General features: G+C 42.9%; 1 protein-coding gene and 1 long non-coding RNA gene across 9 annotated transcripts; one reads left to right on the top strand and one right to left on the bottom strand.

Moving 5' to 3' along the window:
- Positions 1-17,398: 17,398 nt before the first annotated feature.
- On the bottom strand, positions 17,399-105,866 carry LOC117185806 (protein grainyhead-like). Of its 8 annotated transcripts, none has more exons than XM_033398339.1 (15): positions 104,577-105,866; positions 90,707-91,127; positions 67,570-67,764; positions 66,889-67,500; positions 66,458-66,681; positions 56,391-56,553; positions 54,204-54,315; positions 53,529-53,623; positions 50,757-50,813; positions 46,831-46,929; positions 42,773-42,952; positions 42,531-42,655; positions 42,229-42,424; positions 19,960-20,024; positions 17,399-19,670 (listed from the first exon to the last, which is right to left on the bottom strand). In XM_033398339.1, exons 1-15 carry the CDS (start codon positions 105,851-105,853, stop codon positions 19,544-19,546), a joined length of 3,948 nt encoding a protein of 1,315 aa, XP_033254230.1. In that variant the 5' UTR covers positions 105,854-105,866; the 3' UTR covers positions 17,399-19,543. The 8 variants fall into 8 exon arrangements, with proteins under 8 accessions (XP_033254230.1, XP_033254232.1, XP_033254228.1 ...); XM_033398341.1 differs by lacking the exon at positions 104,577-105,866 and adding exons at positions 94,560-94,904; positions 96,730-97,113 and having other exon boundaries at positions 42,531-42,952; XM_033398337.1 differs by having other exon boundaries at positions 42,531-42,952.
- On the top strand, positions 97,928-99,387 carry LOC117193602. The gene is made up of 2 exons (XR_004474638.1): positions 97,928-99,142; positions 99,204-99,387. It is a non-coding gene; the product is annotated as an uncharacterized LOC117193602 (long non-coding RNA).
- Positions 105,867-133,954: the final 28,088 nt, after the last annotated feature.

Genomic DNA, 133,954 nt, shown 5'->3' on the forward strand with positions numbered 1-133,954 from the left:
GGTGCTATTTGGCAAGCAGCTAATCGGCTGGGTTCTGCTCCGAACATTCACCCCCCGTTGGAAGGCAAAGGCTTTCAACAGATCCATCCTGAAGGGGCAGAACCGCTATTTTTCCAACGGCCCTCTTGAAGATGCTTGCTTGGGCGCAGCTGGCGGCTACGCTGGGATGATCGTCGAACGCAGCAATCGGCGCTTCTTTACGAAGGCGGCTTGTCGTGATTACGTCTTAATCATCGGGAACCTCTGTAATTGCATAGAATGGCAGGAAATTTGGCAATGTAGAAATTGTTGAAAGTTGAATTTCATTTAGCGTGGATATGTAGGTTTTTAATATATGGAAAAGTTCGCGCTGCAGTTCCTGATTCTCCGATCGCAGTTTTTCCACTTGCACCTGGCACTCGAGCAGCTGCTTCCTGCATTGCTGCTCTAAGTTTTGGTACTCCAGCGTTGTGGGTCGAAAATCGTCAATAGAGATGCACGAGGAATTTTCAAAAGCGGCTAAAGCTGCACGCTTATTCTCCAAGCTATCAATGCTTCCTGATACTATCCAACCAAGTTTAGTCTCCTGCAATGTTGGCAATTGGGCTGATAGTCGAATCTGTCCGACGCACATTAAATCGAAGAACAAACCAGAACCTATCAACAGATCGATCGTTGGGGCTTGGAGAAATTAGGATCAGCTAGTTTTAGATTATTCGGCATTGGCCAATCCTTTGCGTCTACGCCGAAGTTAGGCTGCATTTCCGTAATTGAGTTGGTGACAATTGCAGCGAAGGAAGCTCGATAGCTTGCGTCCTGGGATTGTACAACTATATGTACAGACTTGCTCGAAGGTAGAATGGAATCTCCGATTCCAGAGATGTGAACATAAGACGAGCGATGATCCAACTGCAACTGATCAGCCAGTCTAGATGTTACAAAGTTTGCCTGTGATGCAGAATCCAAAATGGCACGACATGGGATAAGTGCTCCATAACGATCTGTTACATGGACGAGGGCAGTAGGTAGCAACACGTTCTGGCTAGGCTGAGATTTCTGGATCGAGGGGGGAGGGCTAAAACACCCGCTTGCTAGAAGCACAGTCGCGGCCTCTTGCTGGATCGATTCCTCGGCCGGTGAAGAGGAAGATGAAGCACCAGTTCCCGATGGAATGTGGAGTAGCGTGTGATGTTTGGCCTGGCAATGCCTGCAAAGTCCTGACCTGCACCTCTGCAATTCATGGCCTTTGTTGAGGCAGTTCAAACACAAGCGGCTCTTCTTTGCTTCTTTGTATCGTTCAAACGCAGAGAGATTCAGGAATGCCTGACATCTAGATATGTAATGCTCGGAGGAATTGCAATGGTTACATATGGGGTTAGGATGGTCGTTACTGGAGGTGATAAGGGTGACAGGATTGTCTTCTCCCACCTGTTGACTAGGACTTGTTGCCATGGCTGATCCCAAATTCTCCAGCATCCGACATCTCGCTTCCAAAAATGAGGCCATGCTTGACCACCGAGGCAATCCTGACGTCGGCAAGTTCTCTTCCCATTTCTCCTATGTTTTGTGGTCCAGTTTCGTGCCTATGATGAAGATCAGCAACCCATCCGAAATCTCCTGCGGGGTCGCCAAGGTCTGAAGTGCACGCAAGTGCGAATTGATTTTGTCGCTGAGCGCGCGCAAGCCGATAGCTGAGCCCTTCTCCACCCCTTGCAGCCCGAAAATAGCCTTGACGTGTGCCTGAAAATGTAACAGTTTATTATCGAATCGCAACATTAGCAAATTCAACGCCTTGTCGTAATTCTCCTCAGAAAGTTCCAAGGAACGAATCGTATCCAGCGCAGCACCATCTAGACATCCACGAAGATATTGGAATTTTTCGATGATTGGTATACGATGGTCTTTGTGCACCATTGTCGAGAACATCGAGTGGAATTCTGGCCAATCCATGTAGTTCCCCCCGAATCGCGGAAGCTGCAACTCGGGCATTCGAGAACGGCCTATACTATTATAGGCGAACAACGACGAATTCCCCTCGAGAGTATGCCGAGCCGTTGAATTGGCAACATTTACCGTGCGAGCAGCCATCAACTCCCGCGACAGCCTGGACCTAACCTTGACATAAACATTCGAAAAGTCCAGCCGGGCATCATGGGCTAACTGCAGGAAATCCAGCCTGTCAAGGCTCGTTTGAGCGGCATCGAAATCCGCATTCATTCGCTCGATTTGCTCTAAGCGAGCTTGAAGTTCTGCCTCATCTAACTCGGCAAGCTCTTCCTTGGTGAGAAAGCGATCCATGGCCTTTAGTTGGCGCGCGATGGACTCGGCCTTGTGCTTGTAGAAATCTACATCACTCGGCATTGCTGCGTTCGCGACATTGGTAGGCTCAGGTGCTGCCATGTTGAGGTTTTAAAAGAGTCACTCAGCACGACCGAAAAAGACACCCTGTATACGTATAAACGTGGGAACCGAAAGCAAAGGGATTACAGCTAATGCCTTTAGCTGTGCGGCTGTGCGAGCTGTCCGATTCCGCTTTGTACTCCGCTTGTGTGTATTAGTGAGTTCGCTGCACTGCCTACCGCACTGCACTGACCGAATTGTCGCGACAGAGAAATTAATAGCCAGCAATGCGTGTATGTAGGTGTATGTAAGTGTGTCTTAGCACCGAATTGTGCTTAACCGCCGAAAATTTGCTAGGGCTAACGAATGTCGATCGCGAATGATTATTAATTGACACTGTAACTCAGAGATCACGTCGGGGTCACCAAATTTTATGTGGAGATAATGTTTTTTATCCCCAATCGGCCGACTAATTATTTCGAATTAAATAAAACTCGGCGCAGAAATAAAATTACGATATGTTCTTTAATGCGTGACATCCAAATTGCAAGTGTGGCTTGCCTGCCCTTTACATTGCCGCTCCGATCGCTAAGCGCAGCTTCGCTCGGCCGACGTCGGTAGGCAGACGCAAAGCGGAGATAGCGAAGAGCGAGCTGGCAGAGAGCGTTTAGCAGGGCAAGCAAGCGCAAAGCTTTAACAAACAAATGAGTGACATAGACATAAGTAACAAACAAAATAAGCGGCTGAGGGCCAAGAATTAGGTGCTATTTGGCAAGCAGCTAATCGGCTGGGTTCTGCTCCGAACATATACTTTATGGGGTCGGAAACGATTCCTTCTGGACGTTACACACATCCACTTTTACCACAAATCTAATATACCCAATACTCATTTTGAGTATCGGGTATAACGAGGGGGAACGTTGTGAGTTGCTGCGGACACCGCAACTCTACAGTTATACCCGATACTAAGTCAGTATAACTCTCCTCCGGCAGACGCCGCTAATATTAAACGACACGACAAAGAGTGCGTGCGAGAGAGACAGAAAATCAGTCTGAGCGTCACGTCGGGCGCTGCGTAGCCACTGCAAATTGATTTGTTTCTATTGGCTATAAAAATGATCTGATCTGATCCAGATTCAGCAATCTGATAGATATGATCATTATCTATGATTCTGCGTTTTTAGTTTTCTCATATCCTCAATATTGTGGATGCCACAGATTTTCGTCCTTTGTGGGTGCGGAAGTGGGCGTGGCGAAGTTTTGAAATGTTTTTGTAGCAGTGACATATCACAGAAGACTGGATCCAAAACATCGTTGCTCTAGCTCTTATAGTCTTTGAGCACTAGGCGCTGAAGGGGACGGACAGACGGAAAGACGGACGGACGGACAGACAGACAGGGCTCAATCGACTCGGCTATTGATGCTGATCAAGTATATATATACTTTATGGGGTCGGAAACGATTCCTTCTGGACGTAACACACATCCACTTTTACCACAAATCTAATATACCCCAATACTCATTTTGAGTATCGGGTATAAAAACGAGGGGGAACGTTGTGAGTTGCAGCGGACACCGCAACTCTACAGTTATACCCGATACTAAGTCAGTATGGCTCTGCTCCGGCAGACGCCGCTAATATTGAACGACACGACAAAGAATGCGTGCGAGAGAGACAGAAAATCAGTCTGAGCGTCACGTCGGGCGCTGCGTAGCCACTGCAACTTGATTTGTTCCTTTTGGCTATAAAAATGATCTGATCTGATCCAGATTCAGCAATCTGATAGATATGGTCATTATCTATGATTCTGCGTTTTTAGTTTTCTCATATCCTCAATATTGTGGATGCAACAGATTTTCGTCCTTTGTGTGGGCGGAAGGGTGTGGGGCGAAATTCGGAGATAAACGTTTTATAGTGAGATCTAACAGGAGTGCGGATACCAAATTTGGTTACTCTAGCGTTAATTGTCTCTGAGATTTGTGAGTATTCCTAGATTCTCGTCCATTGCGGGGGCGGAAGGGGGTGCGGCGAAATTTTGAAACAAACTCGTCTCGGTCCGATATATTAGGAGTATGGATACCAAATTTGGTTGCTCTAGCTTTTATAGTCTCTGAGATCTAGGCGCTAATGTTTTACTCTAAGCAAAGCCGGCTATGCTACGTGTGTGTTAGAGAGAGAGACAGGGCGAGAAAAAATGAAATTGTTTTCTTGATGCTGGCTATAATAATAATACGATCCAATTCAGATTCTGCAGTTTAAAAGATATGGTCATTCTCTACGATTCTGCGTTTCTGGTTTTCTCGTATCTTTAAAATTTTGGATGCCACAGATTTTCGTCCTTTGTGGGGGCGGAAGTGGGCGGGGCGAAGTTTTGAAATATTTTTGTAGCAGTGACGTATCACAGAACTCGGGATCCAAAACATCGTTGCTCTAGCTCTTATAGTCTTTGAGCACTAGGCGCTGAAGGGGACGGACAGACGGAAAGACGGACGGACGGACGGACGGACAGACAGACAGGGCTCAATCGACTCGGCTATTGATGCTGATCAAGTATATATATACTTTATGGGGTCGGAAACGATTCCTTCTGGACGTTACACACATCCACTTTTACCACAAATCTAATATACCCCAATACTCATTTTGAGTATCGGGTATAAAAACGAGGGGGAACGTTGTGAGTTGCAGCGGACACCGCAACTCTACAGTTATACCCGATACTAAGTCAGTATGGCTCTGCACCGGCAGACGCCGCTAATATTGAACGACACGACAAAGAGTGCGTGCGAGAGAGACAGAAAATCAGTCTGAGCGTGACGTCGGGCGCTGCGTAGCCAGTGCAACTTGATTTGTTCCTTTTGGCTATAAAAATGATCTGATCTGATCCAGATTCAGCAGTCTGATAGATATGGTCATTATCTATGATTCTGCGTTTTTAGTTTTCTCATATCCTCAATATTGTGGATGCAACAGATTTTCGTCCTTTGTGGGGGCGGAACGGGGTGGGGCGAAATTTTGAGATATACGTTTTATAGTGAGATCTAACAGGAGTGCGGATACCAAATTTGGTTACTCTAGCGTTAATTGTCTCTGAGATTTGTAAATATTCCCAGATTTTCGTCCATTGCGGGGGCGGAAGGGTGTGTGGCGAAATTTTGAAACAAACTCGTCTCGGTCCGATATATTAGGAGTATGGATACCAAATTTGGTTGCTCTAGCTTTTATAGTCTCTGAGATCTAGGCGCTAATGTTTTACTCTAAGCAAAGCCGGCTATGCTACGTGTGTGTTAGAGAGAGAGACAGGGCGAGAAAAAATGAAATTGTTTTCTTGATGCTGGCTATAATAATAATACGATCCAATTCAGATTCTGCAGTTTAAAAGATATGGTCATTCTCTACGATTCTGCGTTTCTGGTTTTCTCGTATCTTTAAAATTCTGGATGCCACAGATTTTCGTCCTTTGTGGGGGCGGATGTGGGCGTGGCGAAGTTTTAAAATATTTTTGTAGCAGTGAAATATCACAGAAGTCTGGATCCAAAACATCGTTGCTCTAGCTCTTATAGTCTTTGAGCACTAGGCGCTGAAGGGGACGGACAGACGGACAGACGGACGGACGGACAGACGGACAGACGGACAGACGGAAAGACAGACATGGCTCAATCGTCTCGGCTATTGATGCTGATCAAGAATATATATAATTTATGGGGTCGGAAACGATTCCTTCTGGACGTTACACACATCCACTTTTACCACAAATCTAATATACCCCAAAACTCATTTTGAGTATCGGGTATAATCAGTCTGAGCGTGACGTCGGGTGCTGCGTAGCCACTGCAAATTGATTTGTTCCTTTTGGCTATAAAAATGATCTGATCTGATCCAGATTCAGCAGCAATCTGATATATATATATAGTGACATATCCATAATTCCCCACATCCCATACACATTATGTTTATGTACAATTCATCCACCCATTCCACACAAGTAACAGGACCCCACTCTAGAATCAATAACTGTTTCTTCCCATACTCCAAGCTAGGGCCCCCCATAATATAAACAATGGACCCCTTTGTTTCATCAACATTAGAATCCCGCCACTCTCGAGAAATCGATTCTTAAGAATCACGCCACTCATGAGGACCAATCAAAGCTAGACATAAAACCAAGGAGTATCACATTCCTAGCTCCGTCATGTAATGCAACACCGATCGCCAGCAGTGGATGCCTTTCATCAAAGCCGACGCATCCCCAAATATCGATCCAGGCACGTACGCCACCGACACGAAGATGCAGCCGAGGAAAGCAACGCCCGAAGCCAGAGTCGGGAGTTCCAAGAGAAGGGCTCATGGAAACTAGCCAGCAGCAGAGAGATCAGTTCCGTTTGAGACAAGCAGACGTAAAGTTAAGTCGGGGAATTCAACCAATCTTGTGACATAAAGAAATTAAGTACTAAAAATAAAATCTTTTTTAAAAACTAAATTTCGAGTTGCGGATATTTAACTGGCGCAGCCGGTAGGATTTCGTTTAAAATTAACTCCTATATTTCGGTAATGGTCAGCTTGTGTAATTTCTAATTACTGTGATCACGTAATCCCGGAATCGTTTATAAAATTGTGAAATCCGCCAAAGAACCTATGTGTTACGAGCACATACGATTAGCAAAACTAAAATTAAGTAAACTAAAGTAAGCGGAGATAGTGATCCACCAAGAACAGTGAAACACTAAGTACAAAATCAAAAAACTTACAAGTGAACCAAAATAAAGTTAAAAACTACTGAAAACAAAACAAAACCCAATCAACACCAACACATGGCGTTACCACCACTATCATTGAGCGAAATCCACTTAAACCAAGCACTGCTGTCGATCAGACAAATACCTGCCTATGACGGTTCATCTGGACAGCTAAGCTCATTTATCAAACGAATCGAATATGTATGCGGATTATATCCAACTGAAGATCTTCGCCAACAAAGGATCCTATTTGGAGCGACCGAGATCCAACTGTCAGGAGAGGCACAACGCATATCGCAAATGATACAACCCAACACGTGGCTCGAACTGAAGACGGCGCTGATCAACGAGTTCAAAAATCACACACCATATGAAGAACTCTTACGACAACTATACACCACCAGATTCAACGGCAGTCTTCGTAAGTTTATAGAAGAATTAGAGATAAAAGCATTATTAATAAACAATAAGCTAAACTTAGAAAACATACCAGAAATGCCATTTATAAAAACGCTTTGAACAACACAATTAAAGATGTCATTACTCGAAAACTTCCTGACAGAATGTTCATGACCTTAGCAAGAAAAGATATTACCACATTGTCTAATCTTAAGAAGGCAGCACAAGAAGAAGAATTGTACGAAGCTAGTACAACAGATTCAGGTACAAATAAAGATCAATCGAAATCGTCTCAATCAAATCGAAAGAATGTTGGAAACTATTATCCAAATTATAATACTACTAACTATCACAATCAAACTCAGAGTTCATCTGGAACAGGTCAGACTAATCGAACAAATCAAAATCAAAATCCTGGATTATACAATGAGTTCAAAAATTCCTTGAATCAAGGTAGGGCTCAGAATCCATTCAATCAGCAAATATCTCAAAACCAAGCTAGTGGGAGTGGACCCAACCAACCTACTAAAAGAGGGAGGGAGAGCCAGAGTGGCCAAACGAAGATGGACGTAAATTTTCATCAAGCCGGTAGGAAAATAACTCATTATAAATCAAAATTCAAGAAAAAGAAGAAATCTAATAGAAGCAAATATAATAATTCCAGAGAAACCGAGGAAGTTAATGGAATCGGCGAACTTCAACACAATTAAAATCCTCATCTTCCTCATAATTACCATCGTAATGGCACAGGGCCAAAACATAGAAATAAATCCTATAAAATCCCAAAACGGATATATGATATTCAAAACTGGATCGATTAACATACCTATCAATTACGAATACCATTATCTAACTGTTAATGTAACTAAAACCGAAGAACTATACAAAAATTTATTAATGCAAGCCACTAAATTCCAGGACATAATCCAAATAAAATATCTAGTAGACAAATTGCAAAGAGAAATGAACGGGCTAAAAATAACCAAAAGAAATAAAAGAGGCCTAATCAATATAGTAGGAACAGCCTACAAATATCTCTTTGGAACACTAGATCAGGAAGATAAAGACGATTTGGAACAAAAAATAGAAAATTTAGCCAGCCATAGCATTCAAATGAATGAACTAAATTTGGTAATAGATGCAGTTAATAGCGGAATAAACGTTATAAACAAACTAAATGAAGAAAATGACATTTGATATTCAATCTACAACATTTCACAGAATATATCGAAGATATAGAACTAGGTATGCAATTAACTAGGCTCGGTATATTTAATCCAAAATTATTAAAACAAGACTACCTGGAACAAATAAATTCTGAGAAAATACTAAATATAAAAACCTCCACATGGCTAAAATCCGATACCAACGAAAATCTAATAATTTCCAACATTCCCAAAGACATTAAAAAAGTACCAATCTATAAAATCGTTCCGTATCCAGACGAATTAAATAACATGTTAACAGATATGACATACGACAAGTACTACATAAAAAATGAAGAAGTATTTGTTAAAGAAACTAGATTGAAAACCAATGACAATTGTATAAAAGGAATTTTAATGCAAATTCCCACTAAATGTCCATATTCCAAAACTTTTCAAAACTTTCAAATTAACTTTATTGAACCCAATATACTAATCACATGGAATCTTCCAAAAACAACGCTAAACCAGAATTGTGTAAACCAAGAAATCATAGCGGAAGGAAATACCATTATAAAAATCTACAACTGTTCAATCCAATTAAATGAATTTACAATATCAAACACAATGTTAGATTTTGCCCAGAATGTTTATGTCAACAACAAACTATGTCCAAACTAATTAAATAATTATGCAATACACCAAATATAGTAACCTATTACAAATAAGTCTACTAATTTCATTTGTCATAATTATATTAGTACTACTAAGTTATGTAGCTGTTAAATTTAAGAAAACTTCTAAAAGAGTCACGGTTAAATGTATTAACCCCATAATAGAAGCAGAAGAGGAACCAACCTCAGCCACCGCACTTGACACCCCGTCACTATACCCGAGGGTAATCGCCTAGGAACAGGCTAATAACAAACGTTGGGGGAGTGACATATCCATAATTCCCCACATCCCATACACATTATGTTTATGTACAATTCATCCACCCCATCCACACAAGTAACAGGACCCCACTCAAGAATCAATAACTGTTTCTTCCCATACTCCAAGCTAGGGCCCTCCATAATATAAACAATGGACCACATTGTTTCTTCAACATTAGAATCACGCCACTCTCGAGAAATCGATTCTTTAGAATCACGCCACTCATGAGGACCAATCAAAGCTAGACATAAAACCAAGGAGTATCACATTCCTAGCTCCGTCATGTAATGCAACACCGATCGCCAGCAGTGGATGCCTTTCATCAAAGCCGACGCATCCCCAAATATCGATCCAGGCACGTACGCCACCGACACGAAGATGCAGCCGAGGAAAGCAACGCCCGAAGCCAGAGTCGGGAGTTCCAAGAGAAGGGCTCATGGAAACTAGCCAGCAGCAGTGAGATCAGTTCCGTTTGAGACAAGCAGACGTAAAGTTAAGTCGGGGAATTCAACCAATCTTGTGACATAAAGAAATTAAGTACTAAAAATAAAATCTTTTTTAAAAACTAAATTTCGAGTTGCGGATATTTAACTATATATATGATCATTATCTATGATTCTGCGTTTTTAGTTTTCTCGTATCCTCAATATTGTGGATGCAACAGATTTTCGTCCTTTGTGGGGGCGGAATGGGGTGGGGCGAAATTTTGAGATATACGTTTTATAGTGAGATCTAACAGGAGTGCGGATACCAAATTTGGTTACTCTAGCCTTAATAGTCTCTGAGATTTGTGAATATCCCCAGATTTTCGTCCTTTGCTGGGGCGGAAGGGGGTGTGGCGAAATGTTGAAATAAACTCGTCTCGGTCCGATATATTAGGAGTGTGGATACCGAATTTGGTTGCTCTAGCTTTTATAGTCTCTGAGATCTAGGCGCTAATGTATTACTCTAAGCAAAGCCGGCTATGCTACGTGTGTGTTAGAGAGAGACAGGGCGAGAAAAAATGAAATTGTTTTCTTGATGCTGGCTATAATAATAATACGATCTAATTCACATTCTGCAGTCTAAAAGATATGGTCATTCTCTACGATTCTGCGTTTTTAGTTTTCTCATATCTTTAAAATTGTGGATGCCACAGATTTTCGTTCTTTGTGGGGGCGGAAGTGGGCGGGGCGAAGTTTTGAAGTTTTTTTGTAGCAGTGAAATATCACAGAAGTCTGGATCCATAACATCGTTGCTCTAGCTCTTATAGTCTTTGAGCACTAGGCGCTCATAGGGACGGACAGACGGACAGACGGACGGACGGACAGACGGACAGACGGACAGACGGAAAGACAGACATGGCTCAATCGACTCGGCTATTGATGCTGATCAAGAATATATATACTTTATGGGGTCGGAAACGATTCCTTCTGGACGTTACACACATCCACTTTTACCACAAATCTAATATACCCCAAAACTCATTTTGAGTATCGGGTATAATCAGTCTGAGCGTGACGTCGGGTGCTGCGTAGCCCCTGCAAATTGATTTGTTCCTTTTGGCTATAAAAATGATCTGATCTGATCCAGATTCAGCAGCAATCTGATATATATATATAGTGACATATCCATAATTCCCCACATCCCATACACATTATGTTTATGTACAATTCATCCACCCCATCCACACAAGTAACAGGACCCCACTCTAGAATCAATAACTGTTTCTTCCCATACTCCAAGCTAGGGCCCCCCATAATATAAACAATGGACCACATTGTTTCATCAACATTAGAACCACGCCACTCTCGAGAAATCGATTCTTAAGAATCACGCCACTCATGAGGACCAATCAAAGCTAGACATAAAACCAAGGAGTATCACATTCCTAGCTCCGTCATGTAATGCAACCCCGATCGCCAGCCGTGGATGCCTTTCATCAAAGCCGACGCATCCCCAAATATCGATCTAGGAACGGACCCCCCCGACACGAAGATGCAGCCGAGGAAAGCAACGCCCGAAGCCAGAGTCGGGAGTTCCAAGAGAAGGGCTCATGGAAACTAGCCAGCAGCAGAGAGATCAGTTCCGTTTGAGACAAGCAGACGTAAAGTTAAGTCGGGGAATTCAACCAATCTTGTGACATAAAGAAATTAAGTACTAAAAATAAAATCTTTTTTAAAAACTAAATTTCGAGTTGCGGATATTTAACTGGCGCAGCCGGTAGGATTTCGTTTAAAATTAACTCCTATATTTCGGTAATGGTCAGCTTGTGTAATTTCTAATTACTGTGATCACGTAATCCCGGAATCGTTTATAAAATTGTGAAATCCGCCAAAGAACCTATGTGTTACGAGCACATACGATTAGCAAAACTAAAATTAAGTGAACTGAAGTAAGCGGAGATAGTGATCCACCAAGAACAGTGAAACACTAAGTACAAAATCAAAAAACTTACAAGTGAACCAAAATAAAGTTAAAAACTACTGAAAACAAAACAAAACCCAATCAACACCAACACATGGCGTTACCACCACTATCATTGAGCGAAATCCACTTAAACCAAGCACTGCTGTCGATCAGACAAATACCTGCCTATGACGGTTCATCTGGACAGCTAAGCTCATTTATCAAACGAATCGAATATGTATGCGGATTATATCCAACTGAAGATCTTCGCCAACAAAGGATCCTATTTGGAGCGACCGAGATCCAACTGTCAGGAGAGGCACAACGCATATCGCAAATGATACAACCCAACACGTGGCTCGAACTGAAGACGGCGCTGATCAACGAGTTCAAAAATCACACACCATATGAAGAACTCTTACGACAACTATACACCACCAGATTCAACGGCAGTCTTCGTAAGTTTATAGAAGAATTAGAGATAAAAGCATTATTAATAAACAATAAGCTAAACTTAGAAAACATACCAGAAAATAATGTGATTTATAAAAACGCTTTGAACAACACAATTAAAGATGTCATTACTCGAAAACTTCCTGACAGAATGTTCATGACCTTAGCAAGAAAAGATATTACCACATTGTCTAATCTTAAGAAGGCAGCACAAGAAGAAGGATTGTACGAAGCTAGTACAACAGATTCAGGTACAAATAAAGATCAATCGAAATCGTCTCAATCAAATCGAAAGAATGTTGGAAACTATTATCCAAATTATAATACTACTAACTATCACAATCAAACTCAGAGTTCATCTGGAACAGGTCAGACTAATCGAACAAATCAAAATCAAAATTCCCAAAATCCTGGATTATACAATGAGTTCAAAAATTCCTTGAATCAAGGTAGGGCTCAGAATCCATTCAATCAGCAAATATCTCAAAACCAAGCTAGTGGGAGTGGACCCAACCAACCTACTAAAAGAGGGAGGGAGAGCCAGAGTGGCCAAACGAAGATGGACGTAAATTTTCATCAAGCCGGTAGGAAAATAACTCATTATAAATCAAAATTCAAGAAAAAGAAGAAATCTAATAGAAGCAAATATAATAATTCCAGAGAAACCGAGGAAGTTAATGGAATCGGCGAACTTCAACACAATTAAAATCCTCATCTTCCTCATAATTACCATCGTAATGGCACAGGGCCAAAACATAGAAATAAATCCTATAAAATCCCAAAACGGATATATGATATTCAAAACTGGATCGATTAACATACCTATCAATTACGAATACCATTATCTAACTGTTAATGTAACTAAAACCGAAGAACTATACCAAAATTTATTAAAGCAAGCCCCTAAATTCCAGGACATAATCCAAATAAAATATCTAGTAGACAAATTGCAAAGAGAAATGAACGGGCTAAAAATAACCAAAAGAAATAAAAGAGGCCTAATCAATATAGTAGGAACAGCCTACAAATATCTTTTGGAACACTAGATCAGGAAGATAAAGTCGATTTGGAACAAAAAATAGAAAATTTAGCCAGCCATAGCATTCAAATGAATGAACTAAATTTGGTAATAGATGCAGTTAATAGCGGAATAAACGTTATAAACAAACTAAATGAAGAAAATGACATTTGATATTCAATCTACAACATTTCACAGAATATATCGGAGATATAGAACTAGGTATGCAATTAACTAGGCTCGGTATATTTAATCCAAAATTATTAAAACAAGACTACCTGGAACAAATAAATTCTGAGAAAATACTAAATATAAAAACCTCCACATGGCTAAAATCCGATACCAACGAAAATCTAATAATTTCCAACATTCCCAAAGACATTAAAAAAGTACCAATCTATAAAATCGTTCCGTATCCAGACGAATTAAATAACATGTTAACAGATATGACATACGACAAGTACTACATAAAAAATGAAGAAGTATTTGTTAAAGAAACTAGATTGAAAACCAATGACAATTGTATAAAAGGAATTTTAATGCAAATTCCCACTAAATGTCCATATTCCAAAACTTTTCAAAACTTTCAAATTAACTTTATTGAACCCAATATACTAATCACATGGAATCTTCCAAAAACAACGCTAAACCAGAATTGTGTAAACCAAGAAATCATAGCGGAAGGAAATACCATTATAAAAATCTACAACTGTTCAATCCAATTAAATGAATTTACAATATCAAACACAATGTTAGATTTTGCCCAGAATGTTTATGTCAACAACAACATAACTAAAATAAAACCACTGTCGTATGTCCAAACTAATTAAATAATTATGCAATACACCAAATATAGTAACCTATTACAAATAAGTCTACTAATTTCATTTGTCATAATTATATTAGTACTACTAAGTTATGTAGCTGTTAAATTTAAGAAAACTTCTAAAAGAGTCACGGTTAAATGTATTAACCCTATAATAGAAGCAGAAGAGGAACCAACCTCAGCCACCGCACTTGACACCCCGTCACTATACCCGAGGGTAATCGCCTAGGAACAGGCTAATAACAAACGTTGGGGGAGTGACATATCCATAATTCCCCACATCCCATACACATTATGTTTATGTACAATTCATCCACCCCATCCACACAAGTAACAGGACCCCACTCAAGAATCAATAACTGTTTCTTCCCAGACTCCAAGCTAGGGCCCCCCATAATATAAACAATTGACCACATTGTTTCTTCAACATTAGAATCACGCCACTCTCGAGAGAGCGATTCGTTAGAATCACGCCACTCATGAGGACCAATCAAAGCTAGACATAAAACCAAGGAGTATCACATTCCTAGCTCCGTCATGTAATGCAACACCGATCGCCAGCAGTGGATGCCTTTCATCAAAGCCGACGCATCCCCAAATATCGATCCAGGCACGTACGCCACCGACACGAAGATGCAGCCGAGGAAAGCAACGCCCGAAGCCAGAGTCGGGAGTTCCAAGAGAAGGGCTCATGGAAACTAGCCAGCAGCAGAGAGATCAGTTCCGTTTGAGACAAGCAGACGTGAAGTTAAGTCGGGGAATTCAACCAATCTTGTGACATAAAGAAATTAAGTACTAAAAATAAAATCTTTTTTAAAAATCAAATTTCGAGTTGCGGATATTTAACTATATATATGATCATTTTCTATGATTCTGCGTTTTTAGTTTTCTCGTATCCTCAATATTGTGGATGCAACAGATTTTCGTCCTTTGTGGGGGCGGAATGGGGTGGGGCGAAATTTTGAGATATACGTTTTATAGTGAGATCTAACAGGAGTGCGGATACCAAATTTGGTTACTCTAGCCTTAATAGTCTCTGAGATTTGTGAATATCCCCAGATTTTCGTCCTTTGCTGGGGCGGAAGGGGGTGTGGCGAAATTTTGAAATAAACTCGTCTCGGTCCGAGATATTAGGAGTGTGGATACCGAATTTGGTTGCTCTAGCTTTTATAGTCTCTGAGATCTAGGCGCTAATGTATTACTCTAAGCAAAGCCGGCTATGCTACGTGTGTGTTAGAGAGAGACAGGGCGAGAAAAAATGAAATTGTTTTCTTGATGCTGGCTATAATAATAATACGATCTAATTCACATTCTGCAGTCTAAAAGATATGGTCATTCTCTACGATTCTGCGTTTTTAGTTTTCTCATATCTTTAAAATTGTGGATGCCACAGATTTTCGTTCTTTGTGGGGGCGGAAGTGGGCGGGGCGAAGTTTTGAAGTTTTTTTGTAGCAGTGAAATATCACAGAAGTCTGGATCCATAACATCGGTTCTCTAGCTCTTATAGTCTTTGAGCACTAGGCGCTCATAGGGACGGACAGACGGACAGACGGACGGACGGACAGACGGACAGACGGAAAGACAGACATGGCTCAATCGACTCGGCTATTGATGCTGATCAAGAATATATATACTTTATGGGGACGGAAACGATTCCTTCTGGACGTTACACACATCCACTTTTACCACAAATCTAATATACCCCAATACTCATTTTGAGTATCGGGTATAATCAGTCTGAGCGTGACGTCGGGTGCTGCGTAGCCACTGCAAATTGATTTGTTCCTTTTGGTTATAAAAATGATCTGATCTGATCCAGATTCAGCAATCTGATATATATGATCATTATCTATGATTCTGCGTTTTTAGTTTTCTCGTATCCTCAATATTGTGGATGCAACAGATTTTCGTCCTTTGTGGGGGCGGAATGGGGTGGGGCGAAATTCGGAGATAAACGTTTTATAGTGAGATCTAACAGGAGTGCGGATACCAAATTTGGTTACTCTAGCGTTAATTGTCTCTGAGATTTGTAAATATTCCCAGATTTTCGTCCATTGCGGGGGCGGAAGGGGGTGTGTCGAAATTTTGAAACAAACTCGTCTCGGTCCGATATATTAGGAGTGTGGATACCAAATTTGGTTGCTCTAGCTTTTATAGTCTCTGAGATCTAGGCGCTAATGTTTTACTCTAAGCAGAGCCGGCTTTGCTACGTGTGTGTTAGAGAGAGACAGGGCGAGAAAAAATGAAATTGTTTTTATACCCGATACTCTAAATGAGTATTGGGGTATATTAGATTTGTGGTAAAAGTGGATGTGTGTAACGTCCAAAAGGAATCGTTTCCGACCCCATAAAGTATATATATTCTTGATCAGCATCAATAGCCGAGTCGATTGAGCCATGTCTGTCTGTCCGTCTGTCCGTCCGTCCGTCTGTCCGTCTGTCAGTCCGTCCGTCCCCTTCAGCGCCTAGTTCTCAAGAGCGCTAAGAGCGAGAGCAACGATGTTTTGGATCCAAACTTCTGTGATATGTCACTGCTACAAGAATATTTCAAAACTTTGCCCCGCCCACTTCCGCCCCCACAAAGGGCGAAAATCTGTGGCATCCACAATTTCGACGATACGAGAAAACTAAAAACGCAGAATCATAGATAATGATCATATATATCAGATTGCTGAATCTGGATTAGATCAGATCATTTTTATAGCCAAAAGGAACAAATCAATTTGCAGTGGCTACGCAGCGCCCGACGTCACGCTCAGACTGATTTTCTGTCTCTCTCGCACGCACTCTTTGTCGTGTCGTTTAATATTAGCGGCGTCTGCAGGAGGAGAGCCATACTGACTTAGTATCGGGTATAAATGTAGAGTTGCGGTGTCCGCAGCAACTCACAACGTTCCCCCTCGTTTTATTGTGGATTTACCACCGATGGGAGAATCTCACCTCCATAAAGGATATACAGGCTACAAAAAAGGACTCAACCAGGTGCAGGGAAGGCACAGCAAGTGGCGGATTATTAGGGCTTTTGCGGGGGCCCATTCCAATACCAAAAACCCCAAGGACGTAGACACTTTAATAGCAGTTAATTGAATAAGAACACACTGGATACAGCAAAGAAATCATATGCATTTCCTTCAGCAAACGAAACTCACGTGGAAGCATTCACAGATGCATAATTGATTTACTTTTTGTTCTTTATTTAAATTTTGTGTATTCATTATAATTATATTGTACAATTTGTTTTATTTTGTTCGTTTGTCATTCTCAAGTTGGACATTTGCCTCTCACACGATCCATGGAGTGCGTACCACTTGTTCTCAGCTTCAGTTTCAGTTTGATTTTCACTTTTTTTTGTTGGTTTTTTGCTTTTCTATTTTTCGCGGAATCGTTTCCAACAGTAACAAAAAATAAATTATTGGCTTTTAAAATATATGTGTATGTGTTTGTATACAATATATAGAAAGAGCATAGAACTTAGGGGTTACAATAAACTAAACATAAAGATTTATAACATTCCGGCAAGATTTTCGATTGTTCTTCATCATTTCATATCATATCGTATCGTATCATATCATATCATATCATCTGATCGCGTATCATTTAATATAATATTGTATAATCTTGAATAGAGTACAGTACGTTTAGAATTAAGTGCTAAAACTAAAAACAAATTGTGATGTACAACACCTCGACTGTCGTGGGCAAAAGACGGGAATTCGAATTCCGATTGCGATTCTGATTACCCTGTAAACTCCCATAAACAGTCAAAGTCAAAGAAGTAGAAAGATAGCATTGTAAGGGGGGTTTGAGGAGGGAGGACGAGGGACGAGGGTGAGAGAGTAGAGTACAAATAGCAGTAGCAATGGAAGTGGAAGGGGGATTACAATTAATAAACAAATAATAATAATATTGAGCATTGAACGCGTACTGTTCAGAGTGGTAGCAATCGATGCGGAATATTCGTGGCACCAGGCAGGTCGGGTCTCGATCGATCTCTCGCAGAGCCCCCTGCCTGGATTGCGCCTAGATTGGATTGTACGCAAAACATTTCGTTAATTAAATTAAACTGTTAATTATGGCAAACAAAGATTGTAAACGCATTCCTGCTATGCGATAAACATATGTGTGTCTGTATGTATACATATATATCTGTAACTGTGTATCTCTTTATATATAATCGAATGTCGGTTATTGCATGGTGCTACAATCGGATCTTGCTTTCTTCCATTCTTGAGTTTTGAATCAACTTTCACGAGTTTCTCGAGATTGTTCTTTTTCTTTTTAGATATTTTTGTTTGTTTTACAACAAATGCACACAAATTTACTTCAACGTTTTTTTTGTTTGTTTTTTGTGGTTTTGTTTCGATATTGTTTTGCCTTATCTGGGACTTAACCACGATTTTTATCAACATGTTTTATTGCAGAGTGTACTTATCGCTATGTGTATCCCTAAAGTTACGGATAGTTATGCTTTCTTTTCTTTTGGACAATGTCAAAGTAATTTTCGCTTCAAATTTCCGTTTCTTTTTTTTCTTTTCTTTCAGAGATCCTAATTATATATAACATAACAGAGTGGGCCGAATAGTAGAGGGAAGGTAACGGGTAACGAGTTACGAGATTGGGAAACAGAAATATATAACAAACGATTTGTTTTTGTTTTGTTTTTGTTTTTGTGTGGGCTTATCCAAAAATAATTGTACAATTTATATTCAACAAGTAAACGCTTACGACAAACATACATACATGTATCTCTAGGGTGTGTTTATATATAGAATTAAAGGTTCTAAAAGATAGATTCTGTAACTCTTACTTGCCCTGGACCTAAGGTCTAAGCATAAGCAGGGGAGCGGAAGCGAAACTTATGTGCTACTGGACAGACAGCTTTTGCACTACATACATACAGACGAGTGTATGTATATCTATATACACTCAATATATATCAATATATATGGTACTATATACGCATAAATACACATTACGATTATGATTAGGACTTAGACAATATTACAATATCTATAAACATAGCGAGAATTTCAAATTTGATCAAAAAATTTTCAGTAATCTCATTGTTGCTAAATCTAAATCGAATTTTATGCATATGTCTATATGCTTATGTATATTTATATGGTTATGTATATATTGTATTAGCATTTCTATATATCCATCCATTTTTGTAGCAACTTGGATGGGCTCTGGCCGCACATTACAACTACACTACGATTTAGGCTTAGGCTTTATGGAAAATGGCTTATTGAAACAACTTGTGTGTGTGTTGTTGGCAAAAATTGTGTCCATATTTTTGTGTATTGTGAGTGGATGCTCCTGCTACTGGTTGGGCAGCTCCGTCAGCGTCACATCGTACAGATCGTCCTCGATCTGCTGCACCTCCAGCAAGAAGATGTCCTCATTGCAGTAGAACGATATCATATCATCGTCAATTTTCGCAGTAATCCTGCAACGAAAGCATTGGCAAATACACACGGTTAGCCCTTGGTTTCGGGTAGTTCAGGGATTCAGATAACGATAGAGATCAGTAGGGACAACGACAACACCCATGCAAATACTTGATTGGTTAGCACACGACAAACAGGGTGAGAAGTGCGGGGTTAGATGATCTTTGGGGTAGCGGGAAGTTCTGATTCCTGGTGCACTTGCACTCTGTGTGTTTGTGTGTGTCTGTGTCTGTGCATGTGTGTCTGTGTGTGCAGTAGCACTCTGATCCGTTAAGACTTGCTACTTACCCCTTCTTGTTTGTGCGATAAATGCTATTTATGCTCGTTGTTGAGATTTTGTATTTGTTTTCAATCTGCAATTCAGAAACGAGAGAAATATGATGTTTTGTTTTGTCTTTTGTTTGTGTGGATTTTTTGTTGCTGCTCTGCTTCTCTCTAAACTAAACTAAACTCAACTAAACGAAAATATTTCTCTTATAACTCGTTTTTCTCTGTGTAATTTTGTTCATTTTGCGTCCAGCCAGTGCCAATCTTTCGAATGATCTGTGTGTGTAAGTTAACACCCTAAGAGTTCAATACACTTATTTCCAATTAAAACAGAAAAAAGTATAAAAATTCTTGCCCAATAGTTTATTACCCAATTGTAATAACAATGCGCAAGAATTCTGTCACAATTTACACAAAAAGTAAAAACCATTTCCTGCCTAAAACAAGAACCGAAACATTGTATTTCTGGAAGTGCTTATGCGCTCCACTTCAAGTCATCACTTCACGAGAAACCATCGCCCCCACCCCGTCTTCGACGTCGCGACTGCGATAATGTCGACAATGCATTTTTGATGACTCCGCTGTTCTTCACCCCCAACATCGACCAGCAACATTGACTTCCTATTGCCCGTCAATAACTGCAACTCCGCTGTCGCCACCGACGCCGCCGCCTACAATAATTCTGAAGACAACAATTCGGCCGACCCCAACAATTCGGCCTCTGCCGAAGTTCCTCTGCCGCGTTCATCCATAGGTTTCTTTAAGAATTATAATTCTAGATTTAAGCAGTCACATTCTGATATTCATTAAAAGCACTTCGCTAAAGTGAACAGAATCAAAATAATCTTTTATTTTGTCCTTCGAATAAGGATAAAATTAACTGGCGCCCGAGCAGGGACCTGACTAGTGAACAAAACAGCAAAAAGTTTAGTACGTTCGCGAAAACTGTAAAAACTTGCAGCCGTCGGTCTCAATAATAATTACTCACAATATTTACATATATATCTGTAACTGTGTATCTCTTTATATATAATCGAATGTCGGTTATTGCATGGTGCTACAATCGGATCTTGCTTTCTTCCATTCTTGAGTTTTGAATCAACTTTCACGAGTTTCTCGAGACTGTCCGGTATAACCCATCGGTGACTCCAATTCCTGAAAGTTCTGTACTCAGGAAAACCAACCAAAAAGGAGCGAAGTCCAGGAACCTCAGTAAGGTGATACCATCATAAAAGGGACCAATTCCGGATCGCCCGTTGGAGGAGCCACATCCAACATGTTAAGGTAAGTAAAACAAAACGACGAAAACAAAAAAACATTTTTTTCAAGTGAAAATAAAATAAAGTGAAGGAAAAAATTCACAAAAGTGAAACAATTAAAAAAAAAAAAAAAAATCCGCGCGATACAAAAATTTATAAAACGGGAAACAAAAACCCCAAAAGGAAAAAGAAAATAAAAACCTAAACCTACGAAAGCTAAAAAAAACAAAATACCTATTCACATATTTCAAAAACCATATTCATATCTTACAAATACTTAATACTTGCACATAATGGCAAATCCTAATAACCTAATCAGACCTGCCGTTCTGGTTCAAGACCCCAATGCTGGTACAAATATGAGTAGGCAAGAAATTACATCCTTGGTAACCAATTTAGTGTACACTTTATTCGAACGAGCCTCACCTAACCCTAACACCGACTCCCTCAACGCAGCTGATCAAGAAGTAAACCCTGCACTTCCTCACCATGCGAGTGACTACGACAAAATCCCAGACTTAGTGAAAAGTATTCGGGAATTTTCGGGAAGCTTAAACGAATTTAGTTCCTGGAAGAAGGGAGTAGATAGGATTCTAGTGGACTTTGCAGACATAGTAGGAACCCGAAAGTACGTTGGGATCCTTCAAGTCATTCGAAACAAGATAGTCGGAAATGCCGATACGGCATTAGAATCATACAACATTCCTCTTAATTGGAATGCTATTTCCAAATGTTTAACCCTACACTATGGTGACAAGAGAGACCTGAGTACATTAGAGTACCAGATGACCATGCTAGTGCAGGGAAATCAACAGTCAGTGGAAGATTATCATCAAGTCGTTTATCACCAAATGTCACTGATTCTAAATAAAATAGGTTGCATGGAATTAGGAAGGGAAGCAGAACAATTAATGACCAAACTATACCGCGATAAAGCTTTAGATACTTTTGTCAGAGGACTACGAGGAGATCTTCATCGACTCCTGGGTATGAAAGAACCAGCAGACCTCCCATCAGCTCTACACCTTTGTTTAAAATTAGAAAACCAGAACTATCGTTCCAATTATGCTAACGCCAAAGCACCCACTATTGGATTTAGGGGATCAAACCAAAAACCAATTCCAGCACCCCGATCAAATATCAGCTATAATAACTTTAGGCAACCTCTTCAGTACCACCAGTATAATCAATATAAACCTTCAGTTCCTCCCAGACAAAACTATAATTACCAAACACCTCAAGTTACACAGAGTTATCCCCGTCAACAATTCCCTCAGAATAACATTCCGAATCGTCCGATCGCACCAAAGCCAATGCCAAAACCAGAACCAATGGAGATAGATCCAAGTCTCCATACTAGAAATGTCAACTATATGAATCGTCCGCATTTTCAAGCAGGAAAACGACCCCCAACAACTCAAAATGTAATAGAAAAAAGACAAAGACAATTCAATCCAAACTGGCGAAACCGACGAAACTTAAACGCAACTTTGGCTGAATACGAACAACTGAAAGATGAGTATGAAAACGAAAATGACGTTGAACAAACCCTTGAGGAGTATGCTCAAGAACCAGATACAGACAATAACGACTCGAATCTCGAACAACTAAGTGACTTACATTTTTTAGAATAAAAAACTCCTCACTACCCTATATAGAGTGTAGATTGAGGAGTGGACAGACCTTAAAAATCTTAGTAGATACCGGCTCTAATAAAAGCTATATTCAACCCCAACATGTTAATAACCCAATTTTAAACCAAAAACCTTTTAACGCTATCACCGTTAGTGGTAGCATAAAAATAAAAATAACACACCATAAAATTGCAAACCTTTTCAATATCCCTAATATTAATGTAAAATTCTTTCTGTTACCCACCTTAAAATCATTTGACGCCATACTAGGAAATGACTACCTCAAAGAATTAGGAGCAGTCATTGACATAAAAAAACGAACACTAACAATAAACAATGGGCATGTTATTCCGATAAAGGAAAAATTCTTGGAAGCAGTGAATGTCATATTCAATAGGACAGAACATCTAACAGAAACACAAAAACTAACCCTTGAAAACCTCTTTAAAACACACTCTAATTTGTTCGCAGATCCAAACAGAAAACTTACTTACACCACAAACATTAAAGCAGAAATCCGCACCACCTCTGATACTCCAGTTTATTCACGATGTTACCCCCTACCAGTGGGATCCATTAAAGAAGTAGAGAAACAAATAAAAGAACTACTAGATGACGGGATAATTAGACCATCTAGGTCCCCGTACAATTCCCCGAAAAAAATGGATGTCTCTCAAAAGAAACGAGGGGGAACGTTGTGAGTTGCAGCGGACTCTACAGTTATACCCGATACTAATTCAGTATGGCTCTCCTCCGGCAGACGCCGCTAATATTGAACGACACGACAAAGAGTGCGTGCGAGAGAGACAGAAAATCAGTCTGAGCGTGACGTCGGGGGCTGCGTAGCCAGTGCAAATTGATTTGTTCCTTTTGGCTATAAAAATTATCTAATCTGATCCAGATTCAGCAATCTGATAGATATGATCATTATCTATGATTCTGCGTTTTTAGTTTTCTCGTATCCTCAATATTGTGGATGCAACAGATTTTCGTCCTTTGTGGGGGCGGAAGGGGGTGGGGCGAAATTTTGAGATATACGTTTTAAAGTAAGATATAACAGGAGTGCGGATACCAAATTTGGTTACTCTAGGCTTAATAGTCTCTGAGATTTGTGAATATCCCCAGATTTTCATCCTTTGCGGGGGCGGAAGGGGGTGTGGCGAAATTTTGAAACAAACTCGTCTCGGTCCGATATATTAGGAGTGTGGATACCAAATTTGGTTGCTCTTGCTTTTATAGTCTCTGAGATCTAGGCGCTAATGTTTTACTCTAAGCAAAGCCGGCTATGCTACGTGTGTGTTAGAGTAGGACAGGGCGAGAAAAAATGAAATTGTTTTCTTGATGCTGGCTATAATAATAATACGATCTTATTCAAAATCTGCAGTCTAAAAGATATGGTCATTCTCTACGATTCTGCGCTTTTGGTTTTCTCGTATCTTTAAAATTGTGGATGCCACAGATTTTCGTCCTTTGTGGGGGCGGAAATGGGCGGGGCGAAGTTTTGAAATATTTTTGTAGCAGTGACATATCACAGAAGTCTGGATCCAAAACATCGTTGCTCTAGCTCTTATAGTCTTTGAGCACTAGGCGCTAATAGGGACGGACAGACGGACAGACGGACGGACGGACAGACGGACAGACAGACATGGCTCAATCGAGGATGCTGATCAAGAATATATATACTTTATGGGGTCGGAAACGATTTCTTCTGGACGTTACACACATCCACTTTTACCACAAATCTAATATACCCCAATACTCATTTTGAGTATCGGGTATAAAAATTCAGAGTAGTCATCGACTACAGGAAACTGAATTTAGTTACTGTTGCCGATAAATATCCCATTCCAAATATAAATGAAGTTTTATCACAACTAGGAAACAACAAGTTCTTTTCAGTACTAGATCTTAAAAGTGGTTTCCATCAAATTCTATTAAAAAAATTAGATATCGAAAAAACTGCATTCTCCATCAACAACGGTAAATACGAATTCACACGTCTCCCCTTTGGACTAAAAAATGCACCGGCAATATTCCAACGCACCCTTGACGATATCCTACGACCACATATTGGTGAAATCTGCTATATTTATATTGACGACATAATTATTTTTGGGAAAGATGAAAAAACACATGCTAACAATCTCGCGACCATATTCGATACCCTTGAACAAGCCAATATTAAATGCCAACTCGACAAATGCGAGTTCTTTAAAAATAAAGTAGAATTTTTAGGATTTATTATTTCCGATAGAGGCATAGAAACCAATCCTGCAAAGGTGGAAGCCATTTCCAAGTATCCTTGTCCGAAAACATTAAAGGATCTCAGATCCTTCCTAGGATTGTCCGGTTACTATAGAAGATTCATAAAGGACTATGCAATGCTAGCCAAACCACTTACCTCATTATTAAGAGGGGAAGATGGTCGCGTATCTAAAAACAATTCGAGCAAAAAAATCATTCACCTTGACCCAGAGGCAATGGAAGCTTTCAAAAAACTCAAGAACACCCTCATTTCGACAGAAGTCATTTTACAATACCCAGATTTCAATAAAGAGTTTCAACTCACAACAGATGCCTCAAATTTCGCATTAGGAGCAGTTCTTGCTCAAAATGACAAACCAATATCCTTCATTTCCCGAACCCTTTCGAAAGCCGAAGAAAATTATGCAGCAAACGAAAAAGAAATGCTAGCAATAATATGGTCATTGAAGTCTTTGAGAAATTATCTCTATGGGGGAGCAAAGGTAAAAATTTTCACCGACCATCAACCCTTAACCCATTCCATGAGCGATTGGAATGGAAACGCGAGAATAAAACGATGGAGAACATTTTTGGAAGAGTACGACTATCAGCTAATCTACAAACCAGGAAAAGGCAATGTAGTAGCTGACTCTTTGTCCAGAATCAAGGAGATAAACTCCATCACGACACAACATAGTAGCCAAAGTTCCTCCGAAAGGTTAATTCATAGTATGGAAATACCAATAATTGCTTTTAAAAACCAAATCTTTATTATTCCAGGAAACGAAAATAATTACAAATTTAGTATACCATTTCCAACATTTCATCGACATGAAATTACACAAAACACATTCACCGAAGCTGATTTATTACAAATATTAAAAAAATACCTTAACCCCTCCGTTATTAATGGAATTCAAACAACCGAACACATTATGGGACAAATCCAAAAAATCCATCAAATTTCTTCCAATACAAAGTTAGATTCACACAAAGTAGAGTAGAAGATCTAAGTAACGAAAGCCAACAAGAAGAACTCATCGAAAAATTCTATTTTCCAAAAATGAAACAGAAAATTTCCACTATAGTAAAGCAGTGTCAGATTTGTAAGGAAGTAAAATACGACAGACTCCCCACTAATACCGAAATCGTGGAAACACCAATACCACAATATCCAGGTCACACTATTCACATTGATATTTATTCCACAGAAAGAAATTTAGTTTTGACAGCAATAGACAAATTTTCCAAATTAGCCCAAGGAAGAATCATCAAATCCAAATCCATCGAAGATAGAAAAACCATCCCTGCATGATATTCTGTTTTATTTCGGCGTACCAAAAAATGTAGTAATTGACAAAGAAAAATCCTTAAATTCAGCTTCCATAACGTTTATGATGAAAGACCAATTGGGAATTCAGATATTTACAGCTCCACCCTACAAAAGCTCAGTAAATGGACAGGTAGAAAGATTCCATTCAACCCTCTCAGAAATAATGCGGTGTTTAAAAAGTAAAGGAATCTATAGCACATTTCAAGAATTACTGAATCAGGCCATTTACGAGTACAATTTCTCGATACACTCAGTAACCAACAGAAAACCGTTAGAAGTATTCTTTGGTACAAACGTAACAACAAATCCTGACCAATACGAAATAAGCCGACAAAATAATATTGACAAACTTAAAAACGAGGGGGAACGGTGTGAGTTGCTGCGGACACCGCAACTCTACAGTTATACCCGATACTTAGTCAGTATGGCTCTCCTCCGGCAGACGCCGCTAATATTAAACGACACGACAAAGAGTGCGTGCGAGAGAGACAGAAAATCAGTCTGAGCGTGACGTCGGGCGCTGCGTAGCCAGTGCAAATTGATTTGTTCCTTTTGTGTATAAAAATGATCCGATCTGATCCAGATTCGGCAGTCTGATAGATATGGTCATTATCTATGATTCTGCGTTTTTAGTTTTCTCGAATCTGCAATATTGTGAATGCAACAGATTTTCGTCCTTTGTGGGGGCGGAAGGGGGTGTGGCGAAATTTGGACACGAAACGGTCAAGATCCGATATCACAGGAGTGTGGATACCAAATTTGGTTGCTCTGGCTCTTATAGGTTCTGAGATCCTTGAACTCATATTTTGCAATTGGCAAAGCCGACCATGAAACCTGTGTGTTAGAGAGAGACAGAGCGAGAAAGAATGAAATTGTTTTCTTGATTCTGGCTATAATAATAAATATACGATCTAGCTGAGATTTTACACTCTAGAACATATAGTCATCCTCTACGATTCTGCGTTTTTGGCTTTATCGTATCTTTAAAAATGTGGATGCCACAGATTTTCGTCCTTTGTGGGGGCGGAAGTGGGCGGGGCGAAGTTTTGAAATATTTTTGTAGGAGCGACATATCACAGAAGTCTGGATCCAAAACATCGTTGCTCTAGCTCTTATTGTCTTTGAGCACTAGGCGCTGAAGGGGACGGACAGACGGACAGACGGACGGACGGACAGACGGACAGACAGACATGGCTCAATCGACTCGGCTATTGATGCTGATCAAGAATATATATACTTTATGGGGTCGGAAACGATTCCTTCTGGACGTTACACACATCCACTTTTACCACAAATCTTATATACCCCAATACTCATTTTGAGTATCGGGTATAAAAAAAACGATAATCCTCCCCCCACCAGGTCAAGAAATATTCGTAAAAATAAACCCACGGTTAGGATCAAAATTGTCTCCAAGATTTAAAAAACAAACAGTAAAAGAAGACAATAACACTACAATTAAAACTGTGTCAGGAAAAATTGTTCACAAAAGTAACATAAAAAGTTAATAACTGTCCGATATTCATAGGTCCATGTCCATGTCCGTATTAAAATGACTAAAGGTTATATTATATGAAATAACTACACCCAAAACTAAAAGATTTCTCCGATTGCGGGTTCCATCCGATTATAGCACCACGAATCGGAAAATACCCGAAAATACAATTTTTTTACGATATTCTTCATTCTCTTCCAGATTGATAACATCATTACTCCTCCTACAATTAGTAGCTGGATCTATCGAAATAACCAACTATACCGATAGCCATGTTTTAACCATTCATACTAAAACAGGCAAACTAACCTCAGAACATACAAAACTAATTCATGTCATAGATTTAACACTAATAAAACAAACTCTAGACCAAACTCTTTGGTACATAGAAAAAGACCTAAAAAATAATGATTTTTATAATACCTTGGACCATGAAATAAACCAAACTTACCTTATATTAAATACACTTACACCCACTCGACACAGTAGATCTATAGATATGATCGGAACGGCATGGAAATATATAGCCGGAAGTCCCGATCATGATGACCTAAATATGATCCAAAATAATCTTAATGATATATTTTTTATTATAATAAGCAAATAGTAATAAATACACAATTTGAGAAACGAATAAACAAACTCACAGAAATAAACAATAGACTCTTGAATACAATAAAACGAGGGGGAACGTTGTGAGTTGCTGCGGACACCGCAACTCTACGGTTATACCCGATACTAAGTCAGTATGGCTCTCCTCCGGCAGACGCCGCTAATATTAAACGACACGACAAAGACTGCGTGCGAGAGAGACAGAAAATCAGTATGAGCGTGACGTCGGGCGCTGCGTAGCCACTGCAAATTGATTTGTTCCTATTGGCTATAAAAATGATCTGATCTGATCCAGATTCAGCAATCTGATAGATATGGTCATTATCTATGATTCTGCGTTTTTAGTTTTCTCGAACGTGCAATATTGTGGATGCAACAGATTTTCGTTCTTTGTGTTGGCGGAAGGGGTGGGGCGAAATTTTGAGATACACGTTTTATAGTAAGATCTAACAGAAGTGCGGATACCAAATTTGGTTACTCTAGCCTTAATAGTCTCTGAGATTTTTGAATATCCCCAGATTTTCGTCCTTTGCGGGGGCGGAAGGGGGTGTGGCGAAATTTTGAAACAAACTCGTCTCGGTCCGATATATTAGGAGTGTGGATACCAAATTTGGTTGCTCTAGCTTTTGTAGTCTCTGAGATCTAGGCGCTAATGTTTTACTCTAAGCAAAGCCGCCTATGCTACGTGTGTGTTAGAGAGAGAGACAGGGCGAGAAAAAATGAAATTGTTTTCTTGATGCTGGCTATAATAATGATACGACCCAATTCAGATTCCGCAGTCTTAAAGATATGGTCATTCTCTACAATTCTACGTTTTTGGTTTTCTCATATCTTTAAAATTGTGGATGCCACAGATTTTCGTCCTTTGTGGGGGCGGAAGTGGGCGGGGCGAAGTTTTGAAATATTTTTGTAGCAGTGACATATCACAGAAGTCTGGATCCAAAACATCGTTGCTCTAGCTCTTATAGTCTTTGAGCACTAGGCGCTGAAGGGGACGGACAGACGGACAGACGGACGGACGGACAGACAGACAGGGCTCAATCGACTCGGCTATTGATGCTGATCAAGAATATATATATTTTATGGGGTCGGAAACGATTCCTTCTGGACGTTACACACATCCACTTTTACCACAAATCTAATATACCCCAATACTCATTTTGAGTATCGGGTATAAAAAGACAATTCATTCAGCAACGAAATAGCCATTAGTCTACAAATTCAAACCCGACTTATAAAAGAAGAACTAATCAATGTAAAATATGCAATTCAATGGGCAAAAATAAATATAGTAAACACATTCCTTCTTAACGAAAACGAAATAGAGACAATTAAAGAAAACTTTAAGGAAATACTAACCCCACTCAATTCAATAGAAGAAATGCTTGAGTTTGCAGACGTCTCAATTTTATATAATAAAAACACATTACTCTATATTATTAAGATCCCTAAGTTAGAAAAAGAAACCTATAAAGATATCATTATTCGACCGGTCGTCCGAAAAAACCTTATTGTTAATTTACCTTTCCAAGAAATATTTATTAATGAATTGAACACTTACGGAATTAATAAACCATGTAAAACGTAAAAATAACGTAAAAATTTGCAAAACAAATAATGTAATCAACTTAAACCACGATAACTGTATTAGTAGATTATTGATAGGGAAAGATTCCTCGTGTAACTACAGCAATGCAGAACACATCGAACCTATAGAAAAAATAGATTCCGACTCACTCCTCCTAAATAACTTCAACAGAACAATAAAATGGCAAAACGGCTATGAAAAACTAAGGGGCACGTACTTACTAAAGTACTGGAACGATACAATAAACATTAACGAAAAGAAATTTACAAACATTCACAAAACTATAACCAAACCACAAACTCCAATGGTACAAGTAGGCCCATTGCAAGAAAAACGCATAAAAATACTTTCTCTCAAAGCACTCGATGAACTTCACATCAACAATACGAAACACTTAAACTTCCTTCAAACTCACTCCTCAATAAATAGTATGACTCTTATTACGCTATTTACAATTGCAATAATACTGATCATAATATCACATGTGTGTCGAAAACCACAAAAAGTGATACTCAACATTCCTCCAGAAATACCAGACATAAAAATCAAAACCGATACAAAGATACCAACAAACACAAACCAAAATCTTGAATTTAATAACATACCATATTTCTAAAAATTCATTTGAGGATACTCAATACTCTTATTTCCAATTGAAACAGAAAAAAGTATAAAAATTCTTGCCCAATAGTTTATTACCCAATTGTAATAACAATGCGCAAGAATTCTGTCACAATTTACACAAAAAGTAAAAACCATTTCCTGCCTAAAACAAGAACCGAAACATTGTATTTCTGGAAGTGCTTATGCGCTCCACTTCAAGTCAGCACTTCACGAGAGACCATCGCCCCCACCCCGTCTTCGACGTCGCGACTGCGATAATGTCGACAATGCATTTTTGATGACTCCGCTGTTCTTCACCCCCAACATCGACCAGCAACATTGACTTCCTATTGCCCGTCAATAACTGCAACTCCGCTGTCGCCACCGACGCCGCCGCCTACAATAATTCTGAAGACCCCAACAATTCGGCCTCTGCCGAAGTTCCTCTGCCGCGTTCATCCATAGGTTTCTTTAAGAATTATAATTCTAGATTTAAGCAGTCACATTCTGATATTCAACGAGGGGGAACGTTGTGAGTTGCTGCGGACACCGCAACTCTACGGTTATACCCGATACTAAGTCAGTATGGCTCTCCTCCGGCAGACGCCGCTAATATTGAACGACACGACAAAGAGTGCGTGCGAGAGAGACAGAAAATCAGTCTGAGCGTGATGTCGGGCGCTGCGTAGCCAGTGCAAATTGATTTGTTCCTTTTGGGTATAAAAATGATCCGATCTGATCCAGATTCAGCAATCTGATAGATATGGTCATTATCTATGATTCTGCGTTTTTAGTTTTCTCGAACGTGCAATATTGTGGATGCAACAGATTTTCGTCCTTTGTGGGGGCGGAAGGGGGTGTGGCGAAATTTGGACACGAAACGGTCAAGATCCGATATCACAGGAGTGTGGATACCAAATTTGGTTGCTCTGGCTCTTATAGGTTCTGAGATCCTTGAACTCATATTTTGCAATTGGCAAAGCCGACCATGAAACCTGTGTGTTAGAGAGAGACAGAGCGAGAAAGAATGAAATTGTTTTCTTGATTCTGGCTATAATAATAAATATACGATCTAGCTGAGATTTTACACTCTAGAACATATAGTCATCCTCTACGATTCTGCGTTTTTGGCTTTATCGTATCTTTAAAAATGTGGATGCCACAGATTTTCGTCCTTTGTGGGGGCGGAAGTGGGCGGGGCGAAGTTTTGAAATATTTTTGTAGGAGTGACATATCACAGAAGTCTGGATCCAAAACATCGTTGCTCTAGCTCTTATTGTCTTTGAGCACTAGGCGCTGAAGGGGACGGACAGACGGACAGACGGACGGACGGACAGACGGACAGACAGACATGGCTCAATCGACTCGGCTATTGATGCTGATCAAGAATATATATACTTTATGGGGTCGGAAACGATTCCTTCTGGACGTTACACACATCCACTTTTACCACAAATCTTATATACCCCAATACTCATTTTGAGTATCGGGTATAAAAAAAACGATAATACTACACTCACCAGGTCAAGAAATATTCGTAAAAATAAACACACGGTTAGGATCAAAATTGTCTCCAAGATTTAAAAAACAAACAGTAAAAGAAGACAATAACACTACAATTAAAACTGTGTCAGGAAAAATTGTTCACAAAAGTAACATAAAAAGTTAATAACTGTCCGATATTCATAGGTCCATGTCCATGTCCGTATTAAAATGACTAAAGGTTATATTATATGAAATAACTACACCCAAAACTAAAAGATTTCTCCGATTGCGGGTTTCATCCGATTATAGCACCACGAATCGGAAAATACCCGAAAATACAATTTTTTTACGATATTCTTCATTCTCTTCCAGATTGATAACATCATTACTCCTCCTACAATTAGTAGCTGGATCTATCGAAATAACCAACTATACCGATAGCCATGTTTTAACCATTCATACTAAAACAGGCAAACTAACCTCAGAACATACAAAACTAATTCATGTCATAGATTTAACACTAATAAAACAAACTCTAGACCAAACTCTTTGGTACATAGAAAAAGACCTAAAAAATAATGATTTTTATAATGCCTTGGACCATGAAATAAACCAAACTTACCTTATATTAAATACACTTACACCCACTCGACACAGTAGATCTATAGATATGATCGGAACGGCATGGAAATATATAGCCGGAAGTCCCGATCATGATGACCTAAATATGATCCAAAATAATCTTAATGATATATTTTTTATTATAATAAGCAAATAGTAATAAATACACAATTTGAGAAACGAATAAACAAACTCACAGAAATAAACAATAGACTCTTGAATACAATAAAACGAGGGGGAACGTTGTGAGTTGCTGCGGACACCGCAACTCTACGGTTATACCCGATACTAAGTCAGTATGGCTCTCCTCCGGCAGACGCCGCTAATATTAAACGACACGACAAAGACTGCGTGCGAGAGAGACAGAAAATCAGTATGAGCGTGACGTCGGGCGCTGCGTAGCCACTGCAAATTGATTTGTTCCTATTGGCTATAAAAATGATCTGATCTGATCCAGATTCAGCAATCTGATAGATATGGTCATTATCTATGATTCTGCGTTTTTAGTTTTCTCGAACGTGCAATATTGTGGATGCAACAGATTTTCGTTCTTTGTGTTGGCGGAAGGGGGTGGGGCGAAATTTTGAGATACACGTTTTATAGTAAGATCTAACAGAAGTGCGGATACCAAATTTGGTTACTCTAGCCTTAATAGTCTCTGAGATTTTTGAATATCCCCAGATTTTCGTCCTTTGCGGGGGCGGAAGGGGGTGTGGCGAAATTTTGAAACAAACTCGTCTCGGTCCGATATATTAGGAGTGTGGATACCAAATTTGGTTGCTCTAGCTTTTGTAGTCTCTGAGATGTAGGCGCTAATGTTTTACTCTAAGCAAAGCCGCCTATGCTACGTGTGTGTTAGAGAGAGACAGGGCGAGAAAAAATGAAATTGTTTTCTTGATGCTGGCTATAATAATGATACGACCCAATTCAGATTCCGCAGTCTTAAAGATATGGTCATTCTCTACAATTCTACGTTTTTGGTTTTCTCATATCTTTAAAATTGTGGATGCCACAGATTTTCGTCCTTTGTGGGGGCGGAAGTGGGCGGGGCGAAGTTTTGAAATATTTTTGTAGCAGTGACATATCACAGAAGTCTGGATCCAAAACATCGTTGCTCTAGCTCTTATAGTCTTTGAGCACTAGGCGCTGAAGGGGACGGACAGACGGACAGACGGACGGACGGACAGACAGACAGGGCTCAATCGACTCGGCTATTGATGCTGATCAAGAATATATATACTTTATGGGGTCGGAAACGATTCCTTCTGGACGTTACACACATCCACTTTTACCACAAATCTAATATACCCCAATACTCATTTTGAGTATCGGGTATAAAAAGACAATTCATTCAGCAACGAAATAGCCATTAGTCTACAAATTCAAACCCGACTTATAAAAGAAGAACTAATCAATGTAAAATATGCAATTCAATGGGCAAAAATAAATATAGTAAACACATTCCTTCTTAACGAAAACGAAATAGAGACAATTAAAGAAAACTTTAAGGAAATACTAACCCCACTCAATTCAATAGAAGAAATGCTTGAGTTTGCAGACGTCTCAATTTTATATAATAAAAACACATTACTCTATATTATTAAGATCCCTAAGTTAGAAAAAGAAACCTATAAAGATATCATTATTCGACCGGTCGTCCGAAAAAACCTTATTGTTAATTTACCTTTCCAAGAAATATTTATTAATGAATTGAACACTTACGGAATTAATAAACCATGTAAAACGTAAAAATAACGTAAAAATTTGCAAAACAAATAATGTAATCAACTTAAACCACGATAACTGTATTAGTAGATTATTGATAGGGAAAGATTCCTCGTGTAACTACAGCAATGCAGAACACATCGAACCTATAGAAAAAATAGATTCCGACTCACTCCTCCTAAATAACTTCAACAGAACAATAAAATGGCAAAACGGCTATGAAAAACTAAGGGGCACGTACTTACTAAAGTACTGGAACGATACAATAAACATTAACGAAAAGAAATTTACAAACATTCACAAAACTATAACCAAACCACAAACTCCAATGGTACAAGTAGGCCCATTGCAAGAAAAACGCATAAAAATACTTTCTCTCAAAGCACTCGATGAACTTCACATCAACAATACGAAACACTTAAACTTCCTTCAAACTCACTCCTCAATAAATAGTATGACTCTTATTACGCTATTTACAATTGCAATAATACTGATCATAATATCACATGTGTGTCGAAAACCACAAAAAGTGATACTCAACATTCCTCCAGAAATACCAGACATAAAAATCAAAACCGATACAAAGATACCAACAAACACAAACCAAAATCTTGAATTTAATAACATACCATATTTCTAAAAATTCATTTGAGGATACTCAATACTCTTATTTCCAATTGAAACAGAAAAAAGTATAAAAATTCTTGCCCAATAGTTTATTACCCAATTGTAATAACAATGCGCAAGAATTCTGTCACAATTTACACAAAAAGTAAAAACCATTTCCTGCCTAAGACAAGAACCGAAACATTGTATTTCTGGAAGTGCTTATGCGCTCCACTTCAAGTCAGCACTTCACGAGAGACCATCGCCCCCACCCCGTCTTCGACGTCGCGACTGCGATAATGTCGACAATGCATTTTTGATGACTCCGCTGTTCTTCACCCCCAACATCGACCAGCAACATTGACTTCCTATTGCCCGTCAATAACTGCAACTCCGCTGTCGCCACCGACGCCGCCGCCTACAATAATTCTGAAGACCCCAACAATTCGGCCTCTGCCGAAGTTCCTCTGCCGCGGTTCATCCATAGGTTTCTTTAAGAATTATAATTCTAGATTTAAGCAGTCACATTCTGATATTCAACGAGGGGGAACGTTGTGAGTTGCTGCGGACACCGCAACTCTACGGTTATACCCGATACTAAGTCAGTATGGCTCTCCTCCGGCAGACGCCGCTAATATTGAACGACACGACAAAGAGTGCGTGCGAGAGAGACAGAAAATCAGTCTGAGCGTGATGTCGGGCGCTGCGTAGCCACTGCAAATTGATTTTGGGTATAAAAATGATCCGATCTGATCCAGATTCAGCAATCTGATAGATATGGTCATTATCTATGATTCTGCGTTTTTAGTTTTCTCGAATGTGCAATATTGTGGATGCAACAGATTTTCGTCTTTTGTGTGGGCGGAAGGGGGTGGGGCGAAATTTTGAGATACACGTTTTATAGTAAGATCTAACAGGAGTGCGGATAACAAATTTGGTTACTCTAGCCTTAATAGTCTCTGAGATTTTTGAATATCCCCAGATTTTCGTCCTTTGCGGGGGCGGAAGGGGGTGTGGCGAAATTTTGAAACAAACTCGTCTCGGTCCGATATATTAGGAGTGTGGATACCAAATTTGGTTGCTCTAGCTTTTGTAGTCTCTGAGATCTAGGCGCTAATGTTTTACTCTAAGCAAAGCCGCCTATGCTACGTGTGTGTTAGAGAGAGACAAGGCGAGAAAAAATGAAATTGTTTTCTTGATGCTGGCTATAATAAAAATACGATTCAATTCAGATTCCGCAGTTTAAAAGATATGGTCATTCTCTACAATTCTACGTTTTTGGTTTTCTCATATCTTTAAAATTGTGAATGCCACAGATTTTCGTCCTTTGTGGGGGCGGAAGTGGGCGGGGCGAAGTTTTGAAATATTTTTGTAGCAGTGACATATCACAGAAGTCTGGATCCAAAACATCGTTGCTCTAGCTCTTATAGTCTTTGAGCACTAGGCGCTGAAGGGGACGGACAGATGGACAGACAGACAGACAGGGCTCAATCGACTCGGCTATTGATGCTGATCCAGAATATATATACTTTATGGGGTCGGAAACGATTCCTTCTGGACGTTACACACATCCACTTTTACCACAAATCTAATATACCCCAATACTCATTTTGAGTATCGGGTATAATAAAAGCACTTCGCTAAAGTGAACAGAATCAAAATAATCTTTTATTTTGTCCTTCGAATAAGGATAAAATTAACTTGTATAATATCTGCATTTTCTGCCTGATCTGATTGCAGTACAGTTCGTGCTCTTTGTGTGTGGTTTAGCGTGTGTGTGGAGGATCGGGATCTTGACTGTGATCCTGTTTTTGGCAGTAGTATACATACACTATATATACGAGTGAATATATAGACATATTTTGGATGAGATGTTCATTTTTTGATTATGGAATGATTTGGAATTAGTTTCAACTACAAGTTATACAAATTAACGATTTTCGATTCTTGGTATTAGGGTGATTCTATATATATATATATATATATGTAAGAAGGAGTGGGCCAGCTGGCCTATTGAGGGGGCAGCGGAGATAAGCAACAGCAGTAATAACAGCAGCAGAGGAACAGCTGATTAGCAGCAACAGCAGTAGTAACAGCAGCAGCAACAGCAGTAGTAACAGAAGCAGATCAACAGCGGACAGAGAAGAAGAGGAACCGAGCGAAGCAGTGAAAAGGATAGAACAGCAGCATACGGACGTGACTCAAGCAGCAGCAGAAAATCAGCAGAAATAAGCCGTAACATTGAGAACTTTTGTAAGCACACATACCAGGCCACCGCGATAATAATACGAATAAACAATACTCTAAATAATATCTTACATTTGGGGGCTCAACCAGTCGCGTACTGCTTGTGTAAAGTGGAAAAAATCAAAAATTGTGTGTCTCATGTCTCAGAAGCCGGCAGCAGACGAAGCGAGACGGAAAAGCAAAAATTCGGTGCAAAAAAACTGCGCATTAGACTCTCAGAAGACGCAAGCAGAGGAAGCGAGACAGCGAGTGGGTGAAAAGAAGAACCGAGAAAAAAGGGTTGTTTCAAGCCGGCTTCCCACAAGAGTATTGCGCAGTAGAATTATAATGGAAAATACAAGTGGACCACCAGCCGGGAATATGCAGCAAAACGCGAACGAGGAAGCGATGAATCAACACTCCTAGAAGAAAACACACAGGCGCTCCAACAGCTGGTTCAACTGCTCTCGATGAAAATAAATGCTGATGAAATAGACAAGAAAAATGATGCAAAGCTGGTAGTGGAAAATTTTGCAAAAATTATTCCAGAATTCAACGGAGAAAATATGTCGGTACAGCAGTGGTTTATTAACTTCGAGCTAAACGCTGAAGCATACGGACTAAATGACAAACAAAAATACGTGCAAGCCCGAGCAAAAATGACAGGTACAGCCGCTCTTTTTCTCGAGTCCACAGCAGTGTATGAGTACGGCCAATTGCGTCACCAACTTTTACAGGAGTTCGAGTGTGAGCGTTTATGCAGTGCGCAAATTCACAATCAATTGTCTATGCGAGTGAAGATTGCCGGCGAAAGTTTTCACGAATATATACTGCAGATGAAACGCATTGCTGCACGTGGGACAACAGGCACGGAGTCGGTGATTCGATACATTGTCGACGGACTGAATTTAAAAACGGATTATAAATACACCTTGTATGGATGCAGCTCATACAAGCAGCTGCGAGAGAAGTACGAAATCTACCAAAGGACGCTCGCGGTTGATGGGGGTTTGGCCCCGAAACAAACAGACTCACAGCCGTTCGGAAAGAAGTCCAATTTCACCAAATATGAAAGGAAGCAACACTGCTACAATTGTGGATCCCAGGAGCATCTACGCAAGGATTGCGAACTGCATTAAAGTGTTTCCGATGCAATCAGACTGGACACATGTCTAAGGATTGCCCGAGTGCTGCTGCCGTAAACGTTGCATACGAGGAAAAACGCCTGAAGTCTCTTAAAATTAACGACGTGCAAGTCAAGGGGCTCATAGACACCGGTGCAGATGTTTCCCTATTAAAGATGTCAGTGTTCGGCAAAATGAGTGGTATCCATCTGCAAGCCAGTTCGTCAACTTTGAGCGGACTTGGAAACAACATCACACGCTCCGCTGGGCAGTTTACGGCAGAAGTGGAGATCGACGGAATGCGACTGGCACACAAATTCCTTGTGGTGGCCGATCATGCCGTCGGATGCGAATTGTTGCTTGGATACGACTTTATATCCAAGTTCACAATGACATCAACGCCAGGAGGATATAAGTTTTCTCCCCTGCCGGGGGAGTAAACTGAGGACACCAAACAGATAAGTATTTACAACGTGGTCGAAGCAAATACTGACATAAACATTCCATCGCAGTTCAGAGATGCCGTCCAATCAATGATTCAGGACTTTACTGAAAAGAAGCAGACTGCAGTGTGCCCGATCATGCTGAAGATCGTACCGGACGAGAAAATAGCGCCGTTTCTACATTCGCCAAGTCGAGTGGCCATCAGCGAAGCCGACGTTGTCAAGCAGCAGATCGATGAATGGGCCAACGCTGGGATAATACGACGCTCATCATCAAATTTCGCCAGTCGGACTGTAATTGTCAAGAAAAAGGATTGGAGCAGCCGGGTCTGCGTGGACTATCGTCAGTTGAACAAGATGGTCTTGAAAGATTGCTTTCCCGTTCCAATCGTTGAAGAGGTGCTGGAAAAACTGGAAAATGCTAAGGTGTTCACCAGCATGGACTTAGAAAATGGGTTTTTCCACGTTCCTGTGGAAGAAAGCAGCAAAAAATATACGGCGTTCATAACGAAGGAAGGCCTATTTGAGTTCAACCGTGCGCCTTTCGGTTTTTGCAATTCGCCAGCAGTTTTCATCCGTTTTATAAGTTTTGTATTTCAAAACCTTATAAATGAAAACATTCTTGACCTGTACATGGACGATATCGTTATACACGCTGAAACCGCCGACGAATGCCTGGGAAAGCTGAAGAAGGTTTTCGATGCTGCAGCTAAATACGGGCTGAAGATGAAGTGGAAGAAGTGCCGATTTCTGCAGTCGACCATAACATTTTTGGGTCATCAAGTTGGATGAGGTGAAATCAAGCCTGGATTGGAGAAAACCAAAGCCGTCAGCAAGTTCCCGATGCCGAAAAACATAAAGGCTGTGCAGTCGTTTTTAGGATTAACTGGGTTTTTCCGTAAATTCATAAGAAACTATTCGCTAATCGCGAAACCACTGACCAATCTGCTGCGAAAAGATGTCCCATTTAAAATGAGTATGGAGGAGCAGCAGGCGTTCGCTACATTAAAAGAAGCATTGGTGAAAGAGCCGGTCTTGAAACTTTATCGCAGGAATGCAAAAACCGAGATACACACTGATGCGTCAAAGGACTGGTTTGCAGCGGCGTTGTTACAATGGCACGAAGGACAATTGCATCCGATCTTATTCTGGAGTAAGAAAACCTCGGAGTCTGAAGCACGACGGCATAGCTATATACAGGAAGCCAAAGCAATTTTCCTAGCGTGCAAAAAATTTCGTCAGTACATACTTGGAACCAACTTTAAGCTCGTAACGGATTGCGCTGCCTTCAAGCAAACGTTAAGCAAGAAGGACGTTCCGCGGGAGGTAGCCCAATGGGTCCTGTACTTGCAGGACTACGACTTTGAAGTGGAACACAGACCAGGAGAACGGCTGAAGCATGTGGATTGCCAATTGATGTCATGATGGTATCTTCGGAAGTCACAGCAAGAATTAAGAAAGCCCAGCAGGAGGATACGATGATCAAAGCAGTTTCCGAAATTTTTGAAAAGTAAACCATATGACAACTTTAAGTTGAAAGCTGGTCTCGTATACAAAGTGGTGCAAGGCACGGACTTGCTGGCAATACCGAAGTCATTAGAAAAAGAAATTATAACCGACGCTCACAACGCAGGACACTTTGCTGCTCAAAAAACAATGCATACCGTACAGCAGAGCTATTGGATTCCACATCTGGAAGGAAAAGTAATGCAGATCATAGGAAACTGTATGAAATGTATAATCTACAACAAAAAGCTTGGCAAAAAAGAGGGATTCCTGCATCAAATTGACAAAGGATCACAGCCGCTGTATACTATACACGTGGATCACCTTGGGCCTATGGATGCTACTTCAAAGCAGTACAAGTACATCTTCGCAATGGTTGATAGCTTCAGTAAGTTCGTATGGATGTATCCCACAAAAACAACAGGAGCAGACGAAGTTCTCAAGAAGTTAAGGGAGTGGTCTGATGTATTTGGTAATCCGGCACGCATAGTAAGCGATCGTGGAGCAGCATTTACATCTTCAAGCTTTGAGGAGTTTGCCAAGGAAAAGAACATCGAACACATATAAAGCGCCACAGGGGTACCAAGAGGAAACGGACAAATTGAACGCGTAAACCGATCTATTCTGAGCATCATTTCCAAATTGTCGTCGGAGGAACCTGGAAGATGGTATAAGTTCGTACCGCGAGTTCAAAGGGCTATTAACAGCACTGTTCATGTGTCTACAAAGCGTTGTCCATTTGAGCTGATGATCGGGGTAAAAATGCGTTGTGGACCGGATAGCGACATACTTCAGCTAATAGAAAAAGAGATGGTTGATAATTTTGAAGACGAGAGGCAAAAGATGCGACAAGAGGCAAAAGAAAATATTCAGCAGGCCCAGGACAGATACAAGGAACAATTCGATAAAAAGCGGAAATGCGAATACGGATACAAGGTCGGAGATCTCGTAGCCATACGTAGAACAAAATTTGTAACCGGAAGAAAGATGGCCAGCGAATTCTTAGGACCACACGAAATAACCAACGTGAAACGAGGCGGACGCTATAATGTTCGGATGGCAGCAGACGTGGAAGGACCAAGCAATACGACCACAAGCAATGATAACATGAAACTATGGAGCTTTTCTGTAGAAAACGAGGACTCATGGTCATCAGGGACTGATGACTAATCAGGATGACCGAGTGTAAGAAGGAGTGGGCCAGCTTGCCTATTGAGGGGCAGCGGAGATAAGCAACAGCAGTAATAACAGCAGCAGAGGAACAGCTGATTAGCAGCAACAGCAGTAGTAACAGCAGCAGCAACAGCAGTAGTAACATAAGGAGATCAACAGCGGACAGAGAAGAAGAGGAACCGAGCGAAGCAGTGAAAAGGAGAGAACAGCAGCATACGGACGTGACTCAAGCAGCATCAGAAAATCAGCAGAAATAAGCCATAACCAGGCCACCGCGATAATAATACGAATAAACAATACTCTAAATAATATCTTAGATATATAGCGATATAGATATTGATGTGGCTGATTTTTAGTTGATTTATGCCCTAGTCGGTTAGACGTTTGTTTAGAGATTGAACATTTTGGCTCTTCATTTCATAGCTTTTCTTTTGCTTTCTTTTTTGCTTTCTTTTTCGTTTTTTTTTTCTCTTCTCCACCAATTAGACCAAAATGAACAAAATTACAGAAAAATTTGGTTATAATCAATTAGATCGAGTTTAGGTTGGATCGGGAGCAGGATAATGTGGGTATGGGAGCAGGGACTCTGTGGCTCTTGGGGGCGACTGCTTACCGCATTCAGCAGGCCAATTGTGGTTGGGGGAACCACATGCAGCGGGGTGTACACCTCCTCGTTCTCCTGCCGCACGTACAGCATCACGCGCTCCGAGGTTGGAGGCGTCATGCGTCCCCGCTTCATGGGCGGACCGAAGTCGGTCATGGGTGTGCTGGTTATAATGTTCTGGTCCAGTATGTGATCCTTTTTATCGCTGCAGAGGGGGTTGAGAGGGAGATAGAGATAGACATAGATTAGTTTGGGTCCTTCGCGTAGGGGAGATCCGGGGCGGAGATCATGGATGGACGATTTTTACTCACGTCTGCATGTCGGGCGGAAAGTGATTGTGGAACTTAAGCGTCGGCGTGGCCACCTTCTGGCCGTGGAGCAGGAACGGCGAGGCCCCCTTCAGGTCCGGCGAGTCAGTCTCATGGCCGTAGAAGCTCTGCAAGGGCGAATTCGAGTTGGAGTTGCAGTTCGAGTTCGAGTTCGTATTCGTATTCGTGTGCGTATTCGTATTCGTGTGGATGAATGTCAAGCCAGTCAGGCCCGGCTGACCTACCTTCTCCATGTCCTCGGCGGGCGAGAAGAGCACCGGCGGCTTGGCAAAGTCCTGCATGCCATAGAACTCGGACCGATCTGTCACCGGATGGTAGAGCTCATCCAGCTTCTTTCTGCCGGTGGCCGTCATCTTCCGCTTGGCTGCCCGTCGCTCCTCATCGCGCGTCTTGCGCTCGGCGCCCTGCAATCCCACAAAAAATCAAGTAAATGAGATCCATGAGCATCCATGTGTTATGGGGTTCCCATCCAGGTGGGTTGCGAAAGTTCGCCCAGGTGCACAGAGCCAGCGTGTAATTAGCAATCAATCAAACGCATGGATGCCACCTTTTTTGATATTTCTTTGCTTATTAATTAAAATCGTGTATGGCTGCAAGTGTCATAAGCTACCTGCTGGCTGGGGGCTGCCTCCCTGCCACAGTCCTTGCCACAGCCCCTGCCGCTGACGCTGCCTCTCCGTTGCAGTTGCAAAAAGCAGAAAACAAGTTTCCCGCCTGGGGAGCTCTGTTGTCGCACAGAGACAAAGCCGCCACCGCAGCACCAACAAGTGGCAGAGGCACAGACAGAGGCGCAGAGGCACAGACTCACGGACTGCGGCTGGATCAGAGTCCGTATCCGAGTCTGAATCCGAGTCCCAGTCGCAGTCGCAGGCCGTGGAGGCATATGGCAAAAATGGTCTACACCGTTAGGGTCAGAGAGCCGAAAAAAAAGGGGGGAAAATTATTATAAAATACTTAGAGATTCCACATAAATATGCATACATAATAAATAATCTGGCGGCGCCTCGAACCATGCAGCAGAGCCAGCACAGCAACCCAGTCGAGTCGGTGTCTGTGTCTGTGTCTGCGTCTGCGGCCCACCTGCCCCATTGAGTATGTTGCTGTTGTTGCTGTTGTTGCTGCTGCCTGATTGCACAGACACACACACATACTCACACTAACAGATACTTTATGTATCTATGTGTGTGTGTGTGTGTGTGCTTTGAGATATAGTCTGGTGGCTACTTTGTCCGGCCGTGATTTCTGGTTTGCGTGTGCAGGCATTCAGCTCGCCTCCTGCCTCGTGCCTACTGCCTACTGCCCCATGTTGCCCTTGCATTTGTAATTAAAAACGCGGGGGAACGTTGTGAGTTGCTGCGGACACCGCAACTCTACGGTTATACCCGATACTAAGTCAGTATGGCTCTCCTCCGGCAGACGCCGCTAATATTGAACGACACGACAAAGAGTGCGTGCGAGAGAGACAGAAAATCAGTCTGAGCGTGACGTCGGGCGCTGCGTAGCCAGTGCAAATTGATTTGTTCCTTTTGGGTATAAAAATGATCCGATCTGATCCAGATTCAGCAATCTGATAGATATGGTCATTATCTATGATTCTGCGTTTTTAGTTTTCTCGAATGTGCAATATTGTGGATGCAACAGATTTTCGTCCTTTGTGGGGGCGGAAGGGGGTGGGGCGAAATTTTGAGATACACGTTTTATAGTTAGATCTAACAGGAGTGCGTATAACAAATTTGGTTACTTTAGCCTTAATAGTCTCTGAGATTTTTGAATATCCCAAGATTTTCGTCCTTTGCGGGGGCGAAAGGGGGTGTGGAGAAATTTTGAAACAAACTCGTCTCTGTCCGATATATTAGGAGTGTGGATACCAAATTTGGTTGCTCTAGCTTTTGTAGTCTCTGAGATCTAGGCGCTAATGTTTTACTCTAAGCAAAGCCGCCTATGCTACGTGTGTGTTAGAGAGAGACAGGGCGAGAAAAAATGAAATTGTTTTCTTGATGCTGGCTATAATAATAATACGATCCAATTCAGATTCTGCAGTCTTAAAGATATGGTCATTCTCTACAATTCTACGTTTTTGGTTTTTTTATATCTTTAAAATTGTGGATGCCACAGATTTTCATCCTTTGTGGGGGCGGAAGTGGGCGAGGCGAAGTTTGGAAATATTTTTGTAGCAGTGACATATCACAGAAGTCTGGATCCAAAACATCGTTGCTCTAGCTCTTATAGTCTTTAAGCACTAGGCGCTGAAGGGGACGGACAGACGGACGGACGGACAGACGGACAGACAGACAGACAGACAGGGCTCAATCGACTCGGCTATTGATGCTGATCCAGAATATATATACTTTATGGGGTCGGAAACGATTCCTTCTGGACGTTACACACATCCACTTTTACCACAAATCTAATATACCCCAATACTCATTTTGAGTATCGGGTATAATCAGCAATTGAGCGATGGGAGCCTCCGCCGCTGATGGTGCTGTGCGGCATGTAAATAACTGTATTTTATTACTTTTATTTTATCTTGGCAAAAATATCGCCAAAGTTGCGCAGGCTGCAACGGCCAGCGGACTAAGGCGACGGCGTCTCGAATCGCCCAATGCGGTCAATGTTCGCCTTTTGCCTGGCCTCCTCTACATCCCCATTCCCATCCTCATCCTCGTCTCCAGCTTCTTCTGACCCATCTTGTGTTTCACCTCTCCTCATTACCTTCTTGGGGATGTCTTGCTTGCTGTTAATCGACTTCAAAGTATGGCCAAGACATGGGACACACACACTACCTCTGTAAGCCACTCAGCGCAGAGGCGGTGCAACATTACCATTAACGTTAGAATTAGCATTCGGATTAGCTCAATCATTTCAGGGAAATACGTTAAATATAGAGAGGAATGCTATAGAGCGGATAATGACAAGTGGAAGATACCCAAAGTTGGATCCAGAATCAACATTTTGTCACCAGATCCATCAAGTTACCTTATTCGCCAAAGAAAGATTTGCCCTGGCCAAGAGATCAGAAGAATTGTATCCTCCCAAACGCTATCTACAGGATCCACAGCTAAATCTATCTGAAAATCAAACCATAAACTCTCTCCAAAAATTAAACCGATCCCCAAAATACAGTTATTCTGAGGGGCGAAGCTTTCATGGGACATGTGAAGAATTTCCCATAATTTCGTATCTTCTGGGGACCAGGACAGGGGCAGGGGCTGGGCGGCCCAAGGCGTGCGTAAAGATCCATAATTGGAGTCCCTGGACCTGGACCTGGCCCAAAGGTGTCAAACGATGGAACTGCAACTGAAACTGCAATTGCAGTGAAATCAAAAAACCCACAGAGAAAAGAAAATACGAAATATGGGATGCATATGGGTATTGCGGATGGGGATGGGGGGAGGTAGAGGTATGCCACAAGGAAGGGCACAAAATAACGTGGTACGCGAAATTTAATTGATACATTTACCGATAAACACACGCTGGCTGGCTGGCTTGCTTGCAAAGGGCTGGCCCCAATGCGAAATTTAAGCCCGACGTGATAGCGATACCCCGATTGAGGGTCCAGGTCCCAGCCGTACAGCAGCGCAACAGTGTGGCATACAACAAAACGCAGTGCCCAGGCACATGTCCAGTCTGATGAGGATATGGGATGGAGGATGAATGGAGGACGGGGAAAGCGACCACGGAGAAGTGTAATGATATGAGAAAATTAAATTGGAAATCCACGAAATGATTTATTAATAAACCCCATCAAGCGAAAAAGTGAAGGGTTCGCATAAGGTAAAGGTAACAGCAGCAGCAGCAGCAGCGGCTGTGGCAGTGGCAGTGGCAGCGAAGCAAGGGCATGGATGTGGATGTGGCAGGGAAAGGATGCCGCACTCAAGCGTCAGTATGTGTGTGTCAGTGCTGGCCATTTACTTTTGTACGCGTTACGCTTTCCACTAAAGGCTTCGCTGACTGACGGACAGGAGTGTCCGATCCGAGACCGAGCCCCAAGCTATGACAGCATCGTTGGTGCCCCCAATTCGATAAAAGTCGGATGCGGCAGTAGAAGCAGAAGCAGAAGCAGCGGCATCAGCAGCAAGTGGCAGGCACAGATACATACACGCATACACTGAACCAGCACACTGGCAGCTTTTAGTTAGCTCATCAACCTGTTGCACGTGGCAGAGGCACAGTCACAGCCACTGCTTCTGTATGCGTAATTATGTGAGCAGGGGGGCAGTGGGGGATACGAGTGGCAGGGATTGGGAGAGAGACTCTGTTACGAAATAAAATCACTTACCTTATCGCAGAAGACCTTTATCTGACAGTAGCCCCGGTGGAAGACGGCCGCATCTCTGGGGTCCTCGAATGTGTCGATTTGTACGTGCAGAGGCAGGCCCTGGAACCGAGAGAGGGAAAGAGAGAAGAAGAGAAACATAAACAGGGATTCGTATTAATATCACACACATTCAAATTGCAATAGCTAGGTGGGGCAGGAGGCAGGGGCAAGGAGAAGACTGCGGGTAGCAGACTGGAGCAACAGCAGCAGCAGCAGCAACCTTGCAACAGCTGCAATTAGCCATTGTCATTTCGGCTTTGGTGCGTTGCCGGAGCAGTTGGGGCGTGGACCAGTGATGTTAAACTGCCAACATCCGTTGCATGTGTGTGCAACATATTGTGGCAAGTGCATAATTTGATTTGGCTATTGCCTACACAAATACACATGGAGGCTGCGACTGGGGCTGGGGCTGGGGCTGCCAGCGCTGCTCTAATATATCGGACCGAGACGAGTTTGTTTCAAAATTTCGCCACACCCCCTTCCACCCCCGCAAAGGACGAAAATCTGGGGATATTCAAAAATCTCAGAGACTATTAAGGCTAGAGTAACCAAATTTGGTATCCGCACTCCTGTTAGATCTTACTATAAAACGTGTATCTCAAAATTTCGCCCCACCCCCTTCCGCCCACACAAAGGACGAAAATCTGTTGCATCCACAATATTGCACATTCGAGAAAACTAAAAACGCAGAATCATAGATAATGACCATATCTATCAGATTGCTGAATCTGGATCAGATCAGATCATTTTTATAGCCAATAGGAACAAATCAATTTGCAGTGGCTACGCAGCGCCCGACGTCACGCTCAGACTGATTTTCTGTCTCTCTGTCGCTTAATATTTGCGGCGTCTGCCGGAGGAGAGCCATACTGACTTAGTATCGGGTATAACCGTAGAGTTGCGGTGTCCGCAACAACTCACAACGTTCCCCCTCGTTTTAATACCCGATACTCAAAATGAGTATTGGGGTATATTAGATTTGTGGTAAAAGTGGATGTGTGTAACGTCCAGAAGGAATCGTTTCCGACCCCATAAAGTATATATATTCTTGGTCAGCATCAATAGCCGAGTCGATTGAGCCATGTCTGTCTGTCCGTCTGTCCGTCTGTCCGTCCGTCCGTCTGTCCGTCCCCTTCAGCGCCTAGTGCTCAAAGACTATAAGAGCTAGAGCAACCATGTTTTGTATCCAGACTTCTGTGATATGTCACTGCTACAAAAATATTTCAAAACTTCGCCCCGCCCACTTCCGCCCCCACAAAGGACGAAAATCTGCGGCATCCACATTTTTAAAGATACGATAAAACCAAAAACGCAGAATCGTAGAGGATGACTATATGTTTTAGAATGTAAGATCTCAACCAGATCGTATAATTATTATAGCCAGAATCAAGAAAACAATTTCATTCTTTCTCGCTCTGTCTCTCTCTAACACACAGGTTTCATGGTCGGTTTTGCCAATTGCAAAATATGAGTTCAAGGATCTCAGAACCTATAAGAGCCAGAGCAACCAAATTTGGTATCCACACTCCTGTGATATCGGACCTTGACCGTTTCGTGTCCAAATTTCGCCACACCCCCTTCCGCCCCGCAAAGGACGAAAATCTGGGGCATCCACAAATCTCAGAGACTATTAAGGCTAGAGTAACCCAATTTGGTATCCGCACTTCTGTTAGATCTCACTATAAAATGTATATCTCAGAATTTCGCCCCACCCCCTTCCGCCCACACAAAGGACGAAAATCTGTTGCATCCACAATATTGCAGATTCGAGAAAACTAAAAACGCAGAATCATAGATAACGACCATATCTATCAGATTGCTGAATCTGGACCAGATCAGATAATTTTTATAGCCAAAAGGAACAAATCGATTTGCACTGGCTACGCAGCGCCCGACGTCACGCTCAGACTGATTTTCTGTCTCTCTCGCACGCACTCTTTGTCGTGTCGTTTAATATTAGCGGCGTCTGCCGGAGGAGAGCCATACTGACTTAGTATCGGGTATAACTGTAGAGTTGCAGTGTCCGCAGCAACTCACAACGTTCCCCATCGTTTTTAATGAAAAGCAACGAGACTCCGTCCCAGTCTCCTTCTTCTCCTGCTTTGGCTTGTGTTTCTGTCAATGAAATATCAGACTTAATGTACGCATTACAACCAGAGAAGCCAGGAGGATGCCCATGCCCCCTCTACGAAGGAGGAGGGGACACGAAGCCAAAGAGAAATCCTCTTCCTACGTAGCCGTTCGTCTGCTGGAGGAGCGGGAGAAGCAGAAACGAAGACGGTGACGGAGATGGAGCTGGAGCTGGAGCTGGAGACAGGGGCAACGCATCTGAGCTGAATGCTGATCTTCTTTTGCTGGCCTGCTCTGCTTCTCTGGCCGCATTGAGTCTCCATTAACAAGTTTGCATTAAATTGGTTATTACTTAACCCATCACTGGCCAACATTCTCGACTCGCCTCGAACTGAATTTCATTTACACAAAAGATGCGACGGACGTGCAGATCGCATTAGTAGCTAATTAATCGATAATTGCTGTATCGATTTATGATTACCATATATATCGTTGAGTATTTAATTGAGGCTGGGGCGGTATATGTATGTATACTGAACCGCCAAAGGGTCAAACTAGCCCCCCAAAAAAAACCAGCTTTCACTTTGTACAAAACTATACAGAGGACCAACAAATTCAAAAAAAAACGAGTGGGAACGTTGTGAGTTGCTGCGGACACCGCAACTCTACGGTTATACCCGATACTAAGTCAGTATGGCTCTCCTCCGGCAGACGCCGCTAATATTAAGCGACACGACAAAGAGTGCGTGCGAGAGAGACAGAAAATCAGTCTGAGCGTGACGTCGGGCGCTGCGTAGCCACTGCAAATTGATTTGTTTCTATTGGCTATAAAAATGATTTGATCGGATCCAGATTCAGCAATCTGATAGATATGGTCATTATCTATGATCCTGCGTTTTTAGTTTTCTCGAATGTGCAATATTGTGGATGCAACAGATTTTCGTCCTTTGTGTGGGCGGAAGGAGGTGGGGCGAAACTTTGAGATACACGTTTTATAGTAAGATCTAACAGGAGTGCGGATACCAAATTTGGTTACTCTAGCCTTAATAGTCTCTGAGATTTTTGAATATCCCCAGATTTTCGTCCTTTGCGGGGGCGGAAGGAGGTGTGGCGAAATTTTGAAACAAAACTCGTCTCGGTCCGATATATTTGGAGTGTGGATACCAAATTTGGTGGCTCTAGCTTTTGTAGTCTCTGAGATCTAGGCGCTAATGTTTTACTCTAAGCAAAGCCGCCTATGCTACGTGTGTGTTAGAGAGAGACAGGGCGAGAAAAAATGAAATTGTTTTCTTGATGCTGGCTATAATAATAATACGATCCAATTCAGATTCCGCAGTCTTAAAGATATGGTCATTCTCTACAATTCTACGTTTTTGGTTTTCTCATATCTTTAAAATTGTGGATGCCACAGATTTTCGTCCTTTGTGGGGGCGGAAGTGGGCGGGGCGAAGTTTTGAAATATTTTTGTAGCAGTGACATATCACAGAAGTCTGGATCCAAAACATCGTTGCTCTAGCTCTTATAGTCTTTGAGCACTATGCGCTGAAGGGGACGGACAGACGGACAGACGGACGGACGGACAGACGGACAGACAGACAGGGCTCAATCGACTCGGCTATTGATGCTGATCAAGAATATATATACTTTATGGGGTCGGAAACGATTCCTTCTGGACGTTACACACATCCACTTTTACCACAAATCTAATATACCCCAATACTCATTTTGAGTATCGGGTATAATGAAGCCTTTTAAGAGTCTTCGCCTATCACCCCTTTGTTTTTTTGGTTTTCGTTTTGTTGAAGAGTTTTACTCACCTTGACTCCTTTTTGACTGCTGAAATCCGTGCTCAGGCACTGCACCGCAATGTTGATCTGTTTTTAAAGAGAGAGAGAAAAATGCCATAAAATATACAAATGTAAACAATTATGAACATAAAAAGAAATTATCGGATGACAAAAAAAAGACACTGAAACAAAAACAGCTAAAAATGCTTCGTCCGCTATTAGAAGGCAATTTTGTTCTCTCTATTAAGTCGATGTCCTCTTTATGCGCACGACAGCTTAAAACATTCCAATCCACACAAACACACCCATACGCATACCCATACGCATACGCATACTCTCGAATACGCAGAAAGGGGGGAGAAAAGACAATAACAAGGCAATACTCAGAGGACCATCATTAGGCACCATTCCATCGCTGGCGCGGACCAGAGGCCCCTCAGAGCAAAGTAACGAGGCAGAGCCGGGCCAAGTCGAGACTTTGTATCGCATCGCATCCAATTCATTTTTAGTTCGACTTCGATTCAGTGCGTACCGGTGTGCATGTCTCTGTGTTTTTGTCTGTGTGTGTGTGTGTCTCTGAAGGCATTTTAAGCAAGCCAGTCCAAGTCCGAGAGTTCGAGTCCAAGTCCGAGTTTGAGTTTGAGTTCGACTCCAGATGAGCCGCGGACGGAGCAGACAGACAGACCCAAAGACGGAGTCAGACAACGAGAGACGGAGACAGACACACGGACGGAGAGATAGTCGGACAATGTGCACGCGTAAAAAAAAAGAAAATCCATCAACGCAAAAATACCAAAGGAAACAATCTTAATGGTAAAAGTGCAGCAGTCGCAGAGTTGCAGCCTCCACGGATACGACGACGTCCACGACGAGAACACGACAAAGATGTGGACGAGCAGTATTTAATGTGAATAATTAGCGGGCGCGTACCATATACGAGGACACGCATGACAGTGGAGAGCGCAGAGCACAGAGCAGCAGAGAGCAGAGTGCAGCAACAGCGGCGTGGTGAGGGGAGGGGAGCAAACGAAGCACCTGCGTGTCGGTGCGTACGAAAGTTTTGCCGCTGGGAAAGGCATTGCCAACAGAGACGCAAACGCAGACGAGAGACGAGTCGAGACGGGACGAAACAAAACGCACACGAATGCAGCTGGCGAGCTGCAGCAGCTAACGGCATAAAACGAAATCGACATTATGCGAAGACGAAACGAGACGAGGCGAGTCTCTCTCTCTCTCTCTCTCTCTCTCTCTCTCTCTCTCTCTCTCTCTCTCTCTCTCTCTCTCTCTCTCTCTCTTTCTCTCTCTCCCTCTCTGTCTCTGTGACTCTGACTGCCATTGCGATGTCTTTGGGATTAACATCTCAGCGCGTAAACAATTTGTAAATAAAAAGCTCTATCAAATGATGGGCATGGGAGGGCAAGTGGGAGGGGATAGCCGTGTGTGCTCGTGTGTGGGGAGCGACAGGCGATAGGCGACAGGCGATAGGCGACATGCACTTATGGCCAGCTCCAGTCCCCATCTGCAGACCCCACCCCCCCATCTCTTGGCTCCCTCTCCAAAGTCGGTTAATAACTGCTGACCAATTTGGCAGCCTGGACAGGAGTCTCTGAACTTGAGTGGAAATCAATTCAGTTTTGGCATTTGTTTTTCCCCCCGTTTCGGGGAAATTGAGCGCCTCTTTTGGCATTCAACCCGAGCTGGCGGCGAAATGGACAGGTGGGCGGACGGGGGTAGCCGCAGACAGGAAAAGTAAGGAGGCCTAGGCGTATACGCAATGAGAGGGCTAATACTGCTACCAATGCTGCTACTGTTACTACTGGTTGTTTTCTTAGTTAGTTTCTGCTTTCTGACTGGCGCTTGTCGCAATACAATTGCAAATATTTCCAAACGATTAAAATGCTTGATAATTGCTTAATTAAAACGCGGTAGGAGCCCCGTCGAAGTCGCAGTCGCACTCACAAATACAGATACAGATACACTCGCAGTTCCAGTTAGCTACTGCTGCAATAGTCAGAGCCGGAGACTAGGCTGGGATACTGCTTCAGCCTCCGACTTAGACTCGGACCCAGACTCGGACGCGGCGACTTTGTTCCAAGCATTTGCCTGAGATTGCCGAGTAAGTGATTAAAACTAAGTGTCTTAAATAAATAAATGCATAAATTATTCTTTTTGAAAAAAGTACAAGCGGACAGTGAGCGAACTGGGCGGCGGAAAGGGATGGCGCTATGCCGCGCAATGGCGACGGAGACGGTGACGGGGACTGTGACGCTTGCTGAATAATTTGCGTTTTGCTTGCAATTGAAAATAAATCACAAATTAATTCTTAGCACACAGATACTCTGTCTGGCACACAGATACTCATACACACACATACAGACGCGTTTAGAGAGAGTGAGAGAGGACTTGTGGGCATCTGCTATCTCTGTTTGCCACACGAAAGTGTCGCGCTATGTATTTTTGTTGCTTTATTTCTTTTTTTTAATTGAGGCGGTGCTCGGAGTAAACAAAATGAAAGTACGGGAAAAACACACACACAGATAGAAGTAAACCACTCAAAATTTACAGAGTGTGGACTGCGGAATACCCTGCTCGAGCACCCCTGGCAGAACAGTGTGTGTATACACAAGCAGGGCAAGATACATCTACATTGTCTCTATGAATGTCCTACATTTTGTCGAACTGCAGCATATCTTTGTATACCCTGCACACAGGGTACAGGGTAGAAAGGGGAGCACATCCATAACGAGGATTGGCATAGAATTGAGATCTGTGGATCTGCGGAGATCTGAGAGCAGAACTTACCTTGGCGGAGCTCTCCAGCGGATTCCAGTAAACGGCGATGGCATTGTGCGACACTTCCTCGATGCAGCCAACCAGACCAACCGAGTTCTTCGTATCTGCAAAAGAGGAGCAAAACAAGAAGATGGTTAGTAGGGGACAAAAAGAAGAAGCAAAAACAGATGAAGCCGATGAAGCAGATGAGGAATCAGAAATGCTGCAAGATGGGGCACACACAGAGGAGGCTCTGGAAAATATGTTTGTATTAACAATTAAGGAAATTTCTGCGCTGCCGTCCAGTGACAAGTGCCTAATGAGTTATGTTTGATGGCCAAGGCACTGCGTGGCAGCAGCGGCAGCAGAAGCATCTGCCACGGATGCTGCTGTTGCTGCAACCAAGATTATCTGCAATCAAACAAACGGAGCGGAGTGGTGCCCCAGCCGCAGTTGCAGTTGCAGTCGCAGCTGAATGCGCGTTTATCAATGTCATAACTCTCCTGGAACGGAGCGGGCCTTTCAATAAAAAGCAATTTTCAATTTCAATTTACTGCTAGAAATACTAGACAATACAAATGGACACTCTGCGACGGAACGCTGCTGGACTTCGCATTGGCTTTGGGTTGGGAGTGGGGCTTGCAGTTGGGGCTGGGATTGGGACTGGGGCTTCAGTGGGTTATTCGTTTGGTTGGTTTTACGCACCTGCATCCAAGATTCTTTGCTTTACGGAATGCTGGCGACTGTGCCAGAATTGCCAGGCCTTGATCTCATCTTCGGGGCTCTTCTCCTCGCGGAACATGAGCATGATCACACTCTGAAAATATAACGACACAATTAGGGAACACAAATTTTAATAAACCAAAGTAAAATATGAGCTAAGATTGAACAATGATAGACTTTTTTGATAGTTCTTTAGTCCGGGAGTGAATTTGTTTGAACTAAGGTTAGTTAAGAGGATTCCCAAGGATTAAAGCAAAGACAAACAAACTCTTTATCTCTCATTCTCTACATACAAATCATATTCGAAAAATATATATTTTTGAAATACAACCATTTCTCTTTATCCCAAAAACAAGCAGCCAAAAGATTGATCTCTATCTCTAAGGATATGCCATGTCTGTACGCAGGACTCATCTGTAATCCGTTTATACTATCCCATAGATGGGCACCGTTTCTGCTTGGGTTGTCTGCCTGCTCTCTCTCACTGTTTCTCAATGACATATATATGTACGTTGTGACACTCCACTCACAACTCGTCGGATCGCACCCTACGCCTCAAAAGTCAAAAGGATTAGAGCCCGGCGCACAAAAGGACGAATTCGATTTAGCAGAAAACTTTCCAACACATTTTGTATCATCTTTTTGGCTGGCTGCTTCGCTGCTCCGCTCTTCTACCGTTGTTTTCCCAGCATTTGCATTTTCTCTCTATCATTTATGTGTTTTTATTTTTTAGATTTTGAAGTATTAGTTGCTTCTTCCTATGGGAGGGAGGAAGCGCAGAGATACTGAAACAGTACCCAAAAATCAAGGAGACAATAGCCGGAATGGCGAGCAACCCCTTTGAGGATCGTATCGGATCATCGTCCTCGTCTTCGAGAAGGAGACGGAGAAGGAGAAGGAGGTATGGGGTGCACGGCACTGAAAACTGATTACAGCATAAATATTTTTCTGTGTTTTCTTCGGGTCCCCGGGATGTCTTTTACGTTTTTACATATTCATGGGCTAATCAGCTCGTAAATTATACTCGCTTTTTCTTTGGATTTTGTGCTCTTTTTTCCCCGTTAGAAAAATGGACATCAGTCAGCAAGACGATGGGTTATATGCAAATGCCCATACGGTTATATGTATGTATTTTTTTTTTTTATTCATTCATTTTCGTTTAGGTTTGAAAGTTTTCTTTTTCGGGGAAAAGGGCGCGGTGCTCTAAACAAATAAACTAGTAAATTAATTTTGACACTTTTTTGTCGAGCCTTGCAAATAATGGCACTTTTATGGTAATACGAGATAGAAGGAGAAGGAGATCTGAGATCCGATCTGAGGCTAAGACAGAGGCAGAGACAGAGGCAAGAGAGAGGTGAAGCTCAGGAGTACATATCTCAAGAGATCTTTTCGTTTCATTTGGTTTCGTTTCGTTTCTACAAAGTTTTTTGTTTTTTTTTCCGAATCTACCGGCATTTCCTCAACTGTAACTTTGAGATGTCATTCTTTGGGCTCTCAACGGTTCAGTTTACAATTTGCATTTGCATTTCAGTGCGGCTCGAGGACGCAGACGTCATTAAAGCTTATCTGATTGATGATGTTGATGGGTATTGTCCTGGTCCTGCTCCTACTCCTTGTTCTACTACTTCTCAGGCTTCTTCTCTACGTACTCGTCCTAAACAAACATTGACGCGGCAGAATGCGAGTGAATTGCTGTTGAAAGGCAGAGGACTTTCAGCAATTTGCATTGAACGAAATATTCAAATTCTCATCAGGCAGAGGGATCGGATCGCTCTGGATCGCTCCCTCTCTCTCCCAGTATCATTTATCATCGGACTGTGTGCCCCTAAGCAGTATATAGGATGTGAGTAATTGAGCAAAGGGGTGGCGAAGCTGACAAACTCTATTAGAGCTCTGATCGCACCTCGGGGTGGGACGGAGACGTCGACCAAGATCCACAGATTCCTTGACAAATAGCCTACCCTGAGGCCCAAATGGGGTTGGGCTGGAGATATCTTGCAGTGGTCCTGTTCTGTTTCCGTTCTTGTTTCTTGTTCCTTGTTTCTGTGGTGTGGCACGGACTCCTGATTGACAAAGCTCCAAACACAAGCCTCGGGCTCAAGCCTCCAGCCCCCTCCTTATGCGAGCAGAGAACACTCGTACAGATGTAGAAATGTGCGTGGCACCTACCTTAACCGTCGTATTCTTGATGGGCTTATCCGCATCGTGCACATACTCCAGCGTGATCCCGTAGAACTGGCCCTTGTTGATGTAGGTGATGCGATCGTCCTCGCGCCTCTGCGACGAGCTGATGGGGCTCTCCAGGTGATATCGGAAGCCAACATTTGTGAATCTATGCAAATAGGGGAGGCAAGTAAAGCAGATCGAGATGGTTAGGATGGTTCAGGAATAGAAATAAGGGTTAAGCTGCCTGCAATCGAATTTTCGGTAGATTGAAATTAATTTGAAAATATTTAAAAGGTCCAGTAAATCTACAGCCCCTTAAGATGTTCGGCAATTGTTTTCAAAATAACTCTTGTAGTGTCCAACTATTCGAATATCAAAAAAAAAAAAAAAAAAAAAAAGAAAGGAAAAGGTCGAACAAGGTACACTTTAGGTACACTTTCTAGAAAGATACTTTTCATACCGCCCTCGCTAGCATAGCTCGAAGAAATTGGTGGAATGCAGGAGATCCAGAAGATCATCCGATTGCACATTTATGTTAAAGCTTAAAGCTCAGCTTAGGCATGCAATAGGTACAGGCGAATAGACTTTATTCATGTGAAATCATTCCCCTGCATAGTTTCGCTTACGGCACACGTATATATAGATTTTCGTGATTTTCGCAATCGCAGAGTGAATGGTGAAGACACGTGGAGTTACATAACTTCCAATTTTTCACTATTATCTAATCATCCGCTGTTTATATGGATTAATAAATCCGAAGAGTGGCGTTAGCTGAACTACCCGAGGGAAAAGTGAAAATAAAGTGAAATTCTTGAAAGAAGCAAAGGTACGTTAGTCCACCGTGGAAAGATAAGGTTCTGACACAGTTTTATTTAGGGATAGGAGTACTGGAAAATCTTAATACAGCCAAGCCGGCCAACCAATCTACGGTATCAACTACTAAAACAACCAAGCTGACCGTTTGGGAGTTAGCGCAGTGCACATCCACGGCGGCAAAGTGAAGACTGAACCGTTGACGTTGGGCTAGCTCAATATCGGAAATCATTTACGGCTCGTGAGAGACCAACCACCATACACCACTGCTGGACGTCCGAATATCAGTTTGAACCTGCCGATCTCGTAAAAAAAAGCCGGAGGACATAATCGTCACCAACCTACGAAAACTTACAAAGGATTGAGTAATTAGGCTAGCCTAAACCACATTGCCTCAGAACCACTCTTGCTGTCAGCAGATTTGTGTTTATTTTGATTCCCGTGTTTCTCAAATTAAATTTCAAGTGCAAGTTCCCGTTTGCCTTTATCACTATCACATAAAAATCTATACGCTGCTGCTCTAAGAACCAGCTGATTAGATCCACATATTCATATCTCGTTTATCATTGTGTTGATTAATGTAGTAACTAAATAGCTTCCTCCAATGAGTAAATTTGTAACGTAACTGACGATTTTGAAAACTGAGCAATATGAGTTCGGGATAATGTGTTTCTCTTTATATATATACATACATTCATACTGACCAACCTCTAAATTACACAGTGCATACAAATGAATCCGTCAAAGTCATCTTGGGCCCAACGATACACCGATGAGTTTAACCAATTACTGTGAGTACCACTAGTGGCTGAAACCACAATGTCTATACACCAATGCAGGCGTAAGTTTGTTGAAGTAGATATATATATATACTGATTTGAAAGAATATTACCCCCCTCAAATGCTCAAATAATTAAGTTTTTTTTGCTGATCCAAGAAGAAGGAAGTCTGTATATTTTTGTTTATTTGTAAATGTAAGGAATCGGATTATATCTGTAATTAATGTAAAAAAAAAAAAAAATATATATATATATCAATACAATCTCACATGGTTAGGGACATTTAACATAAAAATAAAAGGAATTTGCAATCATGAATATGTCTGCCTAAACTAAATATTATCTCCGTCCGTCAAGTATTTATGCTTATCTCCCTCAAAATGCACTAGAAGATGTTGGATCTTTGAATTGGGACAACGCCCGAATGTAAACGCGTTTGTCATGGTTGGGTGGGTAAAGACTAGGGACATATATCACCGCTGTTCCCTCCATCAGACAGAAGACGAACTACACTTTTTTCTAAGCGTTTTCTAAATGCGTATCGGCGCAGAGTGGAAATAAGTTTTTGTTATTGGTTATTGATATTAACGTCGAGATCCTGCTTATTTTTTTTTTGAAGCGCATTATATTGATTTGTGTCAGGAAAACTGTGTAGCTAGGGGAGAAAGAACCCCGACCAATCCGACGAGCTGGACCCGAGCACAGCAAGAATGCGCGCATTCGAACCTAGCTTCCTATTAACATGAGGTCAGAAAAAACCATCTATTGGCCACGGTCGGAGTTAGAGCCTAAATAGGCTCTGGCCCTAACTCACTGGCAAAGACTGAACACTACACAAACATGGCGCCCAACGTGGGGCCCGAAAAGTTTTCTTTAAGTCCCATTTAAGCTCTACAAATCCATCCATTTATTTCACATTTGCTGCACAACAAGTTGTTTTGTATTCGGCTGGAATCGATCGGTGGACTTAGCGATTGCAATTCGGATACCGGATTGATCGACCCTGATAGATCTATGCTGAGCAAAATAAACAATCTTGACAGGAAACAATCTCAAAGTGTTTTGGATTTACGATGCTCTGGAGAATTTCGGACATCGTCCAGCAATTTGAGATGGTTGTAGATGAATAACAACAATAGTTACTTAGTTAAAATAGAGGAATGCGCTGGAGGAGAGTTTTCGTTTTGTTGTCTGTTTTCTTGTATTTTGAGATATTGATGAGCTAAGGAAAGACGGACATTAGGGGATAAGCAATTTGTTTCGGGAAAGTTTTTTGTGTTAGTGAATTAACAATAAATGGCTAAAATGCCTGTTACTCATAGTAATGAAAATCTCGATGGCATTCGCGAACAAAGCGATCCGTTTTGCTTTATTTGTAATGAAGTAATCTTGGTCTCTGAGTTAGTTGCAAGTACTCCGTGTAATCATAGATTTCATAAATGTTGTATAATAGAAGCAATCACGACCACACCGGCTTGTCCGATATGTGCGGCATGCTGCCTTATTTCGCAACTACGTTATGGTAACAATACCCTAGCAGCGGAACTTGGTGACGCAGCCGAAGAGGCAGAGACAGGAATCAAAGATATTTCAGCTACAGACTCAGGAGCCCATACTCTGAGAAGAATGGGAGGCCTTTATAAGAACCGAGGCAGAGGTAGGCCCATCAGTTCGAAAGGAGGCGTGACCACTAGATCAAAATCGCGACTTACAGATCCTAGTCGGTCAGAGCAGGAAGAAAATTTATTGGGAAAATCGACAGACGACATAGTAAGGTACATACAGAATGCCTTAAGTGTTCAACAAGAAAATATGATAGATGACATGGTGGATATTTTGAATAAAAACATCGAAGAGACAATTCAGAGACAACTGGCTACACTCAATCTAAACATCGCCACACAAGCAGTGGAAAATGTGGAGACTGGGAATAGGCAGTCCGGCGTACGTGCTTCGTTAGCAGGAAACATCTCAAGTCACAGTAGTAGTAGAAGTAGGTCAAATGCACAGTTAGCACCTGCAAAGGCAGCTAACATAATTCAAAGTTGGCGGCTAAAGTTTGACGGATCGAAGAATGGTATGAGGATGGAAGATTTTATATATCGAATACGCTCTTTAACTGAACAGAACTTAAATAATGATTATCAAGTACTTTGTGATCACCTGTATCTCTTGTTCGCTAATAAGGCCAGTGATTGGTTTTGGAAATTCCACCGTAACCATACCAATTTTTCTTGGGAAACCTTTTGTTTTGAATTTCGCAAACGATTTGAGGACGCTGAAACCGACCTTGACATATGGGAAAAGATAAGGAAACGCAGACAAGGCGAAAATGAAAGTTTTGATGATCATCAGTGCGCAATAGAGGATTTAGCAGATAGACTTCAACAAGGCATGTCCGAAAGTCAATTAGTCGAGTTGCTGATTAGGAATGGTAAACCAAGTTTGCACCATGAGCTACTTCATTTAAGAATATCAAATAGGTCACAATTACGTGTCGAAGTGCGAAAACATGAACAATTCTACAATGACATAAAAGCTTGTAAGCCACGAACTTTGCGTTCCTATATTAACGAGCTAACTGACGCGTACGAGAAACAAACTCAGGTAGAATCGAATGCGCCAGATCCAGAAGTCCTCGCGATTCAACGGAAGCCATCAAACCTAACCTGTTGGAACTGTGAAAAACCTGGTCATCGATTTGATGATTGTCTAGAGCAGCGCTCTATATTTTGTTATGGTTGTGGCGCTAAGGAAACTTTCAAGCCGAAATGTCCCAGATGTAATCCAGCGGGAAACCGGCCGGCGGGTGTGTCGATCGACAAAACCTGGACGCACCCGAAACTGTGAAGACTCCTAGTATACCCGTAAAATTGTCAAATGAAACAAAGGCAAAAACTAGTTTAGAAAATAAGTTAGAAGAAGCCAAACCCCATTTCTCTACTATTCCATTACATGTAAGGATAGCTAATTACAATAAGCTTCGCGATAAATTGTTTGGCGAGACTATAAATTCCAAAATCCAGCTGACCCAAAGAAGGTCGACGAAGCGATTAAGACAGTATTGGAAATCGATTCGCTCTGACAGAAAAAAACTGGTAGCCGCGATTTTTAGTAAAACTGATAACAGACTGTACACAGAAGTATGCATTGAAGGGAATAACTACACTGCGCTCCTAGACTCTGGAGCAACCCTGAGTTGTGTCGGAGGCAAGGCAGCACTGGAGTTCCTAGCGTTAGGAAAAACCAAAAAGTGCTCCGGCAACATACGAACTGCTAATGGAACGCCAAGTAAGGTTGTGGGCAAATTACAAACTCAAATTACTTATCGAAAGAAAACAGCATGGTTAGATCTTTTTATTATCCCAGGTCTCAAACAAGATATTTATCTCGGGATAGACTTTTGGCATCAGTTTGGATTAACAGATAGCATCAGCAACGCGCAGGTTTCCGAGCTAGATGTGGGTGGAGAGACTCATGACCAAGAACTCCCCAAGTGGCATCTTTTGTCAAATGAACAACAAAGTCGCCTAAAGGCCGTTGTAGAAGTTTTTCCATCATTTGCCAAGCAAGGTTTAGGCAGAACAAATTTGATAACGCATAAAATAGAAGTCGGATCCGCAACACCCATCAAGCAAAGACATTGGCCAGTGTCACCAGCAATAGAGAAACTAATGTTTGCCGAAGTCGATCATATGTTAGCCCTAGACGTAATTGAAGAGTCTTCAAGTCCATGGAGCAGTAATTGCGTGTTGGTGCGGAAAGGGGAAAAGAACAGGCTTTGCTTAGATTCGCGTGAGGTAAATAAGGTCACTATAAAGGATGCTTATCCGTTACCTCATATAGACGGTATTTTGAGTCGATTGCCGCCAGCTAGGTTCATAACAGGCCTAGATATGAAGCACGCCTTTTGGCAGATACCACTCGACGAAAAGTCACGGCAATGTACGGCCTTCACAGTGCCAAACAGGCCACTATATCAATATAAAACAATGCCGTTCGGGCTCTGCAATGCTGCGCAAACCCTCTGTCGACTAATGGACCAGGTTATACCGGCCCATCTAAGAAAATGCGTCTTTGTATATTTAGATGACTTACTTGTGCTGTCAGAGGATTTCGAGTCACATTTGGTCACGCTTCAGGAAATTTCGGTTTGCCTAAAAAAGGCTAATCTGACTATTAATATTGAGAAGTCCAAGTTTTGTATGCGCGAAATAAAGTATTTGGGATTCATCATTCGAGAAGGACAAATTCTGACTGATCCAGGGAAAATAAAGGCCGTCAATGAGTTTCCTGTTCCTACATCTATAAAACAGTTGCGTCGGTTCTTAGGATTGTCTGGTTGGTATCGGCGATTTGTCGAAAATTATGCCACCATAAGCTTTCCACTGACGGAATTGTTAAAGAACAAAAAGTCTATAATTTGGAATGATGATGCCGAAAAAGCTTTCAATCTTCTAAAATCGCGTTTAACATCAGCTCCGATTTTGATTACCCCAGACTTCACAAGCCAATTTATCTTACTGTGTGATGCAAGTACCTACGGGATAGGTTGTGTCCTGGTGCAAGAGCGTGAGGGAGTGGAACTCCCAATCGCGTATATGTCGGAAAAATTATCGAAAGCCCAAAGGAACTACACCGTTAGCGAACTGGAATGCTTAGCCGTTATAAAGGGTATAAAAAAATTTCGTGCCTATATAGAAGGTCAAGATTTTGTGGTAGTAACGGATCATGCGTCTTTAAAATGGTTGATGAAGCAGAAAGATCTTTCTGGAAGACTAGCGAGGTGGTCGATGAAATTACAATCATTCAATTTTTCTATTACACATAGGCGAGGGTCAGAAAACGTTGTTGCTGACGCCCTGTCTCGACGTAACCAACCTGCTATAGAAGAATTCGTTGCCAGTGGTCCCATGATTGATTTACAGTCAAGTCATTTTAAGTCGCCGGAATATCTTAGCGTGATTCAACGAGTACAAGAGAATCAGTCAAAACTGCTTGATTTAAAAGTTATTGATGGGTATGTCTATAAAAGAACCGAGTTCAATAGAGACAATGACGGACACGAGGAATCCTGGAAACTTTGGGTACCCTCCGCGATGATCCCCGAAGTATTGCAACAAGCACATGATGCGCCAAGCTCTGCACATTGTGGTATGGCTAAGACGGTAGAAAAACTCAAAAGGTATTTCTTCTGGCCCCGAATGGTAAGCCAAATTCGAGAGTACATCTCAGAATGCCATATTTGTCGATCTACTAAGAGTCCGAACAAAATGTTAAAACCTCCGATGGGCCGACCATCAACATCAGACCGCCCCTTTCAGTGCTTGTATATGGATCTACTAGGTCCGTACCCCCGTACTAAAAATGGAAACATTGGGTTGTTTATAGTGGTAGACCATAACACGAAATTCCATTTTCTTAGCCCTCTAAAGAAATTCACGGCGCCAAAAATGTGTGAATACCTGGAAAGCTCCATATTCTACACCTTTGGAGTGCCGGAAGTTGTTCTAACGGATAATGGTTCGCAGTTCAAATCAAGTTGTTTCGAAGCTTTTCTTACAAGTTTTGGCATTACACATCGGTGTACGGCTATACATTCTCCTCAGGCCAATGCTAGTGAACGATTAAACAGATCGGTTCTGGCAGCCATCCGCGCTTATATTGGAAGTGACCATTCCAATTGGGACGCTAATTTGAACGCTATCAATGGTGCACTTAGAGCAGCGGTGCATCGAAGTACTGGTTATTCACCATATTTCCTTGTTTTTGGTCAGAACATGATTCTGAACGGAGGAGATTATACCCTATTGCGAAACGTGGATCTGCTAAGCAACGACGTCCGATTAGAACACTCCGATCTGTTACAACTGGCAAGACAAGACGCTAAGAAAAACATAAAGAAATCACATGAGCTTAACGCGAAGAAATATAATCTACGGAGTAGGAACGTACAACTTAAAACGGGTGACGAGGTTTTTGCTCGTAACTTTACCCAGAGCAACGCGAGTAAGAAGTTTAGTTCGAAGTTAGCTCCGGTTTTCATTTCTGCAAAGGTTCTCAAAAAAAGAAGCCCATATTATTATGAGTTGGTGAACCCAGCAGGGAAAAAGATTGGAGTTTTCCATCTCAAAGATATTCAGGTGAAGAATAAATAACAGCATTTTTTTCAGATAATGTACCTTCGAGCAGGTCTTGTTTCATTATCTGTGGTTGTAGTGTCCAACTATTCGAAAATCAAAAAAAAAAAAAAAAAAAAAAGAAAGGAAAAGGTCGAACAAGGTACACTTTAGGTACACTTTCTAGAAAGATACTTTTCATACCGCCCTCGCTAGCATAGCTCGAAGAAATTGGTGGAATGCAGGAGATCCAGAAGATCATCCGATTGCACAGTTATGTTAAAGCTTAAAGCTCAGCTTAGGCATGCAATAGGTACAGGCGAATAGACTTTATTCATGTGAAATCATTCCCCTGCATAGTTTCACTTACGGCACACGTATATATAGATTTTCGTGATTTTCGCAATCGCAGAGTGAATGGTGAAGACACGTGGAGTTACATAACTTCCAATTTTTCACTATTATCTAATCATCCGCTGTTTATATGGATTAATAAATCCGAAGAGTGGCGTTAGCTGAACTACCCGAGGGAAAAGTGAAAATAAAGTGAAATTCTTGAAAGAAGCAAAGGTACGTTAGTCCACCGTGGAAAGATAAGGTTCTGACACAGTTTTATTTAGGGATAGGAGTACTGGAAAATCTTAATACAGCCAAGCCGGCCAACCAATCTACGGTATCAACTACTAAAACAACCAAGCTGACCGTTTGGGAGTTAGCGCAGTGCACATCCACGGCGGCAAAGTGAAGGCTGAACCGTTGACGTTGGGCTAGCTCAATATCGGAAATCATTTACGGCTCGTGAGAGACCAACCACCATACACCACTGCTGGACGTCCGAATATCAGTTTGAACCTGCCGATCTCGTAAAAAAAAGCCGGAGGACATAATCGTCACCAACCTACGAAAACTTACAAAGGATTGAGTAATTAGGCTAGCCTAAACCACATTGCCTCAGAACCACTCTTGCTGTCAGCAGATTTGTGTTTATTTTGATTCCCGTGTTTCTCAAATTAAATTTCAAGTGCAAGTTCCCGTTTGCCTTTATCACTATCACATAAAAATCTATACGCTGCTGCTCTAAGAACCAGCTGATTAGATCCACATATTCATATCTCGTTTATCATTGTGTTGATTAATGTAGTAACTAAATAGCTTCCTCCAATGAGTAAATTTGTAACGTAACTGACGATTTTGAAAACTGAGCAATATGAGTTCGGGATAATGTGTTTCTCTTTATATATATACATACATTCATACTGACCAACCTCTAAATTACACAGTGCATACAAATGAATCCGTCAAAGTCATCTTGGGCCCAACGATACACCGATGAGTTTAACCAATTACTGTGAGTACCACTAGTGGCTGAAACCACAATGTCTATACACCAATGCAGGCGTAAGTTTGTTGAAGTAGATATATATATATACTGATTTGAAAGAATATTACCCCCCTCAAATGCTCAAATAATTAAGTTTTTTTTGCTGATCCAAGAAGAAGGAAGTCTGTATATTTTTGTTTATTTGTAAATGTAAGGAATCGGATTATATCTGTAATTAATGTAAAAAAAAAAAAAAATATATATATATATCAATACAATCTCACATGGTTAGGGACATTTAACATACAAATAAAAGGAATTTGCAATCATGAATATGTCTGCCTAAACTAAATATTATCTCCGTCCGTCAAGTACTTATGCTTATCTCCCTCAAAATGCACTAGAAGATGTTGGATCTTTGAATTGGGACAACGCCCGAATGTAAACGCGTTTGTCATGGTTGGGTGGGTAAAGACTAGGGACATATATCACCGCTGTTCCCTCCATCAGACAGAAGACGAACTACACTTTTTTCTAAGCGTTTTCTAAATGCGTATCGGCGCAGAGTGGAAATAAGTTTTTGTTATTGGTTATTGATATTAACGTCGAGATCCTGCTTATTTTTTTTTTGAAGCGCATTATATTGATTTGTGTCAGGAAAACTGTGTAGCTAGGGGAGAAAGAACCCCGACCAATCCGACGAGCTGGACCCGAGCACAGCAAGAATGCGCGCATTCGAACCTAGCTTCCTATTAACATGAGGTCAGAAAAAACCATCTATTGGCCACGGTCGGAGTTAGAGCCTAAATAGGCTCTGGCCCTAACTCACTGGCAAAGACTGAACACTACACTCTCATACTTAAGACTAGTTTAAATGTGATCGAAATTGTCATTAAGAAAACGTTATTACTCAGTGTTTAGATTCCCTACGATAGGTGCTGAATCTATATCCGTTTTGGAGGATAATTTCTACATTTAGCAGCTTAATATTTCATTTTATATGTACTTTTCTTTGGGTATAGTCTTGGGAAAACTTACATTTTTGGTATTTGTATTTTATCGGCATCGTTCTGGCGGCCAAAGTCGTGCCAGGGCCGCGAACGCGTCGAACCGTTTGTGCTCGTGTCCACCAGGGAGGTGGTGGGACTGTTCTGGCTGCCATGGACCACTGTCCGCTGCTGGATGCTGTTCACGGACACGGGTATGCTTCCATTGGCATCGATGAGGGTGGCCGGCTGGCACAGTTCCGTGTAATCGAAGGACTGGAAGATGGTGCAGGATTAGTAAATCATTATCATAGCCATATTATATGAAGGTACTATATGCTAAGCTATTGTTTATGTTTAAGTTACAGTTGCTAAATAACAGTTAAGTAATGGACACGCCACGCATTAGTGAAACCTCATTGCCTACTCTTTGGGTCCCCAAGTTATGTTGGGTTTCTTTTGGGGGATTTCTGGGGGATGTACCTGCTGTATGTTGGTCTGATCCCGCGGCGTAATGGCGTCCGTGCCGATGCCCGAGTCGGGACTGGGCAGATCCACGGTGAGTCCCGCCGCCGTGATGGCCTTGGCATAGAGTGGCGTCCCGCCACACCATTGATGGTGTTGCTGCTGCTGCTGTGGCTGCTGTTGGTGGAGGTGCTGCTGGTGTTGGGGCTGTTGCTGTTGCTGCTGCTGCTGCTGGTGGTGCACGCTGACGCTGCTCGTTAGCAGCGTGGTTGTGGTGGGCGGGGGGGCGTTGCCGGTGAAGCGGCCCTCGTAGGTGACCACTCCGCCCGGCTGAGACACCGAAACGTCCACGTCTCCGTAGATGGTGCGCGTGGAGGCGGGCACGTAGCCGCCCTGTCCGTCCGGCGCGAAGTACTCGCGGTAGTAGGGCTCCGTTATGAAGGTGGTGGCGGTGGTGGGCGGGGGGCCGGGCGGCAGTCGGCTGGCCATGTACATCCCATAGTCGTTGGCGATTATGTACGGCCCCGGACTGGGGCTATGTGCCTGCAGGGATCCGGCTCCTCCAGATCCACCCCCGCCGCCGCCGCCGCCGCCTCCTCCCGCGCCGCTGGCCGTGCTGGGATGTGAGGTCTGCAGGTGGTTTGGAGTGTTGGTTGGGGTTCTGGATGCGGCACCACCTCTCACTCCTCTGTCCCTCACCTGTAGGTAAATCTGTGTGCCGCCCGTGGTAGCATACATCTCTAGTTCGCTAGCAGGACCACTACTGCTGCAGCTGGTGGTTCTGGTTCTGGTTGTGGTTGTGGTACTGATCGTGCAGGTTGTGCTGCTGGGTCTGTGGCTAATCTCGCTAATCTCAGCTTCGTCGGTTGGTGGCGATGCATCCACGTGCAAGATCTGAGGGAAATGTGCGTTTGGTTGTTGGTTTCTTTTTGGTAGGGAGAATTCTTAACACTAAAATGCTTGATTGGGTGGTGGGGTGGTGTTGGTGTTGGTGCTAGTGCTGCTGATGGATCGATTCCCAGTCGAGAGCTAGCTCCGAGCATTCCGAGCACAACATTGTATTGTTGTGGCTAATGGCCAAGCATTTTTCATGATTGATGACTATGGCTATGGGGCCCGACAAGGTCACAGCCGGAGACAGAGTCCGACTCCGATTACGACTCCGATTCCGAGACCGATTTGGACCCAAAATGAGGTGAGGTGACAAAATTGTGCGTATATCGTGCACGTTCTTTGACTTTTCTTTGGGCCATGATTCATGCAGCAGCCACGTAAACAGCTTATTGAAAATAACGTCAACAAGTACAGTTTATAATAAAAGGCCATAAAAAAAGGCAAATACGAAGCACAAATGAAACACCGTCGCCGTCGTCTTTTGTCGCTGTTGTCGTCGAGCGGAGCGGAGTGGAGTGGAAAGAAACCAATTAAAAGACAAAACACCGAAAAAAGCGCGAAAAAAATCAACATTTATATATATATATATATGTTAATTATCATTGTATTTTTATACCCGATACTCCAAATGAGTATTGGGGCATATTAGATTTGTGGTAAAAGTGGATGTGTGTAACTTTTAGAAGGAATCGTTTCCGACCCCATAAAGTATATATATTCCTGATCAGCATTAATAGCCGAGTCGATTGAGACCTGTCTGTCTGTCCGTCCGTCCGTCCGTCCGTCCGTCCGTCCGTCCGTCTGTCCGTCTGTCCGTCCGTTTTGGATCCAGACTTATGTGATATGTCACTGCTACAAAAATATTTCAAAACTTCGCCCCGCCCCCACAAAGGACGAAAATCTGTGGCATCCACATTTTTAAAGATACGATAAAACCAAAAACCGTAGAATCGTAGAAGATGACTTTATCTTCTAGAGTGCAAAATCTGAACCAGATCGTATAATTATTATAGCCAGAATCAAGAAAACAATTTCGTTCTTTCTCGCTCTGTCTCTCTCTAACACACAGGTTTCATGGTCGGTTTTGGCAATTGCAAAATATGAGTTCAAGGATCTCAGAACCTATAAGAGCCAGAGCAACCAAATTTGGTATCCACACTCCTGTGATATCGGACCTTGACCGTTTTGTGTCAAAATTTCGCCACACCCCCTTCCGCCCCGCAAAGGACAAAATCTGGGGCATCCACAAATCTCAGAGACTATTAAGGCTAGAGTAACCAAATTTGGTATTAGCACTTCTGTTAGATCTCACTATAAAACGTATATCTCAGAATTTTGCCTCACCCCCTTCCGCCCCCACAAAGGACGAAAATCTGTTGCATCCACAATATTGCACATTCGAGAAAACTAAAAACGCAGAATCATAGATAATAACCATATCTATCAAATTGCTGGATCTGGATCAGATCGGATCATTTTTGTAGCCAAAAGCAAGAAATCAATTTGCAGTGGCTACGCAGCGCCCGACGTCACGCTCAGACTGATTTTCTGTCTCTCTCGCACGCACTCTTTGTCGTGTCGTTCAATATTAGCGGCGTCTGCCGGAGGAGAGCCATACTGACTTAGTATCGGGTATAACTGTAGAGTTGCGGTGTCCGCTGCAACTCACAACGTTCCCCCTCGTTATACCCGATACTCAAAATGAGTATTGGGGTATATTAGATTTGTGGTAAAAGTGGATGTGTGTAACGTCCAGAAGGAATCGTTTCCGACCCCATAAAGTATATATATTCTTGATCAGCATCAATAGCCGAGTCGATTAAGCCCTGTCTGTCTGTCCGTCCGTCCGTCTGTCCGTCTGTCCGTCCCCTTCAGCGCCTAGTGCTCAAAGACTATAAGAGCTAGAGCAACGATGTTTTGGATCCAGACTTCTGTGATATGTCACTGCTACAAAAATATTTCAAAACTTCGCCCCGCCCCCACAAAGGACGAAAATCTGTGGCATCCACATTTTTAAAGATACGATAAAACCAAAAACCGTAGAATCTTAGAAGATGACTTTATCTTCTAGAGTGCAAAATCTGAACCAGATCGTATAATTATTATAGCCAGAATCAAGAAAACAATTTCGTTCTTTCTCGCTCTGTCTCTCTCTAACACACAGGTTTCATGGTCGGTTTTGGCAATTGCAAAATATGAGTTCAAGGATCTCAGAACCTATAAGAGCCAGAGCAACCAAATTTGGTATCCACACTCCTGTGATATCGGACCTTGACCGTTTTGTGTCAAAATTTCGCCACACCCCCTTCCGCTTCCGCAAAGGACAAAATCTGGGGCATCCACAAATCTCAGAGACTATTAAGGCTAGAGTAACCAAATTTGGAATTAGCACTTCTGTTAGATCTCACTATAAAACGTATATCTCAGAATTTTTCCTCACCCCCTTCCGCCCACACAAAGGACGAAAATCTGTTGCATCCACAATATTGCACAATCAAGAAAACTAAAAACGCAGAATCATAGATAATGACCATATCTATCAGATTGCTGAATCTGGATCAGATCAGATCATTTTTAAAGCCAATAGGAACAAATCAATTTGCAGTGGCTACGCAGCGGCCGACGTCACGCTGAGACTGATTTTCTGTCTCTCTCGCACGCACTCTTTGTCGTGTCGTTTAATATTAGCGGCGTCTGCCGGAGGAGAGCCATACTGACTTAGTATCGGGTATAACCGTAGAGTTGCGGTGTCCGCAGCAACTCACAACGTTCCCCCTCGTTATACCCGATACTCAAAATGAGTATTGGGGTATATTAGATTTGTGGTAAAAGTGGATGTGTGTAACGTCCAGAAGGAATCGTTTCCGACCCCATAAAGTATATAAATTCTTGATCAGCATCAATAGCCGAGTCGATTGAGCCCTGTCTGTCTGTCCGTCCGTCCGTCTGTCCGTCCGTCCGTCCCCTTCAGCGCCTAGTGCTCAAAGACTATAAGAGCTAGAGCAACGATGTTTTGGATCCAGACTTCTGTGATATGTCACTGCTACAAAAATATTTCAAAACTTCGCCCCGCCCACTTCCGCCCCCACAAAGGACGAAAATCTGTGGCATCCACAATTTTAAAGATATGAGAAAACCAAAAACTTCGAGTTGAAGAGAATGACCATATCCTTAAGACTGAGGAATCTGAATTGGATCGTATTATTATTATGCCAGCATCAAGAAAACAATTTCATTTTTTCTCGCCCTGTCTCTCTCTAACACACACGTAGCATAGGCGGCTTTGCTTAGAGTAAAACGTTAGCGCCTAGATCTCAGAGACTACAAAAGCTAGAGCAACCAAATTTGGTATCCACACTCCTAATATATCGGACCGAGACGATTTTGTTTCAAAAGTTCGCCACACCCCCTTCCGCGCCCGCAAAGGACGAAAATCTGGGGATATTCAAAAATCTCAGAGACTATTAAGGCTAGAGTAACCAAATTTGGTATCCGCACTCCTGTTAGATCTTACTATAAAACGTGTATCTCAAAATTTCGCCTTACCCCCTTCCGCCCACACAAAGGACGAAAATCTGTTGCATCCACAATATTGCACATTCGAGAAAACTAAAAACGCAGAATCATAGATAATGACCATATCTATCAGATTGCTGAATCTGGATCAGATCAGATCATTTTTAAAGCCAATAGGAACAAATCAATTTGCAGTGGCTACGCAGCGGCCGACGTCACGCTGAGACTGATTTTCTGTCTCTCTCGCACGCACTCTTTGTCGTGTCGTTTAACATTAGCGGCGTCTGCCGGAGGAGAGCCATACTGACTTAGTATCGGGTATAACCGTAGAGTTGCGGTGTCCGCAGCAACTCACAGTGTACCCCCTCGTTTTTTGTTGCTTTTTATTGGTCGCCCGAAAATGTCAAACGTTTTTGGAGACTAACCGCAGCGCAGCCTCAAATGAGATAATACAGAGCAAAAAGTGTGGTGTCCACCGATCCTCCGATCCACCGTTGATACATGTATTCGATTATATGTAGCGTTAGAGATGGGCTTAGACTGCGGCTGGGGCTGGGTCTCAAATCAAAACGAGAGGGAACGTTGTGAGTTGCTGCGGACACCGCAACTCCACGGTTATACCCGATACTAAGTCAGTATAACTCTCCTCCGGCAGACGCCGCTAATATTAAACGACACGACAAAGAGTGCGTGCGAGAGAGACAGAAAATCAGTCTGAGCGTCACGTCGGGCGCTGCGTAGCCACTGCAAATTGTTTTGTTTCTATTGGCTATAAAAATGATCTGATCTGATCCAGATTCAGCAATCTGATAGATATGGTCATTATCTATGATTCTGCGTTTTTAGTTTTCTCGAATGTGCAATATTGTGGATGCAACAGATTTTCGTCCTTTGTGTGGGCGGAAGGGGGTGGGGCGAAATTTTGAGATACACGTTTTATAGTAAGATCTAACTGGAGTGCGAATACCGAATTTGGTTCCTCTAGCCTTAATAGTCTCTGAGATTTTTGAATATCCCCAGATTTTCGTCCTTTGCGGGGGCGGAAGGGGGTGTGGCGAAATTTTTAAACAAACTCGTCTCGGTCCGATATATTAGGAGTGTGGATACCAAATTTGGTTGCTCTAGCTTTTGTAGTCTTTGAGATCTAGGCGCTAATGTTTTACTCTAAGCAAAGCCGCCTATGCTACGTGTGTGTTAGAGAGAGACAGGGCGAGAAAAAATGAAATTGTTTTCTTGATGCTGGCTATAATAATAATACGATCCAATTCAGATTCCGCAGTCTTAAAGATATGGTCATTCTCTACAATTCTACGTTTTTGGTTTTCTCATATCTTTAAAATTGTGGATGCCACAGATTTTCGTCTTTTGTGGGGGCGGAAGTGGGCGGGGCGAAGTTTTGAAATATTTTTGTAGCAGTGACATATCACAGAAGTCTGAATCCAAAACATCGTTGCTCTAGCTCTTATAGTCTTTGAGCACTAGGCGCTGAAGGGGACGCACAGACGGACAGACGGACGGACGGACAGACAGACAGGGCTCAATCGACTCGGCTATTGATGCTGATCAAGAATATATATACTTTATGGGGTCGGAAACGATTCCTTCTGGACGTTACACACATCCACTTTTACCACAAATCTAATATACCCCAATACTCATTTTGAGTATCGGGTATAAAAAAAACGAGGGGGAACGTTGTGAGTTGCTGCGGACACCGCAACTCTACGGTTATACCCGATACTAAGTCAGTATGGCTCTCCTCCGGCAGACGCCGCTAATATTAAACGACACAACAAAGAGTGCGTGCGAGAGAGACAGAAAATCAGTATGAGCGTGACGTATGGCGCTGCGTAGCCACTGCAAATTGATTTGTTCCTCTTGGCTATAAAATTTATCTGATAGATATGGTTATTATCTATGATTCTGCTTTTCTAGTTTTCTCGTATCCTCAATATTGTGGATGCAACAGATTTTCGTCCTTTGTGGGGGCGGAAGAGGGTAGGGCGAAATTTTGAGATATACGTTGTTCGGAGCAGAACCCAGCCGATTAGCTGCTTGCCAAATAGCACCTAATTCTTGGCCCTCAGCCGCTTATTTTGTTTGTTACTGATGTCTATGTCACTCATTTGTTTGTTAAATCTCTGCGCTTGCTTGCCCTGCTAAACGCTCTCTGCCAGCTCGCTCTTCGCTATCTCCGCTTTGCGTCTGCCTACCGACGTCGGCCGAGCGAAGCTGCGCTTAGCGATCGGAGCGGCAATGTAAAGGGCAGGCAAGCCACACTTGCAATTTGGATGTCACGCATTAAAGAACATATCGTAATTTTATTTCTGCGCCGAGTTTTGTTTAATTCGAAATAATTAGTCGGCCGATTGGGGATAAAAAACATTATCTCCACATAAAATTTGGTGACCCCGACGTGATCTCTGAGTTGCAGTGTCAATTAATAATCATTCGCGATCGACATTCGTTAGCCCTAGCAAATTTTCGGCGGTTAAGCACAATTCGGTGCTAAAACACACTTACATACACCTACATACACGCATTGCTGGCTATTAATTTCTCTGTCGCGACAATTCGGTCAGTGCAGTGCGGTAGGCAGTGCAGCGAACTCACTAATACGCACAAGCGGAGTACAAAGCGGAATCGGACAGCTCGCAAAGCCGCACAGCTAAAGGCATTAGCTGTAATCCCTTTGCTTTCGGTTCCCACGTTTATACGTATACAGGGTGTCTTTTTCGGTCGTGCTGAGTGACTCTTTTAAAACCTCAACATGGCAGCACCTGAGCCTACCAATGTCGCGAACGCAGCAATGCCGAGTGATGTAGATTTCTACAAGCACAAGGCCGAGTCCATCTTGCGCCAACTAAAGGCCATGGATCGCTTTCTCACCAAGGAAGAGCTTGCCGAGTTAGATGAGGCAGAACTTCAAGCTCGCTTAGAGCAGATCGAGCGAATGAATGCGGATTTCGATGCCGCTCAAACGAGCCTTGAAAGGCTGGATTTCCTGCAGTTAGCCCATGATGCCCGGCTGGACTTTTCGAATGTTTATGTCAAGGTTAGGTCCAGGCTGTCGCGGGAGTTGATGGCTGCTCGCACGGTAAATGTTGCCAATTCAACGGCTCGGCATACTCTCGAGGGGAATTCGTCGTTGTTCGCCTATAATAGTATAGGCCGTTCTCGAATGCCCGAGTTGCAGCTTCCGCGATTCGGGGGGAGGTACCTGGATTGGCCAGAATTCCACGCGATGTTTTCGACAATGGTGCACAAAGACCATCGTATACCAATCATCGAAAAATTCCAATATCTTCGTGGATGTCTAGATGGTGCTGCGCTGGATACGATTCGTTCCTAGGAATTTTCTGAGGAGAATTACGACAAGGCGTTGAATTTACTAATGCTGCGATTCGATAATAAAGTGTTACATTTTCAGGCACACGTCAAGGCTATTTTCGGGCTGCAAGGGGTAGAGAAGGGCTCTGCTATCGGCTTGCGCGCGCTCAGCGATAAAATCAATTCGCACTTGCGTGCACTTCAGACCTTGGCGACCCCGCAGGAGATTTCCGATGGGTTGCTGATCTTCATCATAGGCACGAAATTGGACCACAAGACCAAGGAGAAATGGGAAGAGAACTTGCCGACGTCAGGATTGCCTCGGTGGTCAAGCATGGCCTCATTCTTGGAAGCAAGATGTCGGATGCTGGAAAATTTGGGATCGGCTATGGTAACAATTCCTAGCCAGCAGGTGGGAGAAGGCAGTTGAAGAAGCGCCATTTATGTCTAAACTGCCTCAACAAAGGCCATTCATTGCAACGCTGCAAGTCAGGGGCATGTAGAAATTGCCAAGCCAAGCATCACACACTGCTCCACATGCAGTCGGGCGCTGACGCTGAGTTGCCGTCGCCGAGCACGGAATCGACCCAGCATGATCCTGCAAGTGCCCTAGTAGCAAGCAAATATATTAGCCCTCCCCCTCGAGTCAAAAATCTCTGCCTAGCCAAAACGTGCTGCTAGCTACTGCAATCGTATATGTCAGGGGCCGTTTTGGATCGCTTATTCCATGTCGTGCCATTTTAGCTTCCGCTTCTCAGGTTAACTTTATAACATCGAGACTCGCCAATCAGCTGCAGTTAGATCCTCACCCGTCTCACGTTCAAATCGCCGGTTTTGGAGAGTCAATTCTACCATCCAGCAAGGCTGTGGACATCGTCCTGCAATCTCAAGACGAAAGCTATCGCGGTTTCCTCTCTGCAATTATCACTGCCTCAATCACAGGAATGCAGCCTAACTTCGGCCTAGACGCAAAGGATTGGCCAATGCCAAATAATCTAAAACTGGCTGATCCTAATTTCGCCAAGCCCCAGCGTGTCGATCTGTTGATAGGTGCTGGTTTGTTCTTTGAATTAATGTGCGTTGGACAGATTCGACTGTCAGACCAATTGCCAACATTGCAGAAGACGAAACTTGGCTGGATAGTGTCGGGAAGTATTAAAAACTCTGAGAAAGCCCGTGCGGCGCTAGTAGCCGTTGAAGATCCCCCTGTCATCTCCGCTTGCGAGACTAATTTGTGCGATATTGTAAGGTGGTTTTGGGAAGTCGATGGAGATTATTCGCCCTCATCAATTTCGGAGGAAGATGTTCATTGCGAACAGCATTTCGTCACAAACTGCATTCGCCTAGAGTCCGGAGCTTACTCCGTGCGTTTGCCAACCAAATTCAGTCTAGAGGAATTAGGAGAATCGTATCAGCAGGCGCTACGTAGATTTCTCAATTTGGAGAAGAAGCTAGCAAAAAATGCACAGCCTAAGGCAAAATATATGGAGTTTCTCCAGGAGTATCGTGATTTAGGACACATGTCGCCAGCTTCGCGGCAGTCAGACCTCCCGCAGTACTTCTTGCCTCACCATTGCGTCCACAAGCAGGATAGTACAACCACCAAATTACGCGTAGTGTTCGATGGATCTGCCAAAACAGCGTCTGGAGTATCACTGAATGATGCGCTAATGGTTGGACCCACCCTCCAACCTAAAATTCTGATAACTCTGCTTCGTTTCCGATTTTTAAAGTCGCCTTGTGTGGCGATATCTCCAAAATGTACCGCTGTGTACGCGTTTCCCATCCCGATACGCACGTGCAGCGCATCCTATGGCGCAATGACCCGAAGGAGGAGATTCAGGTGTTCAAGTTGGAGACTGTTACTTACGGAACCAAACCTGCCGCTTTCTTAGCAATTCGTGCTATGCATCAATTGGCAAATGATGAAGAGTTGCGTTTTCCGCTTGGAGCTGATGTTGTTCGAAGAGATTTCTATGTCGATGATCTCATATCTGGAGGGGACAGCATTGATTCTGTCATCAAGATTCGTCAGCAGGTAAAGGAGCTACTTTCGAAAGGATGTTTTCCCATACGTAAATGATGTTCCAATGAACCCGCTGCTTTGGAAGGCGTATCGGAGGCGGATCGCGAAAAGTTCCTTACCTTTCATGACGGGACTGAAGTAACCAAGGCGCTTGGTCTAGTTTGGGATCCCACCACGGACAATCTTCTGTTTAGCTTCGCTCACGTCGGAACCGCTGCAGGCCCAATATCGAAGCGTTCGGTCCTGTCTACACTAGCTAGGTTCTACGATCCTCTAGGGCTCATCTCTCCCATCATCACAAAAGCTAAAATATTTATGCAGTCGCTATGGAACGAAAGCCTAAAGTTGAATTGGGACGAAAGCCTGCCCCAGGATCTACATACGACTTGGATTGAGCTGACTTCGCAGTTGTCGATGGTTAAAAACTTTAAGTTTCCACGTTACGTACTTCGGCAGCAAGCCAGATTAGAAATTCACGCGTTTTGTGATACGAGCCAAGCAGCATATGGCGCCTGTGTATACATGCGTTCGGAAGCTCTTGGCATTGTGCAAAGTCATCTCTTATGCTCTAAATCCAGAGTCGCGCCCTTGAAAAGTATGACTATCCCCAAGCTTCAGCTGTCCGCTGCCCTCGTATTAGCCGAACTAGTGTCCACCATAGTTAAGGGATTATCAGCTCCATGCCAAATACATTGCTGGTCGGATTCGTCTATAGCCCTTGCCTGGATTCGAGAATCACCATTGAATTTTAATATATTTGTTTCTAATCGAGCTCAGCGGATTCAGGAGCTCACCGCTGGAATGACTTGGCATCACGTGCCCACAAAGTTGAATCCTGCCGACATCATATCACGTGGATCCACGCCCGCTGAACTAATGGATAGCAGCCTTTGGATCTCTGGACCACCATTCTTGCGTCTTGAGAGCTCAGAGTGGCCTGCAGGCTTGCAATTGCCGACCGATGTACCAGAACGTCGTCATGCAGCATTGGTTGTTTCAAACGAAAGGGATGTGTCGTACGATTGCAAATTTCAAAACTCATTCGGATCCATGCAGCGCGTCTTTGCTTACATATATCGATTCTACATTCTCAAGGACAAAGGCTTAGCGCGGTCGAAGGGTCAACTTACCGTAATCGACATCAAAAATGGTACGCATTTGCTCATAAGGGCAATACAGCAGCAACAATTTTCGGAAGAGATAAGGGCCCTCGCCAGCAAACAGGCCCTACCCCCAAAAAGCACGATGGCCTCACTGAATCCATTTCTGGATAGCTTTGGATTGCTGCGTGTTGGAGGCCGCCTCCAAAATGCCGAATTGGACTACGACGCGAAGCACCCGATCCTGCTTCCTAAGGGACATCCTGTCACTATCTCTATCATTATCTTCTTTCACGAAAGGTTTCTCCACGCAGGAGCTCAAGGATTGCTCGGACTGCTTCGGCAAAAATTCTGGCCTATTGGTGGACGCAAATATGTTGCGGGAATCATTCGCAAATGTGTTAGATGCTTTCGTTTGAAGCCAGTGCTGAGGGAACATATCATGGGAAAATTGCCTGCGGATCGCGTAAGGACTAATCCAGCATTCCACACAACGGGCGTTGATTTTTGCGGACCCTTTTATCACAAGTCGGAAGTCAGAAGCAGGCCTCCTATCAAATGTTACATCGCTGTCTTCGTATGCTTTAGCACCAAACCAACTCATTTGGAAGTCGTTCGGGATCTATCTACAGAATCCTTTCTGGCAGCATTAAGGCGTTTTATAAGTCTACGTCCCAAACCTCGAATCATCTGGTCAGACAACGCTACAAATTTTGTAGGAGCAAAAAATGAGCTTTTGGAGCTTCGGCAAATGTTCCTCAGCGATCCTCATACGTCGGCTGTGTCACATCTCTGCGTTTCTAGTGGAATCGACTGGAAATTCATCCCCCCTCGCTCACCTCATTTTGGGGGTTTGTGGGAGGCGGCTGTTAAAGCAGCTAAATATCATTTTCATCGCATCGTCGGGACCTACATTTTTACTCTTGATGAAATTAAGACCTTGGCTTGTGAAATCTCTGCTTTGTTAAATTCCCGTCCGCTTTATGCAATTACAGAAAGTCCCGATGATCTAGATGTGCTCACGCCAAACCACTTTCTCAATGGAGCCCCGAAAGCTGCATTCGACGAGCCAGATGTGGCGCATCTCCGGGTCAACCTACTTAGTCGATGGCAGCGGCTGTGTCAAATGAAGCAGGCGTTTTGGAGAAAATGGAGCACGGCGTATCTTTCGATTCTTCAGGAGCAGAGCAAGTGGCGGTCATCGTCTCCAAACATCAAGCTAGGAGCGCTCGTCATGATCAAGGAGGAAACGCTGCCACCATTAAGGTGGCCGCTTGGCCGCATTGAGAGCGTCATCCCAGGAAAAGATGGAACCATCAGAGTAGCCGTCATCCGCACTCAAAAAGGCCTTTTCAAGAGGGCCGTTGGAAAAATAGCGGTTCTGCCCCTTCAGGATGGATCTGTTGAAAGCCTTTGCCTTCCAACGGGGGGTGAATGTTCGGAGCAGAACCCAGCCGATTAGCTGCTTGCCAAATAGCACCTAATTCTTGGCCCTCAGCCGCTTATTTTGTTTGTTACTTATGTCTATGTCACTCATTTGTTTGTTAAAGCTCTGCGCTTGCTTGCCCTGCTAAACGCTCTCTGCCAGCTCGCTCTTCGCTATCTCCGCTTTGCGTCTGCCTACCGACGTCGGCCGAGCGAAGCTGCGCTTAGCGATCGGAGCGGCAATGTAAAGGGCAGGCAAGCCACACTTGCAATTTGGATGTCACGCATTAAAGAACATATCGTAATTTTATTTCTGCGCCGAGTTTTATTTAATTCGAAATAATTAGTCGGCCGATTGGGGATAAAAAACATTATCTCCACATACGTTTTATAGTGAGATCTAACAGGAGTGCGGATACTTAATTTGGTTACTCTAGCCTTAATAGTCTCTGAGATTTGTGAATATCCCCAGATTTGCATCCTTTGCGGGGGCGGAAGGGGGTGTGGCGTTTGGTTTTCCCGTATCTTTAAAATTGTGGATGCCACAGATTTTCGCCCTTTGTGGGGTCGGAAGTGGGCGGGGCAAAGTTTTGAAATATTTTTGTAGCAGTGACATATCACAGAAGTCTGGATCCGAAACATCGTTGCTCTAGCTCTTATAGTCTTTGAGCACTAGGCGCTGATAGGGACGGACAGACGGACGGACGGACAGACGGTCAGACAGACATGGCTCAACCGACTCGGCTATTGATGCTGATCAAGAATATATATACTTTATGGGGTCGGAAACGATTCCTTCTGGACGTTACACACATCCACTTTTACCACAAATCTAATATACCCCAATACTCATTTTGAGTATCGGGTATAAAAACGAGGGGAACGTTGTGAGTTGCTGCGGACACCGCAACTCTACGGTTATACCCGATACTAAGTCAGTATAACTCTCCTCCGGCAGACGACGCTAATATTAAACGACACGACAAAGAGTGCGTGCGAGAGAGACAGAAAATCAGTCTGAGCGTCACGTCGGGCGCTGCGTAGCCACTGCAAATTGATTTGTTCCTATTGGCTATAAAAATGATCTGATCTGATCCAGATTCAGCAATCTGATAGATATGGTCATTATCTATGATTCTGCGTTTTTAGTTTTCTTAAATGTGCAATATTGTGGATGCAACAGATTTTCGTCCTTTGTGTGGGCGGAAGGGGGTGGGGCGAAATTTTGAGATACACGTTTTATAGTAAGATCTAATTGGAGTGCGAATACCAAATTTGGTTACTCTAGGCTTAATAGTCTCTGAGATTTTTGAATATCCCCAGATTTTCGTCCTTTGCGGGGGCGGAAGGGGGTGTGGCGAAATTTTGAAACAAACTCGTCTCGGTCCGATATATTAGGAGTGTGGATACCAAATTTGGTTGCTCTAGCTTTTGTAGTCTCTGAGATCTAGGCGCTAATGTTTTACTCTAAGCAAAGCCGCCTATGCTACGTGTGTGTTAGAGAGAGACAGGGCGAGAAAAAATGAAATTGTTTTCTTGATGCTGGCTATAATAATAATACGATCCAATTCAGATTCCGCAGTCTTAAAGATATGGTCATTCTCTACAATTCTACGTTTTTGGTTTTCTCATATCTTTAAAATTGTGGATGCCACAGATTTTCGTCCTTTGTGGGGGCGGAAGTGGGCGGGGCGAAGTTTTGAAATATTTTTGTAGCAGTGACATATCACAGAAGTCTGGATCCAAAACATCGTTGCTCTAGCTCTTATAGTCTTTGAGCACTAGGCGCTAATAGGGACGGACAGACGGACGGACGGACAGACGGACAGACAGACATGGCTCAATCGACTCGGCTATTGATGCTGATCAAGAATATATATACTTTATGGGGTCGGAAACGATTCCTTCTGGACGTTACACACATCCACTTTTACCACAAATCTAATATACCCCAATACTCATTTTGAGTATCGGGTATAATAATTACCATACATTAAGATTCAACCAACGGCAACTAAGGATTAATAGTTCACCATTCGACCAAAAAAGGTATTTTCAGAGGAATAACATGTCATGGGGACAACCCTATTTCTTGGGTAATAGACAACAAAATCAGGCCCCAGAACCAATGGATGTAGACGAATCAATACAAATCCAGAACCGACAGATCAGCACTCAATACAGGGGTAATAATAATAATAGTAATAATAGATATTATCGGGAAAATACTAATGGTTATTATCGGAGAAATAATAACAATTATAACCAAGCTCAGCAATTTCGAGCAAATGTAGTACCGAATAATCAATCTAACGCAAATCAAGCGCAGAAACGAAAACCAAATGAAACGTCGGAACAACCGGCTAATAAAGCAATGCGGATAAATAACATTGAAGAGGACCATTTTTTAGATCAGCCCCCGAAGTAGGTCTGCCCTACCTAAAAAGAGTAGATAAAAAATTAAACAAAGAATTAAAAGTTTTGATAGATACGGGAGCAACCTCCTGTTATATAAAAAAGGGAATTTACGAAAATAAAAAAGAATTATCAATTTATAAGAAAGTTGCTACAGTAAATGGGTTTTCGATAATTAAATATTTCCATAATATAACTATTTTTAACACAAAACAAGTGTTTTACGAAATAGATGGAATGGAGGCGGATTTACTAATAGGATTTAACCTATTAAAGAAAATCGGAGCTGTTATTGATACAGGAAAGGGGACTTTAAGTTATAAAGACAATGAAGAGAAACTTATATATGATGAGGTTCTTTCTTTAAACAAATTAACCTTTATAGAAGGAAAAACCAAAACCAAAATACAAAAATTATTTGAAGAAGAAAAAGAAATGAATAGTGATTCAGTAAAGGTAGAAGGAAGTTTATATAGCTTGGGATCAAAAAATGCTGAGCACGCCGACGAAGAATTATCCGTCAATAGTTTGGGATTCAAATATCCTGAACCCGCCGTCGTTGAATTATCCGACATCCAAAGTTTTAATAGTTTGGGATTCAAATATCCTGAACCCGCCGTCGTTGAATTATCCGACATCCAAAGTTTTAATAGTTTGGGATTAAAATATCCTGAACACGCCGTCGTTGAATTATCCGACACTAAAAGTTTGAATAGTTTGGGATTAAAGAATCCTGAACACGCCGTCGTTGAATTATCCGACAATGAACAATTTAAAAGTTTGGGATGCAAAAATCCTGAACGCGCCGTCGTAGAAATATCCGACATACAAAATTATGCTAATTCTGAATTGAAAACGAGGGGGAACTTTGTGAGTTGCTGCGGAGACCGCAACTCTACAGTTATACCCGATACTAAGTCAGTATGCCTCTCCTCCGGCAGACGCCACTATTATTAAACGACACCACAAAGAGTGCGTGAGAGAGAGACAGAAAATCAGTCTGGGCGCTGCGTAGCCACTGCAAATTGATTTCTTGCTGTTGGCTACAAAAATGATCCGATCTGATCCAGATTCAGCAATCTGATAGATATGGTCATTATCTATGATTCTGCGTTTTTAGTTTTCTCGAATGTGCAATATAGTGGATGCAACAGATTTTCGTCCTTTGTGGGGGCGGAAGGGGGTGGTGCGAAATTCTGAGATATACGTTTTATAGTGAGATAACAGAAGTGCGGATACCAAATTTGGTTACTTTTGGTTTTCTCGTATCTTTAAAATTGTGGATGCCACAGATTTTCGTCCTTTGTGGGGGCGGAAGTGGGCGGGGCGAAGTTTTGAAATATTTTTGTAGCAGTGACATATCACAGAAGTCTGGATCCAAAACATCGTTGCTCTAGCTCTTATAGTCTTTGAGCACTAGGCGCTGAAGGGGACGGACAGACGGACAGACGGACGGACGGACAGACAGACAGGGCTCAATCGACTCGGCTATTGATGCTGATCAAGAATATATATACTTTATGGGGTCGGAAACGATTCCTTCTGGACGTTACACACATCCACTTTTACCACAAATCTAATATACCCCAATACTCATTTTGAGTATCGGGTATAATAATTACCATACATTAAGATTCAACCAACGGCAACAAAGGATTTATAGTTCACCATTCGACCAAAAAAGGGATTTTCAGAGGAATAACATGTCATGGGGACAACCCTATTTCTTGGGTAATAGACAACAAAATCAGGCCCCAGAACCAATGGATGTAGACGAATCAATACAAATCCAGAACCGACAGATCAGCACTCAATACAGGGGTAATAATAATAATAATAATAATAGATATTTTCGGGAAAATACTAATGGTTATTATCGGAGAAATAATAACAATTATAACCAAGCTCAGCAATTTCGAGCAAACGTAGTACCGAATAATCAATCTAACGCAAATCAAGCGCAGAAACGAAAACCAAATGAAACGTCGGAACAACCGGCTAATAAAGCAATGCGGATAAATAACATTGAAGAGGACCATTTTTTAGATCAGCCCCCGAAGTAGGTCTGCCCTACCTAAAAAGAGTAGATAAAAAATTAAACAAAGAATTAAAAGTTTTGATAGATACGGGAGCAACTTCCTGTTATATAAAAAAGGGAATTTACGAAAATAAAATAGAATTATCAATTTATAAGAAAGTTGCTACAGTAAATGGGTTTTCGATAATTCTGAGATATACGTTTTATAGTGAGATCTAACAGAAGTGCGGATACCAAATTTGGTTACTCTAGCCTTAATAGTCTCTGAGATTTGTGGATGCCCCAGATTTTCGTCCTTTGCGGGGGCGGAAGGGGGTGTGGCGAAATTTGGACACGAAACGGTCAAGGTCAGATATCACAGGAGTGTGGATACCAAATTTGGTTGCTCTTATAGGTTCTGAGATCCTTGAACTCATATTTTGCAATTGGCAAAGCCGACCATGAAACCTGTGTGTTAGAGAGAGACAGAGCGAGAAAGAATGAAATTGTTTTCTTGATTCTGGCTATAATAATTATACGATCTGATTGAAATTTTACACTCTAGAACATATAGTCATCCTCTACGATTCTGCATTTTTGGTTTTATCGTATCTTTAAAAATGTGGATGCCACAGATTTTCGTTCTTTGTGGGGGCGGAAGTGGGCGGGGCAAAGTTTTGAAATATTTTTGTAGCAGTGACATATCACAGATGTCTGGATCCAAAACATTGTTGCTCTAGCTCTTATAGTCTTTGAGCACTAGGCGCTGAAGGGGACGGACGGACGGACGGACGGACGGACGGACAGACGGACAGACAGACAGACAGACAGCGCTCAATCGACTCGGCTATTGATGCTGATCAAGAATATATATACTTTATGGGGTCGGAAATGATTCCTTCTGGACGTTACACACATCCACTTTTACCACAAATCTAATATACCCCAATACTCATTTTGAGTATCGGGTATAAAAAATATTTTGAAGAAGAAAAAGAAATAAATAGTGATTCAGTAAAGGTAGAAGGAAGTTTATATAGCTTGGGATCAAAAAATGCTGAGCACGCCGACGAATAATTATCCGTCAATAGTTTGGGATTCAAATATCCTAAACCCGCCGTCGTTGAATTATCCGACATCCAAAGTTTTAATAGTTTGGGATTCAAATATTCTGAACCCGCCGTCGTTGAATTATCCGACAATGAACAATTTAAAAGTTTGGGATGCAAAAATCCTGAACGCGCCGTCGTAGAAATATCCGACATACAAAATTATGCTAATTCTGAATTGAAAACGAAGGGGAACTTTGTGAGTTGCTGCGGAGACCGCAACTCTACAGTTATACCCGATACTAAGTCAGTATGCCTCTCCTCCGGCAGACGCCGCTAATATTAAACGACACGACAAAGAGTGCGTGCGAGAGAGACAGAAAATCAGTCTGGGCGCTGCGTAGCCACTGCAAATTGATTTCTTGCTGTTGGCTACAAAAATGATCCGATCTGATCCAGATTCAGCAATCTGATAGATATGGTCATTATCTATGATTCTGCGTTTTTAGTTTTCTCGAATGTGCAATATAGTGGATGCAACAGATTTTCGTCCTTTGTGGGGGCGGAAGGGGGTGGTGCGAAATTCTGAGATATACATTTTATAGTGAGATAACAGAAGTGCGGATACCAAATTTGCTTACTCTAGCCTTAATAGTCTCTGAGATTTGTGGATGCCCCAGATTTTCGTCCTTTGCGGTGCGGAAGGGGGTGTGGCGAAATTTGGACACGAAACGGTCAAGGTCCGATATCACAGGAGTGTGGATACCAAATTTGGTTGCTCTAGCTTTTATGGGTTCTGAGATCCTGGAACTCATATTTTGCAATTGGCAAAACCGACCATGAAACCTGTGTGTTAGAGAGAGACAGAGCGAGAAAGAATGAAATTGTTTTCTTGATTCTGGCTATAATAATTCTACGACCTGCTTGAGACTTTACACTCTACAGCATATAGTCATCCTCTACGATTCTGCGTTTTTGGTTTTATCGTATCTTTAAAAATGTGGATGCCACAGATTTTCGTCCTTTGTGGGGGCGGAAGTGGGCGGGGCGAAGTTTTGAAATATTTTTGTAGAAGTGACATATCACAGAAGTCGGGATCTAAAACATCGTTGCTCTAGCTCTTATAGTCTTTGAGCACTAGGCGCTGAAGGGGACGGACAGACGGAAAGACGTACAGACGGACGGACGGACAGACAGACAGGGCTCAATCGACTCGGCTATTGATGCTGATCAAGAATAAATATACTTTATGGGGTCGGAAACGATTCCTTCTGGGCGTTACACACATCCACTTTTACCACAAATCTAATATACCCCAATACTCATTTTGAGTATCAAGTATAACCAGGCTCAACTAACGTAGTAGCGGACGCTTTATCTCGGATTCAAATAAATCATATGACAGATAGTAATGTCGACCAGACAGAATCGGAATCAGGTATAAATACTCAGCATTCAGCAGAGAGTAGTTTTGAAAACGTCATTCAAGAGACTAGCAAGCCTTTAAACCAATTTAAACAGCAGCTACTATTATCGCAAGGGAGATTCACAGTTCATGAGTTAGTAAGAGTTTATGAAAATACCCGACATATTATTGAATTTGATACGGTTGACAATCTGTTGATCATTTTAAAAGAATTTATTCAGCCTAACTTAACCACAGGAATACACTGCACTTTAGAAGATTTATACCTTATCCAAAATAAGCTAAAGGAAAACTTCATAAATAAATTTCTCTTCACGAGAAAGTTCCTTCAAGATGTAGTAAATTTAGAAGATAAAGCTTTAATTATAGAAGAAACACATTGCAGAGCCCATAGAGGACTAGACAAAAATTACAAACAAATAACTAAGTTGTATTATTGGCCAAACCTACACAAAAAATTAAAAGAATATATAAAAAATTGTGAGATCTGTAACAAAAACAAATATCACAGACACCCTGTAAAAATTCCAATTGGGGAAGCTCCCATCCCAGCAGAAGAAGGAGATCAATTACATTTAAACATATACTATGCCCAAAACCTAACATTCATAACTTGTATAGATTCTTATTCCAAATACTTGGTGGTCAAGGAAATCCAAAGTAAATTAAACATTGAAAATAAGGTAATGGAAATTTTGCAACACTTTCCGTTAGCAACATCATTAATGACTGACAACGAACCAAGCTTTACTTCAGCACAATTTAGATCATTCATACAAAAAAGTAACTTAACTATTTATTATAATAAATTCCACATTTTTCAAAGAAATTGAATTGCTATCAAATTCATTAAAAAATGTCATCTTCAATGAAGAAACGATACTGAGAAAGCATCGTTTAAAATTAATAACTTTTGACCTACTAAATTTAGTTGATACCATAACCCTTTTAAAAGTAAACATTTTCAATACAAAAATATTAAATAAAAATGAAATAGAGGACATTTATAAGCATGAAAAACAACCTGTTGAACTGTCTGATCTACTGGACATTGCAACGGTTAAAATAATTCGAAATGCAGTTTTAATAATCATTTATATAAAATATCCTCAAAATAATGATATTTGCAAGTTTTACCATGCAAGAGCCATCTCACAAAATGATGGAATGTTAGTTATAAGGAAAAAGTTTGTGAATGTAAGGAGAAATACTATTTAATAAATAATTTTAAAAGTGAAACTTTTAACAATTACGCACAAATAAATTTAGAGTAGACCTGTTTCACCAATTTACTTAATGGCTTTAAAGCCAACTGCACTAAAAAAGGGGAAAAAAACAAAGAAATATACATCATTCAGGATGGTGCCATATTAGTTTCAGGCAAAAGTAACGTAGACAATACTACTTTGGTAGGTTCGTATCTCCTTATATTCAACAACACAATTGTAATAAATAATATAACCCACATAAATGATAAGGGTAAAATTCTAAAATACATATCGCATCATAGATATAGCGATTTTGAATTAGTTGATTATGTACAATCCAATGATAAACAATTTTCTTTTGATAATTTTAATATTTTAAATCCCCTTATAACATTAGGTAATACGGCCTTACCATTAACAACATTTTTTTTAATAATTTTGATATTGATAATGTTATTTTACTTCGGCTATAAATTAACCAAATTTGTACTTATTAAATCAATAAGAATACCGACAGAAGAAATAGTGGAAAGCAGCATTCAAATACTATCAGAAGAAATTAGAGCTCTATCAGAACTTCAAAATGTATCGGGAAGAAACATTTAAGAATGGGGGAAGTTAACGTACCCAATTCTATTGAGCTCTTATACGAGTTGTAAACAATCTTTGGCTTTCTAAAACGAAAACAATTTCAATCTTGGGCCTCCGTCTAATTGATTTCTAAGATGTACAATCTCAATGGCTCCCGCCACAATCCCAATCTTTGACTCTTGCCTAAATGGAAAAAAAATGTTTGCCCAGACCCGGCTTCCCATAAACAATCTCACACCCGGTTTTCTGCAGATCCTGCACTTTGGGCATTTTACAGTTCTCTCTTTGGATGACGAAATCCAATACTCGGGATGGCGAAATCAATTGAGATGTTTATAGAAAAACTATTCCCGAAAGGGATCGACGATGCAAAGATCGAAAAGTTTAAGTCAGTCTTGATCCAGAAGCGACACCGAAAAGTCGAGCTAAAAACTAAGATCGCGCAAACCCTTTGTCCGGAATCCTTTGTGACCCTCAACTTAAATCTATATCTGTAAACTTAGAAGTTAAATAAAAACTTTTTAAAAACGCAATCCGCTACCGCAGTTATTTAATTTGCATGTGTGTATGTAAATTAATAAGACAAATATTAAGAATAATTAACTGTCAATGCTAAAAGTGTACGATAAATTAGATTGCACCGCAATTTAATATTTATTTTCGCATTTCGAGTTCGTATTCCCCACTGTGAGCCGATGGTTGCGGAGGGGGGTGTGGGGGTAACACCTGAAGAGAGCAATTAAGATTCTGCTCAATGAATTTTCTGAACAGCACACACACATGTGCGCACTCACACACTCCCGACCCAACCGCAAATCATTGAATCGAGGCGATAAAAGTCCAACTAAAACCACTGTTTGTTCTTGTTCTCCGTCTCCATCTCCATCGCTATCCCACTCTTTCTCTCGCTTTGGCGGGCCGCAATTGCGCGCCAAACAAAAGACTTTGGCTACGAACTTGTTCGCTGTGTGGGTGTTGAAAGGCAACGCGTTGCGAGTGAGCTCCAGCTGGTGGCACTGCACGCCCACACACAGGTATGACGCTGTGGTTGTTGCTGTTGTTGCCCCTGTTGCTCTGCGCTTGTGCGTTCGTTCAATTTGTTGTTGCTGTTTGTTTGATTCATTGATTGTTGTTTTGTTGTTTGTGGCGCACGTTGTGGATTGCAGGTGGATTGGGGGATACGATCCCATTCGATACGATAGGGTATGGTATGGTATGGTATGGCATTACTCTCGACTGCAGCCAGGGCAGCAGCAGCGGCAGTTCACACATTCCAATCAAGCGGCACTCATAACTACAATAACTATATGTGTATGACATGTATTATGTATCACACAATATGCGAATGGCAGCATATCCAATTCGGTCACAGAACTCACACAAATGCACAATGCTCACTGCGGCTCACTCGATCGATTCGAGAACAATATCGTAGATTACTGATCCGCTGCGATCCACTGTTGCAATCACAGGGAGTTAGATACCGATACACGATCACGGATTACGTTTGTGCGATTGCACGGTCTTGTGCTCAAAAATCAGACGAATCGAAAACGTTCCTACTCCGACAGCGTGATACGAATGAATGACGCCGTGTGGTTCAGGCTGAGGCTGAGGGGCCAGGTATGACAGCGTCGACGTCGGGCTCTGCTGACAGCACACAAACACACACACGCACACTCGAGCGCCTGGTTGCGTCGGCCAGTTGGACCACCGATCGTGCCTACTCACTCACACTTGGGCACAAAGCTCATATCAGTTCAAAATGGTTGGAATCTGTAGCTGTCGCAATATTCTGACATGTAAAAGGAGAGGGGTGGAGTGGGGACGGGTGGCCGGACTGGGCGTTGCAAGCAATAAGCAGTAGAAGAAGTTGTTGCTGCACTTGCACCATTCATTGATCCCAATCCGATCGCAGGAAGAGCGCAAACAAGAAAGAGAGTCGAAGGGGTAGTGGTACAGGGAGCCCCGATGCCGGAGCCGGAGCCCCAGCCACCGGAAGTGTACACTTATCCCCCAGCGATTGTCGCCCTGAGTTTTGCTACTGCAATTTCCCACAGTGCAGAATTGTTGTCGTTGCTGTTGCTGTTGCTTTTTCTGTGGCTATTACAAGACATTTAATTACGGTTTACTACTTCTGCTGTCCACTCTGCTCTGCTCCTTTGCACTGCTTCGTTTTTGATAAACCGTTCGAACACACAACATGCAACTCGAACATGCGAAAGGAAAAGCTTCGAACATGAGCGAGCCACTGCTATGGCCAATCAGTGTGAGTGCAAACGAGAAGACTATACAAATCACATACGCACACACACACACACACACATAAACACAGAGTGAGAGAGACTTGAAACGTCGCGATCGTATAACAAGAAGCGTGTATAACAGTTTCAATGCAAGCATTGCTTTGCCCGAGATCTGTGTAGTTGTTTTTCTTGTTGTTGTTGCTGCTGCTCTGTCTTATTGATTTCAATAGAACCGAACGACAACGATTCGTATTGGCTGCAACCACTAACACTTATTGCTCTCACTCACACTCACTCACACCAGCAATTGACAGACCAATTGCAAGTCTGTTAGACAGGCAGCAAGCAAGTACAACTACAACCGAAGCCACAACAAGGCGGCGGCGGTGGTGATTGGATTGATGTGGATGCGCCACTGTGGATGGGTTGGGATGGGATAAATTGGATGGCTAATTGTGAATGGGAGCGGGACTGGCATATGGAATATCAATATTACTATCAAAGTTCTGTATCGAGATTTGCGTGCGTGTCCTTTAACTGTTCCCTGAACAAACAAACAAATAACACATCTTAATTCAAAGGATATGTCTTACCTTTTGCGTTATGACCGAACCCGCGCCGCCGTTCGCTGCCGCCGCTCCGGCAATGTTACCGTTCTTCGGATCCTTGCGCAGATCCTCCGGCTCTCTTTTGATGGTGATCAGCTGCTGCTGCTGTTGTTGCTGTTGCTGCTGTTGCACCGCCGTCGAGACAATGGAGCCTGCACTCCCCACGCCTGCGGCACTCACAATGTCCCCGGGATGCTGCTGCTGCTGTTGTTGTTGCTGTTGCTGTTGCTGTTGCTGCTGCTGCTGTTGCTGCTGGTGGTGCTGCGAGATTGTGGTGGTGGAGACAACGCCAGTGGTGCTGACCGAGGCCGATGACGAGGGGTGGGAGCCGAGCAGAAAGCCTTGGATCTCATTCTGCGATAGGCCCGAGACATCGATGGGTGTGGTCTGGCCATTGAGCTTTCCACTGCTGTGCAGAAAGGGAGAGAGAGAGAGAGAGGGGGTAGACAGAGAGAAAGAGCGGCATTATGCATTAGTTAATGGTTGATAAATGATTTAAATCTAGGAATATTAAATTGACACCCCCTCCACCCGATTGATACCCCCACAAGCAGAATCAGCGCTTATCAATCAGAATTTCATTCACATCTAGAACAACGACAACAACAAAAGCCAACTCATGCGGCAGACACCTGTGAGCAAGCCAAGCTGAAACCTGGATCTGGATGGGGATGGTGTACCTGCCTCGCCCAAATGGGAGCAATCCCAACTATAATCACGCATGCAACAACACCACACTGGCACTGGCACTGGCACTGGCACTCGTACATATAAACCAGATTCCAGCCTGCTGCGGCGGTAAGTGCTCGGCCCAGCAACAACAACAGCACAAACAACCACCAAAAACAACAACTGCAACAACTACAACATCCATCCTGAACCAAAACAACTTTTGGCCAGCATCCCAGCCAGCCAGCAGTTGGCAACAAACGAGAAACGAGAAAACGAGGGCTAGTTCCCAACCGAAGCATTAGATACCCTGGCAGATCGTTACCATATGATATAGTCAACAGATTTTGAACAAATTTAACAGAAATACGAGGAAGCACTTGGGAAGACTGACTGCTAAGTTTGATTAGGGCAAGAGATCCAAAGACAGCTATACAGAATACAAATGTGTGGGATATTTAAATAAAAAACTGTAGAAAATAAACAGCCAGGCCTCCAATGGCAGTTATGCTGATTCTGATCAAGAATATACATATACCTTCTGCTAGGTAATACGAGCAAATAATCTCATTGAAGGGAAACAGAATGGAGAGAAATTCAGAAAGAAACAGACTCAAAGGGATGGGGCATCAAAATTCGCGGCATTCCCCACAGACCGCAAGAGTCCCCTTACTCCAACGATTCTCTTATCGATCGCCTTATCGCATACACCTCTAGGAACAGTCATAAATTAGGCACCACGATCGCCAGGGTCCATGCTATAATCGAATATTGATAACTTTTGGCGTTTTACCAGAGTAACAAAAACAGACACAGAAACAAAGACACAGACACAGAGAGGGAGAGGGAGAGGGAGAGAGGTTGAGATAGAGAGACACACAAGGAGACAGGAGATGGATCTCCAAGGGTATCGGTATCCAACAGCTATCGTTATTTCTATGAACTTTTTTGGACTGGTTATATCCTGTATTTTTCTATGGTTTTCTATGAATGGATTGTTCTTCTGTCATTAATCCTTCACGGTGAAGATTTTTTATAGAACTATGTACTACTTTATTAATAGATGCACATGGATATGCACATCTCATCTTCTCCAAGAAATTCGATATCGAAATTCTGATAGAAAGTCCAAAACTTGTTTAAATTTGTCGAATTTGGAATTCTCTTGGGTCCGAGCCACACCTTTAAACACGTCTGCCGATTTGTCCGTATCAGTGACTGCTGTCCGCTGTCCGTTGTCTTCCGTTAGCAGCTGTTGCAAGAGCGTTCTGCGTTTTTCCCTCCGCTTTTTTTCGGTATTTTGTTCTTGGTTTTTTTGGCATTGCTCAACGTTGACAACGGCCGCGGCAGAGATTGCGATCGCTTACGCTCTTGCCCCATTTTGTGGCACTTGGCGTGTTGCCGCAGCCAAGTCTCCCTCTGCGGCCTGCCTGCCAGCGAGTGTCCCGGTTTCACCCGAAGTTGTTATACCCGATACTCAAAATGAGTATTGGGGTATATTAGATTTGTGGTAAAAGTGGATGTGTGTAACGTCCAGAAGGAATCGTTTCCGACCCCATCTGACCCCATCCGAGCCCTGTCCGTCTGTCCGTCTGTCTGTCCGTCCGTCTGTCCGTCCCCTTCAGCGCCTAGTGCTCAAAGACTATAAGAGCTAGAGCAACGATGTTTTGGATCCAGACTTCTGTGATATGTCACTGCTACAAAAATATTTCAAAACTTCGCCCCGCCCCCACAAAGGACGAAAATCTGTGGCATCCACATTTTTAAAGATACGATAAAACCAAAAACCGCAGAATCGTAGAAGATGACTTCTAGAGTGCAAAATCTGAACCAGATCGTATAATTATTATAGCCAGAATCAAGAAAACAATTTCGTTCTTTCTCGCTCTGTCTCTCTCTAAAACACAGGTTTCATGGTCAGTTTTGGCAATTGCAAAATATGAGTTCAAGGATCTCAGAACCTATAAGAGCCAGAGCAATCAAATTTGGTATCCACACTCCTGTGATATCGGACCTTGACCGTTTCGTGTCCAAATTTCGCCACACCCCCTTCCGCCCCAGTAAAGGACGAAAATCTGGGGCATCCACAAATCTCAGAGACTATTAAGGCTAGAGTAACCAAATTTGGTATCCGCACTTCTGTTAGATCTCACTATAAAACGTATATCTCAGAATTTCGCCTCACCCCCTTCCGCCCACACAAAGGACGAAAATCTGTTGCATCCACAATATTGCACATTCGAGAAAACTAAAAACGCAGAATCATAGATAATGACCTTATCTATCAGTTTGCTGAATCTGGATCAAATCAGATCATTTTTATAGCCAAAAGGAACAAATCAATTTGCACTGGCTACGCAGCGCCCGACGTCACGCTCAGACTGATTTTCTGTCTCTCTCGCACGCACTCTTTGTCGTGTCGTTTAATATTAGCGGCGTCTGCGGGAGGAGAGCCATACTGCCTTAGTATCGGGTATAACTGTAGAGTTGCGGTGTCCGCAGCAACTCACAACGTTCCCCCTCGTTTCGTAATGCGATATGTGACCGATGTCGCTGCTGTCCGATGCTGGCCCCTGCGCTGCCCGTCCATTCGCCGCTTTTAGGGTCAGAGCCGTGTAACGCACGTAGCGGTTACGGGGAAGCGCGAAACAGTAACAACACACACATTTATTAGACACACAAAGTGCTACTCATATCTTTGTTCTTCATTGTTTTAAGTATTTTTGTGGCTACAGTGGTCTCCGCCTAGAGAGAACCAATTAAAAATCAATAGATGTTGGGTGTATCAAGTGGTTCTTGGGGAAAGAATTACTAAAATGAAGATCTTTTCTTGGAATATCTTTAATGCAATATAGGGATATAAAATATGTTTGTTCTTGCTTCTTTCGTATGTTCTCCACTATTTCGAGCGTCTACTGTAGCTATATTTTAATTGTGTTTCTAAGCCAAGTGTTCGGACGATCGAATTTTTCCAGGCCCCCCCCCCCCCGAACTGTATTACGGTTACAGTATCATCATGGCCCTATAAAACTGAAAAACAGAACTGAATCGCGTTCGGATGTTCCGTGCTTGTGTTTTTCATAACCCGCGAGGCGACGTGCCGCATGTGGCAGATTTCCAGGGAAAATGGCCAGCCAGTCCAACAACAATAGACGGCTTGGGGACTTACCTCCACAACATTTCTGCCCCATGGGGATCGTTGTTGTTGTTGTTGTTGTTGGTCTCCTTTGAGACCTCGTGGCTGTGCTGGCGGTAGTAGGTGTAGATGGGATATGGCCCTGGACTGGCGATGGCTTGTGGGGCAGAATGGTGCTGATGCTGCTCCTCGTTCAGCAGGAGGCCAGCTGGGGTAAGGCCAGACTGCCGGTGATGCTCCTGGTGCTGGTGGGGCAGTGGCAGGGACAAACTTAAGCCATGATCCTGGTAGTGCGGATGGGGATGCGAATGGAGCTGCTGCTCCGGGTGTTCGCTTTGCTCTATAGCCGGATGCAGGGAGTCCAGGCTGAAGCCGCGGCTGTTAGGCAGGGATGGTGGTGTGTGGGGGAGGGGAATGGGGTGTATTACAACATGGTCCAAGCCAAGACGAGGCGTGGCAGCCCCAGACAGACAACGCCCATGTGCGTGCATTGGTTTTTGGCAATCGATGGCATGGAAATCGGAGTCGGAGATGCGGCATCATTAGCATTTCCATTTCTATTTAGGTTTTTATTTATTTGTATATTTACATAATCAATGTTTGGACGCCTGAGAGCCAGGTGCGTCCCATTGTCTCAGTGTGTGTGCCTGTGCGTGTGTGTATCTGTATCTTACGGATATGTAAGCTTTGCGGCAACGCTTTTTACTGCTTTCGGCTTTTGGAATTGATTCGTTTAGCGCTATTAGCGCCATTCGATGGACATACATATGTACATTTACTCGTATGAACAAAAAATACAAAATATAAAAAATACCCACAAAAAAAGCGTCAATTTTTTGTTAGCACTCTCCCCGCCGAGTTCCGTGGAACCGGTTCGAGCAGCTGCATGCCACAGCTAATCCCAGGCGCGGACCGTGGAGTGGTGCAGAGCGATGCAGAGCGTTGCGGTGCGGCCGTAACGGTTAAGGCAATCATTATTGATATTAGGAACCTCTTTCCCGGATCCCAGACAACGGGAAGAATCGGAGAAACACAGAGACAGCTTGCTCGGACACCGTCCAGGAGGAAGGGGGAGAGATCTTCTGCCCCTTCCTCAAAGAAATACCCGAACAAAGCCCCTCATTTGCATAATGCTTTCAGCCAGGCATCTACAAAAAGGATTCAAGATTCGTTCGGGATTGACGGCAACGGACCGCGGACCGAGGACCACAGACTAAGGATCGCGGACTGCGGATCGCACCGATGGACTCTGGCCTGCCTCGTCTGCGTCGCCTGTCTCAGAGGCATTTGCCACGGTCGAGTGAATGATCCTTTTTGTCATTGTCTCTCGACGTTGGACATCGCACCTCATTCAGCGTGCAACCCATTCAGAGGGTCCTGTGTCCGACTGTGTCTTCTGCTTGTGCGTAACCCCTTTCTGGGCAGCGTCCTGCGCCGTGATTTGCATAAAGGCGGACAAGGACGACTTAGGTAAGGCTTTCAACCCCCTTTTACGGATGAGGCGCAGCAAAGCTGCAGATGCTCCGGGACCACGAGATTGATTGAGATTCGAGTCCGTATGCAAACAGAAAAAAGAATAACAGAAAAAAGAAATAACCGCATGCAGCATGCAGCATGCAGAGAAAATTATCAACTCTTAAACCATTTATTTGTATTCTTTTTCGTGTTCGTTTTCTTACCCCCCGATCTCTGGGGTCTGTGTCATTTACATGATCATATTTTATGCAAATGGCTCTCGACGGTGTATCTGTCTCTGTCTTGGGGCCTGACTCTGACTCTGACTCTGGCTGAGGCTGTGTGGCTCCCCGACTGTGGCACTGACTCTGGGAGAGCTGTCGGGAGCGAGGGGCCACAGCGATGGCCAGCAGCGCTGTCGGGCGTGGGCCATAAATTTCTCATTCGTATCGCATTAATTACTACAATATTATCAGCAGATAGCCACAGCCGAAAGCCACAGACAGATACACTCGGGCACGGGCACGGGCACACACACTGATACAGTGATACACGGATACACAGATACATCGACGACAGCTGCCATATTGAAAATTAGAGATCACCGAAGCGAAAGCTTCTGGAAGATCAACACACACGCACAGGCACCCGCTCACGCACATGGAAAGCCTTGATGCATCCTTTCCGCAAGGACATGGACGCGGACATGGGCGTGGTCTGTCTGGACAGACTTCGTCTATAGGGGTACCGTGGCTCGGCCATCCAATCCGTGTAGGACAGCGCATAGCTGGTGCTGCTCGTGGCCTCCTGCATGGCGTTCGACTTGGGGGCAGGGCAGGGTAGGGTATCCTCGTGGGTCTATGTGCAGCACCCCAGCCGATGGATGCAGTCGGGCAGCATTTCAACTGAAGCGAGCACTCACTCAGACTCGGCTACCCCCGATATTAAGACACTTTTTCGATACACTTTAAGCGGATTACGCGACGGCGCCCGAAGTTCTTTCACTGATTTTCAAAGATCAACGAAAACTCTACGTAAATACAGAATGTGGATACATGGGTATAGCTCTACAGATATGTACAACAGTACATATGTACATACATATATATAGTCGGTATGTATATAAACTTGATGTCGACCTTGTGGCTTTTCGATATCAACTGAAAACCACTTTGAGCGTTCGATAAACTTGTAGCGCCAACTCAGAGTTTTTCGAGTGGAGCGAGAGACTCAAAGATCACCAACAAAAATACAACAACAACAACAACAGCACAAAAACATCAACAACACCAACAAAAATACAACAACAACAGGCGACAGTCAACGTCGACGTCGAGCGTATGAGACTCTGAATTGTGTTAACATGTTTATTTCTTGTCTCCCCAACATCGTCTCCACTTCTCCATCTCTCACGCTCTCTCTGTGTTCTACCCTCTCTCTTATACTCTACCTCTCTCTCTCTCTCTCTCTCTCTCTCTCTCTCTCTCTCTATCTCTCTCTCTGTCTTCTTGCTGCAGGTAGACTGCGCAGGTGAACAGGTTTGTTATTGTATCAAAATGTCCAAACGCTGTAGCACCTTTTAATATTAATAATACTCGTAATAAAATGAGAAGCAAGAAGCAGAAATCATCAGATTAACGACTAAACGAACTACGGATACCCTTTATTGCATAAATTAACGTTTCAGTTATTACAGTACCTTCTTTTAAGACATTATCAACTCAAATGATCAATAATAAAATCATTTTTCTCCCCTTTCATAGGTTTTGCCATATTGAATGTCGTCGAGGGGCTTATCAAATGATTTGAATATACAAATATCACTATATAATACCCCAAATATTAGTATTCCAGAGCATTTATTAATCGTAAGTTTCCAAAGCCATACAAAAAGGTGTGTTTTAAAGATAACATTCTATTCCAAATAGATCGGTAGATAGGATATCTTAAGAATAAAGTTATATCATTCTATATTCCGCATTCAACTGAACAAACAGTCCAGCATAGCCGATCCACCGCGAGTGTGTGGAAGGGCATGCATGGAAATGCTCCATTTGCACAGCGCGCCTGCGCGACAGTCTGCTGCCAGAGGCTGTGAAACGGCGACAACAGTAAAAATACTGAAATATTGTCAATCAGCGAGCGAACAAGGAGAGTTGAAAGGCAGTAAGAAAGGGGAATAAGAAAAGACGAGAGACAGGGAGAGTGGAAGAGAGAAGAATCCAGAGCAAAGAGGCAGGGACAGTCCTCTCAGTTCTATCTCCTGATAAGAGACACTCAAGAGTGGAGCTATTTGTTTGTACAGGAGTGTAACCACAACCCCTACACTCACACACACACGCACACACGCAACATAATAAACTTTAACCAAACCGAAAAGTAAAGTAAAATAAAAGAAAATAAAAAAAAAACGAGGAAAAAATATGTTTTACAGCTCAGAAATTTAATACGATCGGTTAAAGTGAAAGTAAGCGGCATATATACATACCCATCCATACATATATACGATATATATATGTGTGTAGGTTTGCACGGATGTGTGACATCACTCTAGTACTGGCGGTGGCGATTGACCATGCCCGAACTACTGATTTGGCTGGTTCCTACATGGGTACTTTCCGGACTAACCCTATGGTAAACGAACGCCGAACCACTCAAAGAAGAGACAAAAAATGTTGCTCTGTATACTCTACAACCCACCGCGCACCAGCCCCCGAACTAGTTCGGTTTGGATGCAACGTCTCACCAGTAGACGAAGAAACGAAAAAGCATGAGAGGAAAATGAAGATAGCAGGTACATAGCTACAAATGATGCTGATCTGCTCTTCTCCTTTCCCTTTTCTGTTTTCGGTAATTTCATTGCTGGAATGTTCTTTGCGTTTGGCGTTTGTGCAAGTCAGTGCGGCTGTCCAAGTGATTATAATTATTCAATTTTAAACAGTAAGTCAAAGCAAATGTATAGCAAACGGCATTTGCGTAGGCTCAATAAAGAAATATAAGACAAATATGCAGCCAAACATAAGCGTGTTAGCGGAGAAACAGTGTCGTGCAGTGAAATAGAAAAAGTTTAAGGCCGCGAAATAGGAGAGACAATCGACGAAAATTAAACAAATGGAAAGTGACACTGAAAAATTTAAAGAACTTCTTTAGAGTTTTGATTGGTAAGCTTATATGCTTTTGGTTTTTTTGTATGCCTATTATATCTGTATTTTATATTTATAGATGCCATAACTGTAGATACGGGGGGGACTGGATCAGCTGAAGTCCAGATTAGAAAGGCCCTACAGCTGCAAAAAAAAAACATTTTTTCAAAAACAGAACCACCGCGAACAGCAGACCTTAATTAGTAAATTTAAAAACTTAAATGAAATATATAATAAAATAAAAATTTAAATATGAAATGAAATGAAGATTGATAGCCTACTTCATGGGTACCCATTTCACTAGCTACTACATGGGTACCCATTTCACTAGCTACTACATGGGTACTCATTTAACTAGCTACTAGACGAGTACCCATATTACTAGTTCGGGGGTAAACGATGTGGTGTCGCTGGTCCCCATGTCGTAGGACATTGCGGCTAAAAATGGAAATGATGAAAAGCATTGTTAAGGGTTAGTAAAAAAAAGTACCCCTGGTCTGTTAGGGAGTGGTGATATCACCACCTCCGAACTAGTTCCCAGTACTGCTGGGATACGCATTGACCACGAACGCCCCGATCAGAAGGCTGTTGCCGAAGGTTATCCTTGTGTATGGAAATTTCATAAAATGCATTCATTTTGCACAATTTGTGGGGTTTCCGCATCGCAGTAAGGAAAAAAACAAAGCCCCATTCGCTGTAACCAAAACACTGTGCAACAAAAAGTTGCGTTGGGTTGGGTGCACGTGCACATCTACAAAATATAGGGGATCTTTAAGCCAATGTCAAGGTTGAATATTTCCCAGAGAGAAAAGCTTACGTCAATTAATAATAATCATATTTTATGGCCATCGAATTATATAGCACTTTGAGCTTTTATACGAATATGATTCCTAAACGATTCCACTAAGTCGATTCTATTTATAGCTCTATCAAATGTCAAAGGTGTTCGCACAGATTTTTTAAATAAAGGAAATGCAAATTTATTATACCATTTTACTCTGGCACAAAGATATTGTATTTTATGGATTCATTGACCGTGAGTCTTACATTTTATGAATATTGTATTTGCAGATTTATTCATTAATGGATTTTCTTATTATTCAAATTTGAGTTTTTTTGGCGATATTTATGGACATAACTTTTGCATTCCGATAACATTCACAGATCAAAGTTGGGCCCATCCATTTTTTGTTAATAAAATCTTTGCCTCCCCCCCAATTAATATTTGTATATTGCACTCCTATCGTGACAATTGTTTTCGTTTCAAATACAAAAATTTTATTGACGAATCCATACCACTTGATCCTGGTGAGGGGGAAGCTGTTGCACAAGTCTTCGTGCGTTAAAGTAATATAATGCCCAATTTACGGGGTAATAGAACAATTTTATTGCCAATGGCGAGAATAATAAAATCGTACATTGGTTTGCACTCAACTCAGCCGAATAATCTGGCCAATACGGTGGATCGTAAAACGACTGGCAATTTGCAAATTTTTAAAAATGCAATGTAATTGCTGTGGCGGAGCTTTCATCTTGGCATTTGCTTGGCTGAGCTTTAAGCTTGGACTAAATGCAACCCTGGTGGGTACTACCCACAAAAATAAGTGTATCCCTTTCGGGGCCTTAAGCTATTCGAATCTTTGCTGTCTAGTGTTCATATGATATTCCGCATTCTTATATATGTACATATATGCACGAGTATGCGTGCTTTTTTTCTGAGTAATGTGTTACGAACCTTTGTTTTCTTCGGGGCAAGGCCGGCTAGCCAGTCATCCCAGGGCTGGGTACTTCCCAAGCCCTCAGGTCGCACAATATACCAACTAATTGGACATCTCGAACAAATTGAAACAACAAAAGTAACCGACAAAAAAAAACTGCAAACGGACTCTACTCGACAAACAACATTACAGTAACTTCCTTCAACACAGACGTGGACCAGGTCGAGGTGTCGATGTTTTTACCCCTGACGTACCCACCCTACCTGAGATCTGAATAACAACGTTTTGGATCTCCCTGCCATGTGCAGCAGCCTTACCATCTCGTTGCTGTGGCTCCTCTTCCCCCCCATCTGAAACGCTTAGCAATTCATTTTCTTCGTTATAATTTTCACTTCAATTTCCTACTTTTACACGGTATCATCTGTAGCGATGTAAGCCTGCCTATTCATTCCCCCTTCATCTTATCATTACGGGCGGCTAATAAATAAATAGCTAAATAGAAATAATTAATATAATAAATATAAATAATTTACATATAGATATAATATGGGCGGACTTAAATTAGGGTATTAACATATACATATAAATGGAGACGTCTAACAAAAATAAATAATGGGAGTAAATAAGTTAATTGATCCTTTTTTTTTGCTCTCCCTAAATGGGCGAGGGACCCGCACTACGTGGCCAGGATTGTGTCTTCGAGCCCAGCAAAAAGCAAGCCAGGATGGCGGAGCTGTGACCTATTCCTCTTGTGCTTTTTGGGTCTACTTTCCGTCCCGCTGGTCAGCTCTAAAGTTCCTGGTGTTTCACTGATCTTGATCCCCTGGAATCACAGATTTATTTATTTTGTCTTTCAAAACTAAAAAATCACGGCACTTTCTCCGTCAACCGGCGCGCATGCTCCTCCGTTGCGGGAAATTTTTACTCTCTGAACCCCCTCTTCGCTTAGCTGCTCTGTATGATGCTCCCGGGCCGCTGATCCCCATCGCTCTCTTCTATTGAACTAGGTTCAAGGGCATGGCCTGATTCGGGCTGCTGGCGGCTCTCTTTCTTTGGGGTGTGGGTGAGTTGGCTTCGGGACTCCGTTATGGGATGAGATCGGAAATCCTCTCTCATAACGGCTCCGGAGAGCGCGCGGAACTCTCACTCTCCAGGACCAGGGGGCGACACTCTTCGCTAACCTTTTCCCCTTAAATTTTGGCCTTGCCACTATGTTCGAACTTCTTTCCTCCTCACCGCTTCTATGGGATATCACCTATCGATATCTTCGCATGCAACAAATGGGAAAATCCTTTGCTGTTGAGTGTAGATTAAGACGCTGAAAGGGATATGTGATGCGGTGACAGACACAATGGAAAGGATCGCACGAAACAAAGGTCAACTGGAATTTATACGGACGCTGTCCCGTTGTAGCCTCTTCTCCTCGTCCTCCGACACACGAATTGGCTGCGGCTTAATTTGACTTTAATGAAAACGTGGCAAAGCGAACACTTTTGGGACGTGAACGTGGACGCGAACATTTGGACATCTGGACATGTGGACATGTCCTCGGATGCGGCTGCTTATCAACGAGCAAACAAAACAAACTGTACATCAACTTGGCTGAGGCTGCGGCGGCTCTGGCTCTGGCTGTGGCTGTGGCTGTGGCAGAGACTGAGACTGAGACTGAGGCCAAGTCCAATCGGGCAACACGCAAGGTCCCAGGCTGGTACAACGGCAGCATGCCACAGTGAGAGTCAGAGGCAGAGTCAGAGCCACAGTCAGAGGCAGGCCAAAGCCAGACCCAAAGTCCGAATCGAAGACGACGTCGGTCCATATGCGGAAACGCAATTTTGTCGTTATTTATGGACCTTGCCGCGCATGCAACATGCAACGGACGACTCTCGGAGGCTGCTGCTGCTGCTGCTGCTGCTATAACAGGATGGGTTGGGACGTTGGCATTAGAAGATTAAGAATAAGAATACGACGAGCATCAGGATGGAGGCAGATGAAGGCGGAGTGGTGCTGGCGACGGCGATGGCTGATGCGGCTGCGGCTGATGCAGATGCGATGGCGTTGCAGATGTCCGACCATCCAACCGATCGAGCGACCATTCCAGCCAGATGGCGATGACTTAGTTGCTCTCGACGAGGCTCCGAGCCAGACCGAGGCCAGCCCCCGGCGGCACCTTGCTCAAGGAGTCGGAGGCTGCGCTTGCATCTCACCTCGCTAACGGTTCTCTATTAGATTAATTTATATTAAAATTTGTATTACTTGCGCATACCAAATGCCCCACCGCACCACACAGCCGGGCGTACAGCCGTGCAGCCGCACAGCCCCACCGCTGTCACGCTCCTCCACAACTGGCGACTGCTCTGAAATGAATTGCCAACCCATTCGGGGCTCTGTGTTCTGTGGTCGGGGCTCGACACACATCCGCGTGGTAGAGCTGATGCTGGTGATGGTGCCTGGATCTGGGTGTTATTAGCTCGCCTACTTGCGCATTCGATGCACGCCAGAATGCCAAAGTTGTGGAAGTTGCTGTTGCTGTTGCTTTTGCTGCTGCAGCGACTGATGCTGCAGGGGCAGCAATAACGTATAGAAGAAACAGTTACAACGGAAGTTGTCATTCCACTGGGGGAATGGGGCATGGGGATTGGGCGACTGAGGGTGAGGACTCTGACTTGAACTCAATGTTTGGGAAACGGGAATGGGGCATGGAGAATGCCAGAATGCGCTGGCGTTATCGCTGCCACTGCCACTGCAGTTGCAGTTGCAGATGTTGCTGCTGCTGCTGTGGCTGCTGTTGCCGGTTGACGATGTTGGCCTATCGCAATAATTAACAGTAAAATGCGCGCCCGGCAAAAGCGGTTAATTCAAATGCATGAGAAATGCAAATGACAAACATTTATTTGAAAGGACCTGGAAGACACTGAAGAGGCAGCGGACGGAGAACGGAGTAAAGACAACTGAGAACGGGGAGACGGGGCAGACGGACAACCGAATCAACCGAAGCTAAAAACTATGATCCCACTGTACCCAATTAAGATGTTGATGTCGTAACAACCGCTGCATCATCATCAAGCAGCAGACGCAGCAACAGGAACCAGCAACACATCCAACGATGGAGCAATTAGTGAAGCCGTATCTTCTGCTTAAAATAGAACGGAACTCAGAGATGGAATGGAGCTCGGTGCCAGTGCTTCCGAGTATTATCTAGTACAAGGAAGCTACAGAATGCGTATAATGATTACCTTTGTAACGATCCTTGATACATTTCGACTAGGAATCCTCAATTTCTTCAAAAATTATAGTCAAGATAAGATTTTTTTTGCTTTGAGATTTATTATTAGTTCTATCTAGACAATTGAAGTCTTCTCAAGAAACGACTATTCCTTTGATGTCTAAGGGGGTATATATGATATCACTTGGGAAAATATAGGTCCTTCTATAGAAACTCACATTTTTCGAGTGGAATACGGAATTTACAACCAGGAATCCTCCCAGTAATCAGGCCAAATTTCATACTTTTGAGGAAACAGCTTGACATATTATATGAGTTTACAAATATTAGATCCCCTAACAATGAAACGACTTCTCCTAATTGAGAGACCCGTAAAGTTCCAATTAAGCCAATAATTAAAGAGTTTTTCTCTGCTCAAGCTGGGCACAAAACATTCACACCGAACCACTTAGGTAATGGCTCATTGCCATTCCGAGAACCCTTTCTCCCCTTAGATCGGACTCGTACTCACCTTTGTAAATGGTCCTCGCTGACATCGGCCACGATGTATACGGGCTGGCCTGTGGCACTGGTGGTGGTGGCATAGGGGAGGCCCGCCTGGACCACCACTTGGCCGTCGGAGACGAGGCTGCCGATGTCGCCGCCCGAATAGATCTCGAGGCCCTTCTGGTCGGTGGTGGAGTAGATGACGGTCTTGCTGCCGTCGTTGTAGATCAGATCGATGTGCTTGTCCGTCTGGTAGAGGTCCGGGTCGAGCTTCTGCGGCACGGCCAAATGGGGCAGCTGTTTCACGCTCACATTGACGCCGTTTGGGTCGGAAGTGGTGTAGATGATGGAGCCCCCGCCGGCCGCATGCTTCTTGTGGTCCTCGTAGAGGTCCGCCTCCGTTTTGATCACGTTGCTGTTGTTGCTGTAGTGCAGCACGGAGGCGTCCAGGGGCAGGGGCGAGGTCTGGTAGACGTCCTGGTGGTCGTTGTTTATTTTCTGGGCCTGGTTGTACATGGCGGTGGCCACCGCATTGTCGTTGGGCATCAGCTTCGAGGGATCGCTGACGATGCGCGTGAGGATGTGCTCTCCGGCCTCGTTCCGCGACAAGATGTGATGCTCCCCGTTGATGATTTCCCGCGAAATTATCTGCTGCTGCTCTCCGTTCGGTCCGACGACGCGGATGATCTGGTTCTCGTCGAACTCGATCTTGGCCAGCGGCTGGTGCTCCGTCTGCTGCTGCTGCTGCTGTTGTTGTTGTTGCTGCTGCTGCTGCTGCTGGGCGTGCTGTGTGCCTAGCTGGGCCGCGATCCGTGCATCGATGGCATGAGCATCGTCCGCGGCACCGACGGCGGGCATCACCACCTTGGGCGTCTCGTAGATGAAGACCGCCTCCTTGTCGTACAGCCTCGAGGAGTCTGTGTGCAGGTCCAGGACGTTGACGTTCGTCATGGTAGCCAGCTCCGGCTGGGGACTGTCCGGGGAGCGGTGCATGGTGGTCAGCAGGGGTACTCCGTTGGGCGCCAGGGGGGAACTGTTGGCGCCTCCGCCGCCGCCGCCTCCTCCCTGCTGGATGGGTGAGAGAGAGGCGTCACTAAGGACTCCCACTCCCACTCCTACACCGATTCCTACGCCGACTCCTCCGACGCCCACTCCGATCCGACTGTGGGGGTGCTGGTGCAGAGAGTGCCCGTGGCCGTGGCTGTGCGTGTGAGAGTGTGTGTGTGCGTGGGCGTGCCCGTGGGCGGACAACGAGAGCTCGTTGGACGTGATGACGCTCGTTGTGGCGGTGGATGTGGACATTATTCAACCTGGTTGTCTCTCCTGGCTAAGGCTCCTGGCTTACTTTACTAATTTGAACTGGATTCCGGATTGCACTCGTGGGTTAGGACTCCGTAGCACTGAGATGAGGAAGGAATATGTCTAGGACTTGGCATACTCATCGATTCCCGACCGATGGTTAAGGCTCTCACTGTTGCTGCTGCTTCGATAGCTCCTTGCGGGTATAAACATAATAAATATCACTTATCAACGGATTGATACAAGGCACTATTTTGATTTGCTTCGATTTGGATATCGGTGTTCCGTGTTCGGTTGAGCTTCTGGTTGTTCTTGCGGCTGCTGCAGTTGCTGTTCTTCGTTGTGGCTTCTTCAATTACTGCATTCTATGGCACTAAGGAACTTCCTTCGTTGTTTTCTCGGCTCCGGCTGCAAAAAGACAATAAAACAATGGACACAAATGATTAGACAGTGTGAAAAATATATACGGAAGAAGATAGTCTTGATTACAGGGACTTGCAAGATCTTTTAGATAACAGAGTGTTCTAGTCTGTGAAATTGTACTTATAACTTCAGGGAAATTTCTGTTGGGTAGGCGGACTCTGACGCTTCCTGTAGTTCAAAGAGAAAGACTTAAGATCTGAGCGGGAAATGCTTACACTGCCTACACCTGAACTGCTTACTACCTAAAACGAGAACTGCTTGCATGTGCTCTCATTAAGTCCCTTCTACACTGCCTGTTAACTGCTAGAGCATGTGCACTGCATATTTTATATGAACTGCTTTCCTTGCAGAGATTGTCCCCACTGCTCAGGGAATCCCCAACTGAATCATAGCCACCTCTCTCTCCCACCCCCACAAATGTGGGATTCCTCTGGACCTCCCTCGCTACCTTCCTCCCTATGTGCATGCTTAGCTAACAACAAAAGCTACAACTGCCGCAGTCACAGTCTGCTTGGCGCCCGGACCCTGCTACACACCCCCTTACACACACACACCCCCACCCAGCCCCACCAGCAGCTGATCACTGAGCTGCCAGTCAGGTGATCGCGCAGGGTGGCAGCTCGGACGGTGTTGCCGGACAGCCTCGTACGGAACAGGGCTGCCGGAATGCCGGTGCAGAGTTACGCGCCAAACGAAATTTGAAATTTCAAATTAAAATCGACCCCAGAATTAACTGGAACATCGAGCAAGTGGAATGGAGGAGGACGAAAACCTGGCTTTCATGAAGGGCAGCAAGCTCGCCCGATCGCCGGCAGCTGCGTCAGCTCCAGGAGCAGAGTTACAGAGCATGGACCCGGACGCCCGGGAGACCCCTAAGAGGGTACGGGACCCAGCCAGCCCAGAGAGTTTGCAAAGAAAAACGCCGCCTAAGAAAAGCAAGGCCTGTCAGGAGGCAGCCTGCCTCGAAAACCTCCAAGAGCTGGGAAATATCTTGGATGAAGTTCATAGCAGAATGATGGATAAGAATACGCGCCACATCAACATGGCGACGAGAAACATGTTCGTGCGAATGAAGGAGCTTCACACGAGCATCAATGAAGCAAGCCAAGCATCAGCATCAGGAAGGCCTCGTCGCCGCAGTCCTGTGCTCAAAATGCTCACAGAGCACCAAGAGCATGAGCATGGACAAAGAGCAGCAGACAACGACAGTCTGGAAGAAGGATGCCGCGGCGCAAACGGAGCCGTGGCGTAGGCTAAGCCAGCCACTGGTGGATCCGGGTCCCCCCCCCCCTCCCCCACGCGCCCAAAAGGCAGCCAAAAGGCGCCAACGCAACCAGGAAGCCGCAGAAGAAAGCCCCGTTGCCGCCACAAGAAGACGTGGCGACGCCCAGCGTTATGAGCCAGACTAAGAGCCCCGAGATTCCGGTCAGCGGATGGAGGGAGGTGGCCAAGAAGACGAGGGCAGCCAAGAAGCCGGCTAGGAAACCTCACCGCCCGGACGCCGTGGTCGTCGAGGCGAAAGGAAAAACCTACAGCGAGGTGGTGGCCCTGGTCACACGGAGAGAAGACGGCCAGCTTCAGGACCTGAGTACGAGCGTCAACAAGGTCGGCCGTACCGCAAATGGTAACCTGCTCCTTGAGCTGAACAGAGGCGATAAAGAAAGCGCAACAAAAATAAAGGAGAGCCTCGAATCGGTACTGGATGGAGTAGCGGTGGTACGAGCCCTTTCCGAAGACACGAGGACCTTGTCAAGGCCTTAGCGGAACAATTTGCCATCGAAGCCGACTCGGTGAATGTGAGAAGCCTACGCCCATCATACCGGGACACCCAGACTGCCGTAATTGGACTGCCGAGCAAGGATGTTCAAGTGGTCCTCGGCAAGGGCAAGGTCAAGGTGGGATGGACGGTATGTGAGATCAAGGAGAAGGACTCGCAGCCTAGGTGCTACAAGTGCTTGGAGATTGGGCACATTGCGCCAAACTGCCATAGTGCGGTGGACCGAATGGGCACAAGATAGCAGACTGTCCAAACAAGGCAACCTGCTTCGTCTGCGCCGGGAGAGGCCGAGAGGACAGAGGCCATCAATCGGGAAGCCGGCAGTGTCCCTTCTCGAAGCTAGGAGAGGTAGCCGGAACAAGAGGATGGAAGTGATCCAGCTCAATCTGAATCACTGTAAGGCCGCACAACACCAGCGCTCTGGCCAGAAGCCTCGAGACGTGGGAGGCCCTCGGCGACACAAGCGTCAACGAATCGGCCAACCAGCTCGCCTTGCGAATGGAGGAGGCCTGTGACAGGAGCATGAGACAGCGGAAGCCATTCATGCGGCACCACGAGCCAATCGTGTGGTGGAACGCCGACATCGACAGGCTCCGGACAACGTGTCTAAGGGCCAGACGAGCCATGCAGAGAGCGCGACGCACGACTCGGTTCGACACATCGCATGAGGAGTATAGGACCGACAGGAAGGCACTGAAGCATGCAATTCGGAGCAGCAAGCGGGAATGCTTTCTCCAGCTCTGCGACACAGCGGAACAAGACACCTGGGGCGGGGCTTACAAAATCGTTATGAAGAGGCTAAGTGCCGGGAGCAAGGCGCCAACGCACCCCAGCACCCTCGAGGACATAGTGCACACCCTGTTCCCAAGTGAGCAACAGAGGCGTCCAGGCCCCTTAGAATGCGACGCACCGATCACGGGCATCGAAATAATCACGGAAGCGGAGATCCTGGAAGCCGGTAGGAGTCTGCCCAGCAAAAAAGCCCCAGGCCCGGATGCAATCCCAAATAGGGCTTTAAAACTGGCATTGGCACTACAGCCATCCGCCTTCGCCGAGGTTTTCAATAAGTGTCTGCTAGAAGGTACCTTACCCGATAGGTGGAAGATTCAAAAGCTACTGCTGCTCAACAAGCCAGGGAAACCACCAGGTGAGCCTTCCTCGTACAGACCAATTTGTCTCCTAGACAACGCGGGGAAGGTATGCGAAAAGCTCATTGCACGTAGGCTCAGCCGTGCCATTGAAGATGCCGGCGGCTTGTCGCCCAACCAGTATGGCTTCCGGAAAGGCAGATCAACCCTGGATGCCATTGGCATAGTCACCAACATAGCGGAAAATGCAATAAGTGGGACTCGCTGGAGAGCGGGCCAAAAGCAGTACTGCCTGTTGGTTACCCTAGATATAACGAGGTGGAACGTTGTGAGTTGCTGCGGACACCGCAACTCTACAGTTATACCCGATACTAAGTCAGTATGGCTCTCCTCCGGCAGACGCCGCTAATATTGAACCACACGACAAAGAGTGCGTGCGAGAGAGACAGAAAATCAGTCTGAGCGTGACGTCGGGCGCTGCGTGGCCACAGAAAATTGATTTCTTGCTTTTGGCTACAAAAATGATCCGATTTGATCCAGATTCAGCAATCTGATAGATATTGTCATTATCTATGATTCTGCTTTTAGTTTTCTCGAATGTGCAATATTGTGGATGCAACAGATTTTCGTCTTTTGTGGGGGCGGAAGGGGGTGGGGCGAAATTCTGAGATATACGTTTTATAGTGAGATCTAACAGAAGTGCGGATACCGAATTTGGTTACTCTAGCCTTAATAGTCTCTGAGATTTGTGGATGCCCCAGATTTTCGTCCTTTGCGGGGGCGGAAGGGGGTGTGGCGAAATTTGGACACGAAACGGTCAAGGTCCGATATCACAGGAGTGTGGATACCAAATTTGGTTGCTCTGGCTCTTATAGGTTCTGAGATCCTTGAACTCATATTTTGCAATTGACAAAATCGACCATGAAACCTGTGTGTTAGAGAGAGACAGAGCGAGAAAGAATGAAATTGTTTTCTTGATTCTGGCTATAATCATTATACGATCTGGTTCAGATTTTTCACTGTAGAAGATATGGTCATCCTCACCGATTCTGCGTTTTTGGTTTTATCGTATCTTTAAAAATGTGGATGCCACAGATTTTCGTCCTTTGTGGGGGCGGAAGTGGGCGGGGCGAAGTTTTGAAATATTTTTGTAGCAGTGACATATCACAGAAGTCTGGATCCAAAACATCGTTGCTCTAGCTGTTATAGTCTTTGAGCACTAGGCGCTGAAGGGGACGGACGGACGGACGGACGGACGGACGGACGGACGGACGGACGGACAGACGGACAGACGGACGGACAGACGGACAGACAGACAGGGCTCAATCGACTCGGCTATTGATGCTGATCAAGAATATATATACTTTATGGGGTCGGAAACGATTCCTTCTGGACGTTACACACATCCACTTTTACCACAAATCTAATATACCCCAATACTCATTTTGAGTATCGGGTATAAAAAACGCGTTCAACTCTGCGGACTGGGGTAAAACGATGGAAGCCCTACGGAGGCTACGGATCCCGGAATACCTCCTGAGAATAGTGGACAGCTACCTCAGCGAGAGGGTGCTGCTGTACGAGACGAGCGAAGGGATAAGATCATATAAAGTAACTGCTGGAGTCCCGCAGGGGTCGGTGCTGGGGCCGCTCCTGTGGAATACGATGTATGATGGAGTTCTGCGACTGAACCTTCCCGAGGGCACGATGGTCGTGGGGTTTTCCGATGACGTCGCCATCGTTGTGGTAGCCAAGGACCTTGCAGCAGTTGAAGCAGCTGCAAACGGGGCAATCCGTGCCGTGGATACGTGGCTCGCCATAGCGGGATTACAGCTGGCGGCTCACAAGACCGAGGCTGTTCTGATTAGCAGCAGGAAGAAGGTGGAGACGGCCCGAGTGTCGGTCGGCGGACACGACATTACATCGCAAAGGGCGCTTAAATACCTAGGAGTTATGCTGGACACTAGGCTTTCATTTAGAGAGCACTTGGAGTACGCCAACACAAAGGCCGCACAGACTTGCCGAGCACATCGCGAATCCTGCTCAACACCAGGGGGCCAAAGCAAGCAAGGAGGAAGCTGATCACCAATGTCGTCTCCTCTCAGCTCCTGTATGCTGCCGCAGTGTGGTATACATATCCGACGACGCAGCACTGGTCATCGCGGGACTAGTCCCAATAGCAGAGCAAGCGAGGGAAAGGGCCGAGGTGTACGAGCTATCTGGCAGGGACACCCACAATCCTCCCACCGGAGTCGAGAGAAAATCACCCAGGCACGAGACCGTCAGGAGGTGGCAGATGAAGTGGGATTCCTCGACTAAAGGACGCTGGACCCACCGGCTTATTCCGGATATCAAGCTGTGGTTGGAGAGGAAGCACGGACAGGTGGACTTCCACCTCACTCAGATGCTGAGCGGTCACGGATGCTTCAGATCGTACCTGAAGCGATTTGGACACGGAACGGAGGACTGGTGCCCATCATGTGGTCGAGGTATCGTGGAGGACGCTCACCACGTCTTCTTTGAATGCCACCGTTTCGAGCACGAGAGGCGCCAGCTAGAGGATGAGCTAGCCACCAGCATTAGCGTCGGAGGGATCGTGCCGCTCATGGTACCGAATCCCAAGGCGTGGGATGCCACCACTAGGTTCGCCGCCACTATAATGCGGGAACTACGGAGAGCAGAGAGGGAAAGGAAAGTGTCGGAGGAGTAAGGAGGAACGGCTGTGCGAAGCAATGCTTTGCGGCCGTACCGCATAGCTACGCCCCATTACCCCACCAACAAACCACAGTCCCAGACCCTCACAACTAGTTTTCCGGAAGACGGAACGGGTTCAAACGTCGGCGATGAGTCGAAGCAGTTGCTGATGTTGCTGTTGCTCTTGCTGGTGTTGGTGAGCGATTTGCAAGCACACAAAACAGACCAACAAACAAACAAAAACGGAAACCGAGAGAACGGCAGACGAATGGACAGACAGGTAGACGTACAGACAGAAAGACGGAACGAAAGGGGGGCAAACAAAAGCCAGATTGGCCTGTGCGCACACGTGCCCGTCGAACAAGTCTGACTCCTTCGCAAATGTCAAACGTGTAACTGCATAACTCAATCCAACCCAAAACGGCACAACCACAGCACAACACACAACTCAGCCGTAGCCGCAGCCGCAGCTCATCAGCAGCAACAACAGGTGGGAAAGAAGAAGAGGCAGCGTGGAGTTGGGGAAGCGGCGTCGCTGCCGACGCAGACAGAAGCCGCTGGCAGCGCTGCCATATTTGTGTGCGATGTTGTTTTGTTTACAACGGTGCTTTGTGTGAAATTAAACAGAGATATACTCCTCTCCTTCCCACCCCCAGGCCCCGTGCCCGTGCAGCGTGCCCTGACACTTCCAAACAAGCAGCAAACAAGCAGAGCAGCGGAGCGCAGCGCAGAGAGAGGCAACCAGTCTGTCGATCAGCTGTTATTAGTCCAGAATCTCATCTCCGACTTAGTTTTATCTGCCGCACAGCAAAAACATGTTTATGAGGGAACCAAACCAAACCAAATAAAACAACATCAACTTCGACAGCAACAAGTTGCCTGGCTCTCTCGGCCTGGCTGCTGCTGCTCCGAGAACAGGTACCGGTAGCCCGAGTGGCAGAGCCACAGCCAGAGCCAGAGCCAGATCCAGACCCAGTGGCAGACCCATGCCCAAGACAACAACAACGCCTGAATCCTTGACCTAATCCAGAAGCTGTAGCCGGTTCGGGCCACAGCCTGGCAGGTCCAGGTTCAGGTCCCAGTTCCAGTCCCCAGTATGGTTGTTTGATGATAAAGCCAAAAAATTGTTGCTGCCTCCCGATGGTCGGTGGTTGGTGGCGGTGCGTTGGTGCTGCAAAGTTCACTGCCGCTACGGCTGGGATGTGGATAAACCCGTTTTGTCAGACCCAAGTCGGCAACCGGCGCGAGTTCATGACTCTCCGCACTCCGCACTGGTTGCCTGCCTCTCCTCCTACTCCTACTCCCAGTCATCGGGTGGTTCCGTTAGTAGGTGAGGTCAGTGTCATGTGGCGTGCTGATAGACTAGTTTTGGGCACACACAGCACACTCCCGATCCCCATCCGATCCGATCCGGTCCAGTCCGGTCCCAGCGTTGTGTGGGTCGCGTCGGCGCGTGGCATGCTAAAGATGCCCGCATCCAGATCCGCAACAGGGGCGATCCAGTTGCGTAGAAAGTAGAAAGGCAATTAGGAAACAATTAAACCGACATCAACACCCCGGATAAGAAGTGATCTATGTGGGTCAGCCATCTCGGGGCCCTCGGGGCATCCACGACATCGACTCCAACTCCAAGTCGAACCCGATCGTCCGGGAACAGTGTCGCCTCTGGGGCTTACTTGCCGCATGAATGGAGGAGAGATGCTGATAGATGGAGCCAATTATTCATTCGGAAGGTGCAAAAGAAATCCACAAAGAATTCACTGTTGACTTGCCCTCAAAATCGAAACGATAGCGATGGAAGATAATCGCAGTTAATCTGCGATAGAAGAGATCTGGGGGAGTACAGGGGGAAGAACTTGAAGAACCTTCCTAAAGGCGGATTTAATGATTCATCTTAGTTATATTTCTATCAAGACACATAGGTACACATGTACATATGCACAAGTATCTCAACTAAATACATTTATTTGGATTAACTAGACATATATAGCATTTTAATTTCTTTTTCATAGATTGACAGAACAATGAACCAGCAAACAAAGACTTGAGAACTATGCGGAAATATATTTTCGCTTTGATTTGATAGCTTTACAATTCTAAGCCCAATCAGGACATTTCAAACTTATACTAAGATAATCTGTAAATATTTCGTACTGTTTCACAGAAATATGTATAGATCAAAAGCACGAACTTCGACCTTAAGGATGATAGCTTTAGTTTAGAAAGCACACACATGATACCAATATCTTTGACTGATTTCAGGGCTTGAGCCTTATTTTCACTAAAATATAGTTAAAACTCAGATCTTCCATAGATAGTACCAAAGACTATACAATACCAAGATGTTGCATGAGCGACCAAAAAGCTGTTCTATGGCGGGTCCTAACATTAGGACCCAAAAGGCACGAGGGAGCGCGCGGGGTTTCAATTCCCTTTTCGCCTGTACTTCGTCTCTACCGCGACCCCGCTGCCCATCGGTTTCGTCTGTTCGGCAATGCCTTTACCAGCAACGAAATAATTCTGGACTCTCGAGCCTCAGCACCGTCGAAGCGGTGGTCGCGGAACCCCACTGTGCCGCGCCAAAGACATCAGCGACCACGCTGCCCTACGGTTTCGGCACGCAGCACTGACATGCTTTCAGTGCGCTTGTGTGTGAAGCTAAAAGCCGTATATGCTGCGGGCGAAACCGGTTTATGGCCGTGCCGACCTAGGACATACACACATATACACAGCTACAAGCATATTTCTGGGTTGGCTCGAGCTCGTGCCAGGCTCGCTTCTTCACTTCTTTTTTATCAATCATTGCAATCAGTTGTAAAAAAAATATGAGCGGAATAAGAAAAGGTGATGCAAAGTCCGGCCGGCAATGCATTGTGAAGACATGCCAAAAATCAAGGCGTACCAATCCTGGTATAAAAATGTCTAATTTTCCGCCTGCAGACAGCATTTTTGGTCAAATTTGGCGCGAAAAATGTTGTGTTGCACTGGAGAACTATGAACAAAAACTGATTATATGCGATGATCATTTTTCTAGCGCATATATAGGGAAGAAAAAGTTGAAAAGCGAAGCTAATCCAACTTTGAACTGGAAAATAATTCTGTTGAATTTATTGAGCCCGAAATTGATGCAGAAAAAAAAGTATCTATTTCCGAAAAATGTAAAAAAAAATTCTAAATAATACAACCAACGGCTTTTTGAAACAAAAAACCAAAACAGAACACCAAGATAAGCCAAAAAATCGGACCATCCAAATTCAAGTCGAGCATCACTGTGCTGAGTCATTCCAGATGGCTTCCCGTCGTCAACGGTTCATACGCTGACCGAGGCATTGACGAAGCCAAGTAGCATTTCGGAGGCGAAGGTAGCGTAAAAGAGAATTGAAGTACTAGTCCCGCGCGCCCGTACCATGAAGCGGCAAACGAAAATTGAAAAAGCATTTGTTCCTCATGCAACATCTTGGTATTGTATAGTCTTTGATAGTACATACATTTTATTCTTTAGCTAACAACATAATCAGATCCCCTAACATTCAATTCAAGAAGAACAACAACGCCTACAACTTCTAATGACCTATTCCCCCCTTCATTCCTTCCCCCTCCTATTCTCGCCTCCTATGCTTCATCTCAGATACGAAAGGAATACCAAAAGCAATTCCATTTCAAATCCCATTAAGATTTGACATATTTTGAAATTTGATTTTTACCTGCCCCCTCGCAACCGCCATATTCTTCTTAGCCCCGAGACAACCTTACCACGAATGATGGTGGGAAGAGGGAGCCCGAGAAGCAAAGAATGAAATTGGTAAAAAGCAACGTAACCCTAAGCCATCATCGACGGTCAGAGCATCGGAGCAACCATCGGGCATCAATAACCAAAGCCAAAGAAAACACAAAACCCTAAAGAGCAGGGGAGTGGTGGGGAGTGCAGTGGTGTGGAGAGGGGGCTACGGCTGAGAGTCGGGTGAGAGTCAAGAAGGCAAAGAACAAGCGAAAGAAATGAAGAAAGGTAAAAAAAAGAAAAACAATAAACGTTAACACGAACACGAAAATAAAATAACTCTCTCACGAACAGTTCCCTGTGGAAAGAAGTATAATTCTTTGTAAAAATATATGTGTATTTTTTTATTTTCATCTTTCGGGAGTTATCCCTCCGATCTGATTTGTTGGTTCTTGTTGATTTAATTTAACAATTGTGTTTGGGCTTTCATAAGCCAAAAGCCGCGTAGCTGCGCTGCCAGTGACGCCGGCAGCGGAGCGGCAGAACTATGTGTTCTTATCTCTTATATGTTAGTATATACAGTATGTCAAGAAACTCTTTACACACTGAAAATAAATTAAATTTTTTGACTTTGGATAAGAAAATAATGGCCTTTGGTTCAAATTTATCAAATTTTTGTAATTCATAACCATTCAGGGATTAATTATAAAGTAGTTAGTGAAAAAAAAAATAACAAAACTATAAATAGTTAACTTAAAAAATAACAAAAACAATGATTACTCATTTTTGACACTGTCAAGAAAGTCTTTACACAAAATATTTTCATTTTTTAAATTCAAAATTCTGGATCAGATCAGATCATTTTTATAGCCAAAAGCAAGAAATCAATTTGCAGTGGCTACGCAGCGCCCGACGTCACGCTCAGACTGATTTTCTGTCTCTCTCGCACGCACTCTTTGTCGTGTCGTTTAATATTAGCGGCGTCTGCCGGAGGAGAGCCATAATGACTTAGTATCGGGTATAACAGTAGAGTTGCGGTGTCCGCAGCAACTCACAACGTTCCCCCTCGTTAATTATCTTATTATGTTTTACATACAATGTTAAAAGGAATTGTAAAACACTGACAATGGTTAAAATCAGAAGTAATAACCAGAGTGCATTGAGATCCTCCCTGTGGTCTATTATTTTGACATTATTGACCACATTGGCCGTATTGTCTTTGGTCTGACTATCGTCAGAACCGAACCAACCCATGATTTTCTCTCAAAAATTGGTTTCTACAATGTTGGGGGTATATTAGATTTGTGGTAAAAGTGGATGTGTGTAACGTCCAGAAGGAATCGTTTCCGACCCCATAAAGTATATATATTCTTGATCAGCATCAATAGCCGAGTCGATTGAGCCCTGTCTGTCTGTCCGTCTGTCCGTCCGTCCGTCCGTCCCCTTCAGCGCCTAGTGCTCAAAGACTATAAGAGCTAGAGCAACGATGTTCTGGATCCAGACTTCTGTGATATGTCACTGCTACAAAAATATTTCAAAACTTCGCCCCGCCCACTTCCGCCCCCACAAAGGACGAAAATCTGTAGCATCCACATTTTTAAAGATACGATAAAAATAAAAACGCAGAATCGTAGAAGATGACTATATGTTTTAGAATGTAAGATCTCAAACAGATCGTATAATTATTATAGCCAGAATCAAGAAAACAATTTCATTCTTTCTCGCTCTGTCTCCCTCTAACACACAGGTTTCATGGTCGGTTTTGCCAATTGCAAAATATGAGTTCAAGGATCTCAGAACCTATAAGAGCCAGAGCAACCAAATTTGGTATCCACACTCCTGTGATATCGGACCTTGACCGTTTCGTGTCCAAATTTCGCCACACCCCCTTCCGCCCCCGCAAAGGACGAAAATCTGGGGCATCCACAAATCTCAGAGACTATTAAGGCTAGAGTAACGAAATTTGGTATTCGCACTTCTGTTAGATCTCACTATAAAACGTATATCTCAGAATTTCGCACCACCCCCACAAAGGACGAAAATCTGTTGCATCCACAATATTGCACATTCGAGAAAACTAAAAACGCAGAATCATAGATAACGACCATATCTATCAGATTGCTGAATCTGGTTCAGATCAGATAATTTTTTTAGCCAGAAGCAAGATATCAATTTGCAGTGGCTACGCAGCGCCCGACGTCACGCTCAGACTGATTTTCTGTCTCTCTCGCACGCACTCTTTGTCGTGTCGTTTAATATTAGCGGCGTCTGCCGGAGGAGAGCCATACTGACTTAGTATCGGGTATAACCGTAGAGTTGCGGTCTCCGCAGCAACTCACAACGTTCCCCCTCGTTTTTTTTAAATTATCTGCTATTCGTTTATTCTTTTCAATAATAAAAAAATTATAAAAAATTTTTTATTTTTTTTGAATACTTCTATACTCTTTAAAATGTTATCAATATATATATTTTTTTTTAATATATACATATATATTTTTTCTTAATATTTGACCAAAATGGAGGAAGGAGAGAAAAAAAATGTTAAGGGACATGTGATCGATTTACAGGTTTTTCATTATATAATTCAACATCGATCACATGGTTTTAGTAATAGCCTAACAGAGGTTAGTATTTTCAAGTTTCACTTTAAGGGTGCTTCAACTTGAGTTAGAAAATTATAATTATTGGCAATATGAGGCATGGCATTTCTGCAGCTCATTTGCGTTACTTCGCTCTTTTATGGGCGAAGTTGTTTATTAATTTCCTTGATGCGCTCTTGGCAGCGTTGTCGGTCCTCTTCATTTGTGAAGGTTTTTTCCATGTCCCGCTCCAGATGTCGTTGTTGAAGCAGCCGTTTGATCCGGCCGCCCCTCTTTGTTTTCTTCCTTGGCCTTTTTTCGTGTCTTGCCCTGTACTCAGCTATTGTGAGTGGGCGTGGTCCATCAGCTGGACACACCTCAAGCGTCTCTTTCAGCGTCGGTGCGTCCCTTTGTTCAATAGGAACAGCATTTTTCATTGGTTCCTTTTCCATGGGCCTATGGGCTCAGGCGGTGCCGGTGCCGGTCATCGCACAGGTCAAGTTATATATTTGTATGTTATGTTTGTAGTTTATTTTCTTCTTTTAGGCCTATGAGCTCAGGCGGTGCCGGTGCTGGTCATCGCACAGGTGCTTCTGGTGACACACGCTCTTTGTAGCGTTGTCGGTGCCTTTTGAGGTCTTTATCTTCTTCCGTTTTCTTTTGTCGCACTATTAATTCACTTTTAATTTTAATTGTTTATTGGTTAATTGTTCCATTGTAGTTAAAGAATGGTTATTGGCGTGTGCTCCTTCCGGTTGCGTATTTATAATTTTTCACTAATTTATTTTTCACAAAGGGTCTTGTCACGGTCGCCATGTGGAAAGAAGTATAATTCTTTGTAAAAATATATGTGTATTTCTTTATTTTGATCTTTCGGGAGTTATCCCTCCGATCTGATTTGTTGGTTCTTGTTGATTAAATTCAAAAAAATTTCATAAGCCAAAAGCCGCGGAGCTGCTCTGCCAGTGACGCCGGCAGCGGAGCGGCAGAACTATGCAGAACTATTATCTTATTATGTTTTACATACAATGTTAAAAGGAATTGTAAAACACTGACAATTGTTAAAATCAGAAGTAATAACCAGAGTGCATTGAGATCCTCCCTGTGGTCTATTATTTTGACATTATTGACCACATTGGCCGTATTGTCTTTGGTCTGACTATCGTCAGAACCGAACCAACCCATGATATTCTCTCAAAAATTGGTTTCTACAATGTTGGGGGGTTTTTTATACCCGATACTCAAAATGAGTATTGGGGTATATTAGATTTGTGGTAAAAGTGGATGTGTGTAACGTCCAGAAGGAATCGTTTCCGACCCCATAAAGTATATATATTCTTGATCAGCATCAATAGCCGAGTCGATTGAGCCCTGTCTGTCTGTCCGTCTGTCCGTCCGTCCGTCCGTCCGTCCGTCCCCTTCAGCGCCTAGTGCTCAAAGACTATAAGATCTAGAGCAACGATGTTTTGGATCCAGACTTCTGTGATATGTCACTGCTACAAAAATATTTCAAAACTTCGCCCCGCCCACTTCCGCCCCCACAAAGGACGAAAATCTGTGGCATCCACAATTTTAAAGATATAAGAAATTCAAAAACGTAGAATTGTAGAGAATGACCATATCTTTAAGACTGCGGAATCTGAATTGGATCGAATTATTATTATAGCCAGCATCAAGAAAACAATTTCATTTTTCCTCGCCCTGTCTCTCTCTAACACACAAGTAGCATAGGCGGCTTTGCTTAGAGTAAAACATTAGCGCCTAGATCTCAGAGACTACAAAAGCTAGAGCAACCAAATTTGGTTGTATCGGTGTCGGACCGAGACGAGTTTGTTTCAAAATTTCGCCACACCCCCTTCCGCCCCCGCAAAGGACGAAAATCTGGGGATATTCAAAAATCTCAGAGACTATTAAGGCTAGAGTAACCAAATTTGGTATTCGCACTCCAGTTAGATCTAACTATAAAACGTGTATCTCACAATTTCACTCCACCCCCTTCCGCCCACACAAAGGACGAAAATCTGTTGCATCCACAATATTGCACATTCGAGAAAACTAAAAACGCAGAATCATAGATAATGACCATATCTATCAGATTGCTGAATCTGGATCAGATCAGATCATTTTTATAGCCAATAGGAACAAATCAATTTGCAGTGGCTACGCAGCGCCCGACGTCACGCTCAGACTGATTTTCTGTCTCTCTCGCACGCACTCTTTGTCGTGTCGTTTAATATTAGCGGCGTCTGCCGGAGGAGAGCCATACTGACTTAGTATCGGGTATAACAGTAGAGTTGCGGTGTCCGCAGCAACTCACAACGTTCCCTCTCGTTTTTTATGCCTATTATATCTGTACTTTATATTTGTAGATGCTATAACTGTAGATACGGGGACTGGATCAGCTGAAGTCCAGCTTAGGAAGGCCCTACAGCTGCAAAAAAAAAAGTTTTTTCAAAAACAGGACCACCGCGAACAGCAGACTTTAATTAGTAAATTTAAATGTCCCATATGGGACACAGGAACAACACACACACATGGGCATGCACATGTAACCCACACATTCACAAAAGTGGCTAAGAGGGATAGATGGATAGGGAAGGGGATGTAGTATGCTCATATTAAATTAAATATAATATACACATTCACATAAAGTATTCATTATTTCGAATACCCACTGTACCGACGGTACTTAAAGAATACACACTGTAACACTTTGTTGCAGTGTTTACGTAACAATAAAGTCCCAGACATTCTTGGTGATCGTATTACGATTCACTCAAGAATGCCTCGAGCGACCCAAGTGCAGCGTCAGCATGTTCCCATGACTTGACGGCACTAATATACATGCATACACACATATATCTTCCCTCGCGCTCTCGCTGCCAACAGCGCTGAGCATATTCACACATATGTTTATATACTAACATATAAGAGATAAGAACGAGTGGGAACGTTGTGAGTTGCTGCGGACACCGCAACTCTACTGTTATACCCGATACTAAGTCAGTATGGCTCTCCTCCGGCAGACGCCGCTAATATTAAACGACACGACAAAGAGTGCGTGCGAGAGAGACAGAAAATCAGTCTGAGCGTGACGTCGGGCGCTGCGTAGCCACTGCAAATTGATTTGTTCCTATTGGCTATAAAAATGATCTGATCTGATCCAGATTCAGCAATCTGATAGATATGGTCATTATCTATGATTCTGCGTTTTTAGTTTTCTCGAATGTGCAATATTGTGGATGCAACAGATTTTCGTCCTTTGTGTGGGCGGAAGGGGGTGGAGTGAAATTGTGAGATACACGTTTTATAGTTAGATCTAACTGGAGTGCGAATACCAAATTTGGTTACTCTAGCCTTAATAGTCTCTGAGATTTTTGAATATCCCCAGATTTTCGTCCTTTGCGGGGGCGGAAGGGGGTGTGGCGAAATTTTGAAACAAACTCGTCTCGGTCCGATATTTTAGGAGTGTGGATACCAAATTTGGTTGCTCTAGCTTTTGTAGTCTCTGAGATCTAGGCGCTAATGTTTTACTCTAAGCAAAGCCGCCTATGCTACTTGTGTGTTAGAGAGAGACAGGGCGAGGAAAAATGAAATTGTTTTCTTGATGCTGGCTATAATAATAATTCGATCCAATTCAGATTCCGCAGTCTTAAAGATATGGTCATTCTCTACAATTCTACGTTTTCTTATATCTTTAAAATTGTGGATGCCACAGATTTTCGTCCTTTGTGGGGGCGGAAGTGGGCGGGGCGAAGTTTTGAAATATTTTTGTAGCAGTGACATATCACAGAAGTCTGGATCCAAAACATCGTTGCTCTAGATCTTATAGTCTTTGAGCACTAGGCGCTGAAGGGGACGGACGGACGGACGGACGGACGGACAGACGGACAGACAGACAGGGCTCAATCGACTCGGCTATTGATGCTGATCAAGAATATATATACTTTATGGGGTCGGAAACGATTCCTTCTGGACGTTACACACATCCACTTTTACCACAAATCTAATATACCCCAATACTCATTTTGAGTATCGGGTATAAAAAACCCCCCAACATTGTAGAAACCAATTTTTGAGAGAATATCATGGGTTGGTTCGGTTCTGACGATAGTCAGACCAAAGACAATACGGCCAATGTGGTCAATAATGTCAAAATAATAGACCACAGGGAGGATCTCAATGCACTCTGGTTATTACTTCTGATTTTAACAATTGTCAGTGTTTTACAATTCCTTTTAACATTGTATGTAAAACATAATAAGATAATAGTTCTGCATAGTTCTGCCGCTCCGCTGCCGGCGTCACTGGCAGAGCAGCTCCGCGGCTTTTGGCTTATGAAATTTTTTTGAATTTAATCAACAAGAACCAACAAATCAGATCGGAGGGATAACTCCCGAAAGATCAAAATAAAGAAATACACATATATTTTTACAAAGAATTATACTTCTTTCCACATGGCGACCGTGACAAGACCCTTTGTGAAAAATAAATTAGTGAAAAATTATAAATACGCAACCGGAAGGAGCACACGCCAATAACCATTCTTTAACTACAATGGAACAATTAACCAATAAACAATTAAAATTAAAAGTGAATTAATAGTGCGACAAAAGAAAACGGAAGAAGATAAAGACCTCAAAAGGCACCGACAACGCTACAAAGAGCGTGTGTCACCAGAAGCACCTGTGCGATGACCAGCACCGGCACCGCCTGAGCTCATAGGCCTAAAAGAAGAAAATAAACTACAAACATAACATACAAATATATAACTTGACCTGTGCGATGACCGGCACCGGCACCGCCTGAGCCCATAGGCCCATGGAAAAGGAACCAATGAAAAATGCTGTTCCTATTGAACAAAGGGACGCACCGACGCTGAAAGAGACGCTTGAGGTGTGTCCAGCTGATGGACCACGCCCACTCACAATAGCTGAGTACAGGGCAAGACACGAAAAAAGGCCAAGGAAGAAAACAAAGAGGGGCGGCCGGATCAAACGGCTGCTTCAACAACGACATCTGGAGCGGGACATGGAAAAAACCTTCACAAATGAAGAGGACCGACAACGCTGCCAAGAGCGCATCAAGGAAATTAATAAACAACTTCGCCCATAAAAGAGCGAAGTAACGCAAATGAGCTGCAGAAATGCCATGCCTCATATTGCCAATAATTATAATTTTCTAACTCAAGTTGAAGCACCCTTAAAGTGAAACTTGAAAATACTAACCTCTGTTAGGCTATTACTAAAACCATGTGATCGATGTTGAATTATATAATGAAAAACCTGTAAATCGATCACATGTCCCTTAACATTTTTTTTCTCTCCTTCCTCCATTTTGGTCAAATATTAAAAAAAAATATATATGTATATATTAAAAAAAAATATATATTGATAACATTTTAAAGAGTATAGAAGTATTCAAAAAAAATAAAAAAAATTTTATAATTTTTTTATTATTGAAAAGAATAAACGATCCAATTCAGATTCCGCAGTCTTAAAGATATGGTCATTCTCTACAATTCTACGTTTTTGGTTTTCTTATATCTTTAAAATTGTGGATGCCACAGATTTTCGTCCTTTGTGGGGGCGGAAGTGGGCGGGGCGAAGTTTTGAAATTTTTTTGTAGCAGTGACATATCACAGAAATCTGGATCCAAAACATCGTTGCTCTAGATCTTATAGTCTTTGAGCACTAGGCGCTGAAGGGGACGGACGGACGGACGGACAGACGGACAGACAGACAGGGCTCAATCGACTCGGCTATTGATGCTGATCAAGAATATATATACTTTATGTGGTCGGAAACGATTCCTTCTGGACGTTACACACATCCACTTTTACCACAAATCTAATATACCCCCAACATTGTAGAAACCAATTTTTGAGAGAAAATCATGGGTTGGTTCGGTTCTGACGATAGTCAGACCAAAGACAATACGGCCAATGTGGTCAATAATGTCAAAATAATAGACCACAGGGAGGATCTCAATGCACTCTGGTTATTACTTCTGATTTTAACCATTGTCAGTGTTTTACAATTCCTTTTAACATTGTATGTAAAACAACTAGAGCAACGATGTTTTGGATCCAGATTTCTGTGATATGTCACTGCTACAAAAAAATTTCAAAACTTCGCCCCGCCCACTTCCGCCCCCACAAAGGACGAAAATCTGTGGCATCCACATTTTTAAAGATACGATAAAACCAAAAACGCAGAATCGCAGATCTCAACCAGATCGTATAATTATTATAGCCAGAATCAAGAAAACAATTTCATTCTTTCTCGCTCTGTCTCTCTCTAACACACAGGTTTCATGGTCGGCTTTGCCAATTGCAAAATATGAGTTCAAGGATCTCAGAACCTATAAGAGCCAGAGCAACCAAATTTGGTATCCACACTCCTGTGATATCGGACCTTGACCGTTTCGTGTCCAAATTTCGCCACACCCCCTTCCGCCCCCGCAAAGGACGAAAATCTGGGGATATTCAAAAATCTCAGAGACTATTAAGGCTAGAGTAACCAAATTTGGTATCCGCACTTGTGTTAGATCTTACTATAAAACGTGTATCTCAAAATTTCACCCCACCCCCTTCCGCCCACACAAAGGACGAAAATCTGTTGCATCCACAATATTGCACATTCGAGAAAACTAAAAACGCAGAATCATAGATAATGACCATATCTATCAGATGCTGAATCTGGATCAGATCAGATCATTTTTATAGCCAAAAGCAAGAAATCAATTTGCAGTGGCTACGCAGCGGCCGACGTCACGCTCAGACTGATTTTCTGTCTCTCTCGCACGCACTCTTTGTCGTGTCGTTTAATATTAGCGGCGTCTGCCGGAGGAGAGCCATAATGACTTAGTATCGGGTATAACAGTAGAGTTGCGGTGTCCGCAGCAACTCACAACGTTCCCCCTCGTTAATTATCTTATTATGTTTTACATACAATGTTAAAAGGAATTGTAAAACACTGACAATTGTTAAAATCAGAAGTAATAACAAGAGTGCATTGAGATCCTCCCTGTGGTCTATTATTTTGACATTATTGACCACATTGGCCGTATTGTCTTTGGTCTGACTATCGTCAGAACCGAACCAACCCATGATATTCTCTCAAAAATTGGTTTCTACAATGTTGGGGGGTTTTTTATACCCGATACTCAAAATGAGTATTGGGGTATATTAGATTTGTGGTAAAAGTGGATGTGTGTAACGTCCAGAAGGAATCGTTTCCGACCCCATAAAGTATATATATTCTTGATCAGCATCAATAGCCGAGTCGATTGAGCCCTGTCTGTCTGTCCGTCTGTCCGTCCGTCTGTCCGTCCGTCCGTCCCCTTCAGCGCCTAGTGCTCAAAGACTATAAGATCTAGAGCAACGATGTTTTGGATCCAGACTTCTGTGATATGTCACTGCTACAAAAATATTTCAAAACTTCGCCCCGCCCACTTCCGCCCCCACAAAGGACGAAAATCTGTGGCATCCACATTTTTAAAGATACGATAAAACCAAAAACGCAGAATCGTAGAGGTTGACTATATGTTCTAGAGTGTAAAATCTCAACCAGATCGTATAATTATTATAGCCAGAATCAAGAAAACATTTTCATTTGGCTATAATAATAATTCGATCCAATTCAGATTCCGCTGTCTTAAAGATATGGTCATTCTCTAAAATTTTTTTGGTTTTCTTATATCTTTAAAATTGTGGATGCCACAGATTTTCGCCCTTTGTGGGGGCGGAAGTGGGCGGGGCAAAGTTTTGAAATTTTCTTGTACCAGTGACATATCACAGAAGTCTGGATCCAAAACATCGTTGCTCTAGCTCTTATAGTCTTTGAGCACTAGGCGCTGAAGGGGACGGACAGACGGACGGACGGACGGACGGACAGACGGACAGACAGACAGGGCTCAATCGACTCGGCTATTGATGCTGATCAAGAATATATATACTTTATGGGGTCGGAAACGATTCCTTCTGGACGTTACACACATCCTCTTTTACCACAAATCTAATATACCCCAATACTCATTTTGAGTATCGGGTATAAAAAGAGATATATGAGTAAGGCAAAGAATTTAGATAGAGTCTAAAAAAATTGGTCTCAACGACCCCTAGGAGCATAATAGAGCTCGAATACATGTACATGGGTACATTTCAGGTAGAATTCCCGCCTTTAATATACTGTTACAAAGCCAAAATAAAATGTCTTGTAGAACAGCAGCAGCCATTAGGGCTACCCACGATAAAAATGAATATTTCGAATATAGAGCTAAAGCAATCTTAGCCGTATTCCCCAATCAAATTAGCATATACGAGTTCGAATATGAGTTCATATATGAACGAATATAATTTACCTTTTTCACCACTAATTCATTGTGATGCCACACAAAAGGGTATCGTATTATCAACCATACCCGGCATCCTCGTAAACAGCCAAATAATAGAAAATGAATTTCTAGGAAGAATTGTGGTTGCTAATGTTAGATTGTCTTCAAATCGGAATGGACAACATTAAAAAACACATATGGACTGGCTTACGATCTGCGCTAAAGTTTGCACTCTAAGAGCAGAATTCGATAAGTCATATAAATGCTTAACGCAGAACAGACCTACTCAAAAAAGTACGGTCATTAAACATACAACTAATTTGGTAAACAAATATAATGAGGTTAGAGAAATTTTTCTAGAGAACAAACAAAGACCTACTGATATACATTGGTTTCAAGCTACAGACATTTTCAAACGTCTAAGGGAACGATTAGTATTCGTTAGAGAAAAACTCAATCTAGACATACACATACCAAATCTTCTAAACACAGCTGCGACATATATACCAGCTGTAGAATCGGAATCAAGGCCAATAAGTCCCAGGCCCCCGAATGTAAAAAATATTATCATCATATCGGAAGACGATTCTCGATCAAATAGATCGAACCATCCCGTAAACGACGACAAACTGTCGACTAGTTCAGCAAACAGCGTGGTTGGGCAAGAACCAACCACAATGGCAGACGAAACAATTGCCCAACGGGCATATATCAAAGATATTTCGCACGCCATTCCGGAATTTAATGGACAAAAACTCCATTTACAAAGATTCATTACGGCAGTCAAATTGGTCAATCTAACGAAAGGACCATACGAAAATTTAGCTAGAGAAGTAATTAAATCAATAAAATACAAGATGAAACCACCATTAACGCAATAATTAAGAAATTGCAAGACACTATTGTCGGTGAGTCATCAGATGTTATAAAGGCTAAAATGGCAAAAGTATGCCAAAATGGCAAAACAGCCGCCCAATTCACAACAGAGCTTGATGATATGAGAAAACTTCTAGAAGCATCATACATTGATGAGGGTCTGCCAGCGGAACACGCTGATAAGTTCAGCTGCAAAGAGGCCATTAGTACAATGGTTAAAAATTGCGAGCACGGCAGACTAAAAACAATACTAGAAGCAGGCACATTCCCAACAATGAATGATGCCGTAACAAAATATATACAGTGTAGTACAGAGATGACTGGTAGTGCAAGTTCAATATTGTACACCAGACAAGGACAAGTCTACCGCGGTAGTAACTTTCGAGGTAACTATCGTGGTAGAGGAAATGGTCGTGGTTACAACCACAACCATATTTACAACAACAATAATTATAATAACAATAGAGGTCGTGGTGGCTATAGGGGAAATAACCGTAATAACGGTGGAACCTATAACAACCAGATACAATAGCAATGGAAACACACGAGTCGTGTTACCCAGACAGCTTCGGGAAACTCCCAAGATCCTTTAGATACACAAAATTAAAAAATCCAGCGGTTTAAACAATCAACCTCAATCTCAATATATTCGTGGCATTCCTCAATTCTAAAACAGAAAAACAACTACATTCCTTATAGAAACAGGTGCCAATATATCACTATTAAAAGAAAATTCAGATGTCTTTAACGACATTCAAACAAAAAATACAATAGATATTCAAGGAATAGGGGAAGGTATAATAAAATCCCAAGGCCTTGCCCTAATAGAGCTACAGACAGATAAGTACATAATTCCACACAATTTCCATTTAGTTAATCAGCATTTTGCAATTCCGTGTGATGGAATAATAGGCATTGATTTCATAAAAGAATTAAACTGCCTAATAGACTTAAAACCTTCAGAGGATTGTTTAATAATACGACCAAATAATATAAAAATTAAAATTTATGTTCCAATAACATACAGTTCTGGTAACAATACAATTCTTCTACCAGCAAGATCACAAGTTGTCAGAAAAATAGAACTAACGTCCGATATAGAAACCATATTAATCCCAAACCAGGAAATTCAACCTGGTATTTATGTAGCAAATACAATAACTTCAAAAAATAATACATTTGTCCGATTGCTGAATACGACCAGTACCAACCAATTAGTACATATAAATAACATACAATATGAATCACTTTCGAATTACAAGGTAATTCAAACAACTCAAAAAATCCGAGAAAAAACTGTCATAGCTGAATTAAGCAAACATTTCCCAGTACAATTCAAGAAGCAATTAACTAAACTATGCACCAATTTTAGTGACGTATTCGGGCTTGAAACCGAATCAATCACAACAAATAATTTTTATAAACAGAAATTGAGATTGAGGGATGACGAACCTATATATATAAAGAACTATCGAAGCCCGCATAGCCAAGTTGAGGAAATTAAAAAACAAGTAGGAAAATTAATAAACGACAATATTGTCGAACCATCCGTATCAGAATACAACAGCCCACTTCTACTTGTCCCAAAGAAAGCCCTTCCGGGTTAAGAACAAAAGAAATGGCGATTAGTAGTTGATTATCGTCAAATAAACAAAAAACTCCTGGCCGACAAATTTCCACTACCTAGAATTGATGACATTTTGGATCAACTAGGTAGAGCAAAGTATTTCTCATGCCTTGACTTAATGTCAGGTTTTCATCAAATCGAACTAGAAGAAAGTTCGCGAAATATAACGTCTTTTTCAACGAGCAATGGCTCATATCGCTTCACGCAACTACCATTTGGTTTAAAAATAGCGCCGAATTCATTTCAAAGAATGATGACTATAGCATTCTCTGGACTTGAAGCTTCGCAAGCCTTCCTGTATATGGACGATCTAATAGTCATGGGTTGTTCCGAAAAACATATGCTTAAAAACAACAGATATTTTTGAGATATGTAGGAAACACAACCTGAAATTACATCTACAAAAATGTTCATTTTTTATGCATAAAGGGACCTTTCTTGGTCATAAATGCACAGATAAAGGAATCTTGCCAGATGACAAGAAATATGACGTCATCAAAAACTATCCAGTCCCACATGATGCGGACAGCGCTAGACGATTTATTGCATTTTGCAATTATTATAGACGTTTTATTAAAAACTTCGCCGACTATTCCCGGCACATAACTAGATTATGTAAAAAGAATGTCCCCCTTGAGTGGTCAACTGAATGTCAAAATGCATTCCAATATTTAAAAGATAAACTTATGGAACCCACTCTGTTACAGTACCCAGATTTTCAGAAAGAATTTTGCATAATCACCGATGCTAGTAAACAAGCATGTGGAGCGGTTTTAACTCAAAACCATAACGGACTCCAACTCCCATTAGCATATGCATCACGTTCATTCACAAAAGGTGAAAGTAACAAAAGTACTACAGAACAGGAATTAGCGGCAATACATTGGGCACATACCCATTTTCGACCATATATCTATGGTAAAGACTTTACAGTAAAAACGGATCACAGACCACTAACATACCTATTTTCAATGGTCAATCACAGCTCAAAACTCACACGCATGCGGCTCGAATTAGAAGAATACGACTTTACAGTCGAGTATCTAAAGGGTAAAGACAATCATATAGCAGATGCATTATCAAGAATAACCATCACAGACCTGAAAAAACATACAAACAACGAATAAAGTCCTGAAAGTCACTACCAGGCAACAGAGTAGACAGAAATCCTGCGCAGGAAAAGAACAAATAGAATTGCCTAGGCAATCTCTAACAAAAGCTTCAAAGCCCAACGTATATGAAGTCATCAACAATGACGAAGTACGTAAAGTAGTGACCTTGCATGTAAATAAGAATTTATGTTGTTTCAAACATGGAAAAAAAATCACTGCAAGATCATATGTTAGCGATTTGTATACTAATGGAACCCTTAACTTAGGTCAGTTTTTCCAAAGGCTTGAAACGCAAGCCGGTAAACAAAAAATCAGCCAACTCAAAGTGGCACCGTGGGAAAATATCTTTGAATACATTTCAATAGATAATTTTAAAAATATGGGCAATAAAATATTACGAACAATAAGAGTAGCGCTACTCAACCCGGTGACCCTAATTCAAAATGAAAAAGAAAAAGAAGCAATACTGTCTACATTTCATGATGATCCCATACAAGGAGGACATACAGGCATAACAAAAACCTTGGCCAAGGTCAAAAGACATTATTTTTGGAAAGGTATGACTAAAGAAATAACCAATTACATACGAAAATGTCCAAAATGCCAAAAAGCTAACCAAGCACACAATAACTCCATTGACTATTACAGAAACACCATACATGGCTTTTGATAGGATAATAGTGGATACGATCGGTCCACTTCCTAAATAAGAACAAGGAAATGAATATGCAGTCACCTTAATATGTGACCTGACAAAATACCTTGTTGCCATACCTATTAGAAACAAAAGTGCAAATACAGTAGCTAAAGCTATTTTTGAAAATTGTATTCTAAAGTACGGTGCAATGAAGACGTTCATTACGGACATGGGAACAGAATATAAAAATTCAATAATTGAAGACTTATGTAAAAATCTAAATATCAAAAACATAACTTCTACTGCACATCATCACCAGACTGTAGGAACCGTGGAGCGAAGCCACAGAACATTTAACGAGTTCATACGCTCATACATCTCAGCTGACAAATCAGATTGGGATATATGGCTGCAATACTTCGTATATTGTTTTAATACAACCCCCTCTATGGCACATGATTATTGTCCATATGAGCTAGTTTTCGGTAAGACTTAAAACTTACCAGTTCAATTTAATACTATAGATAGAATAGCACCTCTATATAACATAGATGATTACTCTAAAGAGAGTAAATATAGATTAAGAAGTAGCATATAAACGAGCAAGGATTATGCTTGAGGAGCATAAAATTAAAAATAAACAGCTATATGATTTAAAGTTAAAAGATTTAAATTTAGCTGTAGGAGATAAAGTTTTATTGAAAAATGAAACAGGTCATAAGCTAGATTTTAAATATATATAGGACCATATAGAGTAGAAAGTATCGGAGAAAGAGATAACGTCATAATCTCCGATAATAGAAACAAAACTCAGAAAGATTTGCAATTCTTAATCATTTTTAGTGTGGCCATACATAAATATAAACCATAAAAATATATTATTCTGCATTTATATTCAAATAACTTTTAAATTTTATCAATATTTATTCAAGTTCAATACTCTAATAATTAACTTAGAAAAAAAATATATAAATTTTCTTTTTAAGAATACATAACTACATATATACAAAAAGCCAAAAATAAAATAACTTCATTAGATTACGTTATTTTTCAAAAGGAGGGAGATGTAGTATGCTTATATTAAATTAAATATAATATACACATTCACATAAAGTATTCATTATTTCGAATACCCACTGTACCGACGGTACTTAAAGAATACACACTGTAACACTTTGTTGCAGTGTTTACGTAACAATAAAGTCCCAGACATTCTTGGTGATCGTATTACGATTCACTCAAGAATGCCTCGAGCGACCCAAGTGCAGCGTCAGCATGTTCCCATGACTTGACGGCACTAATATACATGACTACACACATATATCTTCCCTCGCGCTCTCGCTGCCAACAGCGCTGAGCATATTCACACATATGTTTATATACTAACATATAAGAGATAAGAACGAGTGGGAACGTTGTGAGTTGCTGCGGACACCGCAACTCTACTGTTATACCCGATACTAAGTCATTATGGCTCTCCTCCGGCAGACGCCGCTAATATTAAACGACACGACAAAGAGTGCGTGCGAGAGAGACAGAAAATCAGTCTGAGCGTGACGTCGGGCGCTGCGAAGCCACTGCAAATTGATTTCTTGCTTTTGGCTATAAATCTGATCTGATCTGATCCAGATTCAGCAATCTGATAGATATGGTCATTATCTATGATTCTGCGTTTTTAGTTTTCTCGAATGTGCAATATTGTGGATGCAACAGATTTTCGTCCTTTGTGTGGGCGGAAGGGGGTGGGGTGAAATTTTGAGATACACGTTTTATAGTAAGATCTAACAGGAGTGCGGATACCAAATTTGGTTACTCTAGCCTTAATAGTCTCTGAGATTTTTGAATATCCCCAGATTTTCGTCCTTTGCGGGGGCGGAAGGGGGTGTGGCGAAATTTTGAAACAAACTCGTCTCGGTCCGATATATTTGTAGTGTGGATACCAAATTTGGTTGCTCTAGCTTTTGTAGTCTCTGAGATCTAGGCGCTAATGTTTTGCTCTAAGCAAAGCCGCCTATGCTACGTGTGTGTTAGAGAGAGACAGGGCGAGCAAAAATGAAATTGTTTTCTTGATGCTGGCTATAATAATAATACGATCCAATTCAGATTCCGCAGTCTTAAAGATATGGTCATTCTCTACAATTCTACGTTTTTGGTTTTCTTATATCTTTAAAATTGTGGATGCCACAGATTTTCGTCCTTTGTGGGGGCGGAAGTGGGCGGGGCGAAGTTTTGAAATATTTTTGTAGCAGTGACATATCACAGAAGTCTGGATCCAAAACATCGTTGCTCTAGCTCTTATAGTCTTTGAGCACTAGGCGCTGAAGGGGACGGACAGACGGACAGACGGACAGACAGACATGGGTCAATCGACTCGGCTATTGATGCTGATCAAGAATATATATACTTTATGGGGTCGGAAACGATTCCTTCTGGACGTTACACACATCCACTTTTACCACAAATCTAATATACCCCAATACTCGGGTATAAAAAGCAGGACAGCATAATTTTTAGCTAACTTCTCTCTTTATTTTCCTCTCATGCTTTTTCGTTTCTTCGTCTACTGGTGAGACGTTGCATCCCAACCGAACTAGTACGGTGGCTGGTGCGCGGTGGGTTGTAGAGTATACAGAGCAACATTTTTTGTCTCTTCTTTGAGTGGTTCGGCGTTCGTTTACCATAGGGTTAGTTCGGAAAGTACCCACGTAGGAACCAGCCAAATCAGTAGTTCGGGCATTGTCAATCGCCACCGCCAGTACTAGAGGGATGCGATCATGTGCGTGCGAGCATGTGTGTGTGTTCTGCGTAAAAGAGCCAGCAAGCAAGAGAACGACAAAACGGACGATGTTCTTTTACTGTACCATAATCGCGGGGCTCCCAAATTGATCACCATCATCATCAACGTGCGGCGGCCACTAACAAAAAGGTAGAATAAAAATGATAATAAAAAACGAGGGGGAACGTTGTGAGTTGCTGCGGACACCGCAACTCTACGGTTATACCCGATACTTAGTCAGTATGGCTCTCCTCCGGCAGACGCCGCTAATATTGAACGACACGATAAAGAGTGCGTGCGAGAGAGACAGAAAATCAGTCTGAGCGTGACGTCGGGCGCTGCGTAGCCACTGCAAATTGATTTGTTCCTATAGACTATAAAAATGATCTGATCTTATCCAGATTCAGCAATCTGATAGATATGGTCATTATCTATGATTCTGCGTTTTTAGTTTTCTCGA

The sequence above is a fragment of the Drosophila miranda genome, assembly GCF_003369915.1.
Source record: "Drosophila miranda strain MSH22 chromosome Y unlocalized genomic scaffold, D.miranda_PacBio2.1 Contig_Y2_pilon, whole genome shotgun sequence".
NCBI lineage: Eukaryota > Metazoa > Arthropoda > Insecta > Diptera > Drosophilidae > Drosophila > Drosophila miranda.

Bases quoted from the DNA above. Each gene is read 5' to 3' on its own strand.
- LOC117185806 (XM_033398337.1), bottom strand. From the start codon at position 105,853: ATGTCCACATCCACCGCCACAACGAGCGTCATCACGTCCAACGAGCTC. The intron at 91,128-104,576 runs GTGAGTACGAGT...TCTGCACAGCAG, and splicing joins AGCGAGGACCATTTACAAAG to TGGAAAGCTCAATGGCCAGA. The intron at 20,025-42,228 runs GTAAGCAGTCGC...TCTGAATTGCAG, and splicing joins CAATTGGCCTGCTGAATGCG to ATTGAAAACAAATACAAAAT.